The 130,282-nt window shown below is 47.4% G+C and overlaps 6 protein-coding genes and 1 long non-coding RNA gene across 14 annotated transcripts; 2 read left to right on the top strand and 5 right to left on the bottom strand.

The window, feature by feature from the left end:
• Positions 1 to 471: 471 nt before the first annotated feature.
• FAAH2 (fatty acid amide hydrolase 2) lies at positions 472 to 22,185 on the bottom strand. The gene is made up of 11 exons (XM_067549790.1): positions 21,941 to 22,185; positions 17,325 to 17,407; positions 15,354 to 15,490; positions 13,310 to 13,519; positions 11,319 to 11,438; positions 10,305 to 10,440; positions 8,795 to 8,912; positions 7,486 to 7,605; positions 5,413 to 5,524; positions 3,687 to 3,881; positions 472 to 2,027 (listed from the first exon to the last, which is right to left on the bottom strand). Exons 1-11 carry the CDS (start codon positions 22,169 to 22,171, stop codon positions 1,852 to 1,854), a joined length of 1,638 nt encoding a protein of 545 aa, XP_067405891.1. The 5' UTR covers positions 22,172 to 22,185; the 3' UTR covers positions 472 to 1,851.
• Positions 22,186 to 30,440: 8,255 nt separating this feature from the next.
• LOC137153332 (transmembrane protein 47-like) lies at positions 30,441 to 56,758 on the bottom strand. The gene is made up of 3 exons (XM_067548531.1): positions 56,491 to 56,758; positions 33,184 to 33,324; positions 30,441 to 31,219 (listed from the first exon to the last, which is right to left on the bottom strand). The coding sequence occupies exons 1-3, from the start codon at positions 56,684 to 56,686 to the stop codon at positions 31,038 to 31,040; spliced, it is 519 nt and encodes a 172-aa protein (XP_067404632.1). The 5' UTR covers positions 56,687 to 56,758; the 3' UTR covers positions 30,441 to 31,037.
• A 14,709-nt stretch (positions 56,759 to 71,467) lies between these two features.
• On the bottom strand, positions 71,468 to 81,530 carry BRCC3 (BRCA1/BRCA2-containing complex subunit 3). 2 transcript variants are annotated; one of them, XM_067548532.1, is made up of 8 exons: positions 81,351 to 81,530; positions 79,854 to 79,974; positions 79,033 to 79,119; positions 77,396 to 77,484; positions 76,441 to 76,496; positions 75,800 to 75,931; positions 75,119 to 75,162; positions 71,468 to 74,070 (listed from the first exon to the last, which is right to left on the bottom strand). In XM_067548532.1, the coding sequence occupies exons 1-8, from the start codon at positions 81,453 to 81,455 to the stop codon at positions 73,919 to 73,921; spliced, it is 786 nt and encodes a 261-aa protein (XP_067404633.1). In that variant the 5' UTR covers positions 81,456 to 81,530; the 3' UTR covers positions 71,468 to 73,918. The 2 variants fall into 2 exon arrangements, with proteins under 2 accessions (XP_067404633.1, XP_067404634.1); XM_067548533.1 differs by lacking the exon at positions 81,351 to 81,530 and adding an exon at positions 80,978 to 80,996.
• Positions 81,531 to 81,633: 103 nt separating this feature from the next.
• Positions 81,634 to 100,114, top strand: CMC4 (C-X9-C motif containing 4). Of its 7 annotated transcripts, XM_067548539.1 has the most exons (4): positions 81,634 to 81,729; positions 83,490 to 83,584; positions 91,205 to 91,272; positions 99,338 to 100,114. In XM_067548539.1, the coding sequence occupies exons 3-4, from the start codon at positions 91,215 to 91,217 to the stop codon at positions 99,505 to 99,507; spliced, it is 228 nt and encodes a 75-aa protein (XP_067404640.1). In that variant the 5' UTR covers positions 81,634 to 81,729; positions 83,490 to 83,584; positions 91,205 to 91,214; the 3' UTR covers positions 99,508 to 100,114. The 7 variants fall into 7 exon arrangements, with proteins under 7 accessions (XP_067404640.1, XP_067404643.1, XP_067404644.1 ...); XM_067548542.1 differs by lacking the exon at positions 83,490 to 83,584 and having other exon boundaries at positions 81,668 to 81,729; XM_067548543.1 differs by lacking the exons at positions 81,634 to 81,729; positions 83,490 to 83,584 and adding an exon at positions 81,759 to 81,810.
• On the top strand, positions 81,683 to 90,112 carry MTCP1 (mature T cell proliferation 1). The gene is made up of 6 exons (XM_067548535.1): positions 81,683 to 81,729; positions 88,082 to 88,158; positions 89,233 to 89,419; positions 89,524 to 89,694; positions 89,843 to 89,894; positions 89,976 to 90,112. The coding sequence occupies exons 3-5, from the start codon at positions 89,300 to 89,302 to the stop codon at positions 89,888 to 89,890; spliced, it is 339 nt and encodes a 112-aa protein (XP_067404636.1). The 5' UTR covers positions 81,683 to 81,729; positions 88,082 to 88,158; positions 89,233 to 89,299; the 3' UTR covers positions 89,891 to 89,894; positions 89,976 to 90,112.
• On the bottom strand, positions 96,501 to 99,510 carry LOC137153338 (uncharacterized). The gene is made up of 2 exons (XR_010919760.1): positions 97,744 to 99,510; positions 96,501 to 97,051 (listed from the first exon to the last, which is right to left on the bottom strand). It is a non-coding gene; the product is annotated as an uncharacterized lncRNA (long non-coding RNA).
• Positions 100,115 to 103,414: 3,300 nt separating the features above from the next.
• On the bottom strand, positions 103,415 to 114,645 carry FUNDC2 (FUN14 domain containing 2). Its single transcript, XM_067548534.1, has 5 exons — positions 114,486 to 114,645; positions 111,807 to 111,957; positions 109,881 to 109,956; positions 107,474 to 107,608; positions 103,415 to 106,764 (listed from the first exon to the last, which is right to left on the bottom strand). The coding sequence occupies exons 1-5, from the start codon at positions 114,643 to 114,645 to the stop codon at positions 106,687 to 106,689; spliced, it is 600 nt and encodes a 199-aa protein (XP_067404635.1). The 3' UTR covers positions 103,415 to 106,686.
• Positions 114,646 to 130,282: the final 15,637 nt, after the last annotated feature.

The following is a 130,282-nucleotide window of genomic DNA, read 5'->3' on the forward strand; positions in this document are numbered from 1 at the left end:
AACTTAGAAAAAAAGCCAATTTTTTTTTCTACCACTAACATGCAGCCACCTCTGGATTGCTGGGGATAACTATCCTCCACAAACACGGTGCCGGAACAAGGGGTAGGAAGTGGAGGTAAAGAAAACCATGAGCCAAGTTCACATGGTAATATGATTGTACGTGCTGGAATTTGGATAAGCTGGCCCACCACAGGAGTGCACGCACACCATGGGACCTTTAACGACCACAACTGGGAACGGCTCCCATTGACACCCCATCTGAAATACAGCTCTCCTCCCCACCACTGCACTGGGACACTGGTTTAGTAGTGGTTCCGGGGAAGAGCACCCTCCGTGTCCTTTGGAAGTCTCCTGTGCAGAAACAGACTCAGCCCACACCATTTAGTTGGTAACATCCAGAAACACCACATAGCCTGGGACCACATGGCAATAGGTGCGAGCTTTCAGCAATGAGGACATAACTATGTCATGAACTGCAGGAAGGTCGTCTCTTTAATACCAGCTTAGTTATTTACATTTGATAAACATACACCATTGCTCAACAGAGATGGCTGGTAGCCCACAGTGCTTGTGCGTGCCCGCTTGGGGGCCACATGGAATTAGGGCCCAGAGCCAAAGGAGGAAAAAATTCTACACCTCTCACAGTACTGTGACACTTCCTTTGAAGGGAGATGAGGGGAAAAGATTTAGGCAGCTTAGCCACAATCTACCGCCCCGGTGGAGTGGAAGAAAAAGGAAGAGTTGGGGAAGGAGACGCTCTAGCCATCTCACTACACTGGGAGAAACTTCTCTCCACTTTTCAGTGCTATCCTGGTGCAATAAGGATCCAAGCAGAGCAGGTCTCCTACAGCAATATTCTTCAGTCCCAGCCCGACCGGTTCAGCTCCGCGGCAGGCAGTCCGTGCTGCTTTTGCCCCCATAAGAGTGGCTGTACATGGAGGATGGAAGGGGTGCTACCAGACTGGGCATACAGCATTCACCGCTAAATGTTTTTAAAGCAGAAATGCACCACATGCAACCCCCTTCCCTTCTCCAGTTAGTGGGGGAAACACAAAACCAGTTCACTGTGACGGAGCTCAGCTGGGCGACTGGTCACCAGTGGACCTGTTCTGCATGGACCATTAAGTTAGACAAGGGATAAGAAAGCAGCGCACCCCAGCTGCACAGCAAGCCAGGAGTTTATACATTCAAGGGAGTTTTGAACATTGCTCTCCAGTAGGCAACAGGCTGGAAGATTATCCCTTAAATCCCTTGGTTGATTTAGTTGGGGTTGGTCTGCTTTGAGCAGGGGGTTGGACTAGATGACCTCCTGAGGTCCCTGCCAACCCTAATCTTCTGTGATTCTATTAAATAACCCTTTAGTACCCACGGCCCAGCCTGCCCCTTTCCTTTGGCTTTTAAGCAGCAAACATTAGAGAGAGAGAAAAGAACTGAAAATAAAGAGTAGTGGTCTCACAGTGGCAGCCCACCAAGACTGGGAACCTCCCCCAGCAAGGGTATGAGCCTTCCATTCAGAATCCATGAGAACCCTGAGGTGCCTACAGAAAAAAGCTGGATGGGGGTATTCGCTCTCTCCCCTCCCGCTCCCATCATCATCTGCAGGAAGAGGAGACAATTCCAGTTGGAAACATGAGTTTTTAAGCACACAGCTCGAGCTCTAGCACTTGGCCACTGATTGGAGGGGAACGAACACTTGATCCTGCTGGGTCAGCCTGCCTGAGCTGGTGCAGAAAGGGGAGTGGGAGGGAGTGTTACTGTTCTGAACCAAACAGGCACTAATGCCCGTTGCTAGCTTTTGGGAAAAGGATGGCCTCCGTGTTCTTGCCATCAGGAGGTCCGAGGAATGCAGCATTATGATTTTCCAGGGCAAATCCAGCCTCCAAAAGCCTTCTCCAGGTATCGAGCCACAGCCAGTGTCAGATGGTCATTGTACGGGCCTGCCACCACCTGGATTCCCAAGGGCAGTCCCTCTCTGCTCAAGCCCAGGGGGCACTGGGTGACAGGCAAGCCCAGGACATTGAAAACAGCTGAAAGAAAGAGAAGGGCAGATCAGAATAGACACAAAGTGCCCCACCTCTGGTATACCATGTGCACAATCCATTCTCACTCGGGTCGTGTGCTTTGGCATCTGGAGAGCTCACAGGCTAAGCAGTGAATTTGACCCTGTACAGACTGCAAGAAGAGTTTGAAAATATTTAAATCAAGATGGATGTTTTTCTAGAAGATCTGATTTAGTTCAAATGAGAATGAATTAAGGGCAGTTCTCTGGCCTGCGTCATACAGGTGGTCAAACCAGATGATCACAATGGTCCTGTCTGGCCTTGTATTCGATTAATCTAGGAATAAGTCAATTTTAATGCTAAATCTGCATATTGTAAATCCACTGCTAGGCAGAGGCTCCAATTGCCACTAAACTGTGTTTGTCTCAGAAGGTCAAACTACTGCCTCCCATGCGATGACAACAGTCATGCATCACCGCCACAGGGCAGCAAAACGTCATGACATCAGGAGGCCCTTTTTCACGATGTTCTAAATCTGTACAGTGTCAAGTTGCTCCAAAACCCAGTTGTGCCGTAGTGCAACACTGAGACACGGACTCATGGCCTGGGAAAACCATGCAAAATAAAGCAATGGGGCAAATCCCGGACATCTCAGGATGGATGGCAAGTTTTGAATGTTTGCTAGAAAGGGGCACATGTAATACAGCTTTAACGTCCATCCTTTAAAGCAGAATGAAGGAGCCCAGTTTAAGTTCCTTGGTACGAGGGTTCCTGTACTAATGCAGTTACACGTCTGTCAAATGGCCATCAACAATTGGAGGCTCAGAAATGCCACATGGATTTAAAATGTGATTGTAGACACTGTCCATCACTGACAGAGTGATGAGAAGCACCTTCCATATGCTATGCCTCCATTAGCAGGGTAAGTGCCCCAGTTAAAAGGTCTTGGAGAGTCATCAAAGCCACTCTCTCTACACCCTTGGCAACCTGGATACGGTGTTGTTTTCGGATCACACATATATGGCTCCTTTGAGGCAGAAGCAAGAACTCAAGAGTTCATCGCAGAGATCAGTGGGTTTCTGCTCCCACTCTTCAAATAACTGGCAGATGCAAGGGAAGTGCCCCTGCTGGATATCTGCACAAGTCTCCTGATGCTCAACCAGAAAAATCACATCTCAGCATGAGCCCTGCAGGAACATCTATACTGCTGGGGCACCTAGAGGTTCTGAGCAGGCCCTACTGTGCTAAGCAGCACACAAAGGAGTGAAACAAACACAGTCCTTGCTCCAGAGAACTCCCAGTCTAGGATTACTGGGCCAAGGGACCGCCAACACAACAACTGCTTGGTACCAACTGCTTTGTAGCACAAATGAGAGGCACAGCACACCCTGTCACAGACTGTGATTGCCACTGCTGTCACATTCTCCAGAGTGAGACAGCACACGGCTAGATCACCCTCTCGAACCTGGGAATACATTCCCCCTCCCCCACATTTTTACAAAAAAAATTCTCATGAGCTCTCCCCCCTCTTTTTGATATGCTTTAGCTATTGGGAACAGCGTAGATCCTTGTTTAAAACCCTTCCGAGACAGTGCTATGCTGATCCCATTACTTCTGGCACTGCTGTGATTGCCAGCTTGTCCCCTTCTACTCAAGGGCTCCACACCCAGAATGAGTGCTGCTCACCTGTGTACGCAAAGTTGAAGGGCATCCCCAAGGGCAAGTAGTGCTTAGGTGCCACTATGGGGTGGGAAGGGTACAAAAGCAACCCATCAGTCCCCAGCAAGTTCACCATCTCTGTCCGCAGGCTCTGCCCCATGCTCACCAGCTTGGCATTTCCACTGGGGTTGAGTTTCATCAGCTTCTCGGTCAGTGCCAGAGCTACAGGACAACAGCAAACACACAGGCAGCATTACAGAGAGACAACCAAGAGACAGCATGTCACTCAGTGTTGACTCCTTTACAAAGCACCTTGGGCAAATATCCCAGAGCACCTTCTTGGAGAGACTAGATACAGGAACACGGGAATTGCTCTAGGAGTGGGTTGGAGAAGACCCCATGTACCCCGGGGTACATGTTCCTAGACAACTTAAGGGATGATTAAACGCGATTCTCCCCTCCACATTGATCAAAGAACGTGGGAAGATTATTATTAACTCCATTTGTTACATGTGATGGCAAAGAATTCAAAGTTGGAGGGCTTTTAATAGCTATATGTGAGGCACCTGCAGCATTTTTCGGTCCGTTTATTTTAAAGAGGACCATCCTAGGACTGAGTCAGAAAGAAAATGCTCCTGTCTTCTCACAGTACCATTGGGAGAATGTCATCCCCTGCTCCCGCCCATTGAGCTGTGTTCCCAGAAGCATGCACTCGCCCAGATGAGAAACCGGAACAAACAGATCTTTTCATTCTCTAATTTCTAGAGGTTATCTGGTCAATTCTTCCCATTTCCCACAAAATCTGCCAGTATGGGACCGCACCCTACAGTACACTGTCCAGTGTTTTATCTGATACAGTTTTAAATCACTCAAGCAATAGGGTTTCCACCATTTCCCTCAGGAGATTATTCCACAGCCAGATAAACTGTAGGACCTCAGTATTAGGAAGTTATTCCACTTACTTTTTCCTTTGCAAAGAATCGACCCTAAATAAATCCTCTTCATCCTTAGCGTTTGCATACTTCAAATATTTGAAGACACTTACTATGTATTATTAGAAATAATTCGTAGCTGCCTTGAGCCCCGAGAGAACCAAAACCGGAACGAAGAGGCAACATTGGCCCAACAGCCAGAAAACAGAATTCCCCCACAACTCCATACAATAGCTATGTTCTACTCAGTCCTAGGCCACAAACATACATATCCCTTAACTCCACCAAGTGCTGTCACATATGGCATTGCACATGCTATACTATGCATATGACCATTTATAATGCAGCCATATTTTGTGTGGAATATGGCCACTGTATCAACAGCACACAGCTATTGTTTAGGACAGGATGTGAAGGGTACCTTTTTCAACTGGAATGGCAGGGGAGGAATTTAAGGAGGTAGAATGTATTTACCCAAGTTGGAATCTGGTCAAACAATCACAGTCTTACCCAGGGATCTTTGATGAGCACAGCTGATCAGGACCTTAGTTTTACATGATTCAAAGGGAACAGTGTTGCCTTCTGTAACAAAAACACTTCTTCTAATGCTCAAGTGTTCCTTAAAAGTCTCCCATCCAAATACTGACCTGGCCTGACCTTACTTAGCTTGTGAGATCCTATCAAACCTCACCCAGAGTTCCTCACCATATCATAGCTGCAGGCTGTAAATTAGGATTATAAACAGAAGGGAATTCATTTTAACTTGGATTTATTTATTTTTTTAATGGAAAGACCCATTAAATGAGATGGCTCGACTTTACCAATGGCAGGAATGGTGTGCAAAGACATCCCCAGGAACCATTTCATCAGCTCCCACAGCGGCCATACGGGTTTCCCATGATCCCCAAGCAGGTCTGTGAACAGCTGTGCTTCCTGTAATTAACACACACATCACATCAATGTAGTTAGTATGGAGGGAGTGGTAGGATAAGAGAAAGCTCTGAATCCCTCATTGCCAGCAGCATTATCACAGTCATCAGATCATCTGCATTCTCTTGGAATGGGAGATCAATGATTATCTACATTCTCTGTGCAGCAGGGTGGGGAGACTGCATACTGAACCAAAAGTGACCAATCCCCATCCACAGCTGAAAAGAAAAGTATTGTTAAACACAAGACTCTCATGAATCATGGACAGGCTTCTCGCACGCTGCTAAACCAACTCACAGGGCCCCACATCCAGGAGAAAGGAGGAATAGAAAAGGTATCTTTTCAGCCTGGCAGGGAGATTTCATACTGGCTGTGGGGCGATTCTCATCGGCAAGGAGGAGGCTTCTGCTGGTGTATTTGTACCCGATGCAATAAGAGGGGCAGAAGTAAATATTTTCTATGGATGTTCACCATTTTTGGAAGAATATTAGTGCTTTTGTCTCTGGACTTGGAGAGGAGGAAGATTGATAGGATGGGGACATGGTAGGGCTGCTTGGGATTGTGCCTTTCAGGGAGATGAACCTTTTTGCTATTTGCATACGTAGTCCAGTGAGTGTGCTGTGGGATTCTGACATGAAATACTGTGGTACAGTGCGTGGAGCTCAGGACAGGCACTAAAGAGAGTCAGAAGAAATAAATGAAATGAGTGAGAGAGAAGACGGACACCAGTGATCTAAGCAAAGCAGAGAGCACGTAGGTATTAGAATACAAAAGCTGTCCACACAGACCTGCCATTGAAACTTAACACTAACTTGCAGCACTTTGACCACCGTATGCTGGCTAGCACATATATTTATATATCATCCACATCATATATACAGTAGTACACATTAAGTGTTAAGCACAAATATCATAGCAGGTATATAACCTAACAAGGCCTATACCTATACTATAATCCTGTTCACTTACGCTACCCCATAGCACCCTGCATTACCTGAATTAAGCCTTGGCTTAAGTAGACAAAGCTGCCAGGATCAGGACATATGAGTATTTTACTATAGCAGCAGGTAGGGAGTAATTCTCACCGACCACTACTGGAATGTGCCAAAGGAAGAGGACAAGATATAGGATTGTTCTACTCCGGTGCAAACCGAGAAGGTACATTCACGGACCAGAACTTGGAATGCTAGTATCCAAAACAAAGATAAGGAAAGGAACAGAACAAGTGAAGGAATGGGGACACACTGACAGGGTGAATTTTAGTGACGTATAAAGAAATGTGTAAATTGTAAAATCACCTTTATAGATACTACCAACTGAAACATATAACTCTGGCAGCAGACTTTCTGCGCAAGATGAATGTAACAATGCTGCAGGGGACTGTTTCCTGGAGACGGGTATTGTATAGAACCTTTATCCTGGACTGTATTTTTCTTGGCTCATAGCAATAAGTCTGACTGACACTGGTTATTTGGTCTCTTGAGTATATTTCATAATAAACCAAAGTGGGGTCAAGCAACTGACTACAGAATTTATCAACAGCATCTTTAGTTTCAGTTCTGCCCATCTCCACTTCCCAGCTTTGTTAATGCACCTCAGCTCTGCTGCTCCTGCCCTGGGAGTTGGAGTGAAAAGAAAGCAAAGCAGCTAGGTAGAAAGCCACCTGCTCAGCTGAGTTTGTAAGAACTTGCACAGAAAAGGCCAAAGCAAGAATGCTAAAAGGTGTCCCTCATCTGCTAGGTCACTGGATTTACAGTCACCTCACTAGTGGCTGAAGCAAGAGATAATAATTAAAGTTATTGAAAGATACAGATGTAAGTGAAGCATGAGACAGTGGAAGAAGAGGAGACGTGCAGGGGGATCCAGAACCTATCAAGCATGTCCATGTCCCTCTCGCTGTATTGGCAAAGGACAGATTCCTCTCTGCTGCAACATGCTTGTGTCCTGGTCGGAATCACACGCACCTGCCCATCACTGCCTCGGGAAGACATCATAGCAGACCAGATCTGGAAAGCGTACTTCATCTTGTGGAACGTTACGTGCTGAACTTGGACCCCAAGCTGAGTCTCCAGGTGCTCCACCACCTTACGGAAATACAAGGTAAGAGCGTATCCACCATGTTGTGTGATATTTCACTGCTCTCAGAAGGATCTGAGTAAAGAAAAGGTAGCTACAGCCTGTGGGCCAAACACAGCCCAGAGAGTTGTCAAACAGGGTGTGGATCCACTCTGATTTTTATTAGTTAGCTGGGTACAAACAAATCTCAGGCATGCAATTCTCCATATTCAAGGCCAACAGCTGGAGTCTGCCCCACTTTATGAAGATCAACTCTTCCTAGAAAATTCCCAATGCAACTCTCAACTGAATATCTAGCATCAAGGGGACCAGAACAGAGCAGGACTTTTTTAATATAGCCTCTGTCATCATCAGGTACAGCAGAACACTCTAATAGGCAATGATTGTGTAGGCAAAAAGGGTAAGGCAATGTACACACAGCTGTGGCTCACACCCACCCTTCGATTTTATAAACATTACGTTTTTATGACTAGTATTACAGCTCTTTCCCGTCTACGGAATCCCAAAGGATCTCTACAATATAGACAAGGAGACTTTTGGGCAGGCAAAACGTAATGATCCAAACTGGAATTTGGCAAGACCATTGGACAACCTATTCTTGTCTAAAGCACTCATGGCTCACCCTGCATGTAGGACTTGTCCAAAAGGTGAACATCAGAACCGTAAGATCTTTATGATTCTACATAAACTGGTACTAGAAATAAGTAAAAAGCTCCCATCTGAAGGACAGACCTAAGCAGCAATGTCCTCGCTCTGTGCTGCTGGGTCAGATCCACCTCTGAATGATGTTTGCAATAGGTGCCACGCTGCCCGTATACAACTCTGACAAAGCATTACAATCTCAATTGGTAACACCCCTTCCTCTGCGTGGAGATTGACAGTGATGCAAATTGCATGGTAGTTTTATAATATGAACAAACTTCCACTGGAGATTAGATAGTCAGCCAAATTCGTTTGGTTTACGACCTGCATCATAGCTAACCTCAGGTCTCCTGGCCATCATGTTTTTGATTCCAGTGATTAGCATCCCATTCAAAAGTACCAGCACATAAGGACCATGGTGCGAGGGGATGGAACAGGCATCGGGAGAGCAGGTCAACTCTTATACACCTGACTCCCTGAACCCCCCCCTCTAGGTTTGTTTACAATGCTTCTCCCCATGGTACCCGAATGCCTTAATAACCAAGTCTCTCTTACCTTTTTCTGGGCCTGAAGAATTTCCCTGTCCACAGGGGACACGAAAACTGAGCCCCCATCGTGCTCCATGCAGTAGAATTTTACTTTCTCCAGTGACACCTCTTCATCCAGCTTCAACCTGCGGTGGAAGAATGATACTGGGATCACAAGTACCCATCTCTCGCTGTTCCTGAGATGGAAACACTGTTCACACACTTGCTAAAGTTCCTCAGGACATTACACTACTTCTGTCATGTTAGAAAGGAGATGGTTGAAACCGACACACAAATACTTTGGTGTCTGGCATTAAGTACATCTGGCTGCTTGCCTCAGTGTCACACATGGTCACTGGGTCGGCAGGTTCCACATTTCTCTTTTAAGAAAATCTTGGTCTCCCAAGATGCCTTTCCATATTAGATCACTAAGTCCATAGCAAGCATTAGGAACAGCATTCAGCATGGGCATTGGACAGCTAGTGTGGGGGAAGACACACAAGTGAACATGGACATGTAAAAGAGACACGTGCAGCAACAAGCCAGTACAGAGGCAGAAACAAGGTAGAAGATTCTACAAGATTTCCCCCCACCCTTCCTGTTCTCACCACTGCTGCCTCTGCAGAAATAACTCTGGTCAGTTGGAAGTCTGTGCTGTCAGACTTTCCAACTCTTCTCCTCCATGCAGGAAAGGGAGGCCTCAGGGAGCAAAAGCACAGGCCCACAACTGGCTAGCGTGCCTCTGTCAGCTGGAATGAAAGGACTATACCTCAGTGAGACAGTGTGGGTCATGGCAGCTGGGATGAGATGGAGTGGCTGGTAAGAATCTGGCCAGGAGGGAGGGAGCAGTAACCTGTAAGATCCTGCACAGTGACTCTGCGTTTGTTTTAAAGCCATTTCCCACGCTCTGCACCCTGTGAGAAGGGCTATTCAAGCAGGATATCTCACCCCCACCAAAACTCTGCAGGAGAGGACTCCCTGTGTGATGCTGCAAATAGAGAGAATGTGTACAGCTCACAATGGGGATGAACGGGGTCAAGCCTACAGCACTGCCACACAAGAGACCTGACACAGAGACTAACCCAGGTGCCAGGTGACGAGCTGGCACCACTTCTGAAGGAGCAGCTTGGACATGCAAGATGCTGTAGGTGCTGAAAGGTTTGTGTCCCGGAGTTTCCCTATCAAGCCATAAAGGTTTCTGCAAGCTGAATGCTAAGACTTCCCCTCTTGGGCGACTATAACGAGGCTCGTCCACCAGGTTGTGCCACTTGCTTAACATATGGCACAGGACGTGAAGCAGGGGAGGCTCACATCTCCTTGCTACAATTATTTGGCCTACTTTATGCTCCCTCCACTTCAAAATAAGGGAGTAAACAGTAACACAGCTGCTCCAGTGTCTCCCCGATTCGTTATTCAGGACTATTAGGAAAGCTTTTGGATCCAAAAGGAGTAACCAGAAATAATCAGATTTATGCCTTGCTGGCCCCAAAGTGGTTGAGCTCAATGATGAGTGTCACAAAGTGATAAAAGCAACCTACTTTCTGACTCCAGGCCCAGCCATGACCCTCAGCATGGGCTCCAGGTCCTCAGCATAGCGACACATGGGACCCGTGCACAGGAACGCTGTCCGCACCCCCACAGCACTGGGGAATTGACCATCATTGGGGACCACCCCTAGAAGTGCAGAGGCACAGGCATTAGTCATCGCACGGCAAAGTGAATCCTTGCAAATACAACTTCAGCCAGGGTGACTGTCACAAGGGAGCTGCCATCCCATGAAAAGGCAAACCATTGCTTGGGATTCCCCCATGGGAGAGCGCTGTTCACATGCGCATGTGATTCGCATGCCACTTGGGGGAAAAAAAGCACACAGCTGAAACAGAGCAGAGCAGCAGGAATGCTAGCTCATCCAGCCACTAAGTTATCTGACAAAACTTCGCTGTAATGAGATGCTCACAGAATAGTGACCTGCTGCTGCTACAAGAACACGAAGCCATTTTGTTGCTGAATAAGAGACATTGAGCCTGACAATGTCCTACTGAAAGGATTTGGTATCTAGTGTGTGCCAAGTCTGACCTCATCACACTTTCCCTGAATTTGACTCATAAGAACGGCAATACTGGGTCAGACCAATGGTCCATCCAGCCCAGTGTCCTGTCTCCTGACAATGGCCAGGGCCAGATGCTTCAGAGGGAATGAACAGAACAGGGTAATTATTGAGTGATCCATCCTGTCATCCAGCGTCAGCTTCTGGTTTCTAAAATAAAGGAGACAGGGTCAGGGTCTCTAACTTCTCAGGCCAAACTCACCTCTGGTTAACTCCACTAGCTTCCAGGGGCTTACAGCAGGGAGGAATTTGGCTTCCAGTGTCCAGCAATAAGCTAGTACTGAAAATCCTCTGTCAAAAAGATACACACACGTCACAAGGGAGGCCCCAAAATACTTCCCCACATGGGCTAGCCTGTGGTTACCCTGCCAGTGGGACAATGTCCAGCATCACTTCTGATTGCGGGGAGAGAAGAGGCACACACTCACTCCTGGACACTTGATACCTGTGGTGGGTTTATGTCCAAAAACTCCATTGAAGAAAGCAGGCATCCGAATGCTGCCACCGATGTCTGAGCCTACCCCGATTATGGAGCAGGCAGCTCCCAGGACGCAGCCCTCACCACCTGCAGGAGAAAGAAAAGCAGACACTTGTCACTTTTCCCTATGCCAGCAGCACAGTGCTGCACTCACACTCACTGCTGTGGCAGCTAGCTAGCCCATGGTAGAACAAAGGAGCTCTGCTTGCTCTCCCTGCAGATAGCAGCAGAGTTTAAGGCCACAAGGGACCGTCAGATCACCTAGTCTGACCTCCTGCCTATCACAGGCCATTAAATTTCACCCAGGTTCCCCCATGTTGAGCTCTATGACTTTATTTAGACTAAAGCATTTCAGTCCTCAGGAGACTAAACTGTTGGTGCCCAAGGCAGAGACCAGGAGAGACTGAGATGCCACCCTTGCCCGAGGCCGTGCGATGGGTGATTAGGTGAGATATACCCAGATGAGCCTGACAAGTGATACACACTTCATGCTGCAGAGGAAGGAGAACCATCCCTTGGTTCCTTGAGGAAAACTCCTTCCAGACCCCAAATCTGGTGATCAGTTTAACCCTGAGCAAGATACTCCAGCCAAGCATCTAAAAAAGCAGATTCTCTAAACTTCAGGGCACTGGTCCACTGGCATGGCAGCAACGAGCCCGGACAGAGATAAAAGCAAGGGAGGAGAACCTGCGAGATTTCCCCCCATCTATCCTGCTCGGTCCACAGGTGCCTCTGCAGAAATAACTCTGGTCAGTTGGAAGTCTGTGCTTGCATGCTGTCAGACTTTCAGCCTCTACTCCTCTATGGAGGATAGGAGTCCACCCAGTCCACGTGACCCATTTCCACCTATGAAGAATCTCTGATGCTTCAGAGGAAGGCAAAAAAAACCCAAACAAAACCAGAATACATCAGTTGTGCATGGGGGGAGGAGGAGGAGGAGGAGGAGGACACATCCCTCTTGACCCCTGCAGGCAACTGGCTGAAGCCTTGAAGCTTGAGACTGGATTACAGTTATTTAAATGCAGAGCTGCAAGTGTTATCATAATACTGAGGGCAATGCAGGCAATCACCCATTCACACCCATTTTCAAAAGGTTGTAGGAACACATCCACATCATCACACTTCCTGTAGCGAGCAAGTAATCTGGAGACTACGCCACCCACAGGGAGAGGTAACTGGGGGCTGGCTTCACCTACCAGACTCTGGTTCTGCTGGTGCAGTTTCTCCAGCTCGATCTGATATTAAGCTTACCAAAGATCATCCACCCTCAGGGTTTTTTTGTGGTTACAAGTGCCTCATAGCTTCAGCACAGAACAAGCACAAAGTCTTATGAGGGCTCAATAAATCAAGACCTTCCAATCCTCCCCTAAGGATTGGGGCCCTCCGTGGACCGGGGTCCTGGCCATTTGCTGGATCAGGCAGAAGGCCCTGAGTCATTTAAAAATCAGGCTTTTATCCAAAAAAAATTTTCTGTCTATTCATCACTGGAGAATCCAGTCTGAACCACTCTGAGCATGCATATCCTCCCCTTTGGGGAGAGGGGGTGGCTTCAAGGGCTAATGCCAGAGGAAGTTCATTAGCATACCCCATCTCTACTAGAGAAGGTACAGACAATACCCCAACATCACATGCACAACTGCATTTTTAATGCAACGTACTCCACAGGTATGCCTCCTAATTCAGTAAGGTTTAACTTAATCCAATACATTTATCTTAATTCCATAATGTTCATCAGGATAGTATAGGCTATTGTCAGCCTATCACAATGCCCAATTGCCAAAACACTCCCCTTTGAATTTCCATTGGACCAGATTGCTCACATGCTATATAACAGCTACGTGTGCACTAACCAGTTAACCACCTGCAGAGCTTTTGAAGTAAAAATGGTCAGCAAGAGGAATTTGCCACACTCATCTGGGCGTTGCAGTATCAGCTTCCTGCCAGGGGGCACGGCTTACCTGAGCTGCCACCCACGATCCTTTGCAGGTCATATGGGTTGTTGGTTCTGCCATAGACGTTGTTGCTAGACTCATACCACATGCACAGCTCACTGCAGTTGGTTACACCCAGTGGAATTGCACCAGCTTGCTTTAACCGCGACACCACCAGAGCATCTGATGTGGAGATCAAGTTGCGACGGGTAACCAGGCCAGAGGTGTTGGGCATCCCTATGATGACAAGATAAAACCCGATACAGTGAGTCAGAGATACAATAACAAGCACACTGAGATTACAAACTATGCCAGTGAGAGATCCTGGGGATGGGTGATCATTCCATATGCTGCCAAGTACCAGAAGCAAGCCTCATCCCCATGAAATAACAAATGGCTTATCCTGCTTCCATCCCCAAAAGACCAATACTGATTTCTAGGCGAGATTACCAATTCCCCAAATCCAGAGAAAGCATGCCAGGTACCTCCAAATCTCCTAACAATCATAGAATCATAGAAGATTAGTGTTGAAAGGGAGCTCAGGAGGTCATCTAGTCCAACCCCCTGCTCAAAGCAGGACCAACCCCAACTAAATCATCCCAGCCAGGGCTTTGTCAAGCTGGGCCTTAAAAACCTCTAAGGATGGAGATTTCATGGTTGGGTCCTCATCCCTCCCACCCCAGGGGAGAGGAAATCTTTCAAAAATCCCACCTTGATGCTCTGCTGGGAACAAGACTGCTATGCAATCTGTGTCTCAATCCTGATGCAGCTGGGAGAGAACAGAGAAGAACATCTCCTTCCTATGAAGGGCTCATCAGCTGAGATAAGCAATAAGATAACCTTTCAGAACAGTACCAGGACACCAGTTAGTAACCTGCGGGGAATGTCTTTGCTATTTATTTTGATTAGCAAAAGGGCACCTAACCCTGACCCCTCACATCATTTCAAATAAAACAATTGTAAAAATATTAAAAGATCAGAATGAAAAACAAAATCTAACCAGTCAGTAGCCTACAAAACGTAAACAAGCCAGCTAAGTGCACACAACAAAAATATGCCACCCCAGCCTCATATCACCTGCTGCTTCTATTCAGTGAATAACCTAGTTAAAAATCCCCTGGGCAATCTGCACTTCAAATGGGTTTGGATCTGCTTACATACACTTGGTGTGCTCTGCACACTCCAAGGTTCCATGCATGGAAGGAGAGCAGAATGGCCTCAAAGACATCTACTGGGCACATTGGAGAGGATAAATGCAAAACTGATTGCCATATTTGGGGTTGGGAAGGAATTTTCCTCCAGAGCAGATTGGCAAAGGCTCTGGGGGTTTTTCGCCTTCCTCTGTGGCACGGGGCACGGCTCACTTGCTGGTGGATTCTTTGTACCTTAAAGTCTTTAAACCATGATTTGAGGACTTTAATAACTCAGTCCTAGGTTAGAGGTTTATGACAGGAGTGGGTGGGGGAGGTTCTGTGGCCTGCGTCATGCAGGAGGTCAGACTAGATGATCATGATGGTCCCTTCTGACCTTACAGTCTATGAGAACAACTCTTAGGGACGCAAGTGAGCTCATTTGTGAAGTTCAGCTACACGGGTATTCTACAATTATTTACAGACACCTGTAAAACCGAAGTGCCGGGCAGGATTACGCCTCATCTCAAGTATTTTTAATATGCCTATCTAGGTATTAAAAGGAAACTAACTGAACAATGATCAGCAGAAATGATACAGACCTGAGCTGAGTGGCCAATGACTAGAAAATGAGAAATTAGGCTACTGAGGCAAAGAGAACCTCAATGCAGCTGAGTGTGGGGAGGGGGGAGGTATTGAGATGGCACTGAAAACGATGGAGTAAGAGGAAATGAAGAGTGGTGTGGGAGAGTTCTCAAGAGCAGAAGTGGGTCTAACAAGAGATATTATCTCACCCGCACTGTCTCTCTCGGGGTGAAGTTGGATTCAGTTTACCTGGCCCCCTCTGCCAAAACCACCACCCTTGTGAGAATGGAGCAAAACGAAAACAGGCTGCCAAGTAAATCCAAACAGCGCCTAGTGGCGCTTGTGTGAAAACGCACCATGCAGCGCAAAGGCCTCCTTGACCGTGAAAGGAATCCCCAGGAAGGGAAATTTTTCCTGCAGGGAATCTTCATCTCCAAGGCCCTCCGAGAGCAGTTTGTCAACCTGCTGGGCCTCCTGAAGGGCTGCCTTGAACCTGGGGAGGGGGGGGAGAGGAAACGGTTGGGAAGGAGAGGGAGGGGAGAGAAAACTGGTCAGTCACCTACTGGACTCAAGCCAACCTCCAGTCCATCCCTAACCAAATCCCAGCCACCATCTGAGTGGGCTGATCTGCCCTTTAGGTAGGAGTGGTCAAAGAAACAGAAGGACTTGGTGAAAAATAAGAAAGTTAGTGTTTCAGAAGCAAACAGGCTGTAAAGGAAACAACATGACGCAGGCCATTACTCATTTCCCTGCCCCATCACAATCCCTTCACCATGGTGAGCCTCTCTCTGGCTGGCTCCTGAACGTGTCTGTGCACTTGCGAAGACACAAGACTGGGAGTCAGGAAATCTGGGCTCCATGCTCAGCTCTACCACAAACTCACTGTGTGAGCTTGGCTGAGTCCCTCATCTGTACAACGAGGAAGCTGGGGTGGGGAGTTCATGAACATTCAAGTTGTGATTCTCCGAAGAGGTATGCAAGTACAAGGCGACTGGCCATCTTATTTCAATACTTTTACAGTTATAGATCAGATTGCTCCCACACACTGAGTGACAGACACACACCAGAGATTGGTAACCTAACCGGGTAGTTCTACTTTTTTCAGAAAATAATTGAATACTGTATATGTCCTATCTATGCAACATCTTTAGGGCAGACACACCTGCAATTAAATAAATTCACCGCTAGGTGGCAAATATAACATCCATTCATCCATAGCTAGCAATGGACTAACCCAAATTTCTGTGTTTCTTCTGCTTGTGAGTCTGAAAAAGGGATGAATGAACTAGTCCCAACAAATTAAAAACCAACATGAACTCAAATTCTGAAACAAATCAGCTGCTTCTGTCTCCTAGATCCATTCGAAGCAGCAGAATACCAGGGAGACATGCCATTCTCATGGCATTTCCAGCATCACTAGAATTAGAAAGTACCCAAATTCTCATCTGGAAGCTTGTGTTTGCAGGACTTCTGTGACTCAAATGATACAGAAAAGTTCTGCCCATCATTATTGCAAGTAATCATTCAGTTAGAACAGAGAAAGAAGATAACTTACACACACATACACAGTCATAAATGTTAAAATAATTAGACTGATCTAAAACTATTCTAGCTTCTGCCTGTGAAAGGCAAAAAAAACCCCATTCATATTTTTAGTCTCTTCTCTGTCGCAAAGGTGTACAGGGAGGGTAAGGAGAAATATCTGCAAGAGGCTCATTGAATTCAGAGTTGGCGAAAAAGGCATAAGGTTGATACCTCTGGAGGCTGATTCCTCTATTTATCCATGGAAACAATGAGAGCATGCTATGAATGTTAATTGATTAAACAGGTCTCTGTGTTTTATGAACAGAAAGGACTCTGTCTTGTATTCCAATTTTCTGATCTGGAGAATGGTTACTGACAATTACATGGCTCTGTGCACATTACCGGACTATTGACCAAGTTTAATTACTTGCTAGGTGTATATTGCTTATAGATGTCAGCAAAGAAAGTACATACTAAGAGCAAGAAGACCAGAGCTCCTCCACCTATCACAACCTCTCCGAGGGTCAGTGATGATCACTTTCACCTAAAACTATGGGTTAATCTTGCAGTGCTAACATGGTTGAAGCATGCAGAACTGATCTGTTGCATAATAAATCATGTCTGGTTGACAAGTCACTCGTTACTGATGTACCCCCTTCTCCAACAAGCATGATGGTGGGTGGGGGTGGGGACATTTGGAAAGTGGAAAACCTCACATGGATGCTGGTTATCTTGCACTGTCGCCGATCATGTCTTGTACCAGCTGCTGAACTGGACTATTCCCCACCCTTTCCCTGGCTCACCTGTCCTTGACGACTGCATTGATGAACGGGTTTACCTCCTCAATCCTCTTGATATAAGCCTGAACAACATCAGTGCATTTCACCTGCAAAAGACAACAAAAGATACCAGCTAGGACCGAGCTGGACAGCGGGCAAGAGGGAGGCTGCTGGTCGTCAGGATGTTTGGGCAATTAGAGATCTGAGAAAAGGAGAAGAGGGAACTAAACTACCTCTCTCCTGGGACCCTCTTTCAGCTCCCTTAAGCCCCCATACATCACAGTTTCCTGGGTGGCTGTCACTTACCTCCTTAACCACTATACTTCCTCCAAAACACCTGGGAAGCCCAGTGGCCATTTCCCTGAAATACCCATTCAACTGAATGGAAAGTCAGGATCTCTCCATTACAAATTCAATACATAAGGATCAGTCAGCCATTACAGAGATGTAGCCACATCCAAGAAGGTGGAAGTCTCGATACAGATCACTCAGCAACCCCACACCACAGATCAGGATAAGAAGCATATCCAGCTTAAAATGGCCTGGGCCATTGATAGAATGCGGTGACCAGGGCTGGAATTTAGCCAAGACTCTGAAGTTTACGTTCTTGGTCAGGCCAAAAGAGCCACAGATGCTTTCATAAAAACTACTTATGTGTCCACGGCACACTTCCCCCATCTTCACCCAAAGGCTCCCTAAGCACATTGCAGATTGCGTATAGACAGATTACTTGACTGCCATGCAAATGCAACCACCTCTGGGGAGGAATGTGATAGCCATATTGCACCAGCCACATTTACAAAACAATTTAGGGCAGGAAATGGAAAACACCTTCACTTAATGACAGCCACAGTTCACAGCTTCAGTTTTTCTCATCTGAACGACAGCACATCCAGTAGCACGGCACCCCTAACATTGTTTCAGGAGGACACTGTGTTCAATATTGAGTTAGGGGGAAAATACCCCTACTGACTCAACACAACCAAAAATACATTGCTTAGCATTATTAATTATTATTTCTCAGTTTAAATTTAAAGAGGCCCTGACCAGAGATTTATGTGATATTAAACCAGAGCAGGCAGTCTACCAAAGAAAACTAATCTACAGTTTGGCCACCCTTCTTCATATATGATTATGCCATTTATGTTTTCATACAAGATGTAAAAGTTCTGGTACAAGAAGGATTATGAACTGGGTGATTTTGTAGAAAGAAAAACGAAACAATGACATTTTAAAAATACATGTAACATTGTTCCCTGTAAGTGTTGCTGACTTAATTTTCACTGCATGTAGCACTCTCAGTTATGCAATTATATTATTTAGATGTAAGCTTTTCATGGCAAGAATCTGTCTTTTCAATTATCTGTGAAGTGTCATGCACACCTATGGCAATGGAGGAGAAGTAAAAATATATAGTACTATAAATATACACAGAGAATATGCATTCAGTTGGATAATAGGTAAAATACCCAGGAACAATTAAATGGAGTCCCTCTCCCAAAGTTTTCACTTTCAAGGCAGAAAGGTGCTTTACAGGGAATAGATTGTATTTAGTTATGGAGGGTGCATGTCACTCCTTGTCTGTCATGTACTAACGTTGGTATAGAAAGGCAGCCATATTCTACTTCAGTCCTGGCTCATTTCAGTATAGTCAAGTAATCTAATCCCTGCCCTAGTTGCTCATAAAATGCATCAGGATGATAGGCATAATTGTAGCATTTCAATCTAAATGTACTATGACTTTACACTACACCTACTATCTCCTTAGGCAATCATGTAACTCTGTTATAAATACCTACTCAAGTATTCATCCTCATAAACCAGAATGACTGCTTCATAAAGTACACACAGACATACGCAGGACTAGTCGCACAGGAACCCTGATTAGCCTGCTGCTCTGCTCTCCAACAAACACATGCTTAACTTGAATCTTTTTATGAAAAGATTGGAGTTTGCTGCATCCTGAGAAGTTTAGACCAACCCGGAAGAATGCTACCACCATAGAATATAGACCTTCTGACATCTGTGCATGCTCTGGACTTCCACTTTTAAAAGCACAGATCAATGCAATTATGCACATGATTGGTTATACAATTTTTTATTGGTGGGAACAGGCCAGTTCTGATCTTCATCAGACATTTCACAACATTCTGCTAGATCTCTAACTGCATCCACCGCTATAGGGATCATAGTGTGTGAAAGAGACACAGCACAGATTGTATTCATGACTGACAATCAGGAATTTCAATTTCTAATCCTAGCTCTGCAGAACTGGACAAGTTACTGAGACTCTCCAGGTCTCAGTTTCCCCAGTGAAAAATGTTTACTGACCTATCCTGCAGGAGTTTTGGCATAATTAATGTTTCAACTGTGCTTTGAAGGAGTAGGGTTATACTGCTGCTCTTAGAAAATTATTACATTATTACTGGCAGGTCTGTACCGTGGGAGATTACAGCTATATTGCAGAAACTCAGCAATGGGTCAGTCAGTGTATGCACAAGATTCAGTTTACTAGCTAAACCCCTGTTTAAGATTGCATGGCTGTTTACATAGTACAAGTTGAAAACACATGCACCGAGGGCTTAATTTGTGCCAGTTTGCCAGGGCTGAGCCCTGGCACTTCTGGGCTTGGCACTTCATAGACCCGGCACCTCTGGGCTTGGCTTGTCAGTTATGAAAGTAAAATGTACTTGAGCCCCAGCACCTATTTCATTACAAATTAAGTGATTGCATCACTATTACATCTTAGGGAAGTGGAAAAACATCTCCTTCTGAAACAATATTCTGATCATTCACTTTAGTATAAAATGTTGAAACCTTCATCTCATCCACAGACTAGCGAATGACTAACATCAGAAATATTAATCTCAGAACTGTGTGTACAGACAACTTTTTGCATGTTAACAAGATCAGATGTTCATTACACATCAATTGTTACTGATGTGGGTTTCTGTCATGCATTAATGAAGCCTCCAGTGCTCAGTGTCACAACCCCTCCTAGAGGATAGAGAAACATGAGACTGATCATAAAAATGAGGGAGATGATTAGGGCTACTTTCACACCAGATTGTGGCCCACTGCATCTTTAATACGGAGGTATGGCCTACAGCAATGCCCAGCAAGCAATGCTGAATAAAGATTAATCTTGATCCAAGCGGAAGCTATATTAATCTAGATGAATCATAAAATTGCCTGATTGGGCATGTCTACATTGCAATTGAACACTTGCGGCTGGCTTGTGTTAGCTGAGCTGACTTGAGCTTGCGGGGCTTGGCCTGCAGACCTGTAAAACTGCAGTGTAGACATTCAGGCTGAGGCCGGAGCTCGAGCTCTGGGACTCCACAAGAGGGGTGGTCTCAGAGCCCAGGGTTCTGTCCGAGCATAGATAGCATCCTCACTAAGTGCTACAGCTGCGTCACTGCAGCGCTGTAAGTGTAGACCAGTGGTTTTCAACCTGGAAGTTCAAAGACTATGACTAAGGAGTCCGCAAAAGGTGACTATGCACATGAAGTTTCAGATCCCAGAAAAGGCATTCCGTTTTTCCAATCAAAAAGTATGTGAATACCCCCACCTCCAGGTGGAAACTCAGAAGTCTTGTCATTACCACAGAAGCCCACACTTTAGCTCCCTTTCTCACACTGCATCAAATGCTAAGCTGAGCACATACAACATTTATAGCTGAATTCGGTTCAGTTGGTTTTCAGTCAAAGACTTCTACAGTAGGGGTCCATGAATCAAAAGTTGAATTTGCAAAGGGGTCAGTACCTCCATTCAACATTTTTTACGGGTCTGCAAATGAAGAAAGGTTGAAAAACATCTCTCAGAACTTCCTGTATTTCAAGGGTTATTATGCCCAGTGGGGCTACCCAGTGTCCTGACCAGGAGAAAGAGAAGACTTGTTTTTCCAAGGCCAATCAGTACATTGCTAGAGGGAAAAGTGAGGTCTAGTTGGGAGTTTATGGAGCACCCCAGGCATCCCCGGCTGCCATATAGTATGAGCCAACAGGCTCTGATCAAGCCAGCCAGGTATCTCTCCCCCCAGCAGATGCTCGAGAGGATCTATCAGAAAAGAGGAAGATGGGAGAATTAGTCCTTTACCAAAGGAGAGCACACGCGCTGCCTCTGGATGGCTCCTGGCAAATGTGGTCTGAGCGGGAACCTGGCACCCCTTGCGTCTGTCATCCTCTGCGGGTGCTGCGAGAGGAGCCCAGCTAAGGGAAGAAATGGGGCTGCCCTCACTCAGCACCCCCCCATCCTACAACACGCCTTGCACTGGGCCTCCCCGCCTGCTACCCACAAGGTGTATGCAGCACCAGGTATACAACGGGTGCTCCCCCGGCAGGGTATGATGCCAGGATAGATACAGGATTTCCTGCACCCCCCGGGGGCTGGAGGGCGCAGCAGTGGGGCTGTGCAGCGGGTCCCCCCCACCTGGGGGTGGCGGGCAGGGGCACAGCGGGTCCTCCCCCCACCGGGGGTGGCAAGCGGGGCGGGAGCGGCGCACGGGCGGAGGGAGCTGGGCAGGGAACCCAGGAGTCCTGTGCCCAGGGCTCCCCTCCCGGGGCCCAAACTACAAATCCCGGCAGCCCCCGCGGCAACTGGCGGAGCGAGGCCCCGTCCCCAGCTCTCTCTTCTCTCACCTTCCGGCGGCGGATGCGCCGCGCCAGCTGCACTGCCGAGAGCAGCAACAGGGGTTGGCCGGGCGGCGGGACGCAGCGCGCGGGGGGCGCCCCGGCCTGCGGGGGCCGCGCGCGAGGGCCGGGGGCGAGCCCCGCGGAGGCGCACGCTGCCAGGCTCAGCAGCACGAGGAAGGCGCGCGACAGGAGCCGCAGCAGCAGCACGAGGCAGCGCTCCGCGCGGGACAGCACCATAGCCAAGTAGCGGAGGCAGAGGGAACCCACAGTGCAGCGCGCGAAGCGGAGTGGGCTGGAGGCGAGGGCAATGGCTGGCACCACCCCGGCAGCGGCGCGGGGATTGGGAGAGAGGCGGAGAGACACGCCCCCAGTGCTCGCCCCGCCCCCAGGGCGTGTCGGTTGGTGTTTGCGCCCTGAGCGGCGGAGGGCAGGTCGCAGCGGGGGGGGCGTGTCCAAGGCCTGTCAGGGGGAGGAGCATGTGGCTGGGGACGGCCCCCCCGCCGTGTCTAAAACCGCAGACCTGCGCCTCGCGGAGGGACGCGGCCAGGAAGGCGGCACTGGAGCCTGTCTAGAGTAGAACAAAACCCGGAGCGAGCGGTTTACAAATAATCGATGTGGGGTTCTTTGTATCGGTCTCCCCCCTCACCGCGCTAGGGGTCACATCCTCCAGTGCTTCCCCCCAGCCATGAGGGCTAGAAACATTTTTAAATGGAAGGTGAGATTCTCATAACCACCCGAATCCAGGAGCTGGGGCTCTGAGCACCAAGTAGCACACAACACATGCTCACAAAACTCGCAAGCGTTGTCACCAAGGCAAAGAGGTCCAGTTTGCAAAAGAAATACTTGAAAGCACGACCTGCATTGATTGACCGGTTGCATCTTAAGCACTTAGGACGGAAGAATCCCATGCTCTGCTACGAACTGGGGACCGACGGGCTAGGCAGTTCTGCAGAAAAGGACCTGGGGGTTACAGTGGATAAGAAGCTGGATATGAGTCAGAAGTGTGCCCTCGTTGCCAAGAAGGCTAATAGCATATTGGGCTGCATTAGTAGGATCATTGCCAGCAGATCGAGGGAAGTGATTATTCCCCTCGATTCGGCATTGGTGAGGCCACATTGGGAGTATTGTGTCCAGTTTTGGGCCCCCCACTACGAAAAGGATGTGGACAAATTGGAGAGAGTCCAATGGAGGACAGCTAAAATGATTTGGGGCCTGGGACACATGACTTATGAGGAGAGGCTGAGGAGACTAGGTTTATTTAGTCTGCAGAAGAGAAGAATGAGGGGGGATTTGATAGCGGCCTTCAATTACTTGAAGGGGGCTTCCAGGGAGGATGGAGCTAGGCTGTTCTCAGAGGTGGCAGATGACGGAACAAGGAGCAATGGTCTCAAGTTGCAGTGTGGGAGGTCTAGGTTGGATATTAGGAAAACCTTTTTCCCTAAGTGGGTGGTGAAGCACTGGAATGGGTTACCTAGGGAGGTAGCGGAATCTCCATCCTTAGGAGTTTTTAAGGACCAGATTGACAAAGTCCTGGCTGGGATGATTTAGTTGGGGTAGGTCCTGCTTTGAGCAGGGGGTTGGACTAGACGACCTCCTGAGGTCCCTTCCACATCTAATATTCTATGATTCCATGATGCCTTCCCACTCATGGCTCTAGAGAAAGATTGGGGGTGGGAGGACAAAAGTCCCAAAGAGAGACTACAGAGCCGAGGGGGAACCTTGACATGAAGGAGAATTCATTTCCTTATCAAGATGTTTTATGGCTGCAAATTCCACAAGTCAGCATTTGTGCAGTCAGGAATTCACAGGAAACACACACTGGGAAAACACCAGTGTTTTATGGAACAAGAGTAAACCTAGGTCTCCCAGGAGGGATAGTCTTCATCTTGATAAGAGTCTGCTAAAATATATCTGAGAGCCAATAGCCTTGCCCTGCTTGAGGTATTGAGATATGTGACAGATGCAAGGCTTTGGAAACAGACTAACCAAAGACTGTTGTATCAGTTTTATACATGTTTTATGTATCTTTAGTTTAGGGATTGTATTTAGGGATGAGCTATATAGGGATTGTATTTAGGGATGAGCTATATAGGGTTTCCTGCACAAACTAACAATCCTCAAGGTCATTCAGGCCCCTAACTCCCCCTTGGAATCAATGGAAGTTAGTTAACTAAATATCTTTGAGGATCCAGGCCAAAAGTCACTGGGGGACAATGAAATCATATCCCTTCTGCAGGTAACAAGTAAGTGGAAGGAAGTTCCACCCCCTGGAGAAATACCAGAAACTGGCTTGATCTGCTTCAACAAGCTTAAGAACGCAAAGGACTTGACACTGCATAAAGTAACCACGTTGTATGAGGACATTCTGGCCAAGTCACAGCTGTCCTGATGCACTGAAAGGCTGCTTGTGTAGCTGCTCCCCTCCCGTAGACATAATAAAACCATCTCAATGAGCAGTGGTAGCTGTTGGCAGGAGAAGTGCTGTGCACACTGCCACTTATGCTTGCAAAACTTATGTTGCTCAGAAGTGTGCGACATAAATAGTCGTGTAGACTTGGCCTCACACTCAATACAAGATCTGACTTGAGATTGTGACCAAGAAGGACAGGCCCTGCACAAATAGCCTGACATACTTTAGTTCTTTCAGGGTCTCCACATGGAAGTACTTTACTTTAGGAAGGCTGGCTGGTAAGTGGATAACCCTGTCGTTGCCCCTGGGAGAACAGGATGGCAGGTGCTCAGCTAAAGTCCGACTTGCTGAGGGTATCACAGTGGATTGCAAGAGGCTGCAGTGGTGGTAATTTCAACTCTCCTCTACTGCTGTCAGACTTGGGTGAGCTACAGAAAACAGCTGAAAAACCTGGAACGCCAGCACTAGCACTTTCTCCGGAAGATCCTCAACATAAAGTGGGAGGATCGCCATACTAACATCAGTGGGGCCCAAGCATAATTTTTTCAGGCCCAGTACAAACTTTAACACAGGCCCCCTCCCACACACATACCCATGTGTGTTGCACCATGGGCCAGGCCTCTGGGCCCCAGTAAAGCGTGCCTTTTTCCCCCCCATGTGGGGGCCCTGAGTGTCCTCATGGAGGCCAACATCTTCAGTGTTGAGGCCCTGATTATCCAGGGACCAGCTGAGGTGAAGCAGGCACTGTGTGCGCATGCCTGATGCACGCCTATCGAAACAATTGCTGTACGCCCAACTCACCAAAGGAGAGAGGAAACGAAGGGGAAGGGGGGCAAAAGAAATGCTTCCAAGACGCCCTCAAGGCAAACATCAATAGGGAGACAGCAGCCCAAGACAAGGCTAATTGGCAAAGATTTGTCAGAGAAGGAATGACCATATTTAAGGAAAATCATCTCACTTTGCTTGCAGAAAAATCCCAGAAAAGAAAGGACAGACAACGGTCATGTAGCAATCGTGACTCAACCCCGCCTTTCAACATCACCTGCAACATCTGCCAACGAGTCTGCGGTTCAAGGATCAGATTCTTCAGTCACCAAAGGACTCAAAAAATAAAACCCATTGCAGAGATCATCCTCGCTGATGACGGATTACAAGAGGCTGCAGCCTAAATCCTCGGTCTGGACTGGAGGGAGAAGGTTGCAGATCCCACGCCAAGATAGGTGAGATCTAAGTGGCGTGCCCACAAGGAGGCAGGAAGGACTCAGAGCTACAGTTCTCAGCAACTGTGGTAAGTTTTCCCCAAATTCTGCATTTAAGTTCCTGCCCTGCCACAAAAACGTCCAAATTATTCAAGAGAAATGGAAGAGAAATGTTATTTAGGGTCAATTAGACAACATGACAGATTTTGGACTAAAACAAAATGTAGGTCGTCATTCACTTTTGGAAAAATCTTTAGTGTATTACCATCATGACTGTCACATTTGTTTCATTCAAGAGTTTTCACAAGATCTGTTGCACAGGATTATTTCTGAGAAGTCACAATGCTTTTCTGGAGTTAGTTTCCTTAGTCACTGGAATTAATGCAAGTTTCATTAGTTGCTAGCAAGCTTTAGAGCACTCAGAAGAACCTCTGACAGAATTTAGGAAATTCATTAAAGTGAGCCAGATGCAAAGGCTAGGTTTTACTGTGGTTTTTCACTCCTGTCAGAATGCAGGGAAACATCCACGTTCTACTGATTTTTCCCAGCCCAGCTTCCAAGTTATGTACACGTGCTTGATCTTTCCTCCCTCCCCCCACCTTTGTTAGTGCACTTCTAAATGGCACTGGAATTATTTCACTGGAGAGTTGGCAAGCTAAGTAGTCTGACCTTGGAAAAGTCTCCCTGCAGGTAGTTCACTTGAGGCAATACATCCTAGAATCATCCCTCGGCACAGGTTACAAGGTCTGCTAGCCCCAATGTTTAGGTTTCTTAGGTTCGTGGCCCCAGATTGTGGGGTGTGATTGCTGCAGAGTGCAGGTCAGGGGGTTGGTGGTGAAAAGGTGTCTTAAAGCCCACCTTTGCACTCATCTAACATGGCTACAGCATCTGTGCAGGTCACGCTTATCTAGGTTCTTATGTGCCACCCCCACTCAGTAATAGCCAAGCAGCTGTGCAACCCGTAGGTAGTTCTGGCTTGCAGCAACTGTAAATCGTTCTAAGGGGCTAAAATCAGAGCTGAGGATTGATGTGGAATGAGGGGATCCTGGCCCCGCCCCCTTACCTTCAACCACATTCCCTTTTCCCTGTTATACTGGCTGCAGGAGTAGGAAAAAGTAGCTGGAGAGCCCCCGCTGTTGGCTGTACACTACAGGAGGATCTCCCAGCATGAGTGATCCTCTGTGGGCCAGTTAACTCCAGGGCCAGAGCAGGCTATCTGTCTAGCGCAAATCAGCCAAGCAGTGAGGAACTTGGTTTACTAAGTCCTCCAGCAGATCTGATACACCTTCCAGCTCTGCTAGATCCACAGCTCCAGCTGGGAACATCCCAGTATCAGGCAGTATCTTAAAGAGTGTTGTGTAAAAGAATTAGAAATCACTTTGTTCACCTGGAGTTAAGGGGCCATGAGTGTAAATAACTTGAAGGGAAAATAAAAAGTTCTCAACACAGCTGCTGTTGTGAAGAGCCAGTTTCTCTATCTTATGGTTTCTGGAACTTATGTTCCACTGGTTCTCCACTCCCACCCTGCCAGGCCTTGTGCAGAGAGAGATTCGGGGTGTGGGCAGGCTGCACCAGAACTAGCTCTTTACTGGTCACTGTACTTGCTTTGTGATGAGCCACGCAGATAATCTGTGGCTCCTCCGTGCAGCAGTAAGAAGGTTCCATGGAAAGTGTCAGCACCCATATTAAGTGTCTCCGTTAGTTTCTTTGGCAACTTCAGCTTTAAAGAGTAGAGCTTTGAAATTCACAACAGGCTAAATGTCAATTACTTGGCACTAGTGAAATGCAGTGCCGTTAAGCAAGACGTATGCTAATACTGTCCCAGTTAACAGCTGTTACTACTCAGTCAGACTAACTCCATGAATGATCTGAAGTCATCCCAATAAAGCAGTCATTACTGCATCCCAGTAAGACAAAGTACAGTGGAATATTTTTTTATTCATTAGCACCTTTTATCCCCCAGCATTTTACATCTTCTGTAAATAAATGTCAGTACTTGAGGGGAAAACATGTAACTGTATTTTATTTTATTTTTTAAAAACATTAGAAAGACAGTTAAACAGGAGAGTAGTAAGTGGGGCAATGATTTTACCTTGGTGAGACCCCTGCTAGAATACTGCACACAGTTTTGGTGTCCACATTTTAAGGCATATGTTGAAAAATTGGAGAGGATGCAAGAAAGAACCATAAAAACTGAAGACTAAAAAATAGGCTTATAGTGAGAAATAGAGGAACAAAATCTGTTAATCTTATCAAACAGATCAAAATGCCAGGTATTAAAGGGCGCTTTAATTTTGTTTAGAAAGGCATAACAAGAACCTGGGGCTGGAAATTGAAGCCAGACCAGTTCAAGTTAGAAATAAAGGCACACACGAATGGTGACGGTTAATTGGCACCAACTACAAAAGGAGGTGGTGGGTTCTTCTTTGTCTGGAGTCTTTGATTGAAGACTGGGGCCCAAACACTCAAAGGTATTGATGCTCCTAACACCCACTGATTTCAAAGGGGCCTTCGCTCACCCCTCCACAGCACCAGCCCCTTTTCTAAGCATTCATTTTGATGGAAATTAGTGACCTTTGAAGATGTGGGCTTGGCTGCCTTTCTGGAAGATGCTTTAGTCAAACAAGTTATTGGGCTCCATACAGAGATAACAAGGTGAAATTTAACTGCAGGAGATACCAGAGGTCAGACTAGATGATCCAATGGTCCCTTCTGGCTTTAAACGCTATGCATCTAGAAATCTAGAGTGCAGGTTGAGTGATAAAGAGGCAACTGGAAAGTGCAGAAGCATGCAATTCAGATCACCCATACAACTCCCTCCTCATACTACTTTAACACACAGCAAATCACGTGGGTAAGACAAATCCATGTTACTCAGTAACTTTAAGAAATCCTGCACCCCTTTGATGGGCCCTAATATTTTCACTACAGCTAACAGCTTAAAGTTTGTAGCATAGTAGGGGTGGACGTGTGTGCTTTGCTTGTGAATAATGCAGCCATCTCAAAATCATACTAATGAAACCACCAGTGAGAGCAATGGAGGGGGGGGGCCTGGCTGGCTAAGACCCCAGGATTATGGTCTGGCAGCCTCTCTGGCTATGTCGGCACTACAGTAAAATCCCATGGCACTGAGGCTCAGAGACCAGCTCAGCCGATGCAGGCTGGTGGGGCTAAAAACAGCAGTGCAGACACTCAGGCTGGAGCTGGGGCTCTGAGACACCCTCCCCCCCTCCAAGCCAGGGGCCTCAAAGCCTGAGCTCCAGCCCAAGATGGACTATCTAGCCTGCAATGTTATAGTCCCATGGTCTGAGCCGAAGTACCCGTCCTCCCTTCAGCCAGTGGGGCAGCTTGTGACTGCTGATATCTGACAGACTAATTGCCTTCAAAGAAACGCGGTTAGGAATGGGAAGCCGTGACTTCGGGATGGGAGACTAAGGGCGCAGCCAACTTCTTAGAAAAGGACGTGGCGCTGGAGGGGTCAGCAGGGATTAATTTTATAACTCATTTCTCTAAAAGTGACAGGAATTGAACAAGGCAAGAGAAATATAAAAATGAAGAGGGAAAGCCCCTCACAAGCTGTGCAACTTCTCATTAACCATTTTGCTCGAATGCTGCCTCCCAGTCCTCCAACTTCATCTGTCTTTTAGATCGTAAGCTCTTCAGGGTAGGGACCATTTCTTCCTAGGATGCAGGCCTCGGGGTGCTCCCTTTATAGCATCATACACACAATAGCATAATATATCTTATATATATAGTAATTGCACTCTCAGTCTCCTGCACTCACCATCTTTATTTGGGTCTCAACTGGTGACTCACACATCGTTTGTGCAAAGCAGGTTCCGTCCACAGCCACGTGGTGGCACTGTTGCTTTGTTTCAGTCTGGACTATGTCAGAAAACCACTTTTGAATTTCATGTGATACTATTCCTTTGTATTTTTATGTTAAGCTAGAGGGATCCAAAGATAATTAAATGTATTGAGCATGAGGCCTGAGAAGACACCATGTGAGTGAAGTCGTGCACATTATGGGAATCTCCTGATTTTATATATCTCTGGTTTCTCAAGATCCTCCTGTGAGAAAGATCTAACACAACTACATCATGACACAGATAATGGTGATGCAATACTGGCCCCCATTTTCCAGAAAAGATTCTGCAATTGCTCATGAAAGCGAGCACCTATTCATTTCATATTTGGGTATACAGCAGGTAACTGGGCATCTAGGTGGCTGATAGTACACAGGTATACTGCATGAACCTATTTAAGAGGCCAATTGAAAAAGCCGTTGTACTAAGCCATAGGAAAATTTTCTGAGATATGACCTGCATGTGAATCAAACACATTTCAAAAGGAACATTCCAACTAAGTTTTCAATACAAATCCATGGGATACAGTCATTTACAAACAATGTAATCTACTCTGCAAGCTGTAATGCTGCAAAAAGCTTAGCTGGATTCCCATCTCACTTGTAGCTGACGGCAGCCTGGATTTATGAATTGCACACCCTGCCAACTGCTACTTCATTGTATCAGTCCGGTTAACTCAATGCATGTCCTAGAGAAGCCCTTTCACCCAACGGTAAGATGCTTGCAGTATTTTTTGGCAGTACGTGTTGCCATTGAGTCAGATCCTAAGTTTTTCCTCCCTCTTGCTTTCTTTTTTTAGAAAGCATTTTTATTATTAACATAGGCTGGAAAGAATTCAGGCATAGAAAGGCTCCCACTATTTCAGGAATGCATTTGCTTTGCAGCACTGCATCTGCTGTGCATGTTAGCTCCACAGAGCTTAAACTGCAATGCCTACCTATTTATACCCCAGACCTTTTCAACTCTGACCTCTCTTTATATCCTCCAGTGGCAAGGTCACCTGAGCCAATAAAGACTAAAAGAAATGTATATGCAGATTCTCTCTCTAGTTTATTCTTCTCTGCAGCAAAAGACATTCTGCACTGTGCAGTCACCAGAAGAGGAGACACAGCTGTCAAACTCTGCACACTTTCATCTAAAAGAAAGCCTGGCTTCTTCAGAGCTATTGGCAACTCCAAAGTCACATGCATTAGACAAGCCATAAAAACCCTCAAACTGGGAATTACTTTATACAGCGCCACGTGTCACAAATGTATCAAAATAAAAGCACACTTCATCTTAACTAATGCAAGTCACCCTCTAAAGTTCAGAGAAAACTGTCCTGTAGAAAAAAAAGGAAGGGAAAAAACCATGAGATGACTGAGAGAACAGCTGGCTATTTAGATGAGCTACAACCCATTTCTCTCCACATTCCTCGTACCACCTTGATGAATGTCCAGTTCCACTGTCACACCCACCTTTCATTAAGGCTTGGTGATTTCTTGCCAAGCTTTTGGTTCAGTGTCTTAGAACAGATGCTCTAAAAATCCCAGTGGACCCAGCAACCCCCCTCTACCTCCCCCTCCGGTCCAGTTACTCTAATGATCGTCCAGTGATCTGCTGGGGCTGGCCAGCTCCTCTGCCCAGCCCTAGTAGTAGGGATCCTCATAAATGTCCGTGCGCAGGCAGTACAGGATGGCTGCACCCAGCATGAAGATAGCGGATCCCCAGCCCAGGCCGTACCCCCAGTTGAACTCATGGTAGCTCTTCAGCATGCTGCTGTCGATGAATTTGATTGGATAGAGGATCAAGGCGCACACTTGCAGAACCACTGGAAATGGGGAAAAGACATCTGGTTAAAGTCTAGCAGAGGAAAGAGGTGCTGCAGCAAGTTCACGCAGCAGCTGTTTGTGACTTTATTGGTCTCGGGCACACGGATCGCCCAACCTTCTTCTCACCCAGCCTGTCCTTTGGGCAAAGTACAATTGCCCTCTTTCCTTCAGGCGTGCCTGGCCCTACGTCAACTGTACCAGTGCTGTGAATTTCTTCACCACCGTGCCCTGTCAGCACAAGCTCCCTCCAAGCTCAGCAACTATCCCCGCTTGCTCTGGTTCACTTGTCATCCCTGCTTGTGACATGCAGCATGTATGCAGCCCAGTCCCACAGCACTTCTACCTTAAACGCTTTATCTCAGAACTTTGATGCCTGAACCCTCCACTGGCACTTTTCCACGGTGTAGGGATTCAGTCTCGCTCAGTAAAGCAACGAATAGGGGCTGGATTCTTTCTCAAGCAGTCTTCCCCCGCCCCACTTTACATTTGGGATGAAATTTAACATCAGTACCATATTAAAGCACTTACAAGGTCTAATGGAGACATGTGCTATGTACAGTTTATACCGTCTATTTAGATGAGAGAGTAACTCGGGGCCTTTTGGATTTGGAAAGTCTTGGTTAGGTTTTTGGCCATGCAAAACCAGAATGAGGAGTGGTTGAATCCAAATCCTATTTTATGCACACTCCAAGCTCAGATTTTGGAGAAGGGCTAAACACAGGGTATGTCTACACTGAAGGTGGCAAAGTTGCCGCTGTCAGATTGACTTATCTGGATCGACTGAGTGGTCAGTGTAGACCCGCTCAATCGATCAGGAAGTGAACGTACTAAAACCACCTCCTCAAGTGGCGCAGCGCTGCGTCATTGGGAACACAGTTCCTACTGGTGCAGTGCAGTGAAGAACAGAAGTACAACAGTCAAATCTCCAGGTAAGTGTAAACCAAGCCAAAATACTAGTGTGTGCTGTTATAATAGGTCAGGATAGTGGTCCACAGTATTCAAAGCCCTTTAAAAAGATCCCTTAAGAAGAGGTAAGGAGCTCATAATGGACTTCTACTGTAAGTGAATTAAAACACAATTTTAAAATTCTAATTTCCTCAGCTCTGTGATGTTTTCTTTTTGCACATCACTCCCCGGAAGGGATGAACCTGGATAGGCTGGCTTTGCATTCTAGTTCTTTCCTAATCAGTTTACTGCACAAGCACAATACTGCTGCTGTGTTTGGGTTTGCAGTACTACAGGAAATTTCAATCTGTTTGCACGAACAAGATCAACGAAACCTGGGGCCTTAACTAAAATGGCACTTTCCCCTTCCATTGCTCGAACAGTAAAATTATGCTTTTGAGTCCATGTCAGATTTATTTTGCCTAATATAGACATGAGACACAGAATCTTGTGGCAACATCCCTAAAAAAATGGTACTCCAGTATTCTTCCATGAAACCCAACACACTACAGCTTAGCGCAGCCATGCTGCAGTTTCTGGAGAACCTGCTAGAATACAGTAGTGTATTGCAAGGGATGTAAACCCAAGCAGTTCCTTGCTTCCAATGGGCACATACTACTGCTAGCTGTTGGCAGCTGGATAAAGTGTGAACACCTCCTAGTGGCAAGAAGGAGTCTGAGGGCTGCACCTAATGTGCATAAATGGGGCAGACAAGCCACTGATCTTTAAAGCAGAGCTGCAGCCCAGAAAAGCTGCAGGCCCCAAGACACAAGGTTCCCAGCTTGAGCCAGAGGGCCACATCTCTGTATGAAAGATGAAGCAGGATTGAGTCACATGTCACAATTCTGCGGATCTTATTTAGACTGCGGGCTCCATTTTTTTTGGAGCGGTCTCATGGTCAAATCCTGCCATAACCTAGGATTTCAATGGAATGCCAGGAGACGCAAGTCCGGAGAGACTTTATCCTCTAAAGTAGCCAAATTTGTATTTTCTTTCTACAGCTGTGATGTATAGGTACCTGCAGCCAAGAGGAGAACAGCAACAACTCTGTAATACCGCTGGTGGGTGCCCAGGCAGAAGGAAACCAGGGAGGCGAGGAATGACAGCAAGATGATAGTGGCTGCCGTCAAGATTAATACCAGAGTCGCCACTTGCCAGTCTAGAAGAGGAAAGAACACAATTGGGGAAGAACCCCTTGTTAATGAGGAAACAACCTCACACTATCAGACTGTTACAACATAACATTCCCATACTAATGCCCTGAGGTTTGGATTTCCCCGTGATCTTCAAAAACCCAAATGCCCAGCCACTTGTTTTACAGTAGTCAGATTTCCCAAGCACTGCACGCACATTACAGATTGCAGAGCGTTTACATTTCAGAAAGGCAATTCGTGGTTGGCAAGGTTTGGTGATGGCGATGTGTAGCGATGCGGAGTGGCCTCCCTCTAATGCTGACAGGGAGGAATCACTCCCCGCCCCCTGGTGGGCGGAGCCAGGCTGGGCCCACTCCTTGTGCCAAAAGCGGAGGGATGGAACAGGAAGTATTAAGAGGTGGAGCCTCCAGCTCAGGGAAGGAGAGCCTGGAAAAGAGTTGGATGCTGTTGACTTGCTGCTGGCCCCTGAACCAGGGGCTGGGCTGTATCCACCCTGCCTCTGGAGCAATATTTGGAGCTGCTACCAGTCGAATACCCTGAGGATCTGCTGGAACTACTAGTGGCTGAGTATCCTGAGGAGCCTGAGGGCACATGAGCGATGAAGCCCTATGATCAGGTAGGGGTAGGAAGTAGCCCAAGGAAACCAAACATTAGCCTGGTTATGTTTACTGAAACCACAGGAGGCACGTTTCAGCAGGATCCCCAGGCTGGAATCCAATGGAGTAGGGTGGGTCCAGATCCCTCTACCCCCTGTTGCCAACCCCCACCCCTAGGGTGGCAGCCTATCCACCTTAGGCCAAATGGCCTGCGTTGGTTTGCTGTCTGCCCAGCCAGAGAGCTGGGCTATAAACTGCTTTTGCTGTGTCCCACCCAGAGGACTGAGCCTGACCGTGCTAATTCCCTGTTGATCAGCTTTCAGCCATTAGGTGGCGTAGCGAGGTGGAGCCGCGTCCCTCTGATGCTAACAGGGAGGAATCACTACAAGCCACTACACTTGGTGGAGAACACGAGCACGACCCCAACCCTGAGATAAGGGGCCAAGGCTGCTGAAAAGACCCCACTCCCCTTGCGACTGTCTCTGACCATGGAGGTCAAGAAACTGATTAGGTGTCTTGCGAAGAGCCAGCAGCAGCAGGTGACCGAGCTGCAACAGCAGCAGTAACTCGTGCAGCAACTGGGGGCTCAACAGCAACAGGTGCTCTCGGAACCAGGGGCTCAGCATTGGGAGCAACAGTAGCAATGCCTCCAACAGCTGGCTGCCCTGCTGCCTGTTCCCAGTGGCCACAGCCCTGCCAGCACGGCAACTATGGCTGTGCCTACTGTGCCCTTATGGGCACAAAGATGGGACCCAAAGATGACCAGAGACTTTCCTAATGATGTTTGAGCAGGTCACCTTGGCCACCCGGTGGCCCCCCAAACAGTGGGCCACCATCCTAGCCCCTTATCTAAGGGGGACATCCTAATTGCTACTGTGGGCTCCCTGCCAACGAGGGCTGGCATTATGGGAGAGCAAAGGCCGCAGTCCTCAATGCTCTGGACATCATCCCAGAGACATTCCAATGGTGGTTCTGTGGGAAGGGATACCCAGGCACCTGACCCTGGATTGTCGCCCAACAGCTAAAGGACACCTGCTGGCGGTGGCTCCAGCCCGACCGGCACTCTGCCACCAAGGTGGCTGTACAGATTGCCCTGAAACGATTCATCCACATTCTCCCACTCCACAAGAGGGCCTGGGTGCTCCAACACTGCCCCACTACTTTACGTGCAGCCGTTGCCTTCATGAAGGACTTCCTGGCCGTGGAGGCCCCTGTCGGGCTGGGGGCCCAAGCATCAACCCTGTCAAGCCTGGAGAAGAGCTCCGACCCACAGGCTGATGCCCAGGCCACCCTGAGGAGCCAGGGCAGACAAGGTGGCACTGAATTTCACCATGCAACCCTGACATTGAGGTAAGCCTGGGGTGGGCCCATAAAAGAGCGGCCTCAGAACCCAAATTTCCCTCCACATCTGCCAAACCAGGACACATGGCTCAGATGTCCAGAACCAGGACCTTGTTTCTCCTTTGGCTGTTTCAGACACTTGCAGCAGAAGTGACCCCTGATGGACTGAACCTTTGACCAGGTCTGCACCAGGGAGTCCCGCACCTGCAAGCAGCCTGCTGCAAAAATTATGATCCCAGTAGTTGTCAATGGAATACTAGCCCTTGCCCTTGTCAACTTGGGCTTCGGGCAGATGCTCGTACACCAGCAGCTGGCTCCTCCTGCATACCCCAGCCTTGAGGCGATCCATCTACAGTGTGTTCACTGTGATGGGAAGCCATATCTCAGTGCCAGGGTTCCACTGACCGTGAGCAGGGTGATCCAATCAATGATGATAGGACTGGCACCTAGGCTCACCTACTCCATGATTCTGGGAAGAGGCTGGCTGGACTTTCCCGAAGTCCTATGCACTGCGAACCTGGGGACTCCCCCCCATGTGAGAATATGAGCCAGAGGAGGACCATGACCTTGTGACCCGGGTGGAGAGACCACAGCCCACCCGCCAGCTGACAAGGAGGGCCCCAGCTGGGTGTTGACTTTGTTGGCCAAAATCTTGTTTTTGAAATATATGTAAGAACAGAGCCACAAACACCCCCCCCCCCTCCTACCAAAAGGCACATCAGTCTGAATCAAAAGCTAAAACCTCAAACTGACTCTTACTGTTCTACCCTTTTAAATGTTAATTCAAGTCTGTCTGTACTTTGTATAATTTTAAGATTGTTTGTAAATGTCTGTACTATGTCCACTGGCCAGTTTATCTGTTAATTTTACCTGCTTCCAATATATTTGTAAAAATCCTATTCTAAGTACAAAAGCCACACTGTGCAATGTAATGTATCTATCTAATTGTGAAAGACACTGTCAAAAATGAAATAAGGTTTGCTCTAAAAATAATATGTAAGTTCTTCAGCTAGGAGTTGGCCCTGAGTGATTGAAGTGTGAATGGCTGAGCAATTGAGTTGGGTGTAGACAAAAAGAGTGATTGAACAATTGGTCTGAGTAAGGGATATCGAAACAGACATGAAGAAAACACCAGCCTCACCTAAAACGCTTGAGGGAAGAAGAAAGAAGCAAAGATGATCAAATGGCCGAAGAGGAACCCACCCTGATGACTTTGGAGCCAGCCCATTTCAAAGGACAAAATCTGATCAGGCTTGCAACAATGTGGGTGATTGAGGATCACACCAAGAATGCAGTTGCAGCATGACAATGCAAAACCCATAGACTTACATGGGGTCCTTTCCCTATAAAATGGGACAAGAAGATGAAGGCTGGAGGTTCGGGTCTACAACATCACATCAGCCAGGAGTACCGATGCGCATCGGCAGAACCTTGCTCCTCATCCTCATGCTCTAGTCACCTGGCCAGTGACTATCATGAGCACCAAGAAGCTGGTAACTATGACATCTGGAAGATCCCTATGTATGTTTGTCTGTCTCTATCTGTGTGTGCCTGTCAGTGTGTGTGAATGTGAATGAAAGCATCAATTGAAACATGTGTCTCTGTAATTTGTAGTATTGATATAATGTTAATACTGTTTTCCTAGTGTTTACATTATTATTAATGCTATTTCACTAAGTAGAACACAATATTAATGTTATTCCAGTGTTGATACTTTTCTTTTCTTTGATACTATCTACAGAAGTTTCTGTGTTCACAATAAATGCGGCTTGTTGCCTTATCCCCTAATAAGATCCTGTAATATTTGTTATTTGGGTAACAACTTTAGCTGGGATCAGAGGGAAGACCCCATATTCTTCCGGGTGTATGAGCACCTGGCCATGGTCAACAGAGAAGTAACTGAGCCCCACCGAGCAAACCAAGGCCCTGGTTTGACCTAACCAATGACTGCCTCTATCGTGTCAACTGGGACCCCCAAACCCAAGAGACCCAGACACAGCTAGTGGTGCCCCAGTATCACCACCGTGCCATTTTGAAACTGGCCCATGACTGCTGCGGGCCACGAGAAGACCCTGGCCCAAGTCCTAATGCAGTGATTTTGGCCCAGAATGCATCATGAGATCAAAAATATTTTAGCTCATGCCCCAAAGACCAGCTGGCAGCCCCGCTGGGGGTATTGAAGACTCCCCTGGTCCTGTGCTGGTGGTGGAAGTCCCCTTTGAGCAGGTCGCCGTGGACCTTGTGGGACCCCTCCTGAAGAGTGCCATCGGGTTTTGCTATATCCTGTTTATCTTGGACTATGCCCCCCGGATCCCAGAGGCAATTCTGCTGCAGAGCATCACAGTCTGGACTCTTGTAGGAGAGCTCCTGAAGTTTTCGCTTAGGTCAGCCTACCTTGAGAGATTCTCACCAACCAGGGCACCAATTTCACTTCCCAGCCCCTTCGGCAAGTGTGTGGGCTCTTGGGGAGTCAAACACTTACACACTTCCATCTGCCACCCCCAGACCAACTAACCGGTCGAGCATTTCAATTGAACATTAAAGGAAATGCTGCGCAAGTTCCTCACGGGAGAACTGCACAGGGACCACCTGCTTCTGTCCGTGCTTCTGGCAATCTGAGAGGTGCCCCAGCCCTCCATGAATTTCTCCCCATTTAAGCTACACCACGGGCACCAGCCTTGGGGTTGCTTGACCTGATGTGCTTGACCTGGGAGCACTTGCCATTGCTGGCTCAGGGACTCCTGCAATATGTCTTCCATCTCCAGGAGCACCTAACCCACACCGGGATTCTAGCGAAGAAGAACCTGCAGGCCACCCAAGCAGCTCAGGTGCAAACCTATAACGGAGAATGCAGTCTTGGACCTCTGAACCCAGCAACCAGGTCTTGTTCCTGCTACCCTCCAATGAATACAAGGCTCCTGGGCTGCTGGCATGGGATGTATGAAGTAATCCGTCGGCTGGAGCCTATAATATATGATATTCAACAGCCAGACCAATGGAAGAAAAGGAAGTTATACCATGTCAACCTCCTGAAGCCATGGCGAGAATGGGAGTCTACCGATTGCCCCGTACCCCCCTGAGCCAGATCTGGGGTCCCAGGTCCCAGTGGCAACTGGCCCTGAGGAACTGCAACTCAGGAACACCCTCACTGAGGAACAATGGAAGCAGACTCGGAATCTGTTGAACACCTTTCCTAAGACCTTCACCACCCTACCCAGCCAGACCACCCTAGTCCACCCTACCCATCCTGACCAACCCTGTGGTGGTAGTTCGCGAAATGACATGCCCCCTCCCATGGTGAATGCGGAAGGTCATTGAGAAGGAGGTATAGGCAATGCTTGAACTGGGTGACATCGAGAGGTCCTAAAGTGAATGGCGCAGTCCCATTGTGTTAGTGCTGAAACCTGATGAGATCCCGTACTTTTGCATCGACTTCTGGAGGGTCAACGCTATCTCTAAATTCGCTGCGTACCCAATGCACTGGATAGATGAATTACTTGAATGCCTGGGGAAAGCGCACTTCATCAACACTCTTGATCTCATGATCTCTTGCAAATCCCCCTTGAGCAAATCTTGCCCCCTATGCCAATCGGGTTCTACAAGTTTAGCCGGATGCCATTGGGACTTCTGGGGCCCCTGCAACCTTCCAGAGGCTGATGGATCACCTTCTGCAGCCCCATGGTTCCTACACTGCAGCATATCTCAACAACATGATGATATACAATCGGTGCTACGAAGACCATCTCAACCATCCAATGGGCACTGTGGACGAAGGGCCTAACTCCCAACCCAAAGAAATGTTGGATCAGGTGGCAGGAGACGACCAACCTTGAATACACCCCAGGTCGAGGACAGGTACACCCCTCATTGGAAAGATCCAGACCATGCAGGCCTGTGCCCCAACCATGACAAAGCGACAAGTGCGCCAGTTCCTGGGGCTAGCCAGTTACTACCATCGGTTCATCCCCCAGTTTGCCTCCATTGCAGCCCCTCTGACTGAACTCCTAACCAAAGGCACGTACGCTAGACAGCTGAGCAAGGAGGCCTTCCAGACGCTCAAGGCCCAGACTTCACTCTGATGCTGACAGGGAGGAACCACTCCCTGCCCCCTGGTGGGCGGAGCCAGGCCAGGCCTGCCCCTTGCACCGGAAGCGGAGAGGCAAAACAGGAAGTATAAGAGGCAGGGCCTCTCCAGCTCAGTTGAGGTTCAGGAGAGCCAGGGAAGGAGTCAGATTCTGCTGCTGGCCCCTGAACCAGGGACTGGGCTGTATCCACCCCTGCCTCTGGAGGAATACTCTGTGGAGCTGCCGCCGGGCAAATATCCAGAGGAGCTGGTGGAACTGCCAGCGGATGAGTACTGGGAGGAGTCTGAGGGCCCGTGAGCGATTAAACCCTATGAACAAGTAACCCAGGGAAGCCAGACATTAATCCGGTTGTGTTTGCTGAAGCCAAGGGATTAGGGAAAGTGTGGGCCCCTTAGAGAATGAGGGAGGCAACCTAGTGACGGAGGATGTGGAGAAAGCTGAGGTACTCAATGCCTTTTTTGCCTCTGTCTTCACAGACAAGGTCAGCTCCCAGACTGCTGTACTGGGTGGCACAGAATGGGAAGGAGGCAAACATCCTGCAGTGCTGAAGAAACAGGTCCAAGACTATTTAGAAGGATTAGACATACACAAGTCCATGGGGCTGGATGCAATGCACCCGAGGGTGCTGAGAGAGTTGGCTGAGGTGATTTCAGAGCCATTGGCTATTATCTTTGAAAGCTCGTGGCAACAGGGGGAGGTCCCTGAGGACTGGAAAAAAGCAAATATAGTGCCCATCTTCAAAAAAGGGAGGAAAGTGGATCCGGGGAACTACAGACCGGTCAGCCTCACTTCAATCCCTGGAAAAATCATGGAGCAGGTCCTTAAGGAATCCATTTTAAGGCACTTGGAAGAGAGGAAGGTGATCAGGAACAGTCAACATGGATTCACCAAGGGAAAGTCATGCCTGACCAACCTGATTGCTTTCTATGATGAGGTGACTGGCTCTGTGGATGTAGGGAAGGCGGTGGATGTGATATACCTTGACTTTAGTAAAGCTTTTGATACTGTCTCTCACAGTATTCTTATCAGCAAGTTAAGGAAGTATGGGTTGGATGAATGGACTATAAAATGGATAGAGAACTGGCTAGAGCATAGGGCTCAACGAGTAGTGATCAATGGCTCCATGTCTACCTGGCAACTGGTCACAAGCGGAGTTCCCCAGGGGTCGGTCCTGGGGCCGGTTTTGTTCAACATATTATTAATAATCTGAAGGATGGGGTAGATTGCACCCTCAGCAAGTTTGCAGATGACACTAAGCTGGGGGGAGTGGTAGATACCCTAGAAGGTAGGAATAGAATACAGAGTGACCTAAACAAACTGGAGGATTGGGCCAAAAGAAATCTAATGAGGTTCAACAAAGAAAAGTGCAGAGTCCTGCACTTAGGAAGGAAGAATCCCATGCAAGCTATAGACTGGGGACCGACGAGCTAGGCACAGTTCTGCAGAAAAGGACCTGGGGGTAACAGTGGATAAAAAGCTGGATATGAGTCAGCAGTGTGCCCTGGTTGTCAAGAAAGCTAATAGCATATTGGGCTGCATTAGGAGGGGCATTACCAGCAGGTCACGGGAAGTGATTATTCCCCTCTATTCGGCATTGGTGAGGCCACATTTAGAATATTGTGTCCAGTTTTGGGCCCCCCACTACAAAAAGGATGTGGACAAGTTGGAGAGAGTCCAGCGGAGGGCAACCAAAATGATTAGGGGGCTGGAGCACAGGACTTATGAGGAGAGGCTGAGGGAACTGGGCTTGTTTAGTCTGCAAAAGAGAAGAATGAGGGGGGATTTGATAGCGGCCTATAACTACCTGAAAAGGGGTTCCAGGGAGGATGGGGCTAGGCTGTTCTCGGTGGTGGCAGATGACAGAACAAGGAGCAACGGTCTCAAGTTGCAGGGCGGGAGGTCTAGGTTGGACATTAGGAAAAAGTTTTTCACTAGGAGGGTGGTGAAGCACTGGAATGGGTTACCTAGGGAGGTGGTGGAATCTCCATCTTTAGAGGTTTTTAAGCTGAGGCTTGACAAAGCCCTGGCTGGGATGATATAGCTGAGGTTAGTCCTGCTTTGAGCAGGGGGTTGGACTAGATGACCTCCTGAGGTCCCTTCCAACTCTAATATTCTATGATTCTATGTTTTGGCAGGATCCCCCACCCACTGTTAGGGCCCTGGGCTGTGATCCGGTTGAGTAAGGTGGGCTGGGGTCTCCCTACCCCCTGCTGCCAGCCCCACCTTAGGCTGGACAGCCTGCATTCGTTTACGCTCTGCCAAGCCAGGGAGTTGGGCCATAAACTGCTTTTGCTCTGCCCTGTCCAGAGGACCCAGCCTGACCGTGCTAATTCCCTGTTGATTGGCTTTTAGCCATTAGGTGGCGCAGCGAGGCGGAGTGGCCTCCCTCCCTTGCTGACTGCAGGAACCACTCCAAGCTACTACAGGATGGAAGAAAAGTCATGGAAGGGATCCTCAGCTCAAGACCATTTCACCGAGTGAAACCGAAGGAGGTCATCAAATCCTCTGCAGCAAAGCAGTAGAAACAGCCTTCTAGGCACAGTGGGGGATAGCCACAGGTGAGGAGGGACTAAAAGTATGAGACAATTAGACGATAAGGACACAACTAGGAAAAGGAAGAACTTAAGAAGCCCCTTGATGCCTTGTATCTGGGATTGCAAAGGGAGCAGAAATGAAGTTTTATAGCACAGCAACTCCAACTACTTCAAAAGAATGGCTCTTGGACACCAGCCGTGAACCTGGCCTTCGTGTCTAGCACTTCTATTCTCAGCACATGGTCCCATGTGATTTGAGTCACATTTTATGTAGCTTTAGTAATCAAGAGATGAAGAATGAAAAACCCCTCAGCATAGCCCATGTGATTTCTACCCATAAAGGAGCTGAATTAGGATAATTTAAAAAAAATTCTTGCCTTTTTCAACCCAGTTACAACCATTGGGGTTAGAGCATCCCAATTGTTTAGGAGAAAGAAAATATAACTTTAGAGACACTGAATATCACAAGCTCAGCCATTAGTAGCTCTCTGGTTCCACCATGTCTTGCCTGATAGTCAAGGAAACCAGGGAGTTTACCTTCTTTCTAAAAATTCTGCTAGATCACGTCTCAAATACACCAGCGCACATTTGGTACTTGTAGGTGAAAAAACATGTATTTAAACAACCCTCTCCCTTCCCCCCCCCAGCCCTTCTGTTCACACAGCACTTCCTCTGCTGTGGAGGAAGGAGCTGCAAAAGGCTGTCTCTGCAGAATGACTCCCCTTTGCTTTGTTATACTGGGTTCTTTGTTGTTTTAGGTGGTGTCTAAGACAAATGGCCAGATGACAGAAGAATACTGGGGACTGATGTGTTTCTCCTGTTTCCCTGAGAAAAAAAGGACTTTGGGCCACATTCTTATCTCAGAAGGCGTGATATTGAGACATCCTGGCACCATGCAGTCACCGTACACCTGCATGGAATCTGGCAGCTCTCGTGGGTGTACAGTGCCTTAGATCCATGGATGCAGTTCCCACCAACCCCTGTAGGAATTTTGTTCAGATACGAACCCTGCGTTCCAGATCTTATGGCTTGTTTTCTAGCCAGAGGATAATTGGTAGGGATTTCTCTCACAAGGTGGGCTACATTTCTTTGCAACTGTTAATATCCTGAATGCACACTTCTCATGTCAGGTTTGGGACGGTCAGTATCTTGCATGTCTTAATAGGTCAGGCAATCCCTAAATTAACCTAAATTAGTCTGTTACACTCAGCTTGCCTTGCCAGTTCTCTCCATTTGGGCAGGAGACAAGTAGGGGTGTAGCTGTTCTCACTAAAACACACAGCTCATCTTGTGGTGTCATGACTGCATGCATTAAAAGTTTACAAAACCCAGAAGCTATTTGCTTTGCATGCTCTAAACATGAAGCCTGGAGAGCAGGGATTAACCAAAAATAAATACTTTCAAAACTCCGGTACATACTACCCCTTTAGGAACAGGGCCAACTGATGCTCTGAGGCAGCCAGATGGAACACACCATTAGTCAGATCCTTGTTAGAGACCTTCACCCTAGCAGGACTCATGCAGGATTTGCAAATCATGCAGTGTGGATATGCAAACCATGCCCGCTATATTCCTAACTGTAAGAACAGTAGACCAATGGAACAGATGGCCTAGGGAGGTTGTGGAAGCTCCTTCACTGGAAGTTTTCAAAAAGAGATTGGGTAGCCAGCTGTCTTGGATGGTTTAGACACAATAAATCCTGTATCTTGGCAGGGGTAGACTAGATGACCCTTGCGGTCCCTTCTAACCCTATGGCTCTATGATTCTATGCCAGCCATATTAAGCCCTTCACCCTGAATTGGTTGCATATGCATGGACAGAAAAGAGTTCGCTTCTCCATGGCCAATAAAAACAAACCCAGAAGTGCTAGGCACTGCGTCACAACAAGGCATTTCAACGCAACTCTGTCTTGAGACCGTTGGGGGCCAATCCACTGATGCTGTGCACCTTGCATTAGGCACACCAGTGCAGAGTGGGTGTGAAACTAACATTGGCAGTAAAATGCTACCTAGTCCAAATGTCATTTCGCTCCTCACCCAGCGCTGGTGTACAAAGCACAAGGTGCAGGGCAGCAGCGAATCAGGGACTGTTCTGTCTTTTACAAGCCTGAAAGGAAGAGAATGCAGGTTGGTGGCAAAAGCTGCCCCAGGAGGTGTGGGGTGGGAGAGTAAATCCTGTGCTGGGACTGGGAGTTCATTCTAAACCAGGCTGCCGCTGGAGCAAAACACAAACAAGGGAAGCATCTGGAAACGTGGAGCTTTTCACTCAGCCTTTATTGCCACAACAAAGGACTTTCCTGAGCGCCTATTAATCAGCAATTAACAGCCGGGCGATGTCCCAAACTCCCTCAGCTCCATGTCAGCATAAGCCAGATGGAGCTGCAAGGCCAGAAGGGAACGGAGGGAGGGGGGAAGGAAAGAACTCTTTGCATTACTTTGGGAAGAAACAGCCTGTCTTGGGGACCCGTGCTGCAAAAGCAGGGGGAGGGGAAGGCCCAATAATGTCTGATTGTTTCTGTGCACAACTCCTCCATAGCTCCCTAAAAGCTTGCCTGGCCCTTTACCCGCCTCCTGCCTGCAGTGATTCGCTTCTGTTATGGAATGCCGGTTATTGATCTGCCCCGGCACAGGCCATGCTCCCCCCTCGCCTGAGGGACACGGGGGGAATTTGTGGCTCTTGTCTTGTCCTGGCACTTTCCAAGGGGAAGAGGAGCAGATGGGGCTTTCCTCCTGCTCAAAACATTGACCATCTAAAGCAGGGTTCTCAACCTTTTTCTGTCTGAATCACACCAGGTAGGTCTGGACAGATTCAGATGGCGGGACCAGCTTGATGCTGATGCAACTGCTCTTGATTCTCAGTTGATCTGAGAATCAAGTGACTGACCAAAGAGTTCTGCCTAATCATTCCCAGGACACTTTTGTTTCTCTAAAAAGGAATCACAGTTCCTCGGGGGCGAAGGCTGAGCAGAACGCCAGCAGAACCCTAGTGCAGATTAGGAGTTGCATTCCCACAATCTTCATCTGACTCATTGCCCTCCTCCATCCCCCTACGGCTCTGCTAGTGCACGCTGGCTGCTCTAGGCTGACCTGGGGCACCTGGTCCGGGGCACCATTAGCATGACTGGAAAATGCCCAAACCTGTGATTCTGTGATGTGGCAGGAGGTGGTGATGACCAAATCACTGCTGGCCCCTGGCCACCAAAGACGTCAGGATAGGCTAATGCCAAGCCAAACCTACTGTCCTGCCACAGGCCCCAAGAACCTGCTTTTCATGAGGATCCTTTTAAAGTGCCTTAACTGGCTGCAGGAAGCAGTGCACACTGCTATCCCATGAACGGGATGTCCTGTGGGACTCACAGTGAGTCCTGTGCCCTTAGCTACTGACTAAGGGCACTCTCGGTGGTGAATATAATGTCTTTTGTAAAGCAAGCAGTAGGGCAGGTGAACGATAGTCACGGAGCAGAGAAGATCTATGCCCCTCCCTTGCTACAGCCACTGGAGACACACTCTTTTGACAGTTAGATGCTGGGCAGCCATTCAGAGTATGTCTTCACTGCAGTTAACCTGGGCTCATGCTTGAGTGTTGCTCTGAACCCCGCTCCTGTCCACACACAAACCTTTGGATGTCAATTTGGTGGTACTTTCAACCCTGGCTAGCTGGCTCCTTTGGAGCTTTCATTCAATCTGGTGACCCACCCGCTTTGCGGGGAGGATGCAGGCTGAGTCATTCATGTGCTGATAGACCCCAGTTCTCCCCCCATGTGCCCAGAAGGACAGACATGCTCTCCTACAATTCACTCCAGAAATCAGAGCAGCTCAGCTTAATGCAGCACGCAGAACCCTGGAATGTGGCCTCAGAAGTCCTAGCAACACACACAAGCGAAGACGCTAACTCTGGCACGGCTTTGCGGTATGGCTGCTCATACCTGAGCTAGGCGAAGCTGGGTATCCAGATCCCAGGTGCCCATCACTTGAGTTTAGTCTGCAGTGAAGACATACCCAGAGAAGGCTGAAGCATGAGTCCTGTATCTCATGCCACAGACGAGTAGGGAGTATGTACACCCGCAACTGAGTTGGCAGTGGGGGATGAACCCCTCTGCTGCGTAGGACCTACTCCATAATGGCACAAAGAGTTAGCCTCTCAAACTGTCAGATACCCCAGGCCTCCTTGGGGGATGGCGGTTAAGTCACCCCCTGTCAGGACAGGTTCACTTGTCTGGAAGGAGAACAGCACAGCTGGTAAGCAAGAAAAATAATCTGAGTGATCCATCATAGACTGGACGGAGGGATGCCAGCCGGCAGAAGGGGAATCTGCAAGGTCTCAGCTGCACAGACCAGTTGGAAGGAGGGGAACCAGAGGCCTTATTGTAAAGTCTGAGGCTTGTTTTTTTGGCTAAGCAGTAGCAGCTATATTAGGAGAGGCAGCAGCCATAAGCTAAGATGCATGTGGTCACATCTTCACATCCCCACCTAAATTACATCAAACAATGTCATATTGGGCTGTTAAGAAAGTGCTACTGTCCTAACAGTACCCACCACCACCAGCTAAAGAAATAGATCTTAAGATGTTTAAAGAAAACTTTCTTTGATAGCCTTCTGTCTGGCAAGGAATCACTTATCAACAACTGTGGTTCCAAAATCTACACTTATTGTTTTGTCTTATGGTTCCACTTCTCTGTTGTTTATCTGAATGATTTCTGTCTGCTTCTTTGATTGTTTCTGTCTGTTGCATAACTTTTTGTGCAATATTTAAATCAACTAAGGTGGTGGGCTACTAGTTAAAGAACTGTTTCGTGGTGGGCTAGGATTGGTGTTTTGTAGTATTTTAGTTAAAAATGATTGGTTAAGGTATAGCTAAGCAGGACTCAAATTTCATTCTATAAACTGAGGTCCAAAAGGAAGTTCTTTGGAACCTAACTCCAGGACACAGCCCAAGATCAGAGCTTCCTGACAGATCTCAACACCTTGCCAACTGTTTCTGCAGAAGCTGGACTCCCCAGATGATCTAATCCTGATTGGCCACCAGGAGAAGTTTGTCTGCCTTATTGGGAGTGGTGAGCATTGTATGCTTAGCATGTGTATCCTGTTTTGGTCATTGTTAATAAATAGAGAATAAGGATATTACTGTCTAAGGCTCTTTCACTGGTAAAAGGCCCCACAAGCCTGCAGAAAAATATGCCCAGAGCCCTACGAATTGGGAAAGGGTGGGTACTTCAATTAACCAGGTTATGCCTGGAGCCCTGTGGACTGGGAATGGGTGATCCAGAGCCCTAGAGTGTGAATTGGGTAAGGGTAGGTGCCTTTCCCCTGATATCCTATGGACTGGGAAAAGGTGGAGGTGCCTTAACTGGGTTATGCCTTGAGCCCTATGGATTGGGGTAAAAGTGGGGTGCCCTAGTGTGTGGGTAACACTATGTGATAGAATCATAGAATCGTAGAATATTAGAGTTGGAAGGGACCTCAGGAGGTCATCTAGTCCAACCCCCTGCTCAAAGCAGGACTAACCTCTGCTATATCATCCCAACCAGGGCTTTGTCAAGCTGCAGCTTAAAAACCTCTAAGGATGGAGATTCCACCACCTCCCTAGGTAACCCATTCCAGTGCTTCACCACCCTCCTAGTAAAAAACTTTTTCCTAATGTCCAACCTAGACCTCCTGCTCTGCAACTTGAGACCGTTGCTCCTTGTTCTGTCATCTGCCACCACCGAGAACAGCCTAGCCCCATCCTCCCTAGAACCCCCTTTCAGGTAGTTAAAGGCCGCTATCAAATCCCCCCTCACTCTTCTCTTTTGCAGACTAAACAAGCCCAGTTCCCTCAGCCTCTCCTCATAAGTCCTGTGCTCCAGCCCCCTAATCATTTTGGTTGCCCTCCGCTGGACTCTCTCCAACTTGTCCACATCCTTTTTGTATTGGGGGGCCCAAAACTGGACACAATATTCTAAATGCGGCCTCACCAATGCCGAATAGAGGGGAATAATCACTTCCCGTGACCTGCTAGCAATGCCCCTCCTAATGCAGCCCAATATGCCATTGGCCTTCTTGACAACCAGGGCACACTGCTGACTCATATCCAGCTTTTTATCCACTGTTACCCCCAGGTCCTTTTCTGCAGAGCGGCTGCCCAGCTCGTCGGTCCCCAGTCTATAGCTGTGCATGGGATTCTTTCTTCCTAAGTGGAGGACTCTGCACTTTTCTTTGTTGAACCTCATTAGATTTCTTTTGGCCCAATCCTCCAGTTTGTTTAGGTCACTCTGTATCCTATCCCTACCTTGCAGGGTATCTACCACTCCCCCCAGCTTAGTGTCATCCGCAAACTTGCTGAGGGTGCAATCTACCCCATCCGCCAGATCATTAATAAAGATGTTGAACAAAACCGGCCCCAGGACCGACCCCTGGGGAACTCCGCTTGTGACCGGTTGCCAGCTAGACATGGAGCCATTGATCACTACTCGTTGAGCCCTATGCTCTAGCCAGTTCACTATCCATTTTATAGTCCATTCATCCAACCCATACTTCTTTAACTTGCTGATAAGAATACTGTGAGAAACCGTATCAAAAGCTTTGCTAAAGTCAAGGTATATCACATCCACCGCCTTCCCCACATCCACAGAGCCAGTCACCTCATCATAGAAAGCAATCAGGTTGGTCAGGCATGACTTTCCCTTGGTGAATCCGTGTTGACTGTTCCTGATCACCTTCCTCTCTTCCAAGTGCCTTAAAATGGATTCCTTAAGGACCTGCTCCATGATCTTTCCAGGGATTGAGGTGAGGCTGACCGGTCTGTAGTTCCCCGGATCCTCTTTCCTCCCTTTTTTGAAGATGGGCACTATATTTGCTTTTTTCCAGTCCTCAGGGACCTCCCCCTGTTGCCACGAGCTTTCAAAGATAATAGCCAATGGCTCTGAAATCACCTCAGCCAACTTCCTCAGCACCCTCGGGTGCATTGCATCCGGCCCCATGGACTTGTGAATGTCCAATCCTTCTAAATAGTCTTGAACCTGTTCCTTCAGCACTGCGGGATGTTCGCCTCCTTCCCATTCTGTGCCACCCAGTACAGCAGTCTGGGAGCTGATCTTGTCTGTGAAGACAGAGGCAAAAAAGGCATTGAGTACCTCAGCTTTCTCCACATCCTCCGTCACTAGGTCGCCTCCCTCTTTCTTTAAGGGGCCTACACTTTCCCGAATCTTCCTCTTGTTGGCAACATGCCTGTAGAAACCCTTCTTGTTCCCCTTCACGTCCCTTGCTAGCTGCAACTCCAATTGTGCTTTGGCCTTCCTCATTTCATTCCTGCACGTTCGAGCAGTGTTTATATAATCCTCCCTAGTCATCTGACCAAGCTTCCACTTCTTGTAAGCTTCTTTTTTGCGTTTAAGTTCGCCAAAGACTTCTTTGTTAAGCCAAGCTGGACGCCTACCATATTTGCTATTCTTTCTGCACATCGGGATGGTTTGCTCTTGTGCCCTCAATAAGGTCTCCTTAAAATACAGCCAGCTCTCTTGGGTTCCTTTCCCCCTCATATTAGCCTCCCAGGGAATCCTGCCCATCAGTTCCCTGAGGGAATCAAAGTCCGCTTTTCTGAAGTCCATGGTCCGTATCCTGCTGTTCCCCTTTCTTCCTTTCATCAGGATCCTGAACTCGACCATCTCATGGTCACTGCTGCCTAGGTTGCCACCCACTTCTACTTCCCCTACCAAATCTTCCCTGTTTGTGAGCAGCAGGTCAAGAGAAGCACGGCCCCTAGTTGGTTGCTCCAGCACTTGCACCAGGAAATTGTCAGCGACACTCTCCAAAAACTTCCTGGATTGTTTGTGCTCTGCTGTATTGCTCTTCCAGCAGATGTCAGGGTGATTGAAGTCTCCCATGAGAATCAGGCCCTGTGAAATGGAAACTTTCCCCAGTTGAGTAAAGAAAGCCTCATCTACCTCATCCTCCTGGTCTGGTGGTCTGTAACAGACACCCACCACGACATCACGCTTATTGTTCTTGCTTCTAAGCTTAACCCAGAGACACTCAACTGACTTATCTCCAGTTTCATACTGGAGCTCAGAGCAGTCATAGTGCTCTCTTACATACAGTGCAACTCCTCCCCCTTTCGCCCCTGCCTGTCCTTCCTGAACAGTTTATACCCATCCATGACAGCGCTCCAATCGTGAGAGTTATTCCACCAAGTCTCAGTTATTCCAATCATGTCGTAGTTTCTTGACTGTGCCAGGACTTCCAGTTCCTCTTGCTTGTTTCCCAGGCTTCTTGCATTTGTGTACAGGCACATAGAAGATTAGGGTTGGAAAGGACCTCAGGAGGTCATCTAGTCCAACCCACTGCTCAAAGCAGGACCAACCCCAACTAAATCATCCCAGCCAGGGCTTTATCAAGCCAGGCCTTAAAAACCTCGAAGGATGGAGATTCCACCCCCTCCCTAGGTAACGGATTCCAGTACTTCACCACCAGCACTGACATTCCCAAGGAACCAGTTCTGGGTTCCAAAGGGACCTATTGTGCCAATTCTGCCATGAATATCAGGGACCCAAAGAAGATGGGTGGACTAGGAGATCCATGATGGATGCAGGAATTTTGGCTCCATTTAATGAGAACCGGACTTGAGATGGGCCGGGCAGTTGTACAAGTGCCATGCGCGAGAAGAACATTCAGTCCTGTCAGAGATGGGAAGATAGGAAGATGAGAAGACAGCTACACAAAGCTGTGGAAGTCCTTGTTCAGTGCTGCGGGTAGGAAGTGCAGAGGGAGAACAGAAATCTTTTGATGCAGATCACCTTTCACATAGGTGTCCAGACACTTTGCAGAGGTCAGTATCACAGCTGTGGGTAAACTGAGACTGAGGTCAATAGCAGAGCTGGGAACACAGTCTGATCCCGGGATAGTGACCGATCCACTAGCCCCACCTGTCTGCAAGCACATGCAACATTGCATAGAAGAGACTCATTCCAAGTGTCAGACCATCTGGAGGCAGGGTAAGGGTGGGTTCTGGCTGGAGCGAGAGCTGTGGGTGGGAAGAGGGTTTCCGTCTGAGCACATCTTGAGGTGTAGCAGAAGCTAACTATGGAGATCGCTGCAGGAGTGAAGTCAGCAGGCTGGGGGGTGACGTTCCAGCAGTAAACTTGGGGTGGGGACTATTTGCAGACCTGCATTCAGGAGTGGGCACCCCTCACCATCTCAGACGCCACTGACATTGGCAGCAGTCTGGCAGTTCAGCCAGGAAGGCAGCCAACCGCTTCTCTGCTTTTGTTGAAGAGTTTGTCTAAGACAACTTGCTTCTGCTTTGAATCACACAGGCTCAGCCTGTGCTTCTCAGAGGCAGAGTTTCAAAGAACATTTGGCACCAACTGGCGAACCAGACTGTCCCATCTCCGGAGCAGCCAAGCCTATTAAGGGAACAGTGAGTCAGCCACCAGCTGAAATCCACTCCCAGCATACCACCCTGGCACGAACAGCCCTAACAGATCCACCATTACAAGAGTCGCTGCAGTTTGCAGCGGCCCATAACTCCCAGAAAAAAGCCATTGGAGAAATGCACAGTATTGTCTTGAAGGATCCCAAAGCACTTTACAAGCGATAAGAATAAAGGATTGCTTCACCCCAAACTGAAATGCAGCCACCTCAGGCCAATGTTAGCCGATGTTCGCCAATGCCAAGTCACATGACCTTGTTTAGGCCAGGAAGTGAACTTTATAGCCAGTGAAATTCCCTCTGCAGTTTTTCAGTGGACAAAGAAGTAGGATAGGATCTTTAACAGCCACAAGGTGATTCAGTAGCTCAGCTTCAAATCTCACCCAGAAAATGATCTCCTGGGAGCTGGGCAGCCAGGGAGCACCTGTTCTGAACCAATTCAGAGGGAAGTCTACCTTCTAGAAAGTACTGACCGCTACCCCAGCTCTAAAGGCCTTTATAAGAGGGCCTGTTTGAAATTCAGGAGACTCTCCAAGGATGTTGAAAAAGTGGAGGAGATGCAGAGAAGAGTCACAAAAATGTTTCAAGACCTGAAGAAAATGGCTTACAGCAAGGGACTGAGCACAGTGTGTTCAATGAAATCGAGTTTGACTTGATTACAGCCTAAGTATCTTCAGGAGGAGGAGACACTGTGTCCTACAGGGCTCCGTAATCTCCCGGAGAAAGACAGAACAAGAACCAAAGGTTTGAAGCTGAAGACGGACAAATTCCAATTAAAATGAAGGCACAAGTTTTTAACAATGAAGGTAATTAACTTTGGGAACAAACTCCCCCAGGAACTGGTAGATGCTCCATGTCTTGGAGTTTTCAAATCCAGACTGACGTGTTAGGCTAAAGTATCTGCCAGAAAGGCAAGTTAATAGGCTCAGTAAAAGGGTAACTGGCTGAAGTTTAATGGCCCGTGTTCTACAGAAGGTCCTACTTGATCTGATGCTCCCATCTGGCCTGAAACCTGACAGCGTTCTAGACATGAAAGTCAAGCAAGCCCATAGAAAGGGAATGAACCTGATGCAGTGAAGCTTTGGTATTGTTAAGAGTCTGAATTCAACACACAAGAGCAACTAAATGGAGAGCAAGGGCTGTGAATGTGGGCCAGCTAGTGCTGTACAGAGAAGCCAGATGGCCAAACACCAGTTTACAAGGCTGAATGAAGTGCCAGTGGGCAGCTCAGTCCAGATAAATTATTCAGTGGCACCCAGGCTCTGAGCAGGTTGGAAGTCAGCCCCATAAGGTCCCCTGTTCACACCCAGTGTTGTTCTGACTGAGAGGAGGAGTGCAGCCACCCTGTTGCTTTGGGGGAGATTGATGCAGGTGGTCAGTTGAAGGGTTTAGTATAAATCACAGGGGCAAGCTCAGAAAAGAGGAGGTAGCGAAGTGAATGGCGAACATCTGCCCCCCTCTCTTTGATGGTGCAATCCTCTTCCACAAGCACAAAAAATGGACACGCTTTCCTCCAACCCTCCCTCTCTGGGTCAGCCCCCTCCCCCCACCAATTTTCCTGGTTGAGTTGCTGCTAACAAAGAGAGAGAGAGAGAGAAAAAGAGGTTTACAGTGTGAGCTCCCCTTCCTGCCTCCCCTTTTCATTGCCTCAGTGTCACGGCTCCTGTCCTATTGTTTCCCCTTTCCAAGAAAACAGACCCCAGGGTGGGGAGCTCAGAAGTCCCCCCTTGTTCTCCCTCCTTTATACAGCCCAGCTGTGCATGTTAGACAGCAAAACTAGGACTTCACCATGTGGCTGTAAATACAGGTAAGCAGTTGACCATCTTCACCCTAGACCATAAAGGAAGGGCAAGTTAAAGTAATAGTAAGAATAGTTTTGCTTGATCTCCACAAGTGAGAGAGAGATCCTATACAAGCACCTAGATTGGAGCCGAGATCCTCCTGCCTGGACAGATTAGAGGACTGTGACCTCTCCTGAATTCTGTGCTTGTTCAGAGGCAAAGATGCTTTCTTAGACTTTAGGGCCAGCGGTGATTCCTGCATCGAGTCCATGGCATCAGCACATTCTGTAAATCTGTGCTGAAGCCAGCCACTTAGCTAGTCATTTGCTCAGCAGTTCTACAGCCCTCTTCCCCCGCTCGCCCACCCCCCTGCCATTTGAAGCAGGAGAGCAGCAACAGGAATAGCAGGGAGTTTCCAAAGCAACCGGCAATGGAGCGTAGGGGCTGCAGCCCACCATCCCTGGACTTAGCAAGTGCAAAGCCAGGCTCCAAACCACTGGAGCACTGACTGACATGCCACCAGCCCAGCTCAGGAGACTTATGGCAAACCAGGCTGGTTGGCCCAGGGCTGATGGAGAGGATCTGGGAGACAAGGAAGTTGAGACAGAATGCTTCAGTGCACAGTGCTACTAGACCTCAGCTGCTCCCTGCCTGCCTGCACCATCAGAGACTCATAGATTTTAAGGTCAGAGGAGACCAATATGATCATCTAGTCTGACCTCCTGCACAACACAGACCACAGAACCTCACCCACCCACTCCTGTAATAGACCCCTCACCTATGGCTGAGTTACTGAAGTCCTCAAATCATGGTTTAAAGACTTCAAGGTACAGAGAATCCACCAGCAAGTGAGCCGTGCCCCAGGCTGCAGAAGAAGGCAAAATCTGCCAATCTGCCCTGGGGGAAAATTCCTTCCCAACCCCAAATATGGTGATCAGCTAAACCCTGAGCGTGTGACCAAGACTCACCAGCCAGACACTCAGGAAAGAATTCTCTGTAGTAACTCAGAGCCCACCCCATCTAACATCCTGTCAATTACAACTTGACCTGGCTTTTGCTTACTTCATTTGCAGGGGTCTGGCCTGAGAATCAGGGCAGGGAGCAGAGGAAAGCCAGATGAGACACATTTTCTTTGAGGTTTAGTTGCTGGGGGATGGACAATGATCCCTGCATGTCATTTGAGGGCCAGTTGTGATTTCCTCCCCCCAGACGTAACAGCTCAGTAAAACATTCATCTAGGGGCCCTACGATAACCAAGATCTATCATGGCTGTAAACAGAGCAGTGTGCAGACACCAGAGAATGGAATTTGCCACTACCTCATCACTATTATTCCTGTCTTGTATTGGGAGGAGATGGCTCATGCTGCAAACACCTGTTCAGACCTTCAACATATGAATTCCTATCTTGAAAGATCAGTGTAGTCCATCTATCCCAGTATTCTGTCTGCTCATGCCCCATGTGCCACAGGAGTCATTTCTTCCTGACTCCATCTGATTGGCTTCTGCCCTGAAGCATGAGGATTGAGAGCCCTTGTCATTTTATCCCAGTTAGTGTCACTGCAGTGAATTTTAGTCTTTGTCAGATAAACATGCCAGGCTTGACCCTCCACTGCTATAGTGGATGTTCAAAGTGGATCTAAAATGCCAGCAAGTCAGAATTTTCTACTCTCCAGTACTGGTGTTTTGCATCAACATTGCACAGGTGTGAGTGGCAACACAGAGTGCAAGGCCAGTGGAGAACCAGGCCTGTGATCTGTTTCAAGGGACATTTTCAACGTAATGAAACTTACAAGACAGACTCATAATCATTGTCACCAAAAGATTTGCAAAATATTTCTCTGTTGTTACTTTGTGTTTTCAGTTTCTTCAGAGGAAATGGAGAAAACAGAGTCCCCTGTTTGTGTAGGACTTTTACACAGCTATAGTTCAGCCTCAGAATGGACCATCATTTTACTCAACACTGAGATGGCAAATGCTGGGTTACACTTTCTCTCCTGGGGCATTGCCTCAGTGCTAAGTTGTAGGATGGGCTGGGCCAGGATCCCAGTAAAACTCTGCTGGTCCTAGTCTGTGACATCTGTCTTGTGACCCAGTGGCAGCCCTGTTTGGATTGGAGTTATCAGTGCAACTTCCTTGTAAAAAGCATGTGCTGTTCTCCCCTACATTGGGTGTCACACACTAAACAGTCATGTGCATGGAGCCCAGGGCCAGCACAACTTCAGGCATTTTCCATGATGCAAGAAGTGGCAGCTTCAACTCTACAGCATCCCCCAAGATCTGTACCCCAGCAGATGGGGAAGCCCCATCAGAGAGGGCACTGCACTCTGGACATGCATTATTCTGGCAGCCAGTAAGTAGATGGCAGGCATTTTGGCTTATTCGGGCCAAGGAGCCACCTTCAAACTGGGTTCAGCCTTCTCATTTAATCAACAGAGCCCAAAGCACTCTAAAAAAGGAGGTCACTATCATTATCCCCATTTTACAGGTGGGGAAACTGAGGCACAGGGTGGGAAGTGACTTGCCCAAGGTCACCTGGCAGGGAATAGAACCCAGGTCTTCCAAGTCCCAATGCTCTATCCGCTAGGCAACACTGCCTTTCACACCTTTATGTTAAGCGGAGGAGGTTTGACCCCCTCATGAATTACTCTGCCCCTCCCTGCCCCCCTGCATCCCAACCCTTCCTCCAACACTGGCCTATCTGCATTTTCCCTGGGCAGGTCCAAGAACCCCATCCCGCTCCTCAGGCATCACATGATCACCAAAGCCTCCCTTTACATCACCCTCTTCTCCCGCCCACCGGGACAGTCTGGTTCCAGGCTTCCTTCTCCCCTCAGGTGACACACGCGCTCCCCACCGTCCCTCTGGGTCGGACCCAACCAGGGATAACCTCTGGGCCCCCTTTATGCCACCAACCCACCACCCATTGCAGGACTGACGGTGCAGCCATCAGTTCGAGGTCACGGTACCCAGAAGGACTGCTGAGAGCAGGGCATTTACACGGCTCCAACTCCGGATTCTGTAGTGCACAAGGGAGAAGGCCACGGGCAACTTTCGGCCAGGCGAAGCTCACTTTCACTCTGGCTTGTGCCCCAGGACCAGGACGCTGGCGCAGCATCTTACAGTTCGTGTCACTCGAGCCTGTTTACACAACCTCTGCGAATCCAAATTCGGCTCCCCCCAACCCCGACTTTGCAGGGCCAGTCCCAAAGACAGCTGGAGCCAGGCCGGGGTATTCGGGGGGCGCCCCTCCGGCCCCCTCACCTTCCAGGGGCGTTAGTGGCCGCAGCAGCCAGCCCCGCCCCGTGTAAACCCCCCGCAGCTGGGCAGCCGGCGCAGGGAGCCAAGCGCGTCCGGGTTCCAAGCAGCGCTGCCCTGGGGCGTGCAGCCAGCGCCCGGCGAGCCGGGGGCGGCGGCCGGGTCCCCCCCTACCTGTCCTTAGGGCGCTCAGGCAGTGCCACACGTCTGGGGCCCGTTTACACGCCTCCCACAGCGAGAGCGAGCCGCGCTCCGAAGTGACCCAGGCGGGGCTCAGCAGGGCCACCACGTCCAGCGCCAGGGCGACGAGCAGGCAGAGCAGGGCGATGAGTTTGAAGGGCCGCAGGACGCGGAGCTCGCCCGTGGCCATCCCGCCCGTGGAGCGGGAGCAAGGCGCCGGGCGCGGCTGCTACCAGGCAAGGAGCGCACACAGCCCGGCCCCACCGCCAACTACCCGGGCATGCCACTGCCAGGCCCCCGGGGTCCTAGAGCCTCCACTACCGCAGCCCGCCCCTCGCCTGCGGCTCCCTCCACTCCTCCCAGCGGCTGCTACAATCCCCCCCGCCCCACGTGTGTGTCCGGTCCGCAGCCACCTGTTGTGTCTCCTCCGCTCTGCCCTTGGCTTAGACTTTCCGGGGCAGTCACTGCTGCTGCCTCGCTCTGTGTGGTGTGTAGTGTGGTGATACAAACACAGCCGCCCTTCTCTGCCAAAGCCCCCCCTCCGCCAGCTCAGAATTTCCCCACTTCTGGTCTCTCACTGGTGGGAAGAATTGTTGGGGCGTCCCCCATTGACACAGGAATCTGACATTTGGCCTTACATCCCATTGCAGTGATTTGGGGGCTTCGAATAGGCGTGGTCTTTTTCACTGGCCTAAGACATGCTGGACCTGGCACAAAACAAGGCAACTACAAATCCCCCGACAGCTGAGCTGATGGCTGCTGCCACCCTCACTCTCTCCCCAGAAAGGAAATCTATTGAACTAGTCACCCTTCCCTCGAATGGGACTTAGGGGAACATAGCTGCTCGGGACAGCAAGACTCAGCCAGCACCAGCGAGCAGTAGCGCCTCATTTCCTGGCCTGCTCGGCTCCGGTATAGTAAGTGGCTGCTGGGTGCTAGGCTCTGGAAAGTCTGGTCATAGGCCACACAGCGGGGAGCCCTGGGGTTAAAAGAGGGAATCCGGGGACTCAGCACCCAGTGCCAGACTCTAGGCACTGGCTCTGACTTGGCTTAAGACTTTTCTCTGCTTTTCCTGGATCCTCTGCTATGAAATCGCTGAGCAGTTTGCACTAGTTGAAATTAATAGGGTCAGAAAAGCTCCAAGGGAAATCAAAGGCTTCTACCAGTTTAACAAAAGATAAGCCCCCCCCCCCCGCCCGCCCTTGTGCGCGCACACACAAGTCCTCACCCACCCAGGAAGAAAGTTTACCCACCCCGCCCTGCTGGGAATCCAAGGGATTGTTTTGCCAGACCCAGCAGACTGCCAAATCAGACCCTATCTAGACAGTGTAGGATTAACAGATGGGGTGCCAAGTGCAGCGTGCACACCTGCCTCCTTGCTCCCATGAACTGCTCAGTGCCCTGTCTTGATCGTACAGAGATCACTCACAGTCCACTCCACAATGCATCCTGTGGAACTGCCATCCCGCACTCACCCCCCTTCCATGCCCAGCTTGTAGCCCTCTCCCTCCTTCACCCCATTCTCCTGCTCATGCTTTGTTCTCTTCTCCTCCCCCCATTTCTTTGCCCTGATACCCTCACTACTGTTCCCACTCAGCCTTAACCCTGGGCTGCACTAGATCAACTGAGCTGCCTTTTCAGGGGTGTGAAATTTTGAGTGCTGGAGGAGAGCCAAGCTAACCCCTGGTGCAGACATGGCGAGGTGAACAGAAAATTATTTGACGGGAGAATTATTCCATCCCCCTAGTTACTGCCATCCAGGGGAGGTGGATTACGAGGACTCACATCTACAGAAAACCCCCTTCCTTTGCTGTGGGAAGTGTCTTCGCAATGGTGCTGTGCTGCTGTAGTGTTGACTTGCCCTCACTGTAGCCTGTGCTGTCTGTCACTCCCTTCTCTCTCCCCACTACCCAATCATCTGTGCTCACCCATCCCCTTTTACTGTATCCTCCCCCCCTAACCCTTGAGGATTCAACCCCCAGCTCAGAGCCCAGTGTGCCAGGTGCTGTGCAGAGCGCCATAGCAGAGACCACTCCTGCCCCAGGAGCTCACACTCCAGGGTTATGGTGAGTCCTGCGACCCCTGCTGGAAAGCCCCCGCCCCTGGTTCAATTGAGGGTAAGGTGGGGGGACATGAGTCTCTCTCTAGTTAGGTCAGGGGATGGGGGGGCAGACTGAGGAAATACGATAAGCCATGAAGGACACCCCACACCTGCAGCTCAGGCTACAGCAGGTAGCAGGGAAAAGATAGGAAGTGAGGGAGTAAAATGGGGAGAAGCCAAACCAATCAACAGGCATTTAAGGGAGAGGGGCGACTTCGCTGACTGGGGAGTCTGAAGGTAGCTCAGTGCCCCAGCCCAGAGAGGAAGTAAGGGGAACTCTGCCCCTGCACCAGCCCCATCACAGGAGCATCCGGGGCCATTCCAGCCAGGGTAGCTCAGGAAGGATTTGCTCCCCAGCCATGCTGTTGGCATGAGCTGTCGCAGAGTCAGAGACCCACACCCTTCCCTGCTGCCGGGATAGCATTACAGCCAGGCCTGGTGATTCACACTGTCCCAGCACCCTGCCAGGCTATTTAGGGAGCAGCCAAAGCTGGGGGAGGGGAGAGCTAGGGCCTACAGTCCCTCACCGCACAGGACTAGGCCCACATGTTCAATGGGCTCATTCTTTTAACCCTTCTCATGCTAATGTAGGGCTGGGGAGACCCCCCTCGAGCCTGAAGAGGGGGGTTTAGCTGCTAAGCGGCATCTAATGCTGCCTTGTCAGCCGTCTTCAGCCCAGCTGTGGGAGAACCTTCTCTGCATGAGGGCAATTCTGGCTTCTCCCCCTGTGGAGGCTGCCAACAAGACCGTGTGTCACTGATGCCAGGGCTAGCAGGGGCTTTGGTACAGGCTCCACCTAGTGGGAACTGGACCAGGATCCAATATGCTTCACCTAGGCCACTAGGTGTCCCATAGTCACACCGTCCTGTCGCCAGCAGCCAGGCCTGACTGAGCTAGTACCTGGGAAGCAAGAGGTACAGCCTCACCCACGGGAAAGGGAAGATTCCCCACACCCACCCTTCACTTCCTGTCCCAAACTATCCTCAGTGTTGAATGGACGGTGGCCTGGCGGCCCAGGCTCTAGCCTGGAGAACCATCCCTGCAGATGGCGCAAAGGGGCAGCGCTAAGAAAGAGGCCCCGGGAGGGAACGCAGTTGACTGCTTAAAGTAGGCAACTGGGAGTCACAATGCCTGGGTTCTACTCCCGGCTCTGGGCCAGTTCCTGAGCCTCCCTGAGGGTTGTCCCCCACACCTCCGCCCTCTGTGCGGTGGAGCTAATACTGCCCCACAGTCGCTTGTGGCCAGGCTCAGTCGGGCTGTGTTTGTGACATGCTTTGGGATTCCCACTGGGAAAGCCTTTGAAAAGGCCACGTCTATTACATAGGTCCCAGGTCAAGCGATTCACTGGGCCTTTAATGTTCATGGTGACTGAGCTGAGCTTTCCAGTCCCCTTCCCTTCATGGAGGTAGCAAAGGAATATGCCCACCAGAAATGCCTCTCCTCCCCCCCGGCTGGTTGGGAGAAGAAAATAGCCCACTCCACACTCACCAGTAGTCCCGACTGAGGTTGTTTGTGGCACCCATCACCATGCCATGGCTCCCAGCTCTGTGGCATTTTGGGGAGAGACAGAATTACTCAGCCCCGCTGCAGCAGGAGAGTTAGGTACCAGGTCACCTCACCGCTCCAGACTGAAAGTGGAGAAACCGGCAGCTGCCAAATCACCCCCCTTGCGCCATAGGGATGTAATGTGGTCTATGAGTCATGGGGGGAGGGGGAATGAGCATGGAGTATAGGAAGGTCACTTCACTCAGAGGCCTCACATGGAGGAGAGGGAACAAGGTCACATTTGGAGCTAACTCCTTTCCCTAACCAATAGCGGAGCTGGAGTGACTCCACTATGCAGAACTGCATTTGAACGGGTCAAAAGCAAGTCAGTTACCTTTGGGGTCAGAATTGCTATTGGAAAGCATGAGCTGCAGTCAGCTGGAGCCACATGAGATATAAGCAGAATATTAAGGTTAGGGAAAGATAATTAGTGTCTCCTCCCACTGACAGGGAAAGCTTGTCCCAAGTTCTCATGAGCACAGGAGTTAGAGCTGCTGTTCAGGATACCAGTTTTATTGCAACCTTCCCACTCCATCAGCAGGATTTGACCCCAAAAATCTATTGCACCAAAGCGTATACCTGGACCACTTGAGCTAGAAGAACAACTCTACAAGCAGCCAGCAGTGGTAGGCTGTTGTCTTCTGGAGTAGCTACTGGCAGGGGGACGTGATTTATAAGTGCGCATGCACATGAAGAGCCACATGCAGCATGTTTCCTCCTAGTACCGGTGGGATAGCCGTGCTGGAGACCGCATGCTGCAGTAGGTCCAACTTTCCCCATGCCTGTGTGTCTGCTGAGGGGCTGTGCAAGCGCCGTGGAATGTCTGCTGGGCTGCGACAAGCTTGTTTGGCAGTGAGCTGCTGGGAACGTCACCCTGTTTGGAGCGAGAATGAGACAGGGAGCTGTGCACACAGCGTGTGGTCAGGGAGCACAACAGATGGAAGTGCTGAAAAGCGGAAACTAAATTTGCCTCAGCACGTCTCTTGTGGCAATTTCTCTCTCCTACAAAGGGTTTTCCTCCTTCAAGGAGGCTGAAGGAGACAGTTTCTCGTTTCAAAAGCTCACTGGGTGCAAGCCACCTGCAGGAGATCTAGCTATTCAAAGCATTTATCCAACACCCCCGTAATCACGTGAGTCCATGGGCACTGTCCCTTATCATATGCCATTGGTGTAGGACCCTTTGGAGTTGGTACGTACTGACCCAGTAGATAATGTTACAGCACCAGTCACGATAGGATCTAGGTCTCAAGCCTTCTTCCCTGACTTCACTCCTTCTGAGTAGAGTATGTCACCACCCTGCGATATTTTAAACAGGCTTTTCCCTTACCAGATTGTACAACTCACCCAGATCATCTGGTACCTTCCTCCATCAGTGGCCAATACCTGATGCTTCTTAGGTGGGCTGCTCCTGCAGACTGCAGTGCACCTGGCCAGAATGCAGTGCTGTATATGGGGCCATGAGCAATTCCTTCCTGATCCCAGCAGGCAATTGCCCTGAAGTGCTAGAGTGGATTCTCTCACTGTCTGAGCTCATGCATCTGGGAATGGGGTTACTCAACCTGCAAACTCAGTCAAGATCTCTGCTGGAGGCAGATCTGTAGTTTGATCTCATTTCAGCCCAGCATGTCTCAAATGTGGCCACCAGGGGCTTTTCTTGCAGCCACAGTCTCCTGGGCTGTGATGGGGAGGTGGGCAAAGCAGCAGCCCCCCCTCCCCCCTACATTCTGTTTCTCCCGGATGCACCGCCATGGTGGTGATTGCTCGGGTTGTCAGCAGGGGTTGGGCCCTGCCCCCCTGTGGAGACACCTGGGGCACAACGCTGGAGGAGCAGCAGCTGGTGAGTTCCCTACCTTCCAAGGAGCAGCGGGGCTCAGGCTGGGATGTTGGGGTGGCAGGCTCCAGCCGGGGGGCTTCAGTCCCCATCCCATGGACTTTGGACTCCAGCCTCCACTGCTTTCCCCAACCTCCCATCGCCTCTGGCTCCTACTGCTTCCTTCAACCCCCATCCAGGGTTTAATTTGTCCCCGGGCTCGCCAGGGCGGAGTGAGTCTGTGGGGAAAAGCGATCCTTGTAATTCTACTAATATCACTTTTCCCAGCAGGCTCACTAGCTAGCGATAAATGAATGGCAATGAGTTGGATGCATCTATGTGCAGATTTATTTGTTTTTCCTACAGTGAATTAAGGATTTCCGGAAGAAGTGTGAGTGCAAGAGTCAGTGGCCGCACTCTGAGGCCACCAAAACATTTGTCTTGAGAACCCGTTTCAGCCTCTGTTGAACAAATGCCCACATCACAACTGGCCCCCTTGTAAACAATCCCAGCAGGCAAGCCAAGGACTGAATGGGCCATGGAGACCGACTGTCTCACCCAGGGAGGGGAGAGCCTTAAACACCATCACAGCCCATGGTGCTCTGTGGAATCAGGGTGCCAGGACCCAGGGCTGTCATTCTAGCACCTTTCATCAGCTAGAAACAACACAGTAAAAGGTGCATTCATTTCCAGCAGAGCTGGTGCACTGGCCATTGAAAATCTTTAAACAATCTTTGGATCCCCAAAGAAAACAAGCGGGCTGCGGTGAGCAACATAGGGCATGTGCTAGTCACAGACTCTAGTGAGCTGAGCTTCACCCAGCTGATTTACCTGTCACCAGGGGCTCTCGAGGGAATTACAGCCTTATGTTCTATGGCTGCTCCGTTGTGCCATTTCCCTGCGTTTCTAAGGGCAAGACAGCAGGGCTGGGCCCAGCCCATGCTGCCTGCCAGCTACCTGACCTCTGCTCCCGTTTAGTCAGGGGGGGGTTAGCTACCCCACCTCAATCAAACCAGGATCGTCAGATGCAAGGGAGGGTGATTTGTGCTGCTGAGTCCCAACAGAGCAACACAGTCGATCTCTCGGCCAGCTGCGCGAACAATCCAGGGAGAAAGATCAAAGGATCGGCTGATGCACACAAAAGCCCAGGCTCAGGCAGGCTGGGACCAGGGAGTTGTTTTGCTTCCTGGCTCCCTAGGGAGGTGGTGGAAGCTCCATCCTTAGAGGTTTTTAAGGCCTGGCTTGGGATGGTTTAGTTGGGGTTGGCCCTGTTTTGAGCAGGGGGTGGGACTAGATGACCTTCTGAGCTCCCTTCCAACTCTCATCTGCTATGATTCTCGGATTCTGATTGGTGGAGTGATTGCTGAGTCCTGAGCACCAAGAATTGCACACCCCTTGGCCCTGAGAAGGTGACAGCATGTCACAGGCTCCTTGCACCATCTGGGCGGGTGGAGGGGAAGTGGGAACTGCACCATGCATAGTCCTGGGCCCAGCTACAGAGTGAGTTCCCCAGAAGATGAGGTCTCTCTTCATCAGGGCTAAGCAATGCTGCCCCGCCCTCAGCCTTCTCTGTGTGGCTTGGATTTCTATCGGACCGTTCACCCGGACGGGGCCCAAAACACATCACAAATGAAGCAGATCATCAAGACACAATAGGGGACCACCTTTCCTCTGAGCTTGGTCTGGGGTTAAGACAGTGAACTGGAAGTCAGAAGACTTCCATTCAATTCCCGCCTCTGCCACAGAGTGCGTGTGACCTTGGGCAAGTCTCTGCTCCCCATCTGTAAGGTACCTCCTCACTTGTCATGTCTCTTTAGATTGGAGAGACCTTTGGGCACAGGGCAGCCTTACGGTGTAGCGATGCCTAGCATAGTGGGCTCTGAGCCTGCTCTGTGCCTTTCGGAGCTTCAGTATGAGACAACCCATCAAACAAGCTGCATTAAATGAAGCAATAACCCAGCTTGTTGATACAGGGGTTGTGCTGATGCAGCTGTCCTTTCTCCAAGGAGATGTAAAAACTGAGGTCCTCATCACTTGCCATTGGCCAGCCCGTGACACTTTCTTCACAAGTAGAGGTGTTAGCTCAGAAAAATTCTAGCTTGGGAAATTGTATTCCGCTTGCCAATGTTCCCTGTTCACATTGGGCACAGCATTCCTTTGGTTGTAGACTGTTGTGCAGCAGTTGCTGGTTTCTTGCCACAGATGTATGTATGTGTCATTTCAGTATCTTGACTCTTTCTTAGAGAAACTGTACTTTGTGGTGCCTCAGTGAGTTCTGTTCCCCAGAGCTCACACCAGCGACTAGGGCAAGCATACTAGTGGAGTTCTCCTGAAGGAGAGGGGTTATGTGGCCTCTGTGGCCATAATAAAGATTAGCGTGTTTCTTTTGTCTCTCAAAACTGAGAAGACAGCTGGAAAAAGAATGGCATTTACCTTGGAGAGAAGATGAGTAAAGGGACATGATAGAGGTACATGGAGAATGTAGATTGGGCACTTCTGTTCCACCCTCAATGCATGAACAAAGGGACATTCAATGGAATTAAAAGGCAGCAAGTTTAAAGCTACTAGAAGGAAATCACACACATCCCAAAAATGCAGTTGGCCTGAGGAACTCATTGTCATGAGATATCACTGAGGTCAAGAGCTTAGTAGGAGTCTAAAGAGAACGGAACAAGAACTTCCAGAGTTACCACAGCCGTTGCAAAGAAGATAAGATGTGTTTTGGAAAGGATGTGCACCCTCTGAAAGTCGGTGGCATTCAGATCTAGAACCCAGAGGTGTATTTGCTGACCGCTATCCTAATCGGGGCCCCCACATGGGGGGGAAAGCAATCCTGATCAGTGTTGCCAGCTTGCAAGACTTTATCATGGGTCACAGAACATGAAGTATCATGAAAAGCCCCCAGTTCCTGAAGTCAACCCGTTATGTGAGAATCCTGCTTTAAAAAAAATTTAAACACTTCGGTTTCTTGCCCTCAGGGATGCATTGAACAGCCTGGGAACATGAGCCCTAATGATGCAAAAGCCAGAAGGCAAATAAAAAGACCCAACAATTATTTTTTTATGATGGTTGAAGCCAGTCGTGTGATTTCAGATTACTGGAGGTGGCAATGCTGAGGCTAGGTTAAATGGGCAACTGAGCATGGGCCTTTTGAATTGCCCTCATAGAAACAGATCCGTGTCTCTTTCTCCGGTGTAAGATCTCACTTGCTGCTGGTTTGGCTGCAGATCTTTTGGGCTTTGCTCTGTGAGTAGAGGGAAAACTGACAAAGCCTGGATGGTAACAATAAATAGGAGGGAATGAGAGACAATTGCAACTTTTCTGACAGGCATCCATAGCACCTCAGGGTGTGGTTTTGTCCTTAGAGGCAGAGATGGATTGAATGTTAGTACATGTTTTAGGCAGACCAAGAACTGAGCATTCAAAAGCCAGATCCCTGAGTTCTCTTGTTTGTTAGTTTTACTATGCTGCGCACTAACCTGGTAGAATGATCTGAACCCCCAAGACCTCCCATTCCCAGGCTGTTAGAACGTAAAGGACTTTCCCTGTCACTTGTGTAGCATTAAAAGGCAGGGAACATTTTGGATCTAAGCTACTTTAGTGACCGTTTTGAGATGCATTTGACAGGAGCTCAAGTGTATTGGCATGGATAACCCTGGCCTACCTGGATAACTAGGCTTTTTGGATAAAGGCAATTTGGAGAACTGGAATTATACTGTATACAGTCATTTTATAAAAGGGAGCTCTTCTCCTTTGCTCTAGGTGGTCTTTGTGCCTTTTGAAGTTACTATTCTGCTAACGCCCCCGCCCCAGTAACTAATGAACATAGTCACTTAGGTGCTGCAAACCTATTTCAGATCTCTACAATCTCTTGCTGGAGTCCTTGCATCCCAGGAAAGCAAATGGGACTAGCAGCTTGTAAGGAAAGTCAGTTAGTTAGGCCTATTTCAGATGGGGCTGGGGGAAATTCCAAAGCTGACGGGCCTTTGTAGAGAACCTCCTGCCAGCTGCTGCCTTTCTCTAGTAGGAACAGGTGTACTAATAAATCTCCCCTCTCCTGAAAAACTTTGTGTGATCATCTGATCACTGGCACTGCCTGGACGTGGGAGAGGCCTGCCTGTTGAGCTAACCAACTGACCCAGCCTGGGTCCCTCAGGGGAGCTGATCCTCTGGTGACACTGCCCCTGATCTCAGTGGCAGCAGAACTGGGCCAGGTGATGGGTGTCAGGCCCTGTCCCACTGGGGTCATAGGAAGGAGACCCTCTGCCATGTCCAAGAGTGGGAGATGCTCAGGAAGAGGGGCCTGGTTCGCAGCAGAGCTCAGACTGAATATTTGGGACTTGATTTCAGTGAGAGTCAGGTGCCTAAATACTTCTGAGGAGCTAGGCCTGTATATTTGGCCCCATCCCAGGGATTTCAATGGGAGCTGAGGGTTCTCAGTACCTGCCAGGATTTGACCGGTTGTGCCTCAGTTTAGAAGTCACTGAGGACTGCTGTGAGTGGGTTGATAGGAGAGCCCCGTCCCCAGAGGAAAGGCTCTTACAGTGGGTTTGATTTCTTGTTTTTAGAAGAAGTCTCTGCTTCTCGTTGAACTGTACCCGAGGCCTCCCAGGATTTGCTGCCGTATGAATGTTTGAAAACACCTCCTCTGGGTGCATGAGCCCAGAAATCCGGCCGCTCACGTTGCATGTTGAATGGAGCCTCGACTATATTTCAACCTTTCATGTACAGTCCTAGCCCTCTGGTGATACTCGACAGTGGAGCCTCTAAACCTAACTCCTTCTAGCTCCATTTTCCTTTGTGGAATGCTTCTCAAGCTCTTAATCCATGACGAACATCATCCTCTGCTAATTTTCCACTTAGTTCTTCCTCCTGGTCATGCCGGCTATGTATATCTTTGTAGTGCTTTGCCATCTGGGACAGATGTGGGAACGCATAGGGCCCGAGAAGGAGGCAGGATCTTTACACCTGAAATGTCCATATCTTTGGTGACCTGCTCTTTCACAGACATCAGTCGATGTGTCCATCAACAGCTCTTAGCCAAGATGGTCAGGGATGCAACCCCCTGCTCTGGGCGTCCCTAAACCGCTAACTGCCAGATGCTGGGTGTGGATGACGGGAGATGGATCACTGGATAATTGCTCTGTTCTGTTCATTCCCTCTGCAGCACCTGGTATTGGCCACTGTTGGAAGACAGGTCACTGGCCTAGACGGACCATTGGTCTGATCCAGCATGGTGTGTTTATGTTTCGGTTTCGGGTTCTTTCTTAAATCCCCCACCTGGATCCAGAGCCACAACGAACAGAAAATCAGAGAAAAATACACTGTAGCAGAAGAGTCAGTGCCGACTGGGCTGGATGGGAAGGTCATTTATATCAATCCCCCATCATCCATGGAAGCACCACTGCACTTTCCAGCTGATCCTTTTTTTAATTAAGAAGAGCAGAGTGGGGTGGCTGCATTAGCAAAGCTGCTCACAAATTGATGCTTTAAGAATAAATTGCAACCACCTCAGCCCTTATACTGGGTCTTCAAACCACCCCTACCAGCCTCATTCACCGATGCCACTAACTCATAGCAGCAGGGAGGGCGAGAAGGTCATGTGTGCTGATCTCTGTGGAAAGTACTTTATTGGCAGGCCAAAAAAAAAAACCCAAACCGAAAAAACCTGACAACATTTCTACTTCGCTTCTCAGCAGCAACCTGTTGGTGGGATATTTAAGCTCTGACCAAAGGCAGACACCACCACTGATAATCCTAAGAACAGCCATACTGGGTCAGACCAAGGGTCCATCTGGCCCCAAATCCTGTCTTCTGACAGTGGTCAATGCCAGGTGCAACAGGTGATCATCAAGTGATCCATCCCCTTTGACCACTCCCAGCTTCTGGCAAACAGAGGCTATGGACACTTCAGAGAATGGTTTTGCATCCCTGCCCATCTTGGCTAATAGCCATTGAGGGACCTGTTCTCCATGAAGTTAGCTAGTTCTTTTTTGAACCCTGCTATTGTCTTGGCCTTCACAACACAAAATGACTGGGTCACTGCACTGACCGACTGCTACACAACGCCTCTAGATCACACACAGAACACAGGAGCAAACAAGAGGAAGAAAGCAAACAACTTTTGCTGAACAAAAGACTTCTCTACGTTGCTGGAGGTACCACTCTTGCCACCTCCAAAGCAGAACAGTTTGTTCCCACTACAGTGGGTACCATAGGCTAAGAAACAAGAGGTGTCTGAGATCAAGCCCAGGGTTGAAGCAGTCAAAGCAGGCCCCGGCCGGCAGTGAAAGAAATGCAACCACCAGGTGTTAATATGGCTTGTGTGAAACAACTTGATGGGTTCATTTCCCTTCCTAGTGGCCAGTTGGCCTTGTTCCACATGGCAGTTCTCTGGTGACAATATAAGCAAAGTGAGACCATTGACTTCATGGACATGGAGACTGACAGCCTCTCACATCCACCTCGCAGAGACAGGTGGTGTGGGGAAGCACCTGCTGTGCTTTGGAGAAAATAAGAGCTTAGGCCCAGATCCTCAAAGGTATTTAGGGCCTAATACCCACTGAAAGCAATGTCTAGCCTGTGACTGCCAGAAGCTGGGAGCAGGGCTGGAGTTAAGGGCAGGCGACCGTCTGGAGTGCCAGGCTTGGGGGCCTCTTTTTGTTGTTAGCGACAAAAGAGAAAATCGAATGTTTGAAGTAAAATGTTTCAGGTATTCCACATGTGGATTAATTGGTCACTAACCTCCTAGAATGTTCTGGACCTTTGTAGAATCTCATGGAACCTTCCAGACTTTCTGAGAACGACATTTTCCTCGAATGTTGTCAGCCAGGCCCCCGCGGGTGTATAGGGGGGTGGGGCATTGCCTGCCAGTCAGACAGTGAGCTATAAGAACAAAGTGAAGTGAAGTGAAAGCAGCTTTTCGAAGCTCAGGCTCATTAAAACACATCTTTGGTCGACAATGGCCAACGAGAGACTGACATCACTGGCTATTTTATCACTTGAAGATGCCATTGGCCAGTTTTTGGATCTCTCTGATGCTGAACTTCAGTTTGCGAGGACAAAGGCAAGAAAAGCGACCTTTTGAACTGAGGGACTAGAGTTACCATGAACTGAGGCTGTCTGTTTTTTTTATTTGCTTGTATGTGGCATAAACAAACAACAGATTTACAGATCCTAGCATGCAAATTTATCATCTTATATGACAGGGATTAATTATTCATGCAAATTGTGCATTGGAATTGGAAATGGGCTACAATTGCAATACAAAATAAGGTAACCAAAGGTTTAATGAAAGGGGGTGGGCACTGAAGACATTCCTCACCTACGGCATCATTTGGTCTAGGGCCTGCCCTGGCTGGGAGTGGGTGACAGGGGATGGATCACTTGATGATTGCCCTGTTCTGTTCCCTCTGAAGCACCTAGTATTGGCCATTGTCAGAAGACCCAGTATGGCTGTTCTTATGATCTGAACCTCAGTCTTCGGTGCTGTTGATCCAGCCCTTGGCCACTGCTAAACTCATGAAGTACACTTTAAACATGCAGGGCCTGCTTTTCAGAAGTGCAGAGCTCGCCTCACACCAGTGGAAGTCAACGGGAGCTGTGAATGCTAAGTATCTCTGCCACGGCTGTTCATTCACTAGCATCCATAAGCAACGTGTTTCCAGCCTGGCTTCTGAAGAGCATGTATTTGGAGATCAGATGGAACTGAGCTATGTTTTAGCTAGAAGACTGACACAGAGACTGCAGATGTGCAAGACTGAGGAGGAAGGGTTTTCACAACTGTCATATAACCCCCCTGGGAATAGCAGACACAGACCCCGATGACCACTTTGCACCTGATCTCCAAGATGGGTCATGGGTCAGGACCCCCTGTGGTACTAAATGATGAGAAAGGACAAAGGCCCTTTTCATAGCTGAATGGCAGGGAGATTCTCTCTCCTTTATCACAAAGAGGGAATCTGACATCTGGTCTTTCCCTGGCTGCTCGATAGACTTCACGACCATTTTTTTGCTGTCACAGGGAATGAAATAGCTGAGCCTTTACAACTGTTCTCAGCTGTTGCAAAAGATACTGACCCTTTCCCCCTCTGTCAAGACAAACATTCACGGAAGGCACTTGTTTCCACTGCGTGAGGACAGAACCCCAGCTTTACAGCTTCTGTTGCCCCAATCAAGGCTCTTTTCCATGTATATTTTTAGTATAACCCACATCAGACCTTTACCGACTGAATTAACTCCACTGCCATTCCCCCATTTTATAAATAGCCTGGGAACGGTTAGGTTTTTTGTCAGTAAATGTCACTAAAAGTCAGTTTCACCCTACACACACAAAACAGCAAAAACATTGCCATTGACAATAATCAAAATTTACAGATGGGCAAAGTAAGAAAAATGCTCCTTGGGAACTTATGAGAGTTTGATTTAAGGATATTGACTTGGTATATTTTGACATGACATTGCCAATTTGTGTTCTAACCTTTATAAAGCTTTAACTTTTTGAATCTTGGTGATCTTGCAATTAAGTTATTATCTGCTCACCTATTGTCTGACCCTTCCCCAGAGTTTCTCATAATTGAGAGTTTTTAAATCAATAAAAATGCTTAAAAATAAACATCAATTATAATAAAATCAAAATCTGCCTCGTTAAAAACCACTGATGTAATCATATTATATATATTTTAAGTGGGTGGATTTTGGGGAGGGAAAGCTGCTTTATATTGTGCAGTACCCCATGTATCTCAGCAGTGGGACACTGTCAAAATACACTTCTCCATAGAGAGTACACAACATGATGTCCCTCTGGACAGTGGGAATTATTAATAGCTACAATTTGAAGACTTTTATCCATTTTTGGGTTTGCTGCCATCAGTTCTTCTAGTGCTGGTTCTTGGAAAGCTCATCCTTCAGCTGCAGAGTGAGACGCTTCAGAGCAGAGCCCTGAAAAGACAGGGGAGAGTTGTGCATATTCCTGGCTAGTGGAAAGTCTTTTATTCCAAATGTAGCAATTTACCCCCTCATGCCCCACAGCTAGCTGTGCAGAAATTACTAGAGCTGGGGAGGAACTGGAATTTCCTTCTCACGGAAAATTTTGCATGTCTGAAATATATTTCATCCTGAATTGGAACGAAAAGCTTGAACTGGAAAATTTTCTGTGTGAAGCAGTTGGGGAGCCAGGGAGTTGTTTGCCCAGGGAGCCCACCCACCCGACCGGTAGCCTGGGGAATCGACCAGCTGGGGGAAGCCAGCTGCCCAGGGATTCCAGAGAGCCTGCGGAACCCCTGCCCACGTCAGCTGGGGAGCCAGCAAGCTTGTCCACATGCTTTCCATTGCAAGTCTGCTGGTACAGACCACTCCTGTGCAATGTCTCAATTCCATTGAATTAGCATTTTCTGAGGATAAAATGTCAGAAAATCTTCCACCAGCTCAAGAATTTTCATGGTTAAGGAGTGCAACTAATGCTCTGTCCAGCCATTATGAACAAGCTCCTTTCAGAGGGAGAAATGGCCCTTTCCTTTATATAAAGTCGTCTCCACAGCAGCCGCCAAGTCAAATGATACTCTCAGGTCAAAAGGAGGAGGCACCTTTTGCTCCATTTTCCTACAGCAATATGCCACAAGGGTTGACATCATTAGAGCTCAGCAGCACAGGCCAGGCCCCTTCTGCTCTTGGGCAGGTGCCAGCAGGTGAACAGAGGCAGAAGCAAGCAACCTAAAATACACCAGATCCAGCTGCAGCCAACCTCTGTTAGCCTCCTCAGGTATCGGGCAAGGACATGTCTAGGGGTTACTTACTGCCCACAGCAGAAGACTGGAGTCAGGACATTTGTATATGATTAACAGCTTTGGCCCTCACTGGCTGTGTAAAAGAGCAGGCCATTCTCTCCTCTTTCCTGCCTAGAAAATGGGTGTCCTGCAATCTAAGAGCTAGGGCTGTCGTCAGGCTTCAAGCGCACCTTCAAACTAATTAAAAAAACGCTGTTTTTATAGTAGTAACTGACATTATAAAGACCTTTTATCATGTGGTTTTTAAAAAGAAAAAAAATCACATCTTAAACCCCATTAAAATGAGATTCTAAAGCTGTGCTGGAAAACCACTAAAACCAACCTTTTTTAAATAACAAACAATGCCATGTCTACACCTGAGGTGAACAGTGCTGTGCTTTCAGTCCCTAAGGTTCTCCATTATTCTAAGGGTATGTCTATGCAAGGGAAAAGTTTGAAAACCAATTCACCTAAGCCAATTTTGAAACTGGTTAGAACCACAGTGTAGACTGTTTCAGGCACCTTATTTATAGCACACGAATGCCTATAATGCTTAGCAACCTCAGTCACGGATTCCTATTGCTCTAGGCACTGCACAAACAACAAAAAGGTGGCCTGAGCCATTTGTATTAAATTGGGCCCAAGTAAACAGTGTCAAGCTGCCTTCAAGTGGGTCGATGCAGCAGTTTTAAAGTCAATTTTCCTGAACTGATTTTAATACAGATTAGAAGGTATCTTCAGTAGAGACCTGTCCTATATGGCATCAGCTCAAGCATTGCTCAAAAGGCATTAGCCTCGCTAATTACAACAGTAACTTTTAATTGGAAGAATACCTTTAACCTGTTGGGTTTTTTTAAACCGACAGTTGTAATTAATGGCCTGCCCCAAGTGGCAAGATAAATTATAGGCATTCTACTTGTCAGTCTAGAGTGCCATAGAGCTCCTTGTGAGTCAGGAGGGCCCCCATATATTGTGCAGTTTATGTTTTTTGAAAGGTGAACATTTTGTCTGAGCAGCTAATGATTTCCCTTTAAAAAACACCAATACAAGGAGTTTAAACAGAAAGCTTTTAAATATGCAGTTTGGGATAGGCAAAAGCCCTGGAGACAGGCTTCCCCTCAGTAGCGGTAGATGTTTATGTGGCTGGTGGCATATGGCAAACCCTGCTTGAAAATGCAATGAGGAGGAAAATGCGAAGGCTAATTTAATGGTGAAGTTGAAAATACCTGCAAATAAACCTTTGCAAAGGAGTTCAGGACACAGGTAGGAAAATTTTCATGATCTGTCACTGCTCCTCTCCCCTCCCACACTCCCCACTGAAAAACAATGTCACTCATCAACCCCAGTCCATCAGGAACACTCCATTTTGGGAAGCAGTTCATTGAGCAGTGTACAACCACAGTGAGAGATGCTGAAGGAAACAGGGAGAGCGCTGAGTTTGGTGCAGCATCCAACTCATTTCCACTCAAGCTGCCCTCACTTTGGGTTTCTCTATTTGGTTTAAAATACAGGAGATATAAGCCTTGAGCCTCTTTTGTCTTGGCCCCATCTACCCCCATCCTAGCACATACGCAAGAGTAGGTAATCAATAATCCAGAAAGTTACTAAACATCAAGCCACTATCTGTCAACTGGGGCTACCACAAGCAGGCAGAATTGGCAGTGTTTTTGGCATGGCAGCACCCCCTTCTCCGACCATGACTAGCAAGTTACTTGATTTATTTGCTATAATGGCAAAGTTCTGATCACTGTAGAAGTGCTGATATTACCCCACCCATGATCCTCTGGTTCTAGGCTCCCAGCAACATACATAAAAGGGGAAAAGATTTGTGTGGAACGATAGGGGAGAGGGGAGCCGAATAAATTCACTAGGTCCCTCCCAGAGCTGGGGCCTCTTCTCAAGAGCGTGCTACCCAATCGCCATGGTCAGTGTGGAGTTGGATTGCTCCGCTGTGCACGTGGAGAGTGCACTTTTCACACAGGTAGCACCAGGCTTTCCATGTAGCTGGGACAGATGTAAGCCCTTGGTCATCTTGTGGAAGTGTTCTTGGAGCTGTCACGTGAAGTGAGATGAAAGGTACAGCTAGCAAAGCTGTAGAAAGGCAAGACAGGCCACCCTTCAGCCACAGTCACTCCTGTCCAGTCCTATGAATCCTGGGGTTTTTTTGTTTTTGTTTTTTTTTTTAAGGGTCTGGGTTCCTCTTCACTCCAGGGCAGCTAGCTCTTCCATGAGCTCCTCTTTCTCCCGCTGCAGTTCCTGCACCCGCTGTTTGTTCTGCTCCAGTCTGTCCTCCAGCCACTGCAGGAGGGGACCACTGATAGCAGACATCTGGCTGCAGAGATTCTTGGTGAACACTGGAAAAGACACAAAACGTCAGTCCAAGAGGAAGAATCTCTCTGCAGGCTGTAGAATTGCAAAGCTTAAGCAGAAAGGTTTCACAACAGTATTTCACATTGAAACATCATGGAACCTCACAGGAAAGGGTTAAACAACAGCTACCTGTACTGGAGTGGGGCAGGGGAGGGCTGTGGGCAGGAATAATTATTTAACCCGGCGTTTTAGATGCCCTTTGGGGACATACCATAAAAGATTACATGTAAAAAGGCCTAGTAAAGACTGATGGTTTTTCATAGTCAATAGGGGAAAGAATATCTTCTATAATGAACACACATTTTACATTGAAAATTAGACGCTGGCTTGGCCATTCTTGTGGTAGAACACCACTCCATCCTGTGGAGATCAGAGTTAAATGCTATGGAACTAATAAGACCTACTTTCACTCACTGATGTGTGACCACACAGACGCCTACGTAGGTGTGACTCACATGCAGAAGCACCAGAAGGTGTCCATAGGAGTATGGATTGGCCCACTTTACCCTGATTTCAATTCTACAGCTCTAAGATGCATCCATACTACAATACCCTGTGCTGTTCTAACACCAAATCAAATTTGAAAATGGTTTCAAACCAAACGGATAAACTGAAGGAGGTCACCCAGTTCATTCCATTTGTGATTTAGGCCACAATAGAAGTCAGCCCCCCCCAGACATACCAGAAATGCTAATGAATAATTTGTTTCATTATTGAAATTCCCTAGCCCCCCTTATAAGAATGGATAAGCTTGAAGGGGGCTCTCTGATGTCAGCCAACCTGTGGAGCAGACATGAACTATATGGTAAGGTCAAAACATAGCAGCTAAACTTGGGTGAAATAATCTATTCACAGGCTGGCTCAATGCTGAATATCTCCAAGAGGACACATATTTACAATCCAGGGTGATACACATCATGGTCTACTGCCATCTATAGGCAGACCCAAAATGATCATTTCTCAAGACCACAAGGTGACTCAGTATTTCAACTCCTGGTCCAGCATTCTTATTCCCAGCAGAGGAACCCTTACCTGAGCCATTGTGAATCTTGGTTACAGAGTCTAGATGGGTGAGGCTAAAGGAAAGAACAAAACACTGGCTGGTGACAAGACAGCAATAAACTGAGTATCAGGTAAAGGCTTATGTCAGGAGGGTGGTAATTCTACTAGCATTTGGTTTTATTTCTCACATACCCTCCCTTCTGGTCAGTCATTTTCACTCCTACCAAACTTTTAAAACCATGATCACGAGAGGATCAGGCTGTTGACTTAGTAACAGCCTGACTGTCAGGCTATACAGGCTCCGTACCCATCTCTATTCCAGCAGAAGAGTTGCTAGCAGCAGCTTCTCAAACTCTGGGAGTGGGGCCTGAGCTACGTGACAGCAAGCAAGGAGTTGCAGCCTTCTCAGGCTGACAGATGAAAACTTGGAGAGAATTTTTTGAAACTAGTCCCCCCTGCAGAGGCACGTCAAGGAGCAGTAGTCATCAGCCAGGCATAACAACGCACATGATACAGAGCAGGACTTTAGGACTGAGAGCTAGCTTCAAGTTCCCTCATGATACTAGGTGTAGCTAACTCTTTATTGCTCTCATACTTGTGCTATGGTCAGGATAAAGGACTACGGGAGTCAAGTTTATTATCCTTAAAAGCTACTGTCATCAACTAGCCCCTCTGGCGCTGTGGAAAGGAAGTGACCCTAATCCCCACTACCTGTGAATTCTCCTGTATGCATCTTGCTCCTCCTGGCACAAGATCTTGGGCAACTCCACCGCTGATTCCAGGCACACTTTCCCAATGGTGTCATGGGGAACCACATGAATAGGAATTTCAATCCTCTCGTACCTGCAAGGTGATCATGTGCAAGTTACTGCCCCAACCCTTGTGGTCTGCTGCTTTAGACAGTTAGATCTTCCGTACTGTAGGAATGACTTGCCCCACAGGTGACATCATCATAGATTTGCTGCTGGGCAGGCTTCCTCATGCTGATTGACAGACAAGAAACAGTTTGCAATGGTACTCATTCCCCACAAAGTTTAGGAATTGGAAAAAAGGGCAGCCAGGAAATCAGCACTGATGACAGCTCCTGATAAGCATGTGAACACTAAGGTCCCTATGGCTTAGGCTCCCCTTTAGAAATGTATCCACTTTCAAGCAGGAAATGAGACCTCCTTTAGATAGCCATAATTATTGGGATTAACACGACATTTAGTTCTACCTTCAGATGATCAAACAGTAATAACGCTACTCATTTAAGTTAACCAAGGAAAGTTGATGATTAAAAGCAGATAGAAGAGACTGATCATTTCTCTCCTGTGAGATGACTGTTAAGAATCTCTTCAGACAGTACTTACTCTGAGCTCTTCTGAGCCTGAATTGACTGGAAACAGGTGTAGAGTATCCGGCCCGTCTAAAAGAATCAGCAGAGATAAACATCAGATTACAGGCAATGAGAGCTCACCTGAAATCCAAAATCCCTGCAGGAAGCAGAGTTTGCTTTCAAATAATACTTTCCTCTTCCCTCACCAAGAAATACTTTTGAACAAACTGGGAGAGAAAAATTCTTAACAAGCAAATACTGAGAAACCCGCTACAGTCTATAGGAATATAATATGAAAACTCTTAAATCAGAACCATCTGATTAAACCAACAAAAGCATGGAAAACCTGGGTTAAAGACAATAGTCCGTTCCCAGCTCATCCCAACTGTTAGCCTCTCACAGGGGACAGTGATGTTAGACAAAACGCTGTGAAGCAGTTAGCCACAACAGGTATGAGAGACAGGACAAAATAAGTCTATACTGAATGGAATTTGTTATTGTGGTGCAATATGTTACTTTTTATGATGCATCCACAAGCACACCATAACCATTCTGTCTGGTCCCAGAGCTCAGACACCAGCACAGCTATGAAACAATCTATAGGCTGCAGAATCCTACTGGGGGAATTTTCAAATACATCAATCCTGAAAACACAAACCTATTAACCTGTCATTTTCGATCAGGTTTTCTTGCTACATTTGCCAATTATTAATTGGAGCTAAACACGAGTTTGCTTCCTCCAGAGCATCTTCTCTAACCACATTAAAAACTGAAGCATTGAATATATTTGTGACCAAACTAGCATGGAGAATAACTCACATCATTGCTGCACTTACATTGATTACATTCTAGCAGGCCCCTGACCCAGCTCCAGAGTGGAGCCCTTATTTCAGATTTTGTTCAGGGTTAAATGTAAGACTTCAGCTCCACATCAAAGCTGAAGCTTCAAACTGGCATATGAAGGGTCTATCCATTTGAAAGCTGCCTACCTTCGTGTTCTTGTCCTCAATGAAACAGGAGAAGATGAGCCCCACAAAGCCCTGGTCCATCATCTGATACATGGCTTGTGTGCGAACATCTGCAGGCATGAAAGAACAAAATAAACAGGCTGCTGGTAAGCAGTGAGGACTGTGCCAGTCACCTGAAGCATCAAGAATCATAGAGTTGGAAGGGACCTCAGGAGATCATCTAGTCCAACCCCCTGCTCAAAGCAAGACTAACCAGGACTAATCTCAGCTAAATAATTCCAGCCAGGGCTTTGTCAAGCCTCAGCTTAAAAACCTCCAAAGATGGAGATTCCACCACCTCCCTAGGTAACCCATTCCAGTGCTTCACCACCATCCTAGTGAAAAACTTTTTCCTAATGTCCAACCTAGACCCCCCCCCCCCTGCAACTTGAGACCATTGCTCCTTGTTCTGTCATCTGCCACCACTGAGAACAGTCTAGCTCCATCCTCTCTGGAACCCCCTCTCAGGTAGTTAAAGGCTGCTATCAAATCCCACCTCATTCTTCTCTTCTGCAGACTAAACAAGCCTAGTTCCCTCAGCCTCTCCTCATAAGTCTTGTGCTCCAGCCTCCTAATCATTTTTGTTGCCCTCTGCTGGACTCTCTCCAACTTCTCCACATCCTTTTTGTAGTGGGGGGCCCAAAACTGAACACAATACTCCAAATGCGGCCTCACCAATGCCGAATAGAGGGGAATAATCACTTCCCGCGATCTGCTGACAATGCTCCTATTAATGCAGCCCAATATGCTATTAGCCATCTTGGCAACCAGGGCACACTGCTGACTCATATCCAGCTTCTTATCCACTTTTACCCCCAGGTCCTTTTCTGCAGAACTGCTGCCTAGCTCATCAGTCCCCAGTCTGTAACTGTGCATGGGATTCTTCCGTCCTAGGTGCAGGACTCTACACTTGTCCTTGTTGAACCTCATCAAATTTCTTTCGGCCCAATCCTCCAGTTTGTTTAGGTCCGTCAGGCAAAGACTTGTCTTTAGTTTCGTTCTGGTCAAATGCAGTTTTTGTTTTAAAGGAATACTTCACATCCAAAAAATGGTCAACTTTAAAGGAATATTTAAAAGATATTAAAAGGAATATTTAAAAATATTTATAAGTTTCCAGTAATTTGATCTAACACAAAACAAGACTAAGATGTTAATGTTCTATCTTTAAAATCCAATATATTAAAAATGCAATATGAAATAATTAATAAAAAGTGGTCTTACTGTCAGCCTGATAACATGTATCCAGACAGGCAGATCAAAGCCATAACCAGACACCCAAGTGGCAGCAGGAGATTTCAACAGCACTTTTGAAGAAGTATGGTTTTGTTGTGTTTTTGGAAACTAGAAAAAATAAAGACACCCGAAGGGCTTTGGGTATCTTTTTCAATGCCTTGTGTTTCTGGTTGCAGCTCTGATCTCCCTGTCTTGAAGAACACCTATAAACAGACTCTGCCTACCTTAGGAACCCAGAGGACTTCCCATTTTAGATAATTTGAAGGTAGGGAAAAGTGTTGGATTAAACTCCAACAGCATCACTTTAACAAAAAAATTAGACAAAGTGGTATTATTCACAACGAAGCACACATCCATATGAAGCTCTGGGCTGAGATGCTCCTTACCCACATGAGACGGCCAGACAGTTATGTGTGGATGAGAATGATACCAGCCCACGACCCTCATGGGACGTCCTGTCATCTCAGCCAACCTGTGTGTCAGTCAAGGTGCTTTCAAAACATTGGAAAAGCAGAAGAGGCAATATGTCCCTTGTGCAAATTAAACAACAGTATCCAAACAGGGCCCTCAAGGGATAATTTGATTTTAGTGCATTAAAGGGAAGGATGATAGTTGGAACAGTCTCCTTCCTAGCCACCAATGGACAACTTAATCCTCACAGTTGTAACACTTCCTTGAACAGAAGCAATGTGTTTGTACATAGAAATATATTACAACGAATATTAGTAGGCAACCCAAAGAATCGGACTCCTGCCATTACAAAGATTAGACATAAAAAGGGTTTTTCTACTGGGGGAATTTTCAAATGCACCAACCCTGAAAACCCTTTCATTTTCCATGAAGTTTCCTTGCTGCATTTGACGGTTACTGATGATTGGAACTAAACATGAATTTGCTTCCTCCAGACCATCTTCTCTACACATATTAAACTGTCACATTGAATATATTTGTGACAAAACCAGGTGATCAAGAACAATATTTCAATATGGCTCTATTACATCATTCAAAAAGTGTGAAAACTGCAACAGTGAACTGGCCTCTCAGCCAGAGCGTATGTGAAAAGGTAGTAGGCAATTTTATATTAACTACAATAAATCAATAAATCAAGGGTGGTCCTGAAACCAAAAAGGTTTGACATCTAGCAACTGTGTTGATAAACTTCCTACTTAATACAGCCCTTTTTGGCTACAGTCTCTGTAAAAGGATATCTCTGCTTCAGTAGAAGCAGCTGAAAGCTGCTCCGGAGAAATCTCCACTCGATCCTTCCTCTTATCTGAACGGCGCAGGATGATCACAGAATGAATATGAACAATTCTGCTGGTGTCGACCTAATGATAAATGAGGGATAAATGTCTCTCAGTGAGCCAACCTCTCTTAATGACAGCACTGCTATCACGTCTTTAGTAAAGAAGCAGGCTTTCCATCTTATACCTCTTAAAACATAGGGATAGGCTGTGCAGTGGGTTACTTATACTAGGTGTTCATTTCTGACACCATGAATTTAAAATTCTTGAAGTTATGAGTTTATGGTTTCACACCATTACACCAGCATCGCAGCTGAATCGGTACAATTGGCTGGTTACTGAAAAGACAGCCAAGACAAGAGTAGCTAGCTGTAGGCTCCAGGGCAGCAATGAGGGCCATACCACCAGAGCTGTGTAAGGAGTGCTTATGCAGAACATGCCTACACTATGCCAGCTTTGGTCACTGCTGTTATTTCCTCACTTCCCTGAGGATCAAGTTAACTCAGATAGAATTTAGCAAGTTTATTTGTGTGCAAAGATGTAACTTCATTACACGTTATACTTTTAGAGTCAATCAGTGCATGAAAAACCTACCCCACACCTACTCACTCAAAAACTAAACCTACTTGTCAAGTCACAACACACAGGTGCCCCAAGCCACACCCTTTCCTGCAGGTCAGCACTCACCTGCTGCTTTGACTTGGAATGTACAGAACTGGTCTCTTATCGGCTGCACATTTCACCCCCTCCCCCAACTAATGCACCGGTGCTCTCAAACAAACGCTAGTCAATGTTGCACCCAGAAACACACACCTAATCAGTTAGCGTTGGGTCACTCCCCATTAACAACCAATAAATTACAGCCCTCCCCACAACAGATAACAGCCAATGTTTACTTCCCTCTCGTGCATTACTAATGGTGGGGAGCCACCCTTTCATAAGCCAATATATATATTTTTTCTTCCCCCCGACCCTAAATCCAAGAGTCCCATGCTGGGGCCACAGGACCTGCACATATACACACAGATCCTTCCATTGGGATAGCAAGATACTGCTAACAAACCCCCCATAGACACACAGATCTTACCACTGGATGGGCCCCCACCCAGCAAGCGCACTAGTTCTAACTGCAGCGGCTGCCCTTCTCCCCAGCAAGAGCAAAGACACTGAAACGTCTGCCCCTGTCTACGTGGGGAAGGCAGCCCCTGCACACCCAGTCCGTGGTCTACGTTGGAGCAGCTTGGCATCGCCGGGAGGGGGGGGCACTCCCACTCCCAGTCTGTGGGGCAGAGGGCAGCCTGGCATTCCTAGAGAGATGGGGGACACACCAGCCTCTCACTCATAGCGAGGGGAGCCTGACATGGTGGGGGTGGGCGGACACGCCCAGCCCCTCCTCGTCTATGGGGGCGGAGGCAGGGGCAGCCCTGCCCTGCCCTGGGGACCCGCGGCCCGGCCGGTACCTCCCCGATGCAGAGCCCCATGACCTCCTCCTTCTCGGTGCTCAGCGCGTGGTTGAGGCAGACCAGGAAAGCGTCCGCCTCCAGGTGCACGGCCTGCACCGCCATCTTGACAGCGCCACCCCCCGCCTCGGAAACGCGGGGCACGCGGGAGCCGGCGCCTCGCGGCCAATCTCAGCGCAGCCCGCAAAGCCAACAGCCAATCGCCGTCTCTAGGGGCAGCCCAACGTCCGGTCCGCTCTCAGAAGCGCCCGGCCGCCCGCCTGAGCCGAGGCACTTCGGTTCCGGCGCCTCGAACCCGTTGTGGGCTGCGGAGGGCAGAGTCCGCGGGCAGGGGCGGCGTGCGCTGGGTCTCCGAGCCGCCCGGGGCGCGGGCCGGGAGGTACCGAGGGAGGACGGGGCTGGGGAGGGGTTTGAGCGGTGCACACGGTGGTGGCCGTTTCCTGGCTGGGGGCTGCTGCAGGTAGGTCCCTAGGAGAGGGGGCGGGGCGGGGAGTCTCGTTGCCTCCCGCGGGGGAGCCGGGGCAGCTGGCAGCTCCCCCCCTTGCCCCGCCTGGGCCGTTTCTAGGAGGGAGCAGCCCAGGTCTCAGTGAAACATAGGAAGTCCGGGGGGTGTGGTCACCTCCCGCCCCCCAGTGTGCGGAGGGAGCAACGGGAAAAAGCATCCTGGGAGGCCAGGGAGATGCTTCTCAAGCCCCTGGGGACAGTGGGGGCTGCTCCCCCAAATTAACCCCTGCAAGGGGCACTGTGGCGTGACCGGAGCAGCTTTGCCCCAGGCAGCCAGGGCATGGGGCGGTGATGCTCATGCCCTGCCTCGCTCAGAACAGGGTGGGCAAAGGCTGGGCAGCTGGTCTGGATCTGCCCTGCCTGGAATGCAGCGCCTCTCACCCCCCTGGGCCTGGCTCATTCACTCGGGAAAAGGGGGAGACTCATTTGGCAGGGGTTTCAAGACAGATTCTTAAGTCTCACGGCTAAGGTGAGCTACACCCCACAATGCAATAAGGTTCTGGCCACAAGCTCCCCCGCTAGGCCCACTTGTGAAGCATTTTTGTACCTGAGTTGCATGCTCGCTGTGATAACAGCTTCAGGCCCTGCAGTAGTCTGGTGGCCAAGAGTTGGTAAATGGCTGCCCAGTGATCAGAAACCATTGGTGGGGATGGTTCTGCATGGTAGTGCCAAGTGGATCTGCAGCACATTTTATCTTTGAATGCCACCCCTTCTTTTCTCTTTCCCTTTTATATTGGCCTGTCCTCATCCTGTTGCTCTTCTTGGCTCCCCCACCCAATTTCTGCCTTGCTCTTTCCTTGCTGCGCTCCATTTGCCTTCCTGTTTCATTTGATCCCATCAAACCTAGATCTTCCATTCCTAACTTCTGGGCAGCTGTCACTGGTTGGTGAACCTCTTCAATCCCTGAATAATTTGGGCAGAATGGAAAGTTGAGTGTCTGTCAAAGGCCTTTGCTGTATGCAAATACTCCAGGTGGAGTTGAGAGTGAAGCACTGAGCAGAAGTTAGTGGTTAAATGTGGTATTACAATACTGTATGGCTCACCTGACTCATGGCTCTTGCAAGACACAGGCTAGTTTAGGGTTAATGAGCTATATTTTCACTTAAATGAAATGAAATGGCCAGATTTTCAAAAGTGATCAGCACCAAACAGATCCCGATGAAAACAATAGGAGCTGCTGGATTCTGTAAACTTTTGAAAAACTGGCCACTTACTAAAGTGCCTAAATGGTAAAGTGTCTAAAGTGCTGGCCCCCCCTTCTTGAAATACAATTTAATACAATTAACAACTACAAAAAGTTTTACATGGGCGTAAACTATTTAGCACTCAATGAACTTCAGTTCTGGCAATGGTCTGAGATGCAGCTAGAACAATTTCTTCATCTTTTTTTGTCTTTGTAAATTATTTATTGTATCAGTCTTAAAAGCTAATAAATTATGTTTATCACAAAATCTAGCCCTCCTACTACCCATTTTCATACTTGTACCTGAAAATCACCAATGTCCTGGGACTCCTTTAAACTTCAACGGCTTGATACTGAGATGGGCTGAACATCTGCACTCCTCTCTGCAAACATATTGATTAGGACATGGGATCAATGATGATAGACTGATTATGTAATTCTGCAAATTTCAGGCTGGATAATGATTCTGTTTTGAGTGTGGAACCATATGTGACCAAACCACATTATGTAGAAAATAAGGAACAGTTTTTATATTGTAAAACAAATAGTAAGTAAACTTATGTCTCCTTTCTCCTTTCTGCTGCTTCCTGTAAGCTTTTTGATTGCCTTCTCTGTATAATCAAGAAAGTACTTTTGTATGTTTTCTCCCTTCAAGTTATTCTCAAAGTTTTAGGTGCAAATCTCCCAGCTGTTTGCTTTTTCAGATCATATCCATGTTTCTCTTCTGTGCTAGCTTTTTCATTTTTAAAGAAAGATGTTTCTTATTCCAATTCCAGTTGACAGGTATCCATGTCCTCAAGACCATAGCTGTCACTAATTGGGCATCTTGTTGGCAGTCTTACACAAGAGGGCCAGCACTGAATGGACCATGGGGACTGAATTCACCCATGGAATTTAGGGCAAGGGTTGGAGCACATTTCTGGTCAGTAAATAGTCTGGAAGCATATGCAATTCTGTGGGCAAGTTAATGATAGAAAGGTGAGGGAGATGTCATTTGATTCATAAAAATTGACAGGATCATCATTTCAATGGTGTCACCCTCTGAAGCATGGCAAGGGGGACCCACTGCCCCCCCCACAGCTCCCAGTTCCAAGTCCTCCAGTTGGTGGACATCTTGATAATACATTGCCATCAGAAGTGGGTTGAGTTGGGTATCATTTGAAAGCGCTTTCTACCACAAACACAAGAATACCCAACATGACAAACCTAGAACAGTTATGTAGATATGTAGTGGAGAAAATGTTTCTTTATTTGTACTTTAACACAGGTGTGTCAACCGTGCAGCTCTCACAAAGTTAAATTGTGGCCCTCGACTGACAGTGCTGTGTCATCAGTTAGTGCTCAGAACTGGATACCTGATTGATTTTTTTGATGTTACAGAATACTATAAATTGAAGGAGTGCTTTGAATTGATTTGCCATCATTGGCAAAAAAGAAGCAGTTCAGTGGTATTGATTATCAGCTTAATTGTTATGGCAAAAGAATTGTAATGGGGCACTGGTTAAGATGTCAGCATCCAGCCAGAAATTACTGGAATCCACCTGCAAATGATATACACATAGTTACATAACATACATTATATAATGTAATTAATTACAATCCCAAAGTAATTTATTATGAAATCCTTGTTTTTACTTTGGTCTTGATCATTTTTAGGCAATGGGGGGACAAAAAGTACCATCTAGAAGGTGACTTTTTGGAGAATACCACTACAGAGGACTGGATTATACACAATGCTTCAGAGGCACCTTCCATGCTTATAAGAAGTTTGCCTGTAAACTGAATTTGGCAAGGCTGGAGAGGAAATACATCAAGCACCTGGGGAAAAGGTGAAGATGCTGGGATGAGTGCCAGCTGTGGGCAAGTCTTTGCTGCTCTTTATTTGATCTGTCAGGACTGCTAATTGTCATTATACCTCACAGAACCAGAAGACTTTGTTAAATACTTCTTTGCTTTAGATTTAACTAGCTATACTGCGATGATAGCATGGCACCTCACTGAGATAAGAGCTGTAGAAAAGTCTGACCCTGACATATGGGAAGAATTTTGAAAGGGAAATTGGATTGTTAAATGGTCGCCAGCTCCCTTCTGTGCACGTGGTTCAGATGAAGTCCATGAACATGAAAACAGCAATGAAAGTCAAGTGGTTGGTGGGCAAAACAAGCATCAAATGTTCTTTCACGGTTTTTCCTCACAAACCCAGAACTCCATCAAGTTATGAATGAAACATTAAGCATGGCTGGGTTGACTTCCCTGGAAACAACCAAGCACTATCTAGATTCATTAGGTGCAGTTGAATGCCAAGAAGGGGCAATTTTAAAGCTACAGGATGAGCTTATTTGCACTGGCAATCCGTTTGGACCAGAGCTCATTAATCATAGAAGATGAGGGTTGGAAGGGACCTCAGGAGGCCATCTAGTCCAACCCCCTGCTGAAAGCAGGACCAACCCCAACTAAATCATCCCAGCCAGGGCTTTGTCAAGCCGCACCTTAAAAACCTCTAAGGATGGAGATTCCACCACCTCCCTAGGTAACCCATCCTAGTGCTTCACCACCCTTCTAATGAAAAAATTATTCCTAATATCCAACCTAGATCTCGCCAACTGCAACTTGAGATCACTGCTCCTAGTTCTGTCATCAGCTACCACTGAGAACAGCCTAGCTCCATCCTCCCTGGAACCCCTCTTCAGGTAGTTGAAGGCCGCTATCAAATCCCCCCCTCGTTCTTCTCTTCTGCAGACTAAACAAGCCTAGTTCCTTCAGCCTCTCCTCATAAGTGCTCTAGCCCCCATTAATATTATGATAAAATCAGTCTTCAGAAATGAGATAGCTAAAGATGTCAGTCGAATGCATGCTTTAATCATGATTTGTATGAAACCTTTAAAACCCAATGAATTAGCCAAGGCTCTGTCAAGCTATGGGCTCCAGTCAAGAAGAACAGACTAAAGCTATGCTCTAATACAAGGAATAAAGTCAGAGTGAAGGGGGCAGGGATTGTTACTGAACTAACCACAGACAGGACATTGTTTGCTCTTCTCCTGGTTGTGTCCAAATCTCAATGTGAAATTGATATGTGAGACTCTGAGAAAGTCCAAGTTCTCTGTGGCACCACTGTTGATGTTCGAATGTGGTGGGACTATGCATATGTGCCTGGCAAAAAGCAAACTAATGCACATCTTGCATGGTGTTCTTAAGGCACCACCGAATGACATGATGCCCGGTACCTTATGCCAGCAGAGGCGTTTCAGCGTAGAAATCATAGATGCTATGGCTGAGGTACTCAACAAACCAGAAACTGTTAATACCTGCTGGGTTCAGCCAAATCATTTCATTTCATTATGAGGCTACAGAGAAAATATTGGGTGTATGACGAAGTCCACCTTGTGTTTGACATGTATACAGAGAAATCAATGAAAAATATTACCGGAAAGAAAAGACTCTGTGGTATTGCACCAGTCCAATACAAAATAATTGACTCCACGAACATCTCCAATGTCACAATGGAAAATTGGCTGAAAAGACCAAATTATCTTACTGGAAGGCATTTGATTCTACCTCCGAAGACTCTTTCCTCACTCTTAAGGTGCTCGGAATGGCTGAGACAGTCACTGATGAGGTCATAAATGCACTGGAGGTGTTCATATGCTGAGTTTACCATTTGAAGACCAACATTATGACACTTGCAGAGCTTCATTGGTGGATGTTTTCTAAGAAGCAGACAAATGGAGAAAAATTGCCATTGACAAGGGGTGCATTTATTCTTGCTAATATGAGGGCTAATTATCAAGCAGTAGAATGGCTCCATGATGATTGAGCACATCCCAAACTATTCTCCCTATTGGACATGGATGGAACATGGACTGATCATGCCAATTATGTGTGAAATACCACATAACTGAATTAACCCTTCACCTGATCAAATGCTTATGGAGTGTATGGAGTGTGACATAGACAAGGATGCATGAGTGCAATGTAGACAATGTGTCTAGCAGTGGTGTCTTAGACAGAGATGACCTTGATGGTGACTTTTATGAATAAATGTTTTCAGTCTTACATGTCAAGGCTAACTTCCTTAGGATTACCAAAGATCAGTGTCTTTTATATATATATATATATATATATAAACAAGGCATTCCTGTGTTAAAGTATAATGAAATAAAGTTGATTTTTAAAGATTTACTCAAATATAATTGTTCTAGGTTTGTCATGTTTGATACCATTATGGTCGTGGGAGAAAGGGCTTAAGAGTGATACTCATTTCCAGCAACACTGTATTTAATTAAAATTTCCACCAGGAGCTGGGAGGAGGAGGAAGTGAGTCCCTGCCTGCCACAGAGGATGACATCATTGAAATTATGATTGTAGATTTTTACGAATCAAAGGCATCTCTCTGTCACTAACTTACCCACAGAATGAGATTTTACTACATTACACTCCCAGACTAAAATGGAAACTTGCACAGCTGCTGCCCAGCTTGTACCTTTTGCTATCACCACATTCATAGCAAATAAATAAATAAATATACATCTATATTTTTCTAATCCAAGCATAATCTAATATTATTTGTAGACTTTGTGGTAGATGTCACAGTCACACCATCCTGTGCTGTGATCCTGTTACAGTTAGCTTAACAAGTTCAAACTGGGGGTCATACTTGGATAATAGACCACCAAGGAAAATCTAGGTGCTGTAGGAAGGACAGTTGGTGATCAATCGGTGTCAGTCAGCACTGAACTGATGCCCTAATGTGGTGTTGGGGGGAACTGTGCTATTGAAGGTTTTATCTTTCGACTGACATACAAAAATCAAGGTCTTGAGCACTCACGGTCATTATGGAGCCCATGTAGTAGAGCAGTATCCTGGCCAAATTCCAACTTGGGTAATTACATTCTGCTGACTTAAGATGTACAATGATGGTTTCCATATATCGGTGTTGGATAAAGTGATTCCTGTGCATAGTTTGTGTATCAATTCAAGTCTGTAAAGCACATTGGGATCTTTCAGAATGAACAGTGCAATAGAAATGTCACCTTACTCTTTACAGATAATTCCTCAAGGCCTCGTATTGAATGACTTCTTTACTGATTTCCTTGAAGTGCCGATGTTCTGATTCATTATTTGGTATGCCCGAGATTATAGGAAAGCATGGGAGTGTATTATACCCTGTTTATGTTGCACTGAGGCTGTTAATAATTTTTTCTCTCTCTGACCTCTCCTCCTTTATTTTGTACCCCGATTTTATTACTCACATGCTATGTTTGCCAAGTGCATCTACAAGTTTTCTGGAGGAGCTCACAATATTTCACTGGGATAAGAATATTGGTTTCTGGTCTATATCAGGAAGACAGACTGATTAGTTCTTAAACAATTATTTTCCTCCACTTTTAAGATGGAATCAAGAATGCACTGTTTTGGTTGCCTCATGTAGATCTAGGGAGAGTAGTTTTCTTGACCTTCATTATGCTAATGGATCAGCTTGTACCAGTCTTCAGGAGGCTGATAAAGTTGTTCTTAAACAAGAATCCTAATGGAAAAAGCCATCTCAGTGACTAATATTCCTTTGCCCTCCCTGGTATCAATGACCCTTCGGTTAGCAGCTAAGGTCTGAAATGTACAAAATAGAAATGGCTATTGAAAGGAGCTTGTAAATGAGTGGGCAATTCTCCCAGCCTTTAAAAGAGATCTGATGATTCAGAGTGGCAGCAAGTGCCAAGTATGAGATAATCAGACCTGCAAAGCCGTATGCTGTGAAGGCAGGATTGTTTCTGGAATGACTTTGGTTCTTTCTAAGCTGCTTTCACCTCTTGTTGGTTGTTAGTCTTGCCTTTGAGAGCCAGAGCATCACTGGTTTATGAACTCTTGTTTAAAGGCACTTGATAAAATAATGTATTGTTTGCACAAAGCCTGTTTCTTAATTAGAACTGTGAATTACGTTAATCAGTAACGCTGATTGTGAAGGGATGCAATGATGGTTATATAGCACTTTTCATCCCAAAGGATCCCAAAATGCCTTACAAACTATATACAGCCACATATGCTCCAAAGCACGAGCATCTTAAGACATTTGGGTATCTTGTTCGTTTCCTGAATTGACTTATGGGTGTATTGCCGGTAACTCTTTTTGTGAGCACATGATGGCACCGTTGAACCCAGGTAATTTTCAGGCCTAACAGTTTGCTCCATGAATTTGTTCAGAGCTGAGGGGAAACATGCGTGTGTCCTGTGTGTTGATGCTGCATGCCTAGTGGGAGTGTCATAACACATGGTTGAGGGAATGGCAGAAGGAGGGGACGCCGGTGCTCCACCCATCCATCTGTGGGTGCGACGGGTAGGCGTCTACTGTGATGAACGCCGTAAAACATGGCTCGTGGCTGTGGAAGAGGCAAGTGACTTTCAAGCTTCTCAGTGATCATAGTTCTGATATTGTGGACGTCTTTGTGGCATTGCTAATAACTGACTATTCTTCTCTTGTGTACTTTCCCCTAGGAGGCAGGTACCCTGAGGGCCCGGATTCAACGAGTTCGGGTCCCGCTAGGTGAGGCGTTGCGACCCAGCCAACTTCCCCCATCACATCTGCCTCACATGTGGCAGCTGTCCGAGGGCGAGCAGTACAGAGATAGTAACTCTCGCGTTTGGGAGATACAGCACCATCTCATGGTAAGGAAGGAGGCAAATCTTAGTCACTCATGTTTGTGAAGTGAGTTGAGATTCTTGAGGAAAGTCACTGTAGAAAGATTTTTATTGAGGTATATTTGCTCTTTGCCACAGTCCTTTGGTGTACTGAACCTTTCCTTGTCATTTACAGATTGGGGGAGTTGAGGAACTGTTGCTTAGACTCATGCCTGGTGATTAACCTGGTAAGTGTTGCTATTTCCCCTTTTTCTGACTCTTCTTTAACTGTTTGTGGTGGTCCTTTAATATGAATTTTTGTCTTTCAGGAGTGGTGACTCTAGGAAGATGTCCCTGTTTGTTTTGTACGATATATGATTCTCTCACCTCTGAGGTGGGAGGTGGCAGCTGTTTAACAGCACACAGCAGCACCACCCAAGAGTTTAGGACAGGCAGTGAAGAAGAATATCATGTCCAATTGGAACAACAAGGGGCAGTTTTAGGTAGGCAGAATGTAATTTCCCTGACTGGAGTTTGGCCAGGATACTGGGGCTAATGCCCCATCTGTTTTGAAAAGTGCCATGGGATTGTTAATGACCATGAGTGGTCAGAACGTCTGCTTCATATCCTATCTGCAAGACAGCACGGCAGTATCCCCTAGCACTGTGGCTTAACAGTGGCTCAGAGGGAAGAGTGATACCCAACACCACTTCCTGCAGCATCTGCATTGTCTTTGGAGTCTCTCATCCAACTACTGACCTCATCCACCACTGCTTTTCTTTTGATCTCAAGGTGTTGTGATGGTAGCCAGGTCAAATTGTGTGTCAAAAGCCCTATCTTAAAAAGGTTTGAATCTGATAGGGTCGTCTGCTGGATTTTTTGTTAGGTTGTTTTAGTTTATCAAGATGTTGTCTTTTAAAAAAAGTCATTTTTTAGGACCACAAACACTACGTATTTATTTTTAAATTTCTTCTCCAGAGGCAGTTATGTGACAAATGCTGGTTCCCTAGCAGGGCCAATCACCCTAGCAATGGTGGTACATCAAGAGACGTTTAAGCACAATAATCTCTAAGGAGTTGAACTGTGAAACTAAAACAACCATATTCATTTAAGCATCATTTAGATTCAGAGTGGGGGTGAGTTCGGTAATTGCCAAATGGAAAAAGAACTAGATTTGATCAGGAAGAGATCTTCAAGTTTTACAAGATGAACCCTTCAAGATACTCATCATCCATTGTCTAACTTCAGCTGTCCCCAGAGATATCCTAGGGTGTCTTAAGTGTTTGTTGGTCTCCAGGCCACTGGAAGGCAGGAATGGGGTGAAGGCTCTGTGGTCAGCTTGTGGGGATAAGGGATTCTTTGTGTGTCTTGCAGTGCCTTAAAGCACTGGAAGACTGGCTTTGAATGGAGACCCATCCAATTGTCCATTGTGAAGAGGGTGTATGAGCAGGGAAAATGGGAGCTCCTTAGGGTCTATACCTTAGACAATGCCTTGCCCAACCCTTAGAAAAAACCCAAACCCCACTGTTTGTACAGTAACATTTTCCTATCATTCTAGTTCTGTGGATATGCCCCAGAAGGATCCCTGCCAGAAACAAGCCTGTGAAATACAGAAATGCTTGCAAGGTACCATGTGCAATCTTTTCTTTTTGGTGTCTTTTTTTTTTTTTTTTTTTTTAAATTTAACCTCCATCTTCCTTTCTCCCTCACAAGAAAAAAGAGGCAAGGACAAAAATTGACTTAGCTGCTAATATAATGAAGTTGTAATATCAGGTTTTCATATCACCACATTGCATTTGATTTGATGTAACAACTCCACTACTTGTACGACAAAGGGTTTGTTACAATAAAAGATAGTGCTTACTGTGTGTATGGACATAGATATGTAGGAGAAGCAGTGGTGGTGTGGTATGGGGTAAGCCTGAATTTGGGATAGTCACATTACTCACATGTGGCAAAGAAAATTGGTTGAATCTTAGAAAATGACCTTATCTTGCAGGCTCAGCAAAATGATTCCCATGTATATGGCACAGGTGGCTAGTAATGGCATATAAAGACAATCATCACTAGGTCATTCAGGGCCTGTGCAGAATGTTCCGCACTTCCTTTGAAAATAGCAAGCACATGTCGGTGTGTGTCATACCAGGGATTTATATGCTGCTTCAACTGGTACTTCTGGCACCAGAGCTGCCAGAACTAAAGCGAGGCCAGCAAGCCCTGTGACAACTATCGTGTTTTCAGTTACTGTGTAGAGTATAAGGGTGTCTGTATTTAAGTAGCCACTTCTCTTAGCTAAAATGGTGACTCCCAGGCTGGAGATTCAAGTGCAGGGATGGCTTTGGAATTTTTGATTCCTTAAACCAGCCGCGGCAAAAGTAATGCTCCCAGTTTACTCCCACACTGTTTCAACGCGGGTGATGAAACCGCCCCCAAGTATTCAGAGAACACCAGGGGGAAAAAACCAGCCCTGTTCCCCTTTTAGAAGAGGAAGACAATAAAAAAGTAGAGAGAAGCAGAATATCGAACACAACAGTTGCAGCTACATGAGGGTTAAATCTGCCATAGCATTCTCGTTTGAAAGATCTGAGATGTTCTTATGCACGAGGCAGCTCAGTTGTCCAAGCCCCATTAATTTCTTCTGGTTAGATTTCCAAACGACGTGTGCTCCTGGTGTTTTGTATGTATGTAACCACTCCACTGTCTGTTTCTGGGGGAGTGTAAAAGGGCATCCTGCCGCCCAAGTGCCTCCTCATGGCCAGCAATGGCTCTGCAGCACCCTGCCTCAGTTTCCCATCTTCAGAGCTCCATAAATAAACTAGACCAGTGCAGAATCCTTAAAACATTACCCATTCTGGATCTGATTTATTTACTTACAATTCAAAACAACTCTCAGTCCTGTGGCTTCTCCCAGAAGAGAATGCAGTCTCCTCTGGGCCACTCCCAGCCTTTCCTACCTGGAGTCTCAAACTCAGTCCTAGAGCTTTTCTCAAGAGAAGATCCCAGCCTTCCTGCTTCCCTCTGCTTCTTCCCTGCTTTTGACAGGCCACTTCCAGCCCTACCTGGCTGAAGTCTTGTTTTTCAGTGTCTCAAACTCACCTGCAGTCTTCTGCTCTCTGCAGCCACTACCTAACTTTCTGCAGCGTCACTCTGCGATAGCTTCCTCTCCGTTTCCTGCAGCTGTCTGCCCCTTAATAAAATTCAAGTGCCTTCCCTTGCACCCAGCTGGGCAGCAGGGTATCAGTCACAGGCGCACAGAAGTGCACTTCCTCTCACCGGTGCCAGTCTCCCTGTGACAGGAAGCTACATGGGTGTGAATGGGGGCTCACCCCTCAGTATTGACTCCATTTCAGTCCTATCTGCCACGGTTATTATTGTGAGCACACTGTCTGAGCCAAGTCACACCAAACACTTCACCGCTCCTTGGATAGGTGTATAAAGCTGGTCCAAATGGGGGTTTATATGTATCACAGTCCTAGTGCCAAGTACCAAACAGCTGACACACAAGCCCAGTTACTACAGTTACTTTATTATGTAACAGTAGTTATTGACCAGTGGTTTTCAACCCCCAGGTTGATCCCTGGGGCTCCGCAGACTATGTCTAAGATTTCCAAATGGGTCCGCACCTCCATTCAAAATTTTTTAGAGGTCTGCAAATAAAAAAAGATTGAAAATCCCTGTTCTAAACTCTCCCACCACATGGTAAAATGAGCTGTGGGTCACTCAGCATTGAAACCCCTGGTGGGTGGGCGGCTTCTCTCCTGTGGGTTCTTCATGCCAGGGCCCAGGGATCCAGTCTGTTGTCCCTCCCGTTCCATGGACATCCGCAGCCTCCAGGGGAAACCACAAGAGGTCGGCTGTGGGTGGATGATGCTGAGCCATAGATGTCCTGATTAAGCCTAGATTCATCAGCCGCCTTGCTTTCCCAGGGCCTGAGAGAGGCTGGGATGGGAAGGAGTGCTATCTGGCCCGGGCTCGTTCCAGCTAACCTGGAAGGGGTGCTCGTTGGTCAGGGAAGGCATCCAAGCAGTGTACCCTCCTTTTGTCACCACAGCCTACAGCTCCTGTTTATGCACAGCAAGATGTAAGGGTGCCTTTGCCACTTACCCATACCTGTGCTGCTCCCGGGCTGTCAGTGCAGTGCACTCTAGTTGGGGTTTCCCTGGCAGGATGTAAGCCAGCCTGGATGTCCTGGAAAGAGTTGAAAGCTTGTTGTGGAATCCCCAAGCTGCACTTTGTCTCTCATTGGGTCACTGTTTGCTCCTTCTCAGGGGGGAATGATTATAGCAGTGCCTCTTTGGGTAACACAATCGCCATCTCTTGTAACTAGGCTTGGCAGAATTCAAGTTTTTTGGGTTTTTTTTTTAATTATTTTGATGAGTAATATCCGTTTTCATTTTTTTCAATTTTTAACAATGTATATTTTCAAAATTGCCCAGCATTTTGAGGTTTAAGCATTTTTCTATTTTTATTAATTTAAATTTTCACAATTACCGGAAATTGGTGGGGGGAATGTCAGTGATTTAATGACAATTGATGTTGAGATTCAAACAGCTAAAGATTTATAACCATTAAAACATACATTGGCAATGTCACATGTCAAAATATAGGAAGTAAATATCCTTAAATCAAACACTAATAATTTCTCAAGCAGTGTTTTTCTTACTGTGCCGATCTGGAAATGTTGATGATTATGGATGGAAATATTTTTGAGTCGGGGGGGGGCGGCGGAGAGAGAGAGAGTGTGTGTGTGTTGAAACTGACGTTTAGCGACATTGACCAATAAAAATCTAGTCCTTTCAGAGACCTCAAGGTGGTCACCCAACCCTCTGGCCAGGCAAGCTTCCTGCAGACAGAGAAGTTATTAGCTAACACTAGTGTCCCCCATGCAGCAATAGCTGCTCAGTCATGCTTGCGGCTACCTTCCTCAAAATCCTCACATTCTTTGAAGGTGGCGGTCTGCCCTGCAAAGCATTCTGGGAAATTAGAGCATCAAACAAGCTGTGCTGCCCAGCAGTGTCAGTTTCAAAAAGTAAAGATGAAGAGTGGCGTTGGACAAATAACCTGTGTTCTGCAGAGCTTGAGAACACCTAGCACTCGGAGGCCCTATGGCTTTAATGACTGCAAGAGCTATCACTGCTTCTTAGAACTGAGATACTGCAAGCAATGGGAAGGGAATAGAGAGCAGTGTGAATATGTGTGTGTGTAGACGTTTACACAGTCAAACAAAAAATGTGTATTTGTACTACTTGAAGATATTGCGCATTCCTAGGCCTTCCTAGGACTAGAGAGTGTTGTCAACACAAGTTACAGCTATGATAAAAAAGCAGCATAATTACAACGCTTGTTCCTGTCCACACAGCACTCGTGTTGCTAAAGCGCATCCACAGTTGGTGTTCCAGCATCAACAGTGAGAGCAGTGCATGTGGGCAGCTATCCCACTGTGCAACTTGCCACCCTTGTGGTGCTAGGGGTTGTGGGAAGGCAGGGAGGATCGCAGTGCATCATGGGTGCTACTCAGCGTCCCATGATGCAGTGATTTCTGTCCCGTCATTCCATGGGTTTCTGACTGTGTTTCGTGGCATTTTTCAACGGCCCCAGTTTTCTGAGCACCCGCCATCTTTGTCTGAAAGGATGCATCTTGCACTGCTCTCCACTGTTGTTGTCAGTGTGCTGAACACATCACGGCTGCTCATGCAGTATATCCGGAGCTCCCAGTCAGACCAGGAATCCAAGGCACCTGACCTGCTGTGTGCCATGCAAACAAACAAAGCCAGATTACTGTTTGCCTTCATGGAGCATCTGCTCACAGTGCACCGCCACTTTTGGGCACGTGAAACAAGCACTGAGTGGTGGGATCACATTGTTATGTAGGTTTGGGATGATGAGCAGCGGCTGCAGAATTTTTGAACACACAAAGCCACCTTCATGGAACTTATTGTGGAGCTTGCCCCTGCCCTGCTGCGAAAGGACACCAGAATGAGAGCTGCTGGAAAAGCATATGGCAATCGCTGTGTGGAAGCTGGCAACTCTAGACTGCTACCGGCCAGTCACTAATCAGTTTGGAGTCAGGAAGTCCACCATTGGAGCTGTGTTCTCGCAAGTGTGCAGGGCCATTAATCGCATTCTGCTACAAAGGACTGTGAGTCTTGGAAATGTGCATGAAATAGTGGATGGCTTCGCAGCAATGAGATTCCCTAACTGTGGTAGGATGATAGATGGCACGCATATCCCAAGTTTGGCCCTGGACCATCTTGTGATGGAGTACATCAATAGAACGGGGTACTTCTCTATGGTACTGCAGGTGCATGTGGATCACCATGGGCTTTTCACTGACATCAATGTGGGTTGGTCAGGGAAGTAGATGAAGCACACATCTTCAGGAACACTGGCCTGTACAGAAAGCTTTAAGCAGGGACTTTCTTTCCAGACCAAAGATTCGCTTACCACCATTGCTCATGAAGCCTTATATGGGTAACCTGGGTAGCAGCAAGTAGCGCTTCAATAACAGGTTGAACAGGTGCCCTGTAACTGTTGAATATGCGTTTGGCAGATTAAAAGCTCATTAGCAATGCTTTTATGGCGACTTAGATCTAAATGAGGAAAATATTCCCATGGTTATCGCCATCCGCTATGTGCTCCATAATATTTTTGAAGCTAAGGGTGAAAAGTTTCCCCCTGGGTGGAGCGCAGAGACGGATCAGGGAGGGCTTGAGGAACCATTTAGACAATGAGCACCAATAAGGTGTTTTTGTAAACAGCACTCTGCCGTGCTATGACTGCTAGCCAACTTGCACTGTATATCAATGTGAGCTGCAACCACCATGTGGAAGAGACAAATAAAGATTGCTTATCCGTCACAGTTTATGTCTTTATTAAATAACAATTATTCACAACCCACACAAAAAGCTGGGCTGGAGGGGAGAAAGCAGTGAGAGGCAGTGTGAGCTATGACAGCTGGGTGTAAGTTCAGCTATCTTTCTGGAAGCTGTCTGAATGGGTGGAATGAACGGGGTACCGAGATGGGCCAGGAGTTTGGTAGGAGTGTGTGGTGGGAGTTTGGGAAGGGCATGGAAAGCAGTTGTGTATTGACTGCAGGAGGTGGGTAAGCATTCATGAATTTAGTCTGTAGCATTGAGTGACTTTACCACCTCCATTTGCTCTTCCATGGCTTTTGTCATGCTCTCATGTCCTGTTATCACTTGCTCCTGATTTTCCCTCCTCTTCTGCCTATCAGTTTTTTGATTTTTGAACACAGTGTGTCTCCATGCCCTTTTTCTTTTCTTTTTTTTTTTTTTTTTTTTTTTGCCTCAGAGGACTGGAAGTTATTGGAACATCTCCTTTTTGCTTCTCCGTGGTCGTTTTCTTATCAACCACAGGTGTGTAGGGGTTTCCCCTAAGGGCACATCTGTGGAAGCACAGTGAACAGAAGCATGATTGTCAATGCACTAACATCGATTAATTACTGTAAAATACACTTTTGTCTCACTGTCCCCTGGCAAGTGCACAGCTCAGTGATCACCCAGGGCATGGTAAGTTGTGCCCGGGGGTAGGGGACACTCAAGCTGGGGGAAAGGTTCTGCGTGGTTGTTTGGGGTATTGATGCAGGTAGACAGGGACCAAATTTCAAATTGTGCTACCATTTTCCACAGGTGGGGGCCATAGAGGCCGATATTTCACTCCTGAGAGGAAGCAGGGATGCTATGGTGCATCTCCTCCATGCGAGCAGCTTCAAACAGGGTCCCTGTGCTGCTCACCTGTGTGCTGCTTTGGTCCCTGCACAGGTGTTGGCTGATTGGCGTGGGAAAGTTTCTTACAACAGGGAAAGAAACAAAGCAACTCTGCCGAGGAGTCTCTGGCAGAGGATTGGCTAGTACCCCCAGAAAAGTTTCCTGGAGATTTCTCTGGAGGATTCCCATGAAATCTTGATGTGCATTAACACGCTTTTCTGCCGCACTGCCCAGCTGCACAGAGAAATGTGAAGCACATGCAAACACAGCTATTCTTGTGCATATCCCTTCAACCAGCTGTATAATGCAACAAAGCAAAGGACCGCTCTCCTCATCTAACTGAGCAGCATCAGCTCAAAAAATCACTTACCCGAGCTCCTCTCTCCTGCATCCTGCACGCCAGAGCTGTAGGGCTGGGACTATTTCCAACCCTCCAGAGTAGAGAAGAGGTCCTGACTCCCCATGTCAACAAACAACCCAGTCTCCTTCTCCACATCATCCTCCAACTTGACCTCCTTGTCCACGACTTCTTCGTCGGGGTTGAGTCTGGTGTCTGCTGCTCCGGGTCCACAAAGGTTTCCATGGGTCTCTTGGCGGAGGAGGTGGGGTCACCACTGAGGATGGCTTCCAGCTCCTTATAGAAACAGCAGGTCTTTGGCTCTGCACCAAAGCGACGGTTTGACTCCCTAGCCTTTTGGTACTCTGCTGCAGCTCCTTCATTTTCACACAGTGCTGCAGTGTGTCCCATTCATAGCCCTCCTCCGCCAGGCCATGAGAAATCTGACCGTAGATATCAAAGTTCCTTCAGCTGGAGCAGAGCTGGGACTGCACATCCTCCTCTCCCCAGATGCTGATCAGATCCAGAAGCTCCGATGTGCTCCAAGTGGGAGACTGTTTGATGCATGGAGCCACCATGGTCAGCTGGGAAGATGTGATGTGAGCTCTCCAGGCCGACCCAGCAGGAAGTGGAATTTCAAAATTTCCTGGTACTTTATAGGGGGAGGGGCGAATGACTGCAGGACAGCAGAGTTCAAACTGATGGCCAGAGCGGTCAGGATGGGCATTGTGGAACACTTCCCGGAGGCCATTTATGGTGACAGATCTAAACACGGTGTCTACACTGATGCTTTGTTTCTAAAAGTATGGCGCAGAAAGCTCTACGCCTCTCGTCAAGGTTCTTTTATTTTGTCGCAAAATCTGGGGAATGGGGCCGGTGGGACAGGACTGCAGTGTATACACCAGCACTGATTTGGTGCAAAAAGCTGACACTAGTTGACAAAAGTCTGTAGTGTAGACTTGCCCCTAGTCTCAGCACTTTTGATCTTATTGATGGCAGTTTGAGAAGAGATATTCCACATAGGAAAAGATGCCGTGGGCCCCACACTGCTCTGCAGAGCTCTTTAACTGCCCCCAGGCGTGATTCTGCTTGCTGGTTGTAACCTACCCTGGGCCTCTTATGGTGCCCAAAGGTGTCATTGACTAACTTGACTGAAAAAAAACAACTATGCTTCTCTGCATTTGCACTGTGTCCTTCATCAGCTGTCCAAAACCCACTGTAATCATTTAGAGGTGCCCCCAGAATTGGATGGGGAACAAATCCATGGGACAACAGAACCAGAGCCAGTGAGAGAGCAGGGATTGCAGGGCAGGCAGGCTATGAATTTGTGAAGTTCTTCACCTAGCAGTGATAAATACAAAATTGGGAGGCGGGGCATGCAACAGACCAGCTGTACTCCCTCCATTAAAGCCAGGTGTTTGCACCTCTTCTCCTCCTTAACACCTTCTTCATAGAACTAAGCAGCATAGCTATTGCAGAGCAGGGATGGGGAAGTGGATAAAAGAGGATGAAGTTCTTAAACAGTGATCCACAATGTGAAAGAACTTAACTGGGTTAGATGCATCCCTTTGTTCATGCAGTTTGCTCCCTACTGCAGGATTAGCATCTCCATTCTTTTCTTTTACAGCTAACAACTATCTGGAGGCTAGATGCGAAGCTGTGCTCCGAGAGATGCGAAGATGCTGTGCCCAGTACCCCAAGGGCACATCCATCTGTTGTTCGGGGTTTGAGAAAGAAGAAAGAGAGAGGGAGAAGTTTAAGACAGCTTCAAGTGGGATTCACGCAGCACAACAGTAATATGCTGTAGCTCCAGTTCCAGGAGGTCATGGAGCGTGGGTCTCCTACTGACGTAGTAGCATGCAAGTGGCAAACAAGAATAAACCTTCAGAGCTAAACCATGGGGGTTCAGGCTGGAGTGGAGGCAACCTCAAGGAATAAAACTGTTAAAATAATGCATTCTCCAGACCTATAAGGAAGCCAGAGAAGAATCCATTATGTCATAAAATGGCCAGTGCACCAAAAAGTAAAATGCAATACAACAGATGGTCTGTTCAAAGGATTCTGTGTTTTCTGTCCCAAACTATTGTGACTTAGAGTGCATTACATCTCTCTAAACACAGTTTGTTTCTGATACTTAATGTCCTCAGTAATCCATTCTCAGAATAAGAATTTGAGAGTGAAATATAAAACTTTATATATAAATATAAAAGCCTTCTGACATAGGACGTACAGGAAATAATTTCAAGAGTCTATTGAACATGATGCATTAAGCAAGACCAACTTTGAGCAGCAGAAATATTCCTGCCATTGGGCCATAGGTTCCAGCGCTGGGGTTTATTTTAGGCTCTGCTGCAGTTCCTTTGTGACTATAAGTCACTTCACCGAGGTGCCTAAGTTTTCTCAGCTGTGCAAAGGGGTATTAGATGAATGAATATTTGGATCACATTGCACAATAGTATTTGCATGATCTTAAAGCTGTTGCCGAAGCATTTTATTGCAGGGACTGCTGCAAAAGTAGAATTTTTAAAGCAATATTTATGGAAAACCAAGGTTTCGGTATAAAATAGATTTTAGGCTTGTGAGCGTAACAATCATCTTGTATGACTGAACATCTCTAAGCAATAGAACATGCAGTGAATTTCTGTGACTGAGTCCCCTTTACACATAGTTCTGTCATACAAAGCCTAAGAAACTTAGTGTAATGATCACTCTGAAGTGCACAATCAAGCACAGCTTAGTTAGGAAATACAGGTTCTTAATATGAACAATAATCAGACCACTGCATTTACTGGGCATAATAGGCAGAAATATGGAAACAAAGGCAACAGATCCATTTGTGTTTTGTATTCAAAATACCATGATACAAAATAAATGACTGGAATAATCTGAGTTCTCACCAGGGCTGTTTATTTTGTTGTCCGGCTAGAGCATAACTTCCTCTCGCACTTGGTCAGGCAGCTCAGCTGACTTCATGATCCAAGCCCCCACCCACAAATCTTTGATAGAAGCTGTTTGGTGTTTTTATATCCTGAGCCTGGAATAATAAATTAACATCTGGTCACAGGAGTAACCCAAAATCTTGTTTTGATTAAGAACCAGGAAAATAACGAGGACCCACTGAAATAGCTTCTACGTTTTCTACAGCAAGTTCATATTTACCTCATTTCCCATTCAAAGAGAAGCTGCAGAAATGCACAGACGGGCTAGGTTTTTTACAGACAGGACTGCCTTAAGCACAGCCCTACAAGGTCAGGCTAGATCCATCTTAACAGTATCCTGTCTCTTACAGTGGCCCGGACAGAACTTTGGGGGGAGGGTGGAAGTGTCTGCAACTCCCAGCTTCTGGTAGTCAGAGGTTTAGGGTCAGCCCACACATGGGGTTGTGGCCCTGATCATTTTGGCTAATAGCCATTGATAGACTTATCCTCCATGGACTTATCCAGTTCTTTTCTGAACCAAATTACACTTTTGGTCATCATGACAGCTCATGGTGATGAGTTCCACAGGTTAGTTGTGAATTACGTGAAAAAGTACGTCCACCTTCGTATTAAATCACCTGCCTGTTAATTTCATCACCTGACCCCTGTGCGTTGTAGGCCGTGAAAGGGTAAATAACACTTCACTATCCATTTTTTTGCATAGCCCTCTAGCATATCCACCCTTAGTCACTGCTTTTTTTAAACTGAACTGCCCTAATCTTTCTAGGCTCTTGTATGGAAGATGTTCTGTATCTTTGATAAACCTTTGCTGAACCATTTCCAGTTTCACTATATTCTTTTTTGAGCAGGAGCAACCAGAACTGGACATAGTACTTGGTGTGGATGCACTGTGGATTTAAATAGTGGCGTTATGACATTTTCTCTTTTCTAGCCATTTCCTTATGGTTCCTGATCTTAGCTTTTTTGACTGCACATTGAGCAGCTATTTTCAGACAGGGGTGTGCGCAGGAATAAAAGTTTGACTGCTTTTGGAGGTGCTAACTCTCCCCTGGGGGCCACAGGGCCAGAGAAGCTGTCAGCTCCCACAGCAGCCCTGAGCTTGGAGAAGCACACTTTCCCCCTGTAGCCACAGGAGGCTCTGTGCCCCTCCCCTGTGCACAGTCCTGTTTTTCAGAGAACTGTTCATGGTGACACCAAGATCTCTTTCTTACATGGTAATTTAGAACCCATTACTGTATATGTATAGTAGGGATTATTTTTCCCCAATGTGTGTTACATTGCATTTATCAACATAGAATTTCATCTGCCATTTTTGTGAGACCCCTTTGTGACTCTTCCCCATATGCTTTGGCCTTAGCTATCATAATTTTGTATCTGCAAACTTTGCCACCTACCTGTTCACCCGCACCTAGATCATTAGTGACTATGTTGAACAGCACAGATCCCCATAGATTCTTGGGGATCCCTGCTTCACCTCTCTCCATTGTGAAAACTGACCATTTATTCCTATCCTTTGTTTCTTAGCATTCATCTGGATCCTTGAGAGGACCTTCCTTTTTATCCCATGACTGCTTAGTTTCTTTCCATTGTGTCTGCTGCAAACAGAGGCCTGAGGACAACAGAGTGACTTTTGTGCCCACTTATGTTTGCTCAACGTTTTGAGTTTGACATTCGTTCAGTAACAAGGCTCTTACAGCACATATTTGCAGCACGGTCATTGATTTCTTAGCCTGGAGGCCAACATAGCTAGGGAAATGGAAGATGCCTTAGCACATACTGAATGAAATTGCACCAACTGCCTGATTGGGGAAAGAGCACCACTAATGTAGGTAAGTCAGGGTTTGATAACCTGTGAGGACCACATTTACTCAGCCCCAGAGAAATACATGAATTCCCAGGACTGCCCCCAACATACTCACAGGATTCTCAGCCTGGCTGCAGGAAAGGCAGCTTGTTAGCAGCCCAGAAATAGAGGGGGAGATGTTTGCAAAAACTTTCTTTTACAGCCACTGAGAATGAAAACCTCTCAGGTAGGGCCCAGATCACCCTCAAGCCTGGACCTGTAGTATAAGTCAGTATCATACGCAAGGCCCGACTGAAGTAAATATGCCCAAGGGCCTGTGATGGTATGGGTTCTGAGTTACTACAGAGAATTCTTTCCAGGTGTCTGGCTGATGGTTCTTGCCCACATGCTCAGGGTTTAGCTGATCCCATATTGGGGGCCGGGAAGGAATTTCCCCCTATGCTAGATTGGCAGAGGCCCTGGGGGTTTCTCACCTTCCTCTGTAGCATGGGGCACCGTTCACTTGCTGGTGGATTCTCTGTACCTTGAAGTCTTTAAACCATTATTTGAGGACTTCAGTAACTCAGTCATAGGTGAGGGGTCTATTACAGGACTTGGTGGGTGAGGTTCCGTGACCTGTGTTGTGCAGGTCAGACTAGATGATCATAATGGTCCCTTCTGACCATAAAGTCTATAAGTCTACATGGAGCACACAGCTGAGAAGACTCAAAGTTAGGCTCCTAAATACCTTTGGGGATCTAATTAATTGATTTCAAGGGGAGTTAGGCTCCTCAGTACCTTGGAGAAGCTGGGCCTTACTCCCAGTTGCCTCTCCCCAGGAATTACAGCAACTGCTCCTTCAGTGACAGCACTGGATACTGCTCCTGCCTTCACTCCTACAGGCTACAAGTGACAGAGCATTTGCAGTGCAGGGAGTGTGGAAGAGATGTTTGTTCCCAAGAAGTGAACAGATGCCTCCAAAGACAAGTAACTAGAGCAACAGTTTAATAAAATATCACGTCAACAAGCATTTATGTACAATGTACAAAAATATTTTAAAAGCCTAGTGTATTTTTAAACCACAACTTCCTGGCATGGGTGCTAGAGATTGTTGAAACAAAACAGAAGGGGGGTTAATTTTCATCATAGCACCCAAGACATGACCAAAAATTGTAGTTGATTTCCATGCCAACAATCGGTTTGCCAGGACTGAAAATGTTTTAGCTCTGTGCAGAAGAACTTCATGAGAAGTACCAAGGAAGCTCCAGCTACGCCATTTTACACTTTCCATGGTAATAACACCCTCTCCTCCTCCATGTTTTCAGATCAAAAACTAATGTGGTTTTACTTAAATTGCTTGCTTCCAGCAGCTTTTGAGAAGTTTTAGCTCCCTCTGACAGTTGCTTAGCTCCATGGCAGCAATTTATAATATTCCAGACAAACAATAGCTATTTTTAAGTGTCCCATGGATGGAGCAAGCTCCCAATATATTCCTCAGACTAATTAGTCTTATGCCCAGGATTTGTGGTGATTAACTCGCATGCCTTAGAGCAGGAAGTTGCTGCTAGGAACAGCCCTGAGGTCTGGTAGCAGATTGCTTGTTCCTTTGACTACAGCAGCACTGCACCAGCAGTTACATGCCCAGCAGTCTCTCTGTGCAGCAGAGGAATATAACGGCAGCTGGAAAGGATAACACTGAAGCCAAGGTAGACGTTGGCCAGTTTTTATACCCACGTGAGCAGAACTCACCGCTAAATTTTCAGATTATCTATCTAATGGGAGAGAGGGATACCAGGTCAAAAGTTTTTGGTAGAGTTGCAGCTGTCACTCCCAAAGGAAAAGGGGGAGGAGAGTCATTTCCACTCAGCAATGTCTTTGGAGGGAGCCTGGAAGAGAGGTCTTAATAGAAAGCTGTTCACTCATACGCCAGGCAGAGGAATAGATACACTATTTTCCTATTTGAACAGGAGAGCTCCAGCATGATGTATTTTTTATAAATTCATCAAGAACATTCAGCTGTACCACAGCTAGCCACCCCACTCCCTACATCACTGCACACTTCCTGCAGCACTTAACTGTACATCATTAGACATGCCATGAGCCCAATGTAGACAGCCAAAGGAATACAAGACAGGAAAGACTCTGATTGTAGAAAGCATATTCTACTGGCTACCTCTGGGATCACAGAGGCAAGAAAAGCTGAAGCCATGTGACTGAGTTTCTAACTCTGTTAGGGGACAGACTAAGGGCAAAATAAAGTTAACAGATGAAATATTAGGTGCTCTCCTGAAAACGTAGCTCCAGTTGCCAAGCTGCCCCAGCTCTAACAATCCTAGGACTCAAAACTCCAGGCGTTCTTTTAGATATGTCCCCCGCTTCTGGTCAGGTCGAGTGCTAGCTCAATACCGTAAACATAGAATTACTGCAGCATAATAGATAAAGTGCATCCTTGTGCCATGGACATGACATTCTGAACAGCGTCCAGCCATGCACACAACAAGCTTCTGGAGTTCAACACGATTCTAAGGCGTGATTTCAGAGGGGAAAAGGTGCACGTTTGTAAACAGATATTTAACTGTTCTTGCTGAGGGTTGGTTGTCACCAGCTGCAGCTCTCTCCTCTCCAAACTACAGCCGAGCAGGGAGACAAGGAAAGCCCAGTGCTAGGCAATACTGAATGGATCTTGATGTTGTTTTTACATTTTTCTTGAAGTATACTGCATTTCCCATCACCCTAGGTCTAGCTTCCAAAGAGAAGACAGAAAGGGTGCTATCATTTTTTTGCAGCGAGGGGGAGGCAGGCAGGCTGAGCTGGGCTGTTCTGGAATACCTGCTTCTTTGTCTATGGTACTGAAGTGCCAGTTTCTCTTTGGAGAAGGAATGTATGGGAAGGACTCCCCCCACATTCCTAGTAGCTCTTTAAACACACGATCTCATGCATTATGACAGCATGTGTCACATACTGCCCAGTAAAGGTACATGCTACAGGCAGGAAGTTAACCACCATGGTTTGTAAAGTGGCAGGCACTCAGCTGCGGCTGAATGGGGGACTGCCTGGAAGATTCAGCCTTTCGCTGAGGACAGAGAAATGGCTTTCTAGATTCAAAATAATTCTAGTCCAAGTGTGAATCCTGAACAGCTGCTGTCTGCACTCAAACAGGAATCCTACACCAGTACACCATATCCCAGGTTGTACCACACAGAGAGCAGAATCCCATCCAGTTCCAGCTGCCCAGGGCACTAATTTCTGGAAAGACTGCCCCATGTGTACTATATACCTACAGGTAGTGGCAATTTCATGCTAGCCAGAAAAGAAAGTCTTTAGTGTCAGAAATGCTGATGTGACGCCAGGGATAAGTTATAGTAATTGTCGCTTTGGAAATGCATGCCAAACTGGATGGGGTGGATAGCGCAGGTTTCAGTCCCATGCACAGACAGGGCAGGCAGACTTTCTGCCAGATTAACACACAGTCTCAGTGCATTTTAAAGTTCATTGGCTGAGGCACTAGTTGGAGAGAGAGAGGAGAAATTCCTTCTAAATGCTGGGACGCCCAATGACTTTTAAAACCCATGATAAGAAAGGCTCTGGGCTAGTGACATATGACACTCACAATATCTATTGGCAGTGCCACAACTACAGTAAGGGGCTATCTAAATAACAGCACCGATGGTTATCTGTGTGTAACACAATGTCAAGAGTCTAGGAAGGGATGAAGGCAGGAAAGATCTTCCATAGTATTTTTGTCATGTACTTATTCTACTACCAACCAGTGCCAATTGTGCCTCCATCCAGATAGCCATGCAAATACAGTTTGCCTGGAGGAAGCGTGAGCTTTCCTGTTACCAGGGAAGAGAGAATACAAGACAACTAGGATCACACAGAGCTTGATGAGCCTTGTGTGCACTGGAAGAGGAGAGCTTATATCTGTCAGTCTTGTGCAGCACGGCAATGGCCTGTTTTCAGATCTCTTTCTTGCAGGCTGTTCGTGGAGTTGCAACTGATCCTGAAATCTGCAGGGGGGCAGGGAGTCAGATCGACAAGCAAACGCTGAGGGTCACAATCCTCTAGATTGATTCCAGCATCAACAGAACTCAGGTACAGCGAAAGGAAAGTTAATGGCTGTGTTGCAGGGAGCAGGGGGGCTGAACCCAGGAGGGGGAATAGGGCCTGAGGAAACAGAGTCCGCCAGCACAACCCGCTGTTTACTAAGTGAGAGGGATGGGAAGGGACAGAGTAGTCAGTTCTGTGTAGTTTCTATGAAGACATTCCAAGCAGGAATCCCCCAGCAAACCCTCCGGTCAGGATAACGTTCTTCTTCAGAAATGTTATCACCTGGGCAGGGGGAGAGGACAGTCAACACCACACTAAAAACTCACAGCAGATGAGCACTGAGCCCTCCCACCTGCTGCCATCTCCACCTCATTCAACTAATGGCCAAAATTAATTGCAGGGGAGCTGGTGCTGCTCCGCCCACCTTCTACGGGAGGGGAGGCAATGACGTGCTTCCACGGAAATCCCCCCACTCCGTTTATTGCTTGCACGCTATGGCATCACTACGTACTACAGACAGTCTGAGCAGCTGCTGAATGTGCCTTAGGGGCTTCAGACGTTTACAGCTGTACCAGAATTAACAGTCAAGGATCTGAGAGACAGGAGACATGGGGCCAAATAGTTTCATCTGCCACCTGGTCTCCAATGCCCCCTGCACATGCTGGGCCAGGGCGTGGAGAGAGTCTAGAGTGACTGATGCACTCTTATGCTGTCCTATCTGCTTAGCTGTCCACATTGCTCTGAGGGGTCCTTCTCTGGACTCCAGGGAGTTTCTAGATTTGCCACAGGGCACTGTATAGTGACACGCCATCTGGAAGGGATCTTTGCTGTCTCAAAGCACATCTAGCAGATTTGCTTACAACCCCGTCTTGCTACCGTGCAGCTACCCTTAAAGCTGAATCAAGGCTCCAAGTCCAAGAGCCCCCAACCCTCCTCTCCAGCATCCAGACATGTCCAGGCAAAGCTCTGGGAAGGAAAAGTGGTCTCTCACCTCATCAACTCTGCTTTTAACTTCTGGTGTCAGTTTACTGCCACTGCTGTGAAATTTCAGCTGCTCCTTGGCTTTGTTCACGTCCTGCTCTACTAACTTCCAGTCCACTTTGATGTATCCCGTGTGGTTCGCAATCTACATTTGAGGGATGGTAAAAAACCTGAAGTGAATCCGGCACAACCTATAGCTAACTAGACTCTCCTTTCCCTCTTACCTCAGTGCTAACCAAAATAACCCACGCAGCAACCCTAGGTGCCATCTCCTCTTGATTAGTGCCAGAAACTGTTCTACTAACCTAATTAATGGAGAGGGACTATAAGCGGGCTAGAGGCATGGAGAATGAGCTAGGTAGTTCAGTTATGTAGGATCCTACAATAAACCCCCAATGGAAGTTCATATGCAGAAATTTTTACATGCCGTTTAATAACATTAGTCTATTTCAGCCTTTCTGCTTTGCAATATAGAGTTGGCACCAACAGCATTCCTTCACCCCCAAGCTTGTTATACTGGTATCGTTCAAAGCCTATGTGCATGTTTCACATTCCAGATCTCCTGCGGCTGTGGGAGGGCCTAGTTTATTAATAGGTTGTTCCCGTGTAAATATTTTGTCTTGTCATCATGGGCCAACAGGGAAACAATGCCTGAACAATGCTTTAAAGAGACATCCGCCTTTAATGGGATTAGGAGAACTAGTGGGACAAGGGGAATCAGTTATAAATGATGCAAGTGCTGGAACAAACAAAGAAGAGGATCACTGGGTAGGATCTTGTGCATTGGTTCTCAAACTAGGGGGTCACAATGAGGTTATGTGGGGGTCACAAGCTGTGAACCCCAACTCCGGCCAGGCGCGGGGCTGTGAGCCTCCCTGCTTCCTCCCAGTGGAGGAACATGACACGAAGGAGGCAAGCAGTGACACACAGACACTGCTTACCTCCCCCACCCCAGTATTCCTCCGCGCCGTTCTAGGAGGCTGGGTGGAGCAAGGAGCAATGCCAAGGCTCCCAGCATCTAGGTCCCTTTCCCCACCTGGGCTGTGCTGTGAGACGAGCATCAAGAGCTGCTGCTCTCTGCCCTCTCCTTACGCAGCCCAGGTGGGGAAAGGGACCTGGATGCAGGGAGCCCGGATGTTGCTCCTCACTTCCCGTCCTCACCCCACACACAGCCCCCTAGGGGTGCAGGGAGGAGCAGTGTTTGAGGGGGAAGTGAGCAGCAATACCAGCTGCTCTGTGCCTGCAGGTCCGTTTCCCCAGGTGGGCGCAGGGGCGGTGCAGGGTAGGGCTGAAGGGTGAGCGGGGAGCCCACGAGGTCCAGGTGTGAAGGGGGAAGCACCCTGGGGGCCAGGGCAATGAGGGGGGACTCCCATGAGGGTCAGAGGCTCACACTCACAGGCTTGCTGTGTGAAAGGGGTCACTAAAGCAAGAAGTTTGAGACCCACTGGTCTAGCAATTGCATTCTGCCTCACGTACAACCGTGAAATCTAGACTTCAGCGTCCCGCCTTCCTGGGCCAGCACAAGACATGCTGCCCTGCTCCAGGAGGGGAGGGTTTTTAAAAGCCAAGGAAAATAGAGTTGAGAAAACGAGTCTTGTGCCTAACCAGACTCTGGAGGATGCCACCCTCCAAGGCCTTGCATTAAAACCAAACTCAGCCTGGCTGAACAGACATGGACAACGCCCTCTCGGTTCAGTGCCACCCCTCTCCTTGGCCAGGAGTCGCTACTGAGAGCAACATAGCGCCCCTCCAACGCTCAGTCCAGAACACACAGTTTCCACTGTGCTGCTAGTCCAGAGAGGAAGAGGCCCCATCTGGGCTTTGAATGCAGGCCTTGCTCATGCTGGGGCATGATTGGTACAAGGCCACTGGGTTGGCACTACAAAAAATCAGCTGCTTTAGCACCATTCAGGTCTGACTCAGTTGCAGCTATAAAAAGTGAAGAAGCCCAGTATACAGGTACTTGTATAACTCCCCTGCCATGGTACCTGGGCACCTCACAATTTATAACGTATTTAGCCTTGCAGCACCTCAGGGGCAGGGCAGAGCGGGACCTGAGGCCCAGAAGGCTATTGTCTATACTGCAATCCCTGCAGCTTGGGTAGATGTACCCACACTAGCACCATTCACAGCAGCGCTGGAGGAGCCGTGGTGCAGGTTTTGGCACGGGTTGTGCCAGCCACCATATCCCCACTGCTCTTTCCAGTCGCGCTCAGGCAGACCTTGGACTGCAGAACAGACTCATCGGAAGTGACTTGCGCAAGGTCACACAGGGAGTCTCTAGCAGAGCAGGGAGTTGAACTCATGTCTCCGGATACCCAGGCTAGCACCCAACCACTGGACCAGCCTACCTCTCTATGGAGCTCAGAACTACCCCCAGGAGCAGTTTTCACAAAGCCTAAACTACCCATACGCACCTGTAGTAGGAAAAAGCCACCACCCACTGCTGTTGCTGCCAGCTTTCCAACCTTCTGAAAGATGAAGCCAGTACACCTACAATCAAAGAAGGACAGGCCAGAGAGTGAGTTCAGCTCAACCTCACACACACACTTTGGCTTTCTACAGTCACTCTATCGTTCCACACTCACCGCTAAGACTCCAGAAAGAGCCCCACTGACAAAAGAAGACAGATGAACAAGGAGGAGAGCCAACTGTGGTGGAAACTTTCCTCTCTAGCCGCACAAATATCCCTGCCATCAAGACATAGAGGAGCCCAGCTCTCACTTCTCGGTTAGGCAGTAAGGAGATACAGAATACTATCTGACATGACCCACATTAAGTATTATTTCAGGTGATACAGATCCACTATTCAGGTTATAAAACAGCACAGCAATCCTCTTCCTTACCCATCTCCAAACAAGTGCAAACAGCCAGGATACAGGATAGAAGTGATGGGTTCATAGTGTGACTAGATAGGTATTATAGGGGTACATCTTATGCTTTACATGGTTTATCTTTGGAGTAGAGTTGGGAGAACAATGGCAAAAAGCAAGAATGTGCTAGAAAAGTAGTCCCAATTGTACTTCCTGATTTATACTATATCTTAATTAGAAGAGAGAACACCCCAGTGGCACTATTATAGTGAAATACTCCAACAGGAAGACCTAGAAGTGGCTTAAGCATCACAAGCCACCAGCAAGCCAATTCTTCCTCTCAGCAGCAAAAAGATTTGCTTCCGAGTACACAGAACCCTTAGGTCCAACTCTTCTGCGAAGATGAGACAAGAAAGTTCTGTGAAAAGATACTGTAGCCTGAGACTCCCACGAGACAATGCATAGCCCCAAGCAAGAAAGCTCTTGGTCAACCTAGAAGACTCACAAGTGTCTGCCCCAAAGATAATTAACCACTACTGACCTGGGAATGTGGTGGAGCCTCCAGAAGTTTAAATCAAGACTGGATGTCTTTCTAAAAATATACACTCTTCTTCAACCACAGGCTACTGGATTTGATCAGGAATCACTGCCTGAAGTTCAAAGGCCTGCACTATGCAGACCAGATTAGCATTATTCTGTATTAACAGGCGTATCATATATAAGACACAGGAGGTAACTGTCTTGCTCTACTTGGCATTGGTGAGGCCTCAGCTGGAGTATTGTAGTCAATTCCAGGCAATACACTTTTTAATAAAGATATGGACAAATTGGAGAGCATCCAGAGAGCAACAAAAATGCTAAAAGATTTAGAAAACCTGACCTATGAGGAAAGGTTAAAAAACTGGGCATACTTAGTCTTGAGAGAAGATGTGGAAGACCTGATAACAGGCTTCAAATCTGTTATAAAGAGCACACTGATAAATTGTTCTCCATGTCCACTGAAGGTAGGACAAGAAGTAATTGGCTTAATCTGCAACAAGGGAAACTTCAGTTAGATATTAGAAAAAAGTTTTCTAACTATAAGGATAGTTAAGCACTGGAATAGGCTTCCAAGGGAGGTCGTGGAATCCCTGTCCTTGGTGGTTTCGAAGAGTAGGTTGGACAAAGACCTTTCAGGGATGGTCTAGGTTTACTTGGTCCAGTGCTGATGGATGAACGAATGACCTCTTGAGGTCCCTTCCAGCCCTACATTTCTATGATTCTATAATGGTCCCTTCTGGCCTTAAATTCTATGAAAAGCTCATGTGACTGACCAGGATATGCCTGAAGACACAGAACTGAGTCTAATCCACTACACCTCTGAAGTGCTGTTTGCCACCCACTGCATATGCTTCATGGGATATCCCACCAAACAGATACAATCTTCTGAGGACTAGCACTGCACCCCCATTAATACATTCAAGAAACCTATGCCTGCCAATGAGAGCAAAAAAATCCCAAATCCCACCCTGATTTATAATATCACCTTACCATCCAGTGACTCCTCCAATTGCCAGCTGAGTTGCTACATTGTATTTTTCAGCACTTGACCCAGAGCTCGGCCCGAAGAGCTTGCGCCACCAGGACTGATTCTTGGTGTATTCTGCCAGGTCCAGCACCTCGGAGTCCTCCTCTTTCTTTGCTGTGAACATGAAAATGCACGTGAACATGGGTGCATCTAGTTTGGCAATATGACACTGCAGGGCAGAGAGACCAGATTCATTCTCTAGTCAAGTGTAATTCAGCTCATTATTCTTAGCCAGCAGCATACAGATTCAGCTTTTGAGCATGGTGAATGGTACTGTCCTGATGAAATTTAAGCAGCAGTAACAGAACCTCCTTAAAGTGAATGGGTGGCTTTAGTCACCTGTTCTCAGCTCAAATACAGTCTTAGAAACTCCTAATAGAACACTTTATACTTACATGGTGTCTGCCTCAGATCTCAAAGCACTAGACAAACATTCATAAACAAAACTTCACATCCCCTTCTGGGAGTTGAGCAAATCTCCCATTTTACAGGTAAGGAAAAAGAAGCAGAGAGGTAAGTGACTTGCCCAAGATCACTCAGTATGTCAGTGGCAGGAACAGAACGCATGTCTTCCAGTTCCCAGTTTGTAGCTAAAACGCTGAAATCATCCTTCCCATCTCTGAATTCTTTAAATGAAAGTCTATGTGGAAAAGAAAACGCCTGGGTCTTTCATAAATTGCTACCAAGAACAAAACCACCTCCAACCTGGGTAAAAAAAATTCAACAAAAATCCAAAGCATTCAGCTTCAACCTTCTCTCTCCATTGTTCCTGGGAGTTGCAGCTCAGTGCACTGCTGTAATGTCTAGCTTGGATATAGAGACAAACAAAATAGATGTTCATCCCCTGCTTACTAGTTTTGCCACAGCCTTTATGTTCCGGCTTTCTGAAGGTTTATGTAGCTTGGTTTTTAACAACTGTATATGAAAAAATCAGAAGTACAGACAGCCTCCCAAGAATGAGAGGCCTAAATATGCCATCTGCACCATTTCTTTAGATCCTATTTTTGTCTTCCTTGTCCTACTCCAGCAGAGATGGTCTACTGCACATCTTAGCACTGCATCATACATTTGACATGATAATCCTGCATCCCTGGGTATTCTGGAGAAGTTAATATGTGGCTCATTTGCTGGATACATCCTAAATGTTCAAATATGCTAGTTCACAAGCCTAGACACAGGGATTAAAAGATGCCAAACTTATTTAAATGAAATACATTGGCAGACGCACATACACCAAATTTTAGCCTGAAGCAAAACTTTTACAGCTGAGGGGGGTTTATAATGAAAAACACTAACTCCTTAACTGTTAATTTAAAGCATTGGAAGCCACATGATTACAATATAACATGCTAAATTAGACAAATAGTCTCAGATACACATAGCTTTGCTAACCCAAAGGAGAGATCTGAATAGACTCATGTCTTCAGCTGCTGGGGAATTCACCCACCACGAAAGTAGTTACTTGGTGAGTTCAGGTACCAGGTATACTAGTTAGATCAGCACCTCTGAAGTCCAGAGGGCTGCAACAGTTGCTTTAATAAAAGGAGAGATGGTACTAGTACCATGATATCTGATAATTTTCCCACCCTCTGAAAATAATCCTCTTTACAGGGCTTGGAGTGATGATAAAAATGGGAAAAGGAAGACTGCATGGAAGTCAAATTCTCTCTGGATCAAAGTATACTACACATAAGGATGTACAAATAAGAGAGAAGGGACTCTGCCCATATACTGTCAGAATATGGAACAGCCAATAAAAGAGAGAGATCTATTTTTAATGGACCTAGATTAGAAATTTGAGAGTCTGATTTTATATTACAGATATCATACTACCTAATCAACAGTAGAGATTTAGTCATGCTTGCCTGCCAGAGCCAATTAAAATGATGCTTGGAAGCATTCTAAAACTTACAAACGAAGACCACCTTAGCTGTGTTTTGAAACCAGACCTGGCCTCACAGTTTTACTGTCCTCACTGATGGGGTAAATGTTTTCATATAGTTTCCACCGACGCCCACCTACACGGTCTGAAAACACGGCTTTCGCTACATTTGCAAGGCTCTAGTCGTTCCTGTCAAAGCAGCACCATCTAGATGGTCAGGATTTGAAAACTGAAAGCCACAGACCCCGGCCGGGCTAAGAGCAGCAGCCTGGGCCCGCCCGCCTTTGTTCTCAGATCCCCTTCCCCGCCCTTGGGGCGGGGGCGCTGGCTGGTCGTTTACAGCCACAGCCGGGGGCTTACACAGCGCACCAGGAGCCGTGGGGCACGGAACGGGTCACTCAGTGGCGGGTTTTCCCCCGAGCACCAGAGTGCGCGTCCGCTGCTAAGCCAGCCAGGGCCACCCCAGGCACTAGAGGGCGGATCCGCTCCCCCATGCCGAGAGCGGGGCGGGCCCAGGGAGCGCCCCAAGGCCTGAGCCCGGCCCCGCACAGACCCGGACACGCACTGCCGGGCTCGCCCCTGGCCCAGTGCAGCGCTTAAGCCCTGCTCGCCCGCAGGGGCCCGACCTTGGGCTGTGAGGGCCGGGCCCAGGGCCCAGCGCCCAGCGCCCACCACTGGCCGGGGGAGGGGCGCCGGGCCGGACTCCGTGGCAGCTCGGGAGGGAGCAAACACCCGTTAGGCCGCCGGGCCGGGCTCTCACCTCCGGCCGCCGCCGCCGCCGCCGCCGCCGCCATCTCGGTCCCACCCGCTCGCTGCCGCACCCGGCGCCGGCGCTTCGCTTCCTGCTGCTGCCGTATTAGAGAGGCGCAGGAGCGGAGCTGAGCACGTGACACAAGCTCCTCCCCTTCCTCCTCCCCCATCTCGCCCGCTGCGGAATTCGCGGAAAACGTGGGGCGTAGCCAGGCCCCCCCAGACACGTGAGCTAGGATACATCACAGAGACACCCTGGTCACGTGACCTCGACCCATCCCGCGGAGGTGTCCCTGGCACGTGATCATGATTCCCCCCCCCCGCTCACCCTCATCACGTGATCATAATTGCCTTACCTCCCGCACGCGTCTGACCCGTGATTATGACACCCTCCCACGGCCCCCGCCTCCCCGCCGCTACAGCCTGGCACGTGACTCAGACGCTGCGGGAGGCCTCGCCTTGGGGGCTTCTAAGGAGACTCAGTGGCTCCGGGGGTGCTCTTGGTGTTAGCTGAGCTGCCTAGCGACGGGGGTGAGGGAAAGCCTGTCTGCAGGGTCCAGGGCGGGGCAAGGTCCGGTCCGGTCCGGGAACTGGCCCTACAAGGCTTTCGTGCCTGCCCCAGCCAGGCTCTGAGTTGGGCAGGAGTTGGGCAAGTGGGGCCCGGACTGGCCCAGGTTAGGGCGTGACCCAGTGAGCTTGGCGGCCTCCTGCCCGATGCCTATAGAAACTGCTGACCTAGGGCAGGGGAGCCTGGATTGCACCAGCCAGGACGCCACAGGGAGAATATTAAAATGATCAGAGTATTAATAATAATTCCAGTGAAGTTTGAAATGAGGGAACTCCTGCCCCGGGCCTCCAGTGCAGCAATCTGCACTCAATCTGCGGTCTAGAGTATACTCTTTCTGGCTGGTGTTTGTGTTTTGCATAGGACCAAGCACCCTGATGGCACTTAACTAATAACTATTAAAGTAGTGTAGGAGCAGCACCACCAATTGGATCACGGCATAAAGTGGGAAGGAGAAAATAACACTAGTTCTAATGTGCAGTATAATAGATCTTCAAGTGCTTTACACAGAAGGGCAATATCATTATCCCTGTTTTACAGATGGGGAAACTGAGGCATGGAGAGGGAAAGTGACTTGCCCAGAGATACCAAGCAGGCCAGTAGCTGAATTGGGAATAGAACTTAGCTCTGCTGAATCCCAGTCCAGCATGTGCTATCCACTTGGCCGCACTGTTATGGAGATAATTTTTTGCATGGCTAAAAGTTTTAGTCTTTCGTGTTTTGCTGTATTTGTCAGTCACTCCAAAGTGGGTATTTCTTAAAAATAAGTGCTTTGAAAACTAACATGCAGAAGCTGACCGTGCACCTAGATGGCAGCTCAATGCTATGTTAAGAGGCACATTATTGCTTATAGATAGCTTCTGTGAGGGTTGTTACTGGGATTGTGGTCTTTTCTCTGGTTGCCCTGCAGGTTTTCGTGTGGTCAGGGCAAAAATGACAAACTGTCAGGTTTTTGAGCAAACTACCAAAATAAATAAAAGATTTTAAGTTTGTAGAAATCCGCCAGTATTTGTACCTGAGTTTACTGGTTCCTTATTTTTACAGAACATCATTTTCAGCTTGCTAATGTTCTTTCTTTTAAGAGTAGAAGAACAGCCGTATTGGGTCAGACCAATGCTCCATCTAGCCAAGTGTTTTGTCTTCCAACAGTGGCCAATGCCAGGTGCGTTAGAGGGAATGAACAGAACAGACAGTGATCCATCCCTTCATCAGTTTATTTTGTTTTTATTACTTATCACAGCTGGTGCCTGCAGACCTAGAAGCCATCCATAATAAAGAAGTTTATTGTTTGACTTTTAGAGAAAAAGGTTAAAACAGAAAAAGCAGACATCAAATAATCTCTAGTTTATTTGCACAAATTCTCAGGGATAAGGGGTTTCCTTTGGTCTCTGGTTCCTTATTTGTGCTAGAGCTGTGTGTTTCCAGGGTGGACATGGTAGATTGCTTCTCTCTCTCTCCTTAAATTTCTATTCCTTACAGTTATAAAATAGCACTCACAAGAGGATGGGGAAAAATAGGGTAGGTTCATTCTTGCCGTCCATTCGGCAAACATTTGAGAGGTTTTACCTTATGTTTCTATTGAAATACAAGCCAAAATCCCAGCTGTGTGTCTACCACACAATTCTTAGGAAGATGTTTTAAGTGCTTTGCACAGATCCTGCATTTTATTTTTGGTGGGCTCTACCAAAATCGTAATTGTTTTTTCTTTAGTAGTGGAGAGGTGAGCATGAACAAAATTGATGATCTAGAGGAAATTCTGCTTTAATAATAATAAATCTTAACTTTATTTAGTTAATTTAAAATTAATTTAGTACTGCTGAAAGGTCCTGGATTTAGACCTGGACCTAGAACAAAGTCCTCTGTTCCCCCCACAGAACCGTTGCAGCTCCATTCTGTCTGGTAATTTGCCTTCACCCTCACTTGAAAGGATCAGCTCTAGCGGTGAGTTTGCATAGTCTGTCACCAGTACTAAATTTACCCATTCTTTGCCCTCTCTTACTGAGACAGCCAGCATAGGATGGGGATGACAATTTTTGTCTCCTAGGAATTGATCTAAGCCCTAGCAGCCCATTTTAGATATTCCAGAAAACAAGTGATTCCTTACTCGAATTCTTGCACCCTTGCTCTACTGGACACTGAGAAATAAAATCCAGCACATTTCACAGAAGAGTAAAGACTTGGATTAAGCCATCAAGAAAACCACAGGCATTGAAAAGAGCCTGCGTATTGTTCTGAAAACAAATGAAACCAAAGCACATCGAGCACGTATGCCGGAACTTTGACCCAAGAAATCCTGCTAATGAACAATTTAACATAGTGTTTGCCCCTCCCAGGCAAACAGGGACATGGTCAGAAAAGCAGCAGGTCATTTAGGCTCTTGAGCACAAACACATATGTTTCCTGTGATACTGATTAAAGGAAACCAAAATAATTTGCACTGGGGAGAGCTTTGTGAAACCGAAATGCTGGAAAGCAAGAGAAGGCCTGCGCTGCCTGCACAGGGATGTGAAAATGAATGTGTGGTGGGGGGATTTGTTTCTGGGGGAGTGGGGGATTGTGACCATTACTCATGAACATGCTTAGTTAAAGGGTGAGACTCAGGGACCTTACAGCCAGAAGGAGGCAGAGTGCTCTTCCAACTAGCCTCATGTTACTCAGCAGAGATGCCAGCATTTGTAAGCTGCTTCTGGTGTCACTGCTTTTCTTCGGGTGTACGGATGGGTTTCATGCAACGAACCTGGAAATTTCCTAAATATCCGTGTTAGGGATGCAGGAAGAGGGAGCCGAGGCTGATGTAAACTGGTTTGCACTAAATGAACGTACTTGAAGGATCAAGTGACAAAAGGTGATAATATTTTTGCTGCAAATACTGCACAGTAACCTACACTGCTCAGTCCACAGGCTGGATCTTGAGGGGAAGGGTGAGACAGACTGCTTACAATAGGCTCATTCCTTCATTAGGCTCTGGGTTGGACTTGATTCTGTACTGCTGGCACACAATGTGCCAGGTAAATCCATCTACTACAAAAAAATTAACACTTTTTGTCCTCCCAGAGCACTTTCTACTGCAAGACAAGTATCATTATCCCCATTTCACAGATGAGGAATCTGGTGCACAGACAGATGACATAAGTTACCTGAGGTTAGATAGCAGAACAAGGACAGAGCCAAGAATAAAAACCAGCTCTTTTGACTTCCATCCTATCATCTGACCGAAGATATTTCTGGCCCAATATTAACATCTTAGTTAGATTACAGAGAAGGCGCAGCTCTATATGAGACTTCTAGTGCCCCAAATAAAATCTTTGAGGCTAAACAAAGGGTCATGAGAGACGTGGGACTTCCATCCTATCTTGCCTTATGCGTTGTTAAAAGGAGGGCTTTCCTCTGTCAAAATCAAATGCTGAAATCTGATTGGTTTGATCCTTTACAATGATAATTAATAGTATTTCATATTTACTATTTTCCCTTTCAAATGCATGTACCAATAGGAAATACAAGTCTACACTAGCTCTGTGCTGAAAAAGTACAAATGGGTTAGAACTGTGAAGTTCAAGTCCAGAGCCAAACTTCTCTCTAGCTCAGGGATGTCAATGTCTGGTTGGACTCACCTTTATCATGAGCAAAATATCCTCAGGCATAACTGGTAATTTAGCTAGCGAAGAGCAGGTTGCATTGGATCCCCTCCCCTCCTGCCATTTTTTCATGAGCCAGGTTTCTTTTTTAAATTAAAGTTTTCACTATATCTAGAACATAGCAAGACCTGGCTTTCAAGTGTCTCTGGGATATATTGGGTTGAAATCATTCATTGATAGCAATAGATCCAGTAATCAATGTGGCCCATTCATATGAGCAGAAACAACAGTGAAGGTGTTGAGTCCGTGAGAAATACAGATAAAAATATGGAGGGGTTAAAAATGTTTGCGGAAATAGAAAAGTGAGAAGGGATTGCAACAGCATGTGCACTGGAAGAAAGAGGAGGTACACAGGGCTTAGTACTTTATTTTTTCCCTGGTAAAACTCCACGATTGTTCTTGCACAGTTCCCTAGTATAGAATGCACTGGTTATAGGTATAGCTGGTGTACCATAGATGCATCTCCTGGGGACAAATAGGTGGGCCTTGCTGGTTGCAGAAAACCCTGTCAGGTATCAGCTGCCCCTGACACGGTACAGCCAGGAACAGCATGTGTTAAGTATACACCATAGGCACAAAGTAGAGGAGGGAACCACAGCCTCAGGGAGCAGTCACCTAGTGCTCTACTCTTGCCGTGCATACCAAAGAAAGGGGGATCTAACCAAGACCATTCAGGACAATGAGAGTTCTGTGGCACTTTAAAGACTAACAGATTTAATATTTGGAGACATATTCAGGTTGTCATTGGTGTGACGCTGTCTGGATTGGGGTGCCCATTTATAATATTATTGATATCAATATTGCAAAATTACAATAATTCACATGAGATATACCATGTCAGTACCACTGGAAAGGTTATCATTTGCTAAATATGATAATATTGTTTGATAATATTGTGGTCAGGGGGGTTGCAAGTGCCTTTTCCTACCCATGTGCTGGGAGCTTGTGTTTGAAACAAGCCACATGGCAGACCAAAAACTATAAAATGCAGCTTCACCATCTCCATCTTGTCTTCATTCCTGCTTCCTACTTCTGAATCATCTACAACTGAGGCTATGAAACAAAGGACTAAGACCGATCCAGGGACTGGATGTACACCAGAAGAACTGTACAAGCCTGCAAATGCCACAATTCTGCTGAGAATCTGATATATATGGACTTTAAAGTCATTTGCATGTATCTGATTGCTTTAATCATTTAACATCTCTCATCTTGTTTGTCGCTTTCTTTTTATAATAAACCTTTAATTTTAGTTACTAAAGGATTGGCTGGCAGTGTGATATTTTGAGTAAGATCCAAACTCAGATTGATCTGGCAATGTGGCTAACTCTTTTAGGTTAGGAGAACATTTTTGGTAAAGGGAATAGAGTTTAAATAACTTCTCTCTTTACTGGACCCAGTGGCGATTGGGAGCCAGAGACTGAAATGCAATAAAGGGGGCTGCATATTTCTTGTAGCTTCTTGATAACCTGTGTGGGGAATCAGGAGCACTGTTTGTGACAGGTTGGGGAATCTAACTTCAGTGTTAGTCACCAGTGCTGGGAGAATCTGCTCTCCTTTTTCAGCCTGCTCTGACCTTGAAGTTTTCAGGTGGGCTACTCTAAGCACGGACGGGTCACAATTGGATCAGACAAACAAATCCTATGTGAAACAAGTGTGTCTAACCATTAATAGGATTCTTTTCAGCTCTCTGTTCTGACAAGAGGGGTAACTGTAAGATGAGATAAATCCACCTAAGCCAAGATGTGCTATGGGAAATGTATTGACTCTTCTTTGGCTTATAAAGCTATTCATGAAAATTCCCAGCTGGTGCTTTCTGTGGCATTTAGACACACAGGCCCAGACCCTCAAAAGTATTTAGGTGCCTAAATCCCTTTGATTTATCCCATTATCCCCCCGACTTTCTCTGTCGAAGAGCTCCCGTAGCTGCAGTTTGATGATGCCTTCGGTGACCCAGTAATCAGATGTAGCTGTTGGTAATAATGTCAGACAGATCCTACACCGACTACTGAGCAGCCAATTGCATCTAGTTTCTCCTGATTCTCCATGTTTCTTCAAGGGAAAGAGAAATGAGTCCATGCGGGGCTTACTATGAGCATAGCATCTTCACCCTGTGAAAACAAGCCAGGATCCCAAGAGGGTGGTGACCACATGCAAAGCAGGAGGCCGGATGAAAAGCAGCCATTCAGATGCCTGTGTTCCTGAAATGCACCCATCGCTGTGTAAATATACCAGTGTCAGAGTGGAAAACGTTTGCACGGAGCCCCCATGTTCAGGAGTTTCCGAGCCCCCTTCTATACCGGGGTCCTGAGAGTCTCCAGTTCACACCGTTGTCTCCCTCCCAATTCCTCACTGCTTTACATTGCTGCCCACATTGTCGCCAGTCTCCTGGCCAAGGAGGACGAGTCAAGCTTTCTTTTTCTTATTGGCCTAATGGGAAGGAGTGCCCTCCTGAGTCACATGAGATTCTCCCAGCCTCTCCTGAGACGGGACTGGGATCGACCAAAGCCATCCTGCGCCACCACCCTTTGTTTACTTTGGAGGACTAAGGAGAGAGATGTTTGAATTTCCTGGCTTTGGGAGGTTTCAGCCCAGCCATCCATGTTGACCCTGGGGGTTTAACCCTGGTCTAGAACTGACTCACTCCCCTCCCATCTCAGGAAAAGGGCACAGGAGTTATTTACAGGCATTTGCTTTTCAGACCGTGCCCCAGCACAGGGGAAAAGTTTGTGTTGGGGGCTGGCATGATCTTGGGACCAGATTGGGGCCTTACTCTGGCCACATTATCAAGAGACAAAGGGAAGGGAAGGACAGACAAGGGGGGTCACACAATAGCCAAAGTCCCCAGAGCAATCCTAGCTAACTTGGCAAGAGTTCCTCTAGGGGAAGTGCATGTCGGCCTGGACAGTCACTGCCCTTCCTTGGGTTTTCCAGCAGGGCCCCTATAAGCCCAGCCAGGGGTCCCACAGGAGAAGCACAGAGGGGAAGCACTAGATCAGCACCCTAGGCATGCCCCCTTCCTGACCAGCCTGCACATTTTACACCCTACTCTCTTCAGCCGCCCCATCACAGAGGGTGTTGCCACACCCTGCCCTGCTCCCTCATTGTGGCAAGTTTGTGCAAACCCAGCAGGACGTGGGGCCGGTGACGAGCTATGCTCAACTTGCTTTTTCAGAAAGGGACATGTCCCTTTTCTCTTTTAGGACAGAAGAGCACTTGCCTGTGGGCACCGAGGGGCTGCGGATGAGTCACACTGAGTGTCGGAGAAACCACGACTGTTCTGCACTGGTTCTGGGCCTCATCATCATATCATCTGCTTATCTTCCCCCACCCCTATGATCCCACCCAGACCTCCCTACTTTCTCCCCTGGCTGCATTTTCTCTTCCTGCTCCAATGATTCTATCAGATCCCTCATCAGCAGCTGCTGTCATCCCCCGGCTCTCAACCTTACTATTCCTTTTGTCATTTTTGTAAGTAACAACAAGAAATCCCTCTAATGAGCTGGGATCCTGGGAAACTCTCTATGGAGAAGCTGCTTGAACGTCCCCAGTTGTTCCAGTGCCACCTTTAAATTCAGGGCCAGCCACCTTCCACATAGAGCAAAGCTGTTCTGTGAAATAAACAAGCCGGGGGCCACCTGTGTCTCTCCCCTCCCTCAGGCAAAGCTCAAATGTATCCAGGGATCGATGTGGAAGGCTAGCATCTCCCAAGCCACAAGCATGGTCCTGAGAGGCCAGGCAGCCTCACCTTCACTGCCACATTAGCTACAATTGAAGCCCTACGTGGGGAACTTAGTCCTATGGGTTTGAATCGTGGCATGCTCCTGTCCCCCACTCTTTTACCTGTGCTGCTAGAGAGAGAGGTTCTGCAGTGCAGGGAGAAATGGCCCCCAGCGCAGACTCTCCAGCCTGGCCCCCGGCTTGCACAACAGAGCTAGCCTGGTTCCATTCCCCTGAGGGTCTTCCCCAGCCACAGAGTAGAGGCAGCGCTTAGCTCTAGGAGAGGGGCCCACCCGGAGCCGGACGGGGCTCATACTGCACCTGTTTGCACGAGTGCTCAGCTGCACATCCTCCCCGGCGATGTGGCTACCCCATTCTTCCTGCCGCACTGAGCAGATGAGAGAAATGTTCCTGATCGCTGTGAGAGCTAAGCACAAGGTGTGCACACAACTTCCTTCTCTGGGGAAAAAAGGGGGTGAAATGCCCTGAATATACATAGAGCCGTACACGGAGTATGCAGCCTCGCTCTCACAGAAAGGCAGATCTTCGGGACTTCTGTGCAATAAAAGGGAGATACGTAGTAACTAAGCACTCCCAGAGCACACAAATACACTCAGGAGGGGACAATACAGCAGGTAGGGCGTCTAGGGGAGTCCAAACACACACACTTGGTTACACACATACACACACAGATGGGGAGTGGGAGACTTCATCTTGGCTAAACACAGAAGCCACTTTGAAACAGTGGGTTCTTGTTTACAACACTCAGGTCTCAGCAGGACTGGCAAAAAGCCAGCTATGAGTTGCTGCTGCTTCTTTTTATAGGTTATACCTCCAACCACCCTCGAAGCATAGCAAGAAAGACTTTCAAAGAAGAATCATTTTCTTAGCACACACCAGACATACTGCACAAGGATTCTCCCCCCACTCCCCGCACCCACCCCCGTCAGATTAAATTTTCATTCAGAAAACAACGGTTTAATTAAAGATGCAAAAATAATTTGCAAAATGCAAAACTTTGAAAGACAAAAATATCTGATTTTTTTAAATAAAACCTCAAAGCCTACTCACTTCCGTACCAGTCACCTGCCTCTCAACCTCCACTTTAGCAGGTGCTAAATTGCAAGCACATTAGTACTCCCACTGCAATCATTATGATCACTGAAGTTCCTTAAAATTAAGCATGTGCTTAAGGGTTTTGCTCAGTCGGGCTACAGCTCAGCACATGGGAAGATGGAGCCATTAGTTCCTATTCAGAAAACAACCTTTGAGCCTGCGTTTTATGGCTCTGATCCAGCAAAGCACTTAAGTGTGTTTAACTTTAAGCAAGTGAATCCCACTGACTTAAAATGGGACTGCTTAAAGTTAAGAATGTGCTTAAGTGATATGCTGGATCAGGCCCCAGTGCTCAGCAGATTAGTGAGTCGTCCCCATGGAGCAACCAGCATGCTGTCAGACATGGTCACTGTACCTTGCCATTTCTCTGGGCGAAGCACAAAAAAGTCTGCCCTTTTATAAAAGCAAGAACCCAAATGCATTTCCAGATAGGGCCAAGCCCTTTGCCCGCCAGAGGTGTTGCTCTTGGATGCCTTCTTAGGACATGAAACATCTTTTCTAACCACGTGGCCCCAGCCCAACTCCAGACTCAGCATTTTTAGCAGAAGGAAAAAATGAAAACAAACAGAAGCAAAACAAGAAAAGAAAAAGAGACTACAAGGCTTTGCAGAGCTTCATTTTCTTCCCCTGGGCTTAGAGCTGCTTCCTCAGAGTAGAATCCACAGGCAGCAGGGCAGCTGATGAAGTGGGAAGGAGTCCTGGGCACAGCCCGGGGTCTGAAGTCCCAGTGTGGGGCATTATTTTGCTCCCATCTTCTCGATGCTCTAGCCTTCAACGCTGCTTTGTGCTGAGCCAGGCTGAGGCAGCAGAGCTGCTGCTTTTATCAGTACTGCAGCAAGCGGTTCTGAATTCCCCTTCCCCCAGGATGGGACATTCATACTCTTCTTACTCACCTCCAGCAGGGACAGCCCCTGCACCACAGGTCTTGGGCGGTGATGAGGGCTCCTCTCAGATCAAATAAGAAACTGGGGATTTTTACTGGGTTTTCTCCCCTCCCTCCCTTCTCATTTTCTGGAAACGAAACACACTCAGTCTCCAGTTTTTATGCCACTTGGTGCGTTTCTCTGCTTTGTGGGGGCGAGGGCTCGTCTTTTCGGTCCTGACCATTTTTCAGACAGGCTATAGGGACTTTACAGCCTAGTTTGTCTCTTTCCCGACTTCCACTCAGCAAATAAAGGGACTTTCTTCTTCTCTTGCGCTGATAACTGGAATTTCTGATGAGCTGGTTTAGTGAAAGCATCACAGCCATTTCCCAGTCAAAATGGTTTGACAGGCTTCCCCCTGCACTTCTCTGTGCCTCAGCAAGGTTGACCAGACATCCCTATATGAGCGGCTGTGTCTTATAAAGGCAGCTATTACTCCCCCGCATCCCAATTTTTCACACTTGCTCTCTGGTCACCCTAACCTCAGCAAATCTGTATACAAGGTAGTTGTTTTATATAGCACCTGGTCATGCATCCCATGTGCACTTGTGCGAGGAATCCTGGGGATTTCAATGGCTCTACTCGTAGGAATGGCTGCTCATCCCAATGAGTAAAGGATTCCTGTAAACTGGCCCATAGGTGTCACAAATAGTAAATAATAATAATCTTCATTTACTATTAATAGAGGCAGACCTGATTTCTGTTCCTAGAGCTGCCATTGGCCTGTTCGGTGACCTTGGGCAAGGTTTCTTTATGCCTCAGTTTTCCCATCTGTAAATTGGGGATATTGATATTGATCTCTTTTGTCAAGCACCTTGAGATCTGCAGATGGAAAGTGCCATATTAATTAATTATTATTATATTATAGTCACATGTGCTAGATATGCAGGGATACTCAATGTTTTTCTAAAAGATGTGCTCTAATTCAAGCAAAGCAAATGGACTTGAAGTAGAAATTGATATAGGAAAATCCTGTGGCCTGTGTTATGCATGAGGTCAGACTAGAAGATCACAGTGGCGCCTATTGGCTTTAAAAGTTTATAACTAAATTGCTGATAATTTACATTTACACCCTGCACATTTGATCAGTGTCATCTTCACTTTGCCCATTTTGCAAACAGCCGCTAAATACAAAAACATAAAAAATAAAAACTTGCAGCAAAATCCAGCCCTGGACCAATGTGACAAAGTGGGAATTTTCTGTAATATTTTTAGGAAGCCTATGTGTGCCTCAGTTTCCCCTATATGCTCTGCTGTTGCCAAGGGGCGGGGAGAAGGACTTGCTCTCAGTGCATTCTAGGAGACATGGGTATGGATGTCACCTAGCTGCCTGGGTCTTAGTCTCTCCGTATCAAAGGACCATCTGAGAAGACAATGGCAAACCACTCAGCAGGACATTGACACTTAGCAACCAGTGACCCAGAGCAGTGGTCCCCAAACTTTTTGGTCCATGCCCTCCCTTACCCAGTCCATGCCCCCCTGGGAGTCAGGGGCATAGCTAGGGGCATAGCACCAATCCTGTGGATCCTTGACAACCAGCGACAGTTTTAAAAGCTGAATAGGTCACAAATGGATCAGGCTGGTAACTGGTGTCGAATCACACTGGGCAGAGCCTGGGATCCCCCTTTTTGCCAGTTTTAATTTCTAGACTTGGCAGGTTCCAGCCAATCAGATCATAAAAGCCTGAACCCCTGCTAGCTTTTTGTCTAGGGTTCTTACATGTGTCAAGCTTGCTAACACACACACATAGGAATGCCTCCTTTATTCTCTTTAAATATTGTTGGGAACATTTTCTTTCCCTGTGGAGCCCATTCAAAACCTCATGTTAAATGTAGCTCCTTTTCCGCTTGTTGAAAGCTAAGCGGGTGAGATAAGTGCCTCGCTCCCCTGGGGCTCAGGTAGTGCTAATAAGCCACAGAGCAGGTTTCACCTTTTGTCAATGACTTCGCAAAGGGTGAATGAATTCTGCTTTCAGTATGCACCAGGCACCAGGGTTAAAGATAAAGGGCTTAGTTCTCAGTTACTCCATTGCTGAGCCTGGGGCCGTGTGACAGAGCAGGCTCCCCTTCTGTCCTGCCATCTCACACAGTCTTGAACTCCTCATTTAACACCTTGATGTGATCTGTTAATATTAACCTCTCCCTCACAGACCCATGCAGCCTCTCTGCCTACAACACTTTTCAGACATCAGCCCTTTCTCCAGGGAGCAGGAAAGCTCTCATCCTCCTGCAATGCCCTTCCTCCTCTACACTGACTTCCTGTGCTTTTTAACTACCAATCCCAGCTGATGGGACAATCAGCTCTTTAGCCCCCACAATCCACAGTCTGATCAGGCAATTAAGGAGTCCATTCCTCAATCAAAGTCTTCTCTGGAGGAGAGGAAATTAACCAGAATGTAAGTGACCAGAGTGCTGGGACAATTGTTAGCTCTCAGCATGCTGTCATAGGCAGAGATGAGGGAAGCAAGTGGGGCGAGCAAAGCTATTTTTGTACTTACTGTATTGTGAAGCTGTGTGGGCTTCTTCCTGGACCCTGACATAAGCTTGAGTAGCCTCAGGGATTTAAAGATTATTTTGTATTGCAATAGCACATGGGAGCCCCGGTAATTGACCAGGACCCCACTGCGCTAGGCGCTGTGCAAACAGAACAAAAAGACAGTCCCTTCCGCAAAGAGCTTACATTTAAGTGTATGATGGCAGAAACAGGTTGATACAATAAAACAGGCTAGAAGAGCACAAAGTAAAGGTGAGAAGAATATGACTAGTGTGATAAGCACTGATCACAAAGCACCAACTGAGTGTTTTGTAGACATCATGGCAGCGATGAGTTTTAAGGAAAAACTTGCAGGAGGATAATGGAGCGCCATTGTGGATTATTACAGGGAGTCCTCCCAGGTCTAGGGGGCAGTGTGGGAAAAAGCATCAAGGTGCTGGTGGGAAAATTTGACTAATAGGTCTGGTCAGCAATATAATAGTGTATAGAGCCAGTGATGGTCTCCACTTCCATATAAAAGTTATTCACATGAATCTTATATTTTAGGGGACAAATCCCACTTATTAGTGTGCTTATAAAATAAAGCAAAGCACCACATATCACTAGAGACACACAAAGGACAAATAAAATACCATCTACTCTCTCCAGAATGCATGTCCCATCCAGCTTCTACTGCAGCATACACTCCTGCGGGTGAGAGAGCATTTTGTCTGGAGTTTTGTCTTTGTTCTCCACCTGTGTCATCCTGGTATCAGCCTGATTCATTCAGAAATGCCACAGATGTGAGAGAGAAAAGACGTTGAGAGGAGAAGTGATCTGACCCAGTTCCTGCAGTGATTCAGAAGAAAACACAGAAAAAGGACATGACACGTTTAGAGGGGTTCACTCAATTAAGTGGCTCATTCAGGGTTTGCGCCAATACTCAGAGAAGTACTGGACAGCCCTGTTGACTGCAATGGCTGTTGAAGAAGGCCTGTGGTTAAAATGCTGGGCCATAGCCTCATCTGGAGTTGATCAGTGTAGCTCCACTGGAAACACTGAGCACCTGACAATCTGGCCTTTTGTCTGAAGCCTCCTGTGAACTGGCAGGCAAGGTCCATGTCTGGGGCTGCTGTCGATGGCTTTCTCAGTGACAACTGGATGTCAGCCAGCATGGTCTGATCTGGGGATTTTTCATGCTCGAGGGGGTGTATAACCAATATTTGGCAGAGAATGTATTTCGACTTGATTGGGGTGATCTTTATACAACACTGATGAACCAGTGGCATCGCCATCATTATTGTCTCACTGTTTCCTTGTGGCACCCTGTCAGTGTGGACAAACCTGTTTCCTTTGGACCCCCTTTGGACAAGCCAGGGAACCCCAGGAGACCCTTAGTTACATTGCTGGAAGGTGCGTGGACTGAAATCATGAAGCACGAGGCAGGGAATGTCACACAGAGGAATAAAGGGAAATGAATCAGGGCAAAACCTGTGAAGCTTTGTTATTATTACAGCAGCACTGTAGCTGGCATCCAAGTTCAGGGCCCCATTGTGCTAGCATTGTACACAAGCATAATGAGAGACAGAGGAAGCTTTTGCCCTGTTTTACGAAGGGAGAAGTGAGCTAGGGAGGGAGGGAGAGATGCAGTGACTTGGCTAAAGAAAGTGTGTGGTACAACAAGGAATTGAACTCCCATTTGCTGAGGTATCAATTACTAATGGGTCATTTAGTACCCTTAGCCACAAGGCCATCCCTTCTCTTTTTGCTGGGTCCATGTGCCTTGAATTTAATCTGCACAAGTGACAGAGCTGGCCAAAGGCACCCAAAGCCTCCTGCATGTCTGCCACAAGAGCAGGAGAGCTCCCCCACCTAGAAGCCATGCTTCCCCTAAGGGCCACTGAGAACTGGGGTCTGCTGCAGTCGCACGTTAACGGTGGCTAATGGAAGAAGCTGCAGCTCCAGCCTGGGACAGCTGCATAAAAGCAGCAGCCAAACAACTGATGATCCCATATATTCTGGTTTGGAATCATAACACCTGCCAGGCCACAGCCCCATGCGCGGGAGGCCACTTTCTCTCTAGTTCTCACCATTCCAAACGGGCAACCCATGAGTCACTTTCATACAAAAAAGTCCCAGGAGAGATTAGATTAGATGTGGTTCACCTTTTTCTGAATAACTTTTACCTCTACAAATCCTCTGTGTTGCTGAGAATACGGTCTGCAGGGGAAGGAGCCAGGATTTCTGTGCGCACGTGGGTACTGGGCTCTGTCTGCATCTATGGCAAATGTTGCCCTTTTTGCATAAACTATTTTCCGTGCCTAGTTAGTGCCACTCACCAGGTAGCCAATCTGTCTTCTCCCCATCAGAATGGCTGGCTCTGAGCTCTGAAGCTGGCCGTTTGGGTTCCCCTTCTCACATGCTTTGTTGTTCTCTGGGCAGCCCCTCCCCAGCTTAGCAGGTGTCATTTAACATGGGTCAGTCAGGCGTGGAGCCGACAAACAAAAAGCTCCCAGAACATTGCACTGGGGCACTGGCGCCTGGTTAGAGACACAAGTTCAATGGACGGCTTTTCAATTTTGTCCTTAAATGTGTTTAATTAAAGGGGCAAAAATAAGATGAGTGGGATGGAGCCTATGACCAGGTTCTTTCCCCCTTTGAGATCACAAGCAGGGAAGATTTGATAGGGGAAGTAGAAGTGGGTGGCAACTGGGGCAGCAGTGACCATGAGATGGTAGAGTTCAAGATCCTGACAAGAGGAAGAAAGGAGAACAGCAGGTTATGGACCCTGGGCTTCAGAAAAGCAGACTTTGACTCCCTCAGGGACCTGATGGGCAGGATCCCTTGGGAGGCTAATCTGAGGGAGAAAGGAGTCCAGGAGACCTGGCTGTATTTTAAAGAAACCTTATTGAGGGCACAGGAACAAACCATCCCGATGTGCAGAAAGAATAGCAAATATGGCAGGCGCCCAGCTTCACTTAACAGAGAAATCTTTGGTAAACTTAAACACAAAAAGGAAGCTTACAAGAAATGGAAGCTTGGACAGATGACTAGGAAGGAGTATAAAGACACTGCTTGAGCATGCAGGAGTGAAATCAGGAAGGCCAAAGCATAATTGGAGTTGCAGCTAGCAAGGGACATGAAGGGTAACAAGAAGAGTTTCTACAGGTATGTTAGCAACAAGAGGAAGGTCAGGGAAAGTTTGGGCCCCTTACAGAATGGGGGAGGTAACCTAGTGACAGATGATGTAGAAAAAGCTGAAGTACTCAATGATTCTTTTGCCTCAGTCTTCACAGACAAGGTCAGCTCCCAGACTACTGCACTGCACAGTATGGGGAGGAGGTGAGCAGCCCTAAGTGCTGAAAAAACAGGTTCA

The sequence above is a fragment of the Emydura macquarii genome, unplaced genomic scaffold (genome assembly GCF_026122565.2).
Source record: "Emydura macquarii macquarii isolate MOO-44397 ecotype Brisbane River unplaced genomic scaffold, CSIRO-AGI_Emac_v2 contig_1253, whole genome shotgun sequence".
NCBI classification, from domain to species: Eukaryota; Metazoa; Chordata; order Testudines; family Chelidae; genus Emydura; species Emydura macquarii.

Coding starts and splice junctions, on each gene's coding strand:
- MTCP1 (XM_067548535.1), top strand. CDS start 89,300: ATGGTTGAGGGAATGGCAGAAGGAGGGGACGCCGGTGCTCCACCCATC. Junction 89,420..89,523: donor GGCTCGTGGCTGTGGAAGAG/GCAAGTGACTTT, acceptor ACTTTCCCCTAG/GAGGCAGGTACCCTGAGGGC. Junction 89,695..89,842: donor AGATACAGCACCATCTCATG/GTAAGGAAGGAG, acceptor TGTCATTTACAG/ATTGGGGGAGTTGAGGAACT.
- FUNDC2 (XM_067548534.1), bottom strand. CDS start 114,645: ATGGGGGAGGAGGAAGGGGAGGAGCTTGTGTCACGTGCTCAGCTCCGC. Junction 111,958..114,485: donor GGCGGCGGCGGCGGCCGGAG/GTGAGAGCCCGG, acceptor TCATGTTCACAG/CAAAGAAAGAGGAGGACTCC. Junction 106,765..107,473: donor TTAAAAGCAGAGTTGATGAG/GTGAGAGACCAC, acceptor CCCCCTGCCCAG/GTGATAACATTTCTGAAGAA.
- CMC4 (XM_067548536.1), top strand. CDS start 91,134: ATGCCTTGCCCAACCCTTAGAAAAAACCCAAACCCCACTGTTTGTACA. Junction 91,273..99,337: donor AATACAGAAATGCTTGCAAG/GTACCATGTGCA, acceptor TTTCTTTTACAG/CTAACAACTATCTGGAGGCT.
- BRCC3 (XM_067548532.1), bottom strand. CDS start 81,455: ATGGCGGTGCAGGCCGTGCACCTGGAGGCGGACGCTTTCCTGGTCTGC. Junction 79,120..79,853: donor TGCTTCTACTGAAGCAGAGA/TATCCTTTTACA, acceptor GACTGACACACA/GGTTGGCTGAGATGACAGGA. Junction 77,485..79,032: donor TGTCTGGCCGTCTCATGTGG/GTAAGGAGCATC, acceptor TCATGCCTGCAG/ATGTTCGCACACAAGCCATG.
- LOC137153332 (XM_067548531.1), bottom strand. CDS start 56,686: ATGGCCACGGGCGAGCTCCGCGTCCTGCGGCCCTTCAAACTCATCGCC. Junction 33,325..56,490: donor CCTGAGCGCCCTAAGGACAG/GTAGGGGGGGAC, acceptor TTCCTCTTCTAG/ACTGGCAAGTGGCGACTCTG. Junction 31,220..33,183: donor TGTTCTCCTCTTGGCTGCAG/GTACCTATACAT, acceptor CCCCATTTCCAG/TGGTTCTGCAAGTGTGCGCC.
- FAAH2 (XM_067549790.1), bottom strand. CDS start 22,171: ATGGTGCTGTCCCGCGCGGAGCGCTGCCTCGTGCTGCTGCTGCGGCTC. Junction 11,439..13,309: donor GATCGTGGGTGGCAGCTCAG/GTAAGCCGTGCC, acceptor TTTCTCCTGCAG/GTGGTGAGGGCTGCGTCCTG. Junction 10,441..11,318: donor TGGACATAAACCCACCACAG/GTATCAAGTGTC, acceptor CTGCACTTCTAG/GGGTGGTCCCCAATGATGGT.